The 142,101-nt window shown below is 46.4% G+C and overlaps 3 protein-coding genes across 5 annotated transcripts; 1 reads left to right on the forward strand and 2 right to left on the reverse strand.

Moving 5' to 3' along the window:
- The first annotated feature begins 30,140 nt into the window (after positions 1-30,140).
- ZDHHC9 (zinc finger DHHC-type palmitoyltransferase 9) lies at positions 30,141-69,558 on the forward strand. Its single transcript, XM_040999638.1, has 10 exons — positions 30,141-30,314; positions 31,977-32,287; positions 45,710-45,870; positions 51,479-51,637; positions 57,373-57,510; positions 58,745-58,793; positions 59,509-59,611; positions 62,212-62,315; positions 62,685-62,781; positions 67,371-69,558. Exons 2-10 carry the CDS (start codon positions 32,121-32,123, stop codon positions 67,485-67,487), a joined length of 1,095 nt encoding a protein of 364 aa, XP_040855572.1. The 5' UTR covers positions 30,141-30,314; positions 31,977-32,120; the 3' UTR covers positions 67,488-69,558.
- Positions 69,559-82,130: 12,572 nt separating this feature from the next.
- Positions 82,131-96,605, reverse strand: SASH3 (SAM and SH3 domain containing 3). Of its 3 annotated transcripts, XM_040999413.1 has the most exons (9): positions 96,380-96,605; positions 88,849-88,944; positions 88,303-88,449; positions 86,555-86,696; positions 84,833-84,981; positions 84,472-84,681; positions 84,177-84,327; positions 83,739-83,741; positions 82,131-83,680 (listed from the first exon to the last, which is right to left on the reverse strand). In XM_040999413.1, the coding sequence occupies exons 1-9, from the start codon at positions 96,434-96,436 to the stop codon at positions 83,490-83,492; spliced, it is 1,146 nt and encodes a 381-aa protein (XP_040855347.1). In that variant the 5' UTR covers positions 96,437-96,605; the 3' UTR covers positions 82,131-83,489. The 3 variants fall into 3 exon arrangements, with proteins under 3 accessions (XP_040855347.1, XP_040855346.1, XP_040855344.1); XM_040999412.1 differs by lacking the exon at positions 83,739-83,741 and having other exon boundaries at positions 88,327-88,449; XM_040999410.1 differs by lacking the exon at positions 83,739-83,741 and having other exon boundaries at positions 96,380-96,604.
- An 11,113-nt stretch (positions 96,606-107,718) lies between these two features.
- On the reverse strand, positions 107,719-132,119 carry XPNPEP2 (X-prolyl aminopeptidase 2). The gene is made up of 21 exons (XM_040999753.1): positions 132,071-132,119; positions 128,576-128,649; positions 126,661-126,771; positions 125,073-125,136; positions 123,796-123,909; positions 123,609-123,686; positions 122,333-122,479; positions 120,048-120,149; positions 119,441-119,522; positions 118,651-118,846; positions 118,224-118,313; positions 117,445-117,554; positions 116,799-116,876; positions 115,514-115,585; positions 113,378-113,438; positions 112,251-112,320; positions 111,636-111,740; positions 111,191-111,250; positions 110,550-110,626; positions 108,522-108,611; positions 107,719-107,924 (listed from the first exon to the last, which is right to left on the reverse strand). Exons 1-21 carry the CDS (start codon positions 132,117-132,119, stop codon positions 107,730-107,732), a joined length of 2,025 nt encoding a protein of 674 aa, XP_040855687.1. The 3' UTR covers positions 107,719-107,729.
- Positions 132,120-142,101: the final 9,982 nt, after the last annotated feature.

Genomic DNA, 142,101 nt, shown 5'->3' on the forward strand with positions numbered 1-142,101 from the left:
AGGGTATTCTGGGTACCCAAGTAATTTTCTCAAAAAATAAAATCCCCCACCTTGTCTTAGATTCACCAGAGCACATCTCTTCCAAGGGACATGATGCTATTAACATATCAATCCCCCACCTGAAGTATCAGCCACTACCTCTGGCCATTGTGGGAGGGCCTCAGGCTGATCTCTATCATTGAAAGGAGGGCAGGAAGAAGTAATACACATCTGCCCTAGGCCTGGAATGTCCTATGTCTGGCACCTCTGTGGCCTTTTGTCCCAAGGCAAAGTGCCATGGAAAGCAGGAATTTTCTTTGTTTATGGATTTCCTGCCAGGTTCTCCTTTAACCAGACTTCAGACTATCTGGTGTGCGACCCCAGTTGTTTAGGGTCTGGCCATTTATAAATAGCTCAATTTCTGCCTGTGCTTTTTCTTATCATTTCCCTGTTATTACTACGGGGAAATTACCCACCTTTTCTATGTGGCAGCTTTGTGGGGTATGGACATGCACTGGCATGCACCCCGTTTTTCCCTTCTTTAGGAATGTAATTATTCCTATGGAATTTATCAGTTCTATCTCTCCTCTGGACTTGAGGACTCGCTCACGTGGATATACCTCAGCTCCTTGAATTTTGAACTTGTGTCTGCCTGTATTATCCCTATGTCTCTCTCTTACATACAGAAAAGACCTCTAAAGTGAATGACACAGAGTTCCACTGCATCCTGACAGCATGCTAGAATGGCAATTGTGATTCTGCTGTTATCCTGCAGCCGCCCTGAATCCTGCCTGTGCCTGTTGGGACTGACGGAGAGGCCTCTGTTGGCCTGATAAGCTCAAAAGAGACTTTGGCATAACGGCGACCATCGTAGCCAGTACATCAGCAGCCGCCACCAGCAGCTATCGTGGTGACAGTGATTGAGGTCGCAGATCAGACTGCCAGAGTTATGGAACAACAGGACTTTACTATGAACATGAAGGGTGGGCACGCTTACGCTGTAACTGTGGGTTGATTTGTTGGCATAGAACAGCAGATGCTGTGAGATTTGGTTTGACCTCCTGTATTCCATCATATGCCTCTTTGTGTGGAACTCCCCTGTAGTGCAGTATGTTTCTCCAGGCCCGGGAATTGCTGTCTGTGCATTGCTACCAAACTAAGATGTTTCTATGGTCAGGGCCTCTTGTCTCCCATTATGCCTCTATGTATGTTTCACCTGTTTAGTGCTATGTGTTCTCAAGCCTGAGAATTGCTGCCTGCTCGTTGCTACCGAGGTAAATCACTCCTAGCCATGGAACAGGGTAACCAACCTCCCCAAGTATGGTTTGTGCAGCTGCAGCAGACAATGCGTTGGATGGCAGCCAGTGACGGGTAAGATGGACCGGGCACTGACCAACCTAAGACAGGGGCTCCGTCATGCTGCGGAGATTCCCAATGATGGGTAAGGCTGGTAACCTAGAGTCCACAACCTAAGACAGGCGCAGACAAGTCTGCTTTAAAACAAAGAAGGGGGATCTGTTGTGGGCTGAGGAGTTGATTAGCATTTGTTAAACTTGGCTCCTGCAGGAAATGGGCTTGGAGGCTAGTGGCACCTTGTCTGTCAGACTCATTAGCATCCTATTGTTCTGCTAGAGGCTTGGGGTAAAGGTATATATGGCTGAATAAAGGGAGGCTGGGAGAGACCTCTTCCACCACTACTGGTCTCCTGTCGGTGTCTGATTCCCTGACCCTCGCCGTGTCCATGCTACCGACCAAGCTGTCCGGTACAGATATGCAGAGAGAAGGAGAGACAGAGAGAAAGATCTTCCATCTACTGGTTCACTTCCCAAGCAACCATAATGGCCAGAGCTGAGCTGATCCAAAGCCAGGAGTCAGAAGCTTCCTCCTTGTCTCCCACATGGGTACAAGGTCCCAAAGCTTTGGACCATCCTCCACTACTTTCTCAGGCCACAAGCAGGGAGCTGAATTGGAATGGAGCAGCTGGGACATGAACCAGCAGCCATATGGGATCCTGAGCATGGAAGGTGAGGATCTAAGCTACCAGGCTATTGCACTGGGTCACAAGGGACCACTGCACAATTCATTTTACAATTTCACCAGCAATATTTGAAGGTTAGTATTACCTTCATTCTTGATAAGTGAATTTCTCTATTCTCTAATTCTTTTTTTAAAAAGATTTATTTATTTATTGGAAAGTCAGATATACAGAGAAGAAGAGAGACAGAGAGGAAGATCTTTCGTCCGATGATTCACTCCCCAAGTGAGCGCAACACCCAGTGCTATGCCGATCCAAAGCCAGGATCCAGGAACTTCTTCCTTGTCTCCCACGCGGGTGCAGGGTCCCAAGGCTTTGGGCCGTCCTCGACTGCTTTCCCAGGCCACAAGCAGGGAGCTGGAAGGGAAGTGGAGCTGCCAGGATTAGAACCGGCACCCATATGGGATCCTGGGCGCGTTCAAGGTGAGGACTTTAGCTGTTAGGCCACGCCGCCGGGCCCACTATTCTCTAATTCTAACTCCCACAGAATTCTGGCTTGATCATTTTACTCTTTCAGCATTTTGAAGGTTGGATTTCTATCATCTTTGGAGGGTCTTTTGTTGTTGTTGTTCCTAGTGGCAAAATACACAAAGCACAAAATTTATCATGCAGGGCCCAGTGGCTCAATCCTTGCCTTGTAACTGCTGGGATCCCATGTGGATGCCGATTTGTGTCTTGACTGCTCCATTTCCCTTCCAGCTCCATGCTTGTGGCCTGAGAAAGCAGAAGAGGATGGCCCAAAGCCTTGGGACCCTGCACCCACTTGGGAGACCCAGAAGAAGCTCCTGGCACCTGTCTCCTGGCTTTGGATTTGCTCAGCTCCGGCCTTTGTGGCCGTTTTTGGGAGTGAACCAGCGACAGAAAATATTTTTTCTGTCTCTCCTTCTCTCTGTAAATCCACCTTTCCAATAAAAATTTTAAAAAAACTTTAGAAAGTTACTATACACTTTTACACTATTTCTGCAAAAGGCAGAATCACAGATTGAGAGCAAGAATGAAAGGGAGAGCTAGAGGAGAATCTTTCATCTGTTGATTCACTCTCCAAATTGCCATAGCCAGGGTAGGGCCAGGCCAAGTGGAAAGCAGGAGCCTGGAGCTCCATCTGGGACTCCTACATGAGTGGCAGGGGCCCAAGGACTTGGCCCATTGTTGCTGCTTTCCAGGGCACATTAACAGAGACATGGATTAGAAATGGAGCAGCTAGGGCTGGAACCAGCATTATGGGTTGCTGGTATCTCAGTTGGCATCTTAGCTCTCTGAGCCAAAACGCTGGGCTCACCATTGAAAATCTTAAATAACTAAATGTATTTGTTTGAAAAGCAGAAAAATAGGCATGTATGTGTCTGCATGCATGTGCACAGGTGAAAAGAGAAAGAGATCTCTCATCCACTGATCCACTCTCTGAATGTTTGTATCAGCCAGGACTATGCCAGACCGGAAGCTTGGAACTCAATCCAGATCTCCCCGGAAGGTAGTAGGGACCCAAGTACTGGAAGCATCCCCTGGGTGTGCATCCTTAGGAAGCTGGGATGGAAGCAGAGTTGGAGATTGAATCCAGGGACCGGGATGAAGGATGTGGATTTCTCAAATGACATCTTTATGTTTTTTCTTCTAAGATTTATTTATTCCTATTGGAAAGTCAGATGTCTAAGGAGAAGGAGAGACAGAAAGATCTTACATCTGCTGGTTCACTTCCCAAGTGGCCACAATGGCTGGAGCTAAGCTGATCTGAAACCAGGAGCCTGGAGCTTCTTCTGCGTCTCCCACACAGGTGCAGCGTCTCAAGGCTTTGAGCCACTCTCTACTGCTTTCCCAGGCCACAAGCAGGGAGCTGGATGGGAAGTGGAGCAGCTGGGATACGAACAGGCACCCATATGGGAACCTGGAGTTTGCAAGGTGAGGACTTTAGCCACTGGGCTACTGCACTGTGTCCCTAAAGTGGCATCTTAACTGCTGTGCCAAGTGCACACTGTGGAATTCACCATTTTAATGGACCTGAGCTGGGTGGGAGACTGGGTGGGGATTCTCCCTTAATATCCCCTTTTACCTCAGATACATGAAGGAAACAATATGGAAATAATAGTGTTACCCACTTTCCTGTAGCTCTTAAACCTTTTTACCCCAATTAACTGTGTAAAGATTGTCAAAAATATAATTTAAAAAATGGAAAAAGTTAAAAAAAATAATTCACCATTTTAATACATTTTGTAAATGTTTATTTATTTTCATTGGAAAGACAGAAAACAGAGAAATAAGGGGAAAGAGAAGTTTCCTTGCTAAATGGTGGCAGTGTCCAGAGATGAGCCAATCCAAAGTCAGAAGCCAGGTGATTCCTCCAGACCTCCCATGTGGGTGCAAGGTTCCAAAGTCTTGGGTCATTCTCCACTGCTTTGCCAGGCCATAAGCAGGAAGCTTGGTTAAAAGTGGAGCAACCAGGACTTGAATGTACAGCCAAGTGGGACATTTGCTCTGCAGGTGGAGGCTTAGCCTGAAATGCCACTACACCAGCCCTCATTTTAATCATTTGGCATCACATTGTTGTACAACCACCACCTCCATCCATCTATAGAACCTCATCTTGCTCAATTGAGTGACCTCTGCAATTTCATATGAGAATGCGACAGTTCAAATTGCCATTTCCTTGTATTCACTGTATTTTTCTCTGGATGTTTTACAGATATTCCTTTTATTGTTGGTCTTAATTGGTTTGATTACAGTGCACCTTGGCATTTTTGTAAATCTTGTTTGTGTTCCATTACTGTTTCTTCCTAGACATACATATCCTTAACCCAAATTGGGAAATCATTTGCCATTATTTCTTCAAATTAGATTTCCTACATTCTTCCCTATTGAATTACCTGGGAATCTTCATTGAAAATAAATTAACCATAAATATGTGGGTTTATTTTTGGATTCTAATCATTTCTATCAATCTATTTGTCTATTTTTATGCCATAACTATGGTGTATTTCTGGTAGCACTTTTACAACTATTTGTTTAGATAGCTATATATATATATTTGTAGCTTTGTAGTAGATACTGAAATCAGACAATATATGTTCTTCAGCTTTGTTCTTGCTTTTCAAAAAATTTTCTGGCTCTTAGAGGTATTTTTTTGTTCTACATATATTTTAGAGATAGGTTGTCAGTTCACAGAAAAAAGTCTTTAAAGATTTTGGTTGGAATTATATTGAATATATAGATACATTTGAGGAAAAATGATATCCATTTTTATTTTGTTTCTTAAAGATTTTTTTTTTATTGGAAAGTCAGATTTACAGAGAGAAGGAGAGAGAGAAAGTGAAGGATTTTCCATCCGATGGTTCACTCCCCAAGTGGCTACAACAGCCGGAGCTGAGCCAATCTGAAGACAGGAGCCAGGAGCTCTTCCAGGTCTCCCACGCAGGTGCAGGGTCCCAAGGCTCTGGGCCATCTTCTTCTGCTTTCCCAGGCCGCAAGCAGGAAGCTGGATGGGAAGTGGGGCAGCTGGGATATGAACGAGCGCACATATGGGATCCCAGCAGATGCAAGGTGAAGATTTAGCTCCTGAGCCATCGCTTGGGCCCAACATCCTCTTTAAAAAATATTTATTCTTATTATTTTAAAAATTTCAACATCCTATTTTTTAAGAAAAAAAAAAAAAAGAGAAAAGAAAAGCCTGGCACTATGATGTTATTATGGCCTGTAGAACTTTATTTTGGTTGCTTGTTAACATGATATATTTCATCCTTTAACTTTTTAAAAAGCATTTTAAAATTATGATCTATTTTCATTGTATGCAAAAGGCAGAGATAAGAGAGAGAGATCCCTTTCACCCTCCAGTTCGCCAAATACCTGGAACACCCAGGGCTGGGTTAGGCCAAAGGCAGAGCCTGGAATTAAATCCTTGTCTCCAGTGTGGCTGGCAGGGATCCAATCTGTGTCATAAACACTAGGCTAAATGCATTTCCTCAGCCTTTTTACTTTTAACCTATTTGTGGCTTCTTTCTTTCTTTCTTTCTTTCTTATTTATTTATTTATTTATTTATTTAAATGAGTTAGAGAGAAAGAGAATAACCCATCCACTGGCTCACTTCCCAAATACCTGAGGCTGTGCCCTGCTGAAGCCTGGAGCTTGGAGCTTCCTCCAGGTATTTCATGTGTAGTAGGAGCACAAGGACTTGGGCCATCTTCTGCTACTTTCCTAGGCCATTAGGAGGGAGCTGGATCAGAAGTGTAACAGTCAGGACTTGAGCTGATGCCCATATTGGATGCTGGCAATGCAGGTAGCTTTACCCGCTATGCTATACTACAGGCCCCCTGTGGTTATATATAAATCTTAAATCTCATATATATATAATCATATATAATTGTATATACATAAATCTTATATATGTAAATTACATATATAAATCTTAAATATGTATTTATAAGATTTGTATATATGTATATATATGATTTAAAATTATATTTGTTTTTATTGGAAAGGCAGATATGCAGATTTATATTTATTTTTATTGGAAGGGCAGATATACAGAGAGGAGGAAAGACAGAGAGGAGGCTCTCTGTCTGATGATTCACTCCCCAAGCAGCTGCAATAGCCAGAGCTATGCTAATCTGAAGCCAGGAGTCCAGATCCTCTTCTGGGTCTTCCACGTGGGTGCAGGGTCCCAAGGCTTTGGGTCGTCCTCCACGGCTTTCTCAGGCCACATGGAGCTGGATGGAAAGTGGGGGCAGCCAGGATTTGAACCAGCACCCATATGGGATCCTGGGGCATTCAAAGTGAGGACTTAGCCACTAGGCCACCATGCTGGGCTCTGTGGTTTTATATTTAATCTCATATATAAAAACACAGAGCTAACGTTTGAATAATCTGATAATCTCTTTTTTCTTATTGGTAGTAACATTGTATTATGTGAAACAGTTTTATAGGTATTGGGATTCCCCCCACCCCTCCCACAACCCTCCCTCCATGGTGGATGATAATCTCTTGATTGTAATATTTAGATATTTAATATTTAATGTGATTATATAATTAATTTAAACCAGTTTTTAGATATTTACTTATTTTTATTTTAGAGGCAGATTTTTTCTTTTCTTTTTTTTTAATGGAGAAGGAGAGACACACAGAGAAGGTCTGCCACCCACTTGCTGGTTCACCCTACTTTCTCACCATGGCCACCATGGCCAGAGCTGAGCTGATGCAAAGGCAGGAGCCAGAAGCATTTTCCAGGTCTCCTATTTGGGTACAGGCTCCCAAGAACCTGGGCCATTCTCTTGCTTTTCCAGGCCAGAGGTAGAGAGCTGGATCAGTAGGGGAGCAGTCAGGACTCGAACCAGCATCCATATGGGATGTCAGCACCACAGGGCTGAGGATTAGCTTATTAATGCCTCAGTACTGGTCCCTAAACCTATCATGATTTTTAAATATTTATTTAACCTACCTGAAAGGTACAGTGGCAGAGAAAGAGAGACTTTCCTCAGTTGATTTTACTTTGTAAATACCCATAACAGCTGGGCTGGGCCAGGAGCTCTGTCAGATCTCCTACCTTGTGGCAGGACTCTAACCCATCATACACTGCCTCCTGTAACCACAGTAGCAGGAAGCTGGATCAGAAGGGGAGGAGCCTGGAAAGGAACCAGCACTCTGGTATGAGATGAGGACATTTCAAGTGGCCGACCTACCGTGCCACTTTTCCCATCCTCCAAGGATAATTTTTTATTTTCCGTTCCCCTCATCTGTTTCCTTAATATTTTCCTGCCTTCTTTTGGGTTATTCGTTTTTTAGTGATTTTATTTGAGCTCAATTCCAAGCCAAAAATAGGGCTGAGATAGAATTATACAAAGTACAAAGGGTTCTAATTATATGGGGTACTTAGAGTAGCCTAATTTGTGAGGACATTAAGTAGAATGGTGATTGTCAGGGATTGTAGGCAGAGAGAATGGGGAGTTATGTTGAAACAGTGCAGTGCTATGATTTGGGAAAATGAAAATGCTTTGGAGATGGCTGTAAAACAACATGGATCTACTTAATGCCATTGAATCACACATTTAAAAATGATTCAAATGGTAACTTTTATGTTGTCTTCATCTTACTAAAGTTTTTTTTTTAAAATTTGATTTTAAAAAAGATTTTCTTTTTACTAAAAAGTCAGCTTTAGGGAGAGAAAGAGAGAATATATATATATATATATTTTTTTTTTCCGGAAAAAGTCATGGATTTGTGCCTGTGTTAGTCCCAGCTGGTCCGCTTCCCATCCAGCTCCCTACTGATGCGCCTGGCAAGGCAATGGAAGATGGCCTGAGTGCCTGGGCACCTGCCACCCTTGTGGGAGACTTGGATGGAGTTTCAGGCTTCCAGCTTCCACTTGGCCCAGCCCTGATCAAATAAGCTATTTGAGGAATGAACCAATTATGGAAGATCTCTCTCTCTCTCTCTCCTCCTTCTGTGTCTCTCCCTCTCTCTGTGTAACTCTGCCTTTCAAAAAAGAGAAAACTGTCTTAAAAATTATCAAGTCAGAATAAAAGGTAAATTTGTCAAAATGACAAAGGGCACAAGCCAAGTCTAGTTCACGTAACATCATTATGTGTGGAAGATTGAACACACTCTAACTAAGGTTTGAAGAGTCAAGGATGTCTGCTGTTTCCATTTGCATTCAGCAGTGTATCAGAGATTCCAAGTCAGTGCATTCAGGAAAGAAAGAGAGAAAAGCCAAGTACATTGGAAAGGAAGAAGTAAAATTAGGCCCGGCATGGTAGCCTAATGGCTAAATCCTTGCCTTGCATCTGCTGGCATCCCATATGGGTGCCAGGTTGTATCCTGGCGGCCCTACTCCCCATCTTCAAATTACTATTTTGCTAAGTACAGAGTGCTCAGCTAACACCCCCCCCCCCCAGCATGTTGGATATGTCATGTCCCTGTCTCCTTGTTCCCATTGATTTTGATGAGAAGTCAGCAATGTCTTAGTGCACAATGTATCCTCTCTTGCTCTCAGGCTTTTCTCTTTGACTTTTAACAGTTTGACTCCATTTGGCTGTGACTATCTTTGAATTGCTTCAACTTTGAGTTCACTGAGCTTCTCAGATATGTAGATGAATGTTTTAATCAAATTTGGAGAGTTCTTTTTTTCCCTTTTTAAAAAAAGATTTGTTTATTTTTATTGGAAAGGTAGATACACAGAGAAGGAGATACAGAGAGAAGGATCCTGCATCTGCTGATTCACTCCCCAAGAGGCTGCCAATGGCCAGAGCTGATCTGATCCAAAGCCAGGAGCCAGGAGCTTCTTTGGAGCCTTCCACGTGGGTGCAAGGTCCCAAGGCCATCCTTGACTGCTTTCCCAGGGCACAAACAGGGAGCTTGTTGGGAAGTGGAGCAGCCGGGATACGAATGTGCACCCATATGGGATCCCAGTACATGCAAGGCAGGACTTTAGCCACTAGGCCATCATGCCGAGTTGTAAATTTGGAAAGTTTTAACCCATTGTATTTTTTCAAATACTCTTTTTAACTATGTAATTTATGTAACTGAAAGGCAGAATATCAGAGAGAGAGAGAGAGATATCTTCAGGCCTGGAGCCGTAGCCTTGGGACCCTGCACCTATGTGGGATCTTGGGACACTGCACCCATTTGGGAGCCTTGGGACCCTGCATCCATGTGGGAGACCCAGAAAGAATCTAGCTTCACATCAGCTCAACTCTGGCCTTTGAGGTCACTTTGAGAGTGAATCATCGGATAGAAGATCTTTCTCTATGTCTCTACTACGCTCTCTGTATATCTGCCTTTCCAATAAAAATAAATAAAGCTTAAAACAAAAGAAGGAGAGATCTTCTATCCACTGGTTCACCCCTCAAATGCCTGTGATAGCTAGGGCTGGGCCAGGTGGTAGCCAGGAGTCTGGAATTCCATCCAGGCTCCTATGTGGGTGGCAAGAATCCAAATACTGTGGGTATTTGGATGCCTCCCAGGGGCATTCGCAGGACACTGGATTTGAAATAGAGTATCTGATACTCTAACCAGCCTCTCCCTTATGGGAGGTGTGTATCAAGCAGCAGGTTAGCCTGTGCTTCCCTCTCCAGTAGTTTCAAATATTTCCTATTTTTTCCCAAAATTGTATTTCTTTTGTCTAAATTTTATTTTTGATGATGTTTACATAGTTGATCAGAGTGGGAAGAGTCGAGGATCAGGGGAAAGTGGGTGAGAACACTGTTTATACATTTTCTTTTTCTTCTGCTTTGGATTGGCTCAGCTCTGGCCATTGTGGCCACTTGGGGAGTGAATCATCGGATGGAAGATCTTCCTCTCTGTCTCTCCCCCTCTCTGTATATGTAACTTTACAATTAAAAAAGTAAATAAGCCTTTTTAAAAAAGAGAAAATAAGTGGTCAGAGATAAACCCCCTTCCCCCACCCCCACCTTCTCTAAGAAGGGGAGTTCTATCCAGAAAACTCACTACCTCAACCTTTTATTTAACAGCTTGGGGAGTCAAATTACATGACTGGGTGTGGCCCAAGCTTTGATAACCATACTCCATATTGATGCTAACCAGCTAATGCTTGATGATCAGGAAGGAATAGCATGATCCAAGTATAGAAGTCAGCATGTGACTGTTTCTGCAGATATCCCTAAGGCACACAGTTCTGTGGCCTTGGATTGCTGCCTAACTGCAGACCCTTGTCCATAGGCCTTGACCTTGGTCTTGGACCATTACCAACCCATTGCCCAGTTTGACCTTGGTTTTCTGTGCCAGCAGTCTGTGAACTGAAGATTCCAGATACAGTCTACCCTGCTTTTCCTTATCCAGTCAAGCTGTTATTTATTCATTTAGTTTTTTTTTATTCATTTAGTTTTACAAACTGCCTGCATCCAAAGCTACAGAGCTTGGTGATTGATTTAATGTACCAAATAAGCTAGATGGAGGGGGCAAAAATGATTTACAAGTTTCTAGCGTGACTGACTGGGACATGATAGCACAACTGAGATTTAAAAAAAAATAGTTGGTAGGTGTTGTAGCATGGTGGGCTAAGTTGCTGCTTGAGACACTTGTATCCTATATTGGAGTGCTTGTTTTGAGTCCTGACTGATCTACTTCCTGTGTAGCTTCCTGTTAATGTCCTGGGGGGCAGCAAGTGACTCAAGTACTTGGATCCTTATGACTCATGCCCTGTGTGAATCCCTGATTCTTGGCTTTGGCCTGGTTGTTACTGGATATTTGGGGAATGAACCAATGGGTGAAGATGTCTCTATCCTCTACCGGTCTCTCTCTGTCTCTCTACTGCTCTGCTTTTCAAATGAGTGTATAAATATCAACACAGAATATGGGGTAGTGTCTAATTCAAAAAAGATGATACAATAGCTAATTGTATGTATTGATGTGCTCAGATGTTGGACTGAACATTCTAGGTATGTGTGAGAAGATGAGTCTTGAGATTAGCATTTGAAATGGTGTACTGAGTGCAACAGATTTGTCTCTCTGGTGTGTGTGTGTGTGTGTGTGTGTGTGTGTGTGTGTGTGTATGTGTTTTCCAATCCATTTGGAGGTCTTTATGGAACAAAAGGCAGGACAAGAGCGAACGCTTCTTATCTGTTTGGCTCTTTTCAAGCTGAGACTTGATCTTCTCCTGGACTCAGACTGGTGCTTGACACCATTGATTCTTTTGGTCCTCAGGGCTTTGGCCCTGGACTGGAACTGCAGCAGCATATGGGTGATAGTTGAAATCGTGAAGGTCATTGAACTCCACTGGGACTCTGATGTATTGAAATAGGAGGAAAAGCAGGAAGAACAGGTGCAGTGACATGCAGTTTGTTACTTTGGTGGTTGGAATGTGGACTTTGTACTTGTTTGGGAAGCAGGGAGACAGAGTGAGTTGAAAGAGAGTAGAGAGTAAGTAACCCCATCTTGTAGTTCACACCCAAAATGGCTACAAGACTAGGTGGGAGAGATTGAAGTTGAGATTCAGGAACTCAATCCAGGTCTCTCACGTGGTCACCAGGGACCCACCACTCGAAGCTTCACTGTTGCCTCTCAGAATGTACATTAACACACAAAGCTGGAATTCAGGAGTAGGGGCAGTACCCAGCCAGTCCAACTTGTGATGGGGAGTCTTAAATACTATACTAAATTGTCTCCTTGGACTTCCTCTTTGATGTGTGCTTGCATGGTGTGTGTGTGTGTGTGTGTGTGTGTGTGTGTGTGTGTGTGTGTGTGTGTATGTGAGAGAGAGAGAGAGAGAGGAGAGACGCTTGTTCATTGTGAAGTCAGTGGTTCAGTAATATGCACAGAAGTAACTTTGCAGTGTGGTTCAGATACCCTTGGCTAATTTTTAAAATTGCTCTTCTAAAGTTCTGAGTTGGAAGTATCCGTGCTGGTGGTGTAGGTAGAAGCTTCTATCGGGGTAGACCTGGCTAGTAACTGCAATCAAGATTCTCTTAGAGAGAAGGAAGATGCACTAAGTTCTGACCCTTCTCTTGTGCTGCCTGAACAAGGCTGTGTTTATCTGGCAGTGCCATATGTTATATTGTGTTTTACATTCATTTTTAACTGTCAGCAACAACTCCCTCCCCCCACACCTTGATATAAATTGCTTTCATACTCTAACAGAATTTGGGGATGTTGATATGCTCAAACTATGGTATCTTGATGTTTCCATGGTAACTAATGCACACCAAGGGGGAAAAGATGGAGGATAAATGAGAATAGCATTTTAACAAAGTAAGTGAGGGGCAAAGAGGCTTTAGACATGTGATTACTTCTTGTTTAGGAATATGAAGATATTCATCTCCTTAATAATGGGGTCATAAAAGTTGCTACAATGAAACTTGTCAGTAGCCATTTATATTCCATTTCTCTCTATAATCAACACCATCAAAAGCATTTCAGTTCTTTTCGGGCCAGCAATACTATGGTGAGTGAGTTAAATGGCCACAGTTAGCATTTTCCTCTGAGCCTGCCATCAGGATGGAGCAGGTTCTACCAATGTTCACATTCCAATGTGCCAAGGCAGAGCTCTGACCCGGTGGGTAATATGAGGAGTAGAGGCTCAAAAAGCCTGCTCACTCCTGCAGAGTTGGTTTGTGTTGGTGTAAGACTCTGCTAGCACCTTACCACTGCTATCCTGCTTAGAGACTGTGTACAGAATGCGGCTGCTATTTCTTCCCTGGTCCATCACATGATTTCCCCTATTGCTTTTTTTAAAAAAAGTTTTATTTATTTCTATTGCAAAGACAGATGATAGAGAGAGAAGATCGGTTCTCCTTCTCCTATGGCATCCTGGTGCTTGCAAGGTGAAGATTTAGCCATTGAGCCATCACGCAGGGCCCTAAATTGTTCTCTTTAATCCCTGTAATCCAAACGGTGAAAGAGGAAGCAAACATCTTTAGTCTAGTGGTTCAGATGCCCTCATTCCACATTAGAGTGTCTGGGTTGTGGCTCCAGTCACGCAATCGGTTAGCGCGCGGTACTTATAAGAATGCCTGGGTTTAGCTTGTGGCTCTGGCTCCTGATGATCAGTTTCTGCTGATGCCCTGGGAGGTAACAATGATGACTCAATTGGATTCCTGCCACTTGTGTGGGAGACCTGGATTATGTTCCTGGTTCTACGCTGCAGCCCTGGCACACAGCCTTAGCTGTTATTGAGTGTACCCATGGATGGACGTGCTCTCTCACTCTCTCTCGTGCTCTTTCTCTCATTACTACTACTACTACTAATACATGATGGAGAAATCAGGTTAAGCCTAATGCCTGCTGGGCCACCTACCTAACTCCCTGGAGCTAATCAGTACACTTTCTCTTCTATGATTGCTTGTTTTGAACTGAATAGCTATCCTACAAGTTATTACATATTTATTTTATAGAATTGTAACCTCTCTTATTCTAAAGCAAACCCCAAAACTCCCCCAAATCCCTCATCTATTCACCCTTACAGAGTCTGTGCTGATCTGACAACAGTGTAATTGACTGTGCCCACCCACTGATTTCTTACTCTCATCAGACTGCCATAACCAAATAAAATAGATTGAGTGATTTACACAAAGAAATTGATTTTCTCACAGTCCTGGAGGTAAGAAGCCCAAGATCAAGGGCATGGCCAGTTTGGCCTTTTGCCTGAAGCCATCAGAAACAGAGAGAGAGAGAGAGAGAGAGAGAGAGAGAATATCTCATATTTCTTCCTCTTTTAAAGCCCTATCAGATTAGCACTTGACCCTAATGACCTCATTTAACCTTTATTACTTCCTCATAGACCCTATCTCCAAGTACAGTCCTGTAGGGTGTTGGGTCTCAAACATATGAATTGCAAGGAGGGATAAGATAGGATTTAGTCCATGAGTTTGACAATAAAACAGAATTTTTCCTGTTTTAGGAAAGTGACAGGTTGTCTGAGGTGTGTACGGGGCATATGTATGTATGTACAAATTTTTAGAGCTGGGCAAAAGGAGAAGCAAGCAAATTATTGTCAGTTGGTGTGGATGGGACTGGAAAGATGAACAGTAGAAAGTATTATGGGCGGGGCCGGTGCAGTGATTCCATAATTCTCTACCTGCAAAAAGCCAGCTTCCCATATGGGTGCCAGTTTGTGTCCATGCTGCTCCACTTCCCTTCCAGCTCCTTTCTTATGGCTTGGTAAGAGGATAATGCAAAACCTCGAGACCCTGTACCCAGCTGGAAGACCTGGAGGAGACTCCTGACTCCTGGCTTCCAATCAGCTCAACTTCGACCATTGTGGCCATTTGGGGAGTGAATCAGAGGATGGAAGATCTTTCTATCTATATCTCCTTCTCTCTGTAAATCTAATAAAAAATAAATAAATCTTTTTTTAAAAGTCTAATTTAAATACATACTGTTCGGGCCAGTTTAAGTTGCTGCTTATGTTGCCTGCATCACATATCAGGGCTCTGGGTCAAGTTCTGGTAGCTCTGCTTCTGATCCAACTTCTTACTAATGTGCTTTGCAAAACAGCAGAAGATGGCTTCTGCTATTCATGTGGGAGATCAGTGTGGGGTTCTGGGCTCCTGGTTGCAGCTTGGTCCAGCCCTGGCTGTTACAGTCATTTGAGGGAAGGAACTTGAAGATGGAAGATTGATGTCTCTTTCTCTCTCTTCTCCCCACCTTCCCTCACTTTCAAATAAATAAATATATTCTTTTATAAAGCAAGAAGCAAGATGTAATGGGATATGTCGATAGGAGAAGGTTCATCCATGGGAATAAAAAAGTCAGTCTGCCTGGGGAAGTTGCATCACAATGAGGGCTCTTGTGTGGCTAAAGTCTGGTAAACATCATTAGGTTCAGAAGGGCCTTAGAGGTCAGATGGAAAAGGAGCGTATCTTCATAGTAGAGGCTCACTTTGGACAAAAGAAATTACCAATTAAAAAAAAAAGATGATATTTGGTGTTGCAGGCACTGGGAAAAGGAAGGAGTTTTCAATAAAGTGTTCTTTTATCCCAAGTTGTTCGGTCTCTATTACTATTACAGCCAAATTAGAACAAGCCAAAAAACTGGTTATTTCAGAAAGACCATTTTTTTCCTGTTGTTTATAACATAAAGTGCTTAAAAATCATAAAATGCTTAAAACTCATGATCAATCGTGTCACATATTAAAATGTCATTAAAATTTTGTCACTAATTTCAGATCTCCAATTACCGTTTTTAATTTTTTTATTTATTTTTATTGGAAAGGCAAATTTACAGAAAGACACAGAAATAAAAATAATTCTATATATATAATTTAAATAATTTAAATATATATAAATTATATAAATATATCTCCCCATATATATCCTGAATTCACATACATGTATATGCCCCATATATGTATACACACATACATAAATATACATATACACACATATATTTTACATTAATTTTCTTCTGTCAAAGTTAAAATCTTCTCAACCATGAACACTGCTTGCATTGTGTTCACTGCAGGCATTCATTTTTTTTTCGTCTTTTTCACAGTGTATTATTCAATGTTTAATATATTGCTAAAGTATGAGGGAACCTCAAAAAAAATTTTTTTAAGATTTATTTTATTTTTATTGGAAAGGCAGATATACAGAGAGCAGAGACAGAGAGGAAGATCTTCCGTCCGATGATTCACTCCCCAAGTGAGTGCAACGGCTGATGCTCTGCCGATCTGAAGCCGGGAACCAGGAACCACTTCCGGGTCTCCCACACGTGTGCAGGTTCCCAAAGCTTTGTGCTGTCTGCAACTGCTTTCCCTGGCCACAGGCAGGGAGCTGGAAGGGAAGCGGGGCAGCTGGGATAGAACTGGCGCCCATATGGGATCCCGGGCGTGCAAGGCGAGGACCTTAACCACTTGCGCCACCGAGCTGGGCCCACCTCAAAAATTTTATGGGACCTCCTGCCCACTTTTTTTTGGCAGAGAGATTAGACAAATGAGAGCGAGTGAGAGAGGGTGAACATGAATGCGAGAGAAAGCCCATTTGCTGATTCATATCCCAAATGCCAGTGTCTGCAACTGGGCCTGGGCAAAGACAGGAGCCAAGAACTCATTCCAGATCTCCCACATCGCATTTGCAGCAGGAAACCAATCACTCGACCAATATCTGTTTGCCACCAGGAACTAGGTCTCCAGTAGCAGGATTTAGTCAGGAAGCAGAGCCAGGAATCAAACCCAGGTAATTTAGAATGTGGGCATTTAAAAAAATCGATTTTTAATTTTATTTGTAAGAGACAGAGAGACAGATACAGGCAGACAGAGCAAGCATTTTTACATTCAAATGTCTGCAACAACCAGGATTTAATCTAGGTCTCCCATATGGGTGACAGGTGCACATCAGCAGGAAACTTAATCAAAAGTGGAGGAGCTGGGACAGGAACCAGGTACTTCAATACAGTATGTGGGCTTCCAGTGAGAGCTCTTAACCAGCACACTGAATGAGAACTTTTTAGATTTATTTACTTTTATTGGAAAGCCAGATTTACAGAGAGAAGGAGAGACAGAGAAAGATCTTCTGTTCACTGGTTCACTCCCCATGTGGCATCAGCAGTCAGAGCTGAGCTAATCTGAAGCCAGAAGCCAGGAACTTCTGGTCTCCCTCGTGGATGCAGGGTCCCAAGGCATTGGGCCATCTTTGACTGCTTTCCCAGGCCACAAGCAGAGAGCTGGGTGGGAAGTGGGCTGCCTGGATACAAAGTAGCGCCCATATGAGATCTCTGAGGTGGATGCAAGGTGAGGACTTTAGCCAATAGGCTGGGCCCAAATGAGAACAATTTTTTTTCTTTTAAAATTTTTATTTGTGATTATATTTATATAGTTAATCATGGTGGGAAGGATTGAGGGTTAGGGAAAAGTGGGTGTGATAATTGTTGGCAAAGTTTCTATTCCTGTTTCTGGGAGAAGGGGTGAGATAAGGGGAGAAGCCATACCCAGTTTCCTGACTGCTCCAGTACCTGGGGATGGGGAATGACCACTTGATATCAACCAGGGTCCCGATGTGTTGCACATTCCAAGGATTCTGCCCAAATGGTTTGGATAGTTCTGAAACGCTGTTGATTTTGCAAATCCTAGATTTAGGAGGCCAAATGAGAACATCTTAATAGTCATCTTAACTGATGAGCTAAATGCCTGTCCCATCCAATATGCATGTGTGTGTGTGTGTGTGTATGAATAAGGTAGAGTTACAACTAGAGAAACAGAAATCTTCCATCCACTGCTTCACATCCCAAATGGCTGAAATTGCTGGGCCAGGATGAAGGCAGGAGTGTGGAACCCCATCCTGGTCTCCGATGTTGGTGGTAGGAGCCCAAGTACCTGGGCCATCTTCTGCTGTTTTCCCAGACATGTTACCGGGCAGCTGTATCATAAGTGAAGCAGCCCTGTATTCAAACTGGCACCCATATGAGATGCCAGCATTGTAATTTAACCTGCTGCATTACAATGCTGGCCCATATTTTTATGTTTTGGTTTCATTTCCACAAACTCTTTGAAGCCCCCTTATACATTTAATATCTGAATTTTGAATATAAGAAATATGGGCCCGGCGCGGTGGCGCAAGTGGTTAAAGGTCCTCGCCTTGCACGCCCGGGATCCCATATGGGCGCCGGTTCTAATCCCTGCAGCCCCGCTTCCCTTCCAGCTCCCTGCCTGTGGCCCGGGAAAGCAGTCGAGGACGGCCCAAAGCTTTGAGAACCTGCACACGTGTGGGAGACCCGGAAGAGGCTCCTGGCTTTGGATCGGCATAGTATCGGCCCGTTGCGCTCACTTGGGGAGTGAATCATTGGACGGAAGATCTTCCTCTCTGTCTCTCCTCTCTGTATATCTGCCTTTCCAATAAAAAAATAATAAAAAAATAAATCTTTATGAATATAAGAAATATGAACATTCTACATGCACTTAGACAGAGGTTTGGCTTTATACAGTTTTACGGACACAAAATTAATTTGTAGTTTTACAAAATTCCTATTTTTGTCTAGCTAACACATGAACACAGAACTAAATCCACCTTATTAAAGAATATACACAGAAAGTTCTATCTTGCTTAGCTCCAAGTTCGCCAGTTTCTCCCCATGAAGACGACTGTTAGCAGTTTCTTCCATATCTTTGCTTCTAAAAAGTTTCTAAAATTACACTTTGTTGTCTGGAAGAGAGAGAGAGACAGAGAGCACACAAGTGAGAGGGGGAGAGAGAGACTCCTGTCCATTGGTGCCTACTCCTCTTCTGTGTTTCCTGCTATGGATGGTTCATAATGCATTGATCCTTGGAGTATCTCCCTTCTCCTAGCAAGCTCTTAGTACCTGGCAGTCCCCAAAATGCTACCATTCAAGGTAAAAATGCCTTCACAACCCTTCCTTGGAAGCTGTATTCCCAGAAGAGATCATCAAATATGTGCCTGAAAAATTCCTGACTGGACAGAACTCAGATGCAGCTACATTTATTGTGAACATACAACAACCTGAAGTCTTAGCCAATCCAGACAGTTAATGCTTTCTCAGTGTATCTGGAAGAAAGTAGACAGTGATGGGAAGTTGTTGAGGAAGGTAGGTGGGGAGGGTATGTTTTTATAAAGCAATATGCAATGAGTGAGAGATTGTGGCCTCCTTCTCAAGGAGTTTGAAAAGAGTTCATGCAAGAGGTGCTGTGTGAATGATGGAAGGGAGAAACCTGGCTCCAGGAAGGAGCAAAGGCATTCCAGCATGGAGGTTGTGGTTTCAGGGAAATTTTGGAATGGGCATTTCGGGGGAAAGAGGGTAGTGTCAAGGCTGATGAGTAAAGAGCAGAGGGGACGAATTTGATGGGCAAGAAGAGGCAGTGAAGTGAGAGTGTGGGACCATGGGATGAATGGTCCATTGATGCTGGTGCATAGAGGAGGCTTGTGTAAGGATCTGTAGACAGAAGTCCACCAGTCTCTCTGTATTTACCATTCCTCCTATGTCCCTCACACTGTTGTCAGAACATCATAGGGGGCCAGGAGTTTTCTCTAATAGATGCACTGAAGCATAGATTGGGGGGTACCTGGGTAGAATGGCTACATTATATCTTCTCACAAGCTAACTCTTATTTACTTAACAGTCATAACTTTCCTGGGTAGCTTATTTTGGATTGATTATCTCCCCATTTATGTAAAACAGGGCTCCTCAACCTCATGCTTATGGACATTCAGGTTAAATCATTCTTTGATTTAAAAAAATATTTATTTCTATTAGAAAAGCAGATCAGAATTACAGAGAATGAGAGAAAGATCTCCCATGCATTGGCTTATTCCCCAAATGGTCACAATGGCAGGAGCTGAGCCGATCTGAAGCAAGGAGCCAGGTGTTTCCTCCAGGTCTCCCACAAGGCTGCAGCGTCCCAAGGCTTTGGGCTGTCCTCTACCACTTTCCCAAGCTATAAGCAGGGAACTGGACAGGAAGTGGAGCAGTCGGGACACGATCTGGCACCCACATGGGATCCCAGTGCTTGGAAGGTAAGGATTTAGCCAGTGAGCCATTGCGCTAGGTCCCAAATCATTCTTCATGGCTGGCAGCTCGCTGTTATCCCCTAAGGAATGCCACTTTTGGCTTGGGTTTTTCTAACCTGATTATCTACTCATTTAAGTAAACTGTTGAGCACTGTGCTTATTGATTAGATCTGCCATAACAAAGCATCACCTATTGGTGCTTAAACAACAAAAATTGTTTCCTCAAAATTCTAGCAGGTAAAATTTCAAGATCAAGGTGCTGCGGGGTTGATTGTTTCTGAGGGATGTAAAGGGGGAGGGTCTGTTCTGGGTCTGTCTCTTTGGCTTGCAAATGGGACACTCTCTTTCAAATTTTTATTTTTATTTGAAAGGCAGTGTTCCAGAGAAAGGAGAGACAAAGCAAGAGATTGTCTATCCACTCACTGGCTTAATCCCGAAATGGCCACAACGGCTGGAGCTGAACTGATCAGAAGCCAAGAGTCTGAAGCTTTCTCAAGATCTCCCACACGGGTGCAGGGCCCAAGGCCTTGGGCCATCTTCTGCTACTTTCCTAGCTCATAAGCTCAGAGATGGATCAGAAGTGGAGTAGCCTGGACATGGGATGCTGAAACTGCAGGAGGAAGCTTAACATACACACCATCATGCCAGCCCTAGCAAATGGACATTTTCTTAATGTCTCTTCACACAATTGTCCCTTTGTACATTTGCATCCCTGAGGTCTCCTCCCCTGCTTCTAAGGAGGTCAGTCACATTGGAGTATGGCCTCCAGGACCTCATTTCATTCTGGGCTTCTGAGGATCAACTTGAGTTTTGGCACATACATAACAAATGCCTACTGCTGAGGGCTCATCACTGCCGTGGGCATCAGTGAGAAGTACAGGTAAAAATCCCTGCTTTTATTGAATTTGCATTCTGGTGGCAAGAGCAACAATAAACAAGCAGTTACAATATGCATGCAGCGTGCTAAAAGGCAGTAAATGCTATTGGAAAAAATAAAGAAAGTGAGATAAGAACTTGGGAGGTGGGAAGGCTGTAGTTTTTGTTGTTGTTTGTTTGTTTTTGTTTTTTTCAGATAGGAAAGCCAGGGACCTGGAGGAAGCTCCTGGCTCCTTACTTTGGATCAGCTCAGCTTTGGCCGTTTGGGAAGTGAATGGAAGATCTCTCACTCGCTCTCTGTCTCTCCTTCTCTCTGTAAATCTGCCTCTCCAATGAACATAAATAAATCTTTAAAAAAACACGCTCAGAGAAGTGGCCATTAGAGTGAGAACCTGTAGGAAGTGATCAAGCAAGCTGTGCAAATATTGATAAAAGATAATTACAGGCAGAAAGAACAGCTGGTGGCAAGGCCCTGAAGTGGGAACACACCCAGTGTGTTCAGGGAATAGCAAGGAAGCCACTGGGGCTGGTGCAGAACCGTAGAGGACACAACAGGGGCTAGGGACTGTGAGACTGATGACTGTGTGAAGCCCTAGTAAGCCACTGTAATGACTTTGGCTTTTGTTCTGAGTGATAGGGGAAGCCATTGGAAAAGCCATGGGTGACAGGGTCTGAGTCAAGTTTGAAAAGAATCTCTTTAGCTAGTATGTAATGATAGACCCAAAGGAGGCAAGGCAGGGAGACCAAGAGTGGGGTTATGGTAGTCATGTATTTTCTTGAAATCCCTTTAGTTTTACCTGCTTTAGACATCTTGCATTGACTTTCTGTGTTGACGAATAGGGATTCAGTTTACATACCCTGCAGCTCCACCTCTACTACTACATTACTGTTTTTAGTTCCTCTGTTTAGCTCTTCTCTCTACAAACAACCATACTAATGTAGACTTTTTAGCTTTATTTTTTTTGAAGTTCATTGAAAAATGCAATACAAGAACCTTTCAGTTATCTATGTGCCTCTGTACGAGACACACAAACCTCTTTTTTGTTTGTTCATAGATAATATCCTTGGATTCCGCGCTTTTCTAAGGATGCTAAAGCTTTTCCTTATCCTCCCCCCCGCTCTAAATCAACTAACTTCTGCAAAGTATATATTCACATTAAGTTTACTAACATTTACTTTATGCTGTGTAATCATAATCAAGTTTCCCTATACTTTGTCTCTGGGTTGCATTCCAAAAGCTAAAAACCAATAAAACCAGTGTTCATATAATTATGCTCATATATATATATATATATATATATATATATATTTCAGTGCAAAGCCAAGAGTTGTGCCTTGGTTTACATTTTCTTCTTTATAGTTCCAATGTCACAACCTCCATGAGTTGCTCTACATCATTCCATATTCTAGTTGCCTTCATTATTGCAAAATGACATTTTGGGACAATTTTGTATATTTGTTGAATTTCTGATTGCTTTTTTATTGCTTGTGGGTAAATATATAACTTCCTTACATTATTACTACTGTCTTCCAGCTTTTTTCTCATGTTGTCTGTTTTTCAGAACAAATTCTACTCTTTTTGAAGCCCACTTTTTATGTTAATCCAAACCAGTTTTATGCATTTAACCCATAAACTTCTTGTATAGATTTTGTTTTGTCTGTTATTACCTTCCCCCATTTTTGTCTGCTTCTTGCATCCTCAATGTCCCTAAATCTTCACCACATCATTTCTCTGTGATTTCCCTTTCTCCTACATTCATCCTTTTGTGTTCTCTATGACTTTTTTTTTTCTATTTTGCACTGGTTGGCTTCCTAATTTGTCCTTAAGTCTTGTGTGTTAATATCCTTTCTCTTAGTTCTATCTTCCAGAAACTTGTGAAATTTATTATTGTCTGATATTGCTTTTCTTTGATGTGGGCTTGAGCTTTTTCAGTGTCTGTACTGTGATTCCAATAGTATTTTAGCAGGGAGGAGAGATAAATGCATGTAGTCATTCCACTAGATTCAGCAAGAGGTGTACAACCTTATGCCAATTGTTCAAATCTTTATTTTTCAAGTTTTAAAAATAATACATGTCTCCTGTAACTAATTCACACATTAAAGAAATAATATAAAGCCTAAAGACTTTCTCACTAGTCTTAAACCTTTTTTTGATGAATATCCTTCCAGACTTTTCAAGTAAAATCATACATAAGCATACACTTTAAAAATGTACAACAATTGGATTTTATAAATATTTAGACACTCTTTAAATGTAATGTATACTGAGGACACATGCATGCCAGCATATGGGCATTTAGCTTTTTAAAAAATAAGGGCAGCAATTGGGACACAATAGATTAAGCCCACAAGTAGGACACCTGTATCCCATATCTAAGTGTCTAGCTTGAGCCCCAACTACCCATTGCTTTCAATCCAGTTTTTTCCTGGATTTCCTCCCAGTTTCCTGGGAAGCAGTAGAAAATAGTTCTGGTACATGGGACCCTTCCACTCACACAGGATAAAGATGGAGTTCCTGACTCCAGTCTGGCCTATCCCTGGCTGTTGTAGGCATTTGAGGAGTGAGCCAGTAGGTGGAAGACCTCTGTATTTCTCAATCTCTTTCATCATTCTGTCTTCAAAATAACTAAACAGATTTTAAAAATACTTTAAAAAGAATTTATTGGGGCTGGCATCATCATGTGGTATGTAAAGCTACCATCTATGACACCAGCATCTTGTATGGGTGCCAGTTTTGAATCCTGACTGCTCCATTTCCCATTAAGTTCTCTTCTAACAGCTTGAAAAAGAAGCAGAGAACAGGCCGAATGCTTGGGCTCCCCCTGCCATCTACTTGGGAGACCTGGAAGAAGTTTCTAGCTGCAGACTTAAGCCAGGCCCAGCTCTGGCCATTGGGCCCATATGGGGAGTAAGCCTGTGGATGTTAAGATCTCCTCCATTTCTCCTGTAACTATGTCTTTCAAATAAGTAAATCTTTAAAAAGTGGGGATTTATTTTTTCATTAATTTCTTTTTCTTGAAAGGGAGAGAGAGAGAGAGAGAGAGAGACACTCCCACCCACTGGTTCACTCCCATGTCTGTAATAGACGGGTTAGGCCAGGGCAAAAGCCAGGAGCTTAGAACTCCATATGTCTCATACCTGGAGGGCAGATGTCCAAGTACTTGAGCTGTCATCTGCTACCTGCCAGGGTAGCAGTAGTCGGGAGTCAAAAGTAGAGCTGGAGCCTTGGTGCAATAGCTTGATTGGCTGATTCTCCCCTTGCAAGTGCTAGTGTCCCATATAGGCACCAGTTCATGTTCTTGCTGCTCCACTTCCCTTCCAGCTCTCTGCTCATGGCCTGGGAAAACAGTGGACAATGGTCCAAGACCTTGGGACCCTGTACCTTTGTGGGAGACTTGGAAGAAGCTCCTGACTTCTGACTTTGGATTGGATTTGCTCCGGAGGTTGAGGCCATTTGGGGGAGTGGACCAGCAGATGGAAACTCTTTCTCTTTGCCTCTCCTCTCTGTGTAACTCTGCCTTTAAAAAAAATCTTTAAAAAAGAAAGAGTAGAGCTGGGACCTAAAACCAGCACTCTGATAGGAATGTAGGCTTTCCATGCAGCATCAAATGCCCACACCAAAATATATGTTTCATGTAAAATTGTTATTGAAATATGCATACTTCCAGAAGGACAATTGTCCATTATTTTCTCTATGTGCATATAAGTATTAAAATATTTTTAGTTATTTTCCCTTTATTTGAAAGGCAGACACAGATATACATACACAGATTTTTTCATTCACCGGGTCACTCACCAAATGTTTACAAATGCCAGGACTGTTTCAAAGCAAAGCCAAGAGCTTGGAACTCATCTGAGTCTTCCACATGAGGGCATTAAGTACTTGGGTCATCATGGGTTGCCTCCTAGTGCGTACATTAGCAGAAAGCTGGATAGGAAACAGAGGAGGCTGAACTTGACCCAGGCACTGCAATATGAGATGTGGGTATCACAAGCAGTATAATATCTTAGCTACTATGCCAAATGTCTGCCCCATTTCATTATTTTTAGCAGCTGCATAGTACTCCAGATGCAACTGTGCAATAAATTAACAGCTGGTTTTTTTTTTTTTTTGCTAATTTTTGCCATTAAAAATGCTATACTGAACATCTTTGAATGTTTATCTTTTAATGTTTATGTTAGCAATTCTATATAGAAGTAGGATTATCAGATCAATGGTTATGTGGTGAAAAAAATGTTGAGCACTACTGTCACATAGCACTAGTGAAAATTTTACCCGTTTACTATTTTTTAAAAAAGACTTATTTTTTTTAAGATTTATTTTTATTACTTTTTTATTGGAAAGGCGGATATACAGAGAGCAGAGACAGAGAGGAAGATCTTCCGTCCGATGATTCACTCCCTAAGTGAGCGCAACGGCTGATGCTATGCTGATCCGAAGCCAGGAGCCTCTTCTGGGTCTCCCACGCGGGTGTAGGTTCCCAAAGCTTTGGGCCGTCCTGGACTGCTTTCCCGGGCCACAGGCAGGGAGCTGGAAGGGAAGCGGGGCTGCCGGGATTAGAACCGGAGCCCATATGGGATCCCGGGCGTGCAAGGCGAGGACCTTAACCACTTGCACCACTGCGCTGGGCCCAGACTTATTTATTTTTATTGGAAAGGCAGATATACAGAGAGGAGGAGAGACAGAAAGGAAGATCTTCAGTCCAATGATTCACTCCCCAAGGGACTGCAATGGCTGGTGCTGCGCCAATCTGAAGCTAGAAGCCAGGAGCTCTTCCAGGTCTCCCACATGGGTGCAGGGTTCCAAGGCTTTGGGCCGTCCTCCATTGCTTTCCCAGACCACAAGCAGGGTGCTGGATGGGAAGCATGGTCATTGGGATTAGAACTGGCGACCATTTGGGATCCTGGCGTGTGCAAGGTGAGGACCTTAACCACTATGCTATTGCACCGGGCCCCATTTACTCTTATACTGAGAGTATTTGATGGGCACAACCTGTTGAGGCAAGCCATCCTTAGTTATGAGACTGTTGCACATTGTTTTGAATTTGACTCTGCAATGTTTCGTATTTTTCTTTGAAGACTTCATAGATGCCAGTCTTTTCTTCCCTGGAATGTTTTTTGTTTGTTGGCAGCTGGGATCATGCCATATACTTCTTTGGTATTTCCCATAGTGCCTAGCACAGGCTGGGCATACTGTGGGTGTTCAATGCATACTTAGTGATTGACTGATAAGCCAGCTTATGTTTTGGAGCTACATAGCCTCATATGTCAGCTCCTGGAATGAGAGGACTGGGCAGAGTCAAATACCAGGTATGTGCCAAATCAGGATCAGATGCTCTCACTTGGACATCATGTTGAGACTGTGACCTGGGAATCTAATTTGTATAAAGCATCAAGCACAATCCCTGCAGAAGACATCCTCAATAAATGGTCTCCATTGCTGTTGTTAACAATTCTTGTTTAATGAGAGGCTAGTCTTAGGGTGAATGTTGAAGGTTCCACATGGCATCTAAAATCATGCCATGTGCTGACATAGTTTAGAGATGAAAGCAAATTGGGAACTAGCAGTGGCAGACAGATATCAGAGGGAGAAAGAGCAACTCAGTTTTGAGCAGTTCAGTAGCATTTGAGGCACACTTTTGCTGACACTGCAGGTGGTTTCATTGTGTGTTCTATGTGATTGACTTTCATGTACAGACATCTTAAAGGTGCTTTGCACTCTCTGAGGTGAGTGGCCAATGCCAGCCCAGTGCTGGGAACACAGGAGGTGCTTAATGAAAGCCACTGCTCTCTTGTTGTTGAAACAGACAACGTAACAGCAAGGTGGAGAAGGTGGTGCTGCAAAACAGGTGCTTGACTAAAGCAAGGTTATTTTCCATGCTTCTTCTAATCAGGGGGAAACATAAGGTTATACAAGCTATGAAATAGCACCATCAGGATTTGAACCTAGGTCTGCCTGGACATCAGGCTTATGTGCTTTTCATGTTACATGCTAACCTGCCTCTTCTATGTTGGTGACACCAGGCCAAGCCTTAGGGAAACAAATATTGCTTAACAATATTAGCTGGCTATGTGTGGGCAGGGCAGCGTGATTTTTTTTCTCATTCAGTCTACAAATATAAACTGCATTTATTTATAGCTGCAAAGTAAGGAGAGGACTGCAAGTCAGCTAGGTGGGGCAGGAAGGGACATTTGCATAGGGGTGGGACAAGGGGACTGGGGCAGGTGGAGTTGAAGGCTGATGCTTTGTGTGTCAGTTCTTGGATACAGTGCCAAATAGGTCTTTGGGAGACTGCAGAAAAGATCTGCTGGATCAAGCTCCAGCCTGGCAGTGACAGTTTAAAAGTTATGTATTTATTCATTTCAAAGGCATAACGAGAGAGAGAGAATCTTTTATTGGCTTATTACCCAGATAGCTGCAATGACTGGGGCTAAACCTTTCTAAAACCAGTAGCAAGTAACTTCATCTGAATCTCCTACATAGATGCCAGAGGTCCAGACATTTGGCCTATCGTCTGTTGCTTTCCTAGGCTCATTAGCAGGGAGCTGGATCAGAAGTGGTACAATTGGGATTTCAATCAGTATCTATATGGAATGCTGGTGTTACCAGCATCAACTTTATATAAAAGATCTATTTGTGTTATATATAGTAAAGATTGATTTATTTATTTTGAATCAGAGTTGCAGAGAGAAGACAGGCACAAAGAGGCATATGGCAGGGCTGTGCTTGCCTCACTCAGGAACCAGGAGCTTCTTCCAGGTCTTCTACCTGGCTGGCAGGGGTCTGAGCATATGGGCTGTCTTCTTCTGTTTTTCTCAGGTCATTAACAGGGAGCTGGATCAAAAGTGGAGCAGCTGGGACATGAACCTATGTCTACATGGGATGCCAGTGTAACAGGTGGTGGCTTTACCCTCTGTACCACCATGCCAACCCCCTGGAAGACTACATCTTAATTACGTTTTGAGAGAGCATCACTGCCTGTTACTCCCCTTGAAGAGAATCAACAATGGAGCTGGTGTTGTGGCCAGCGTTCCATATGAGCAACAATATGAGTACTGGTTGCCCCACTTTTGATCCAATTCCCTGATAATGGTCCTTTGGAAAGTGGCAGAAGATGGCACAGGTACTTGGGCTTGTAACTTCCATGTGGGAGACCAGGATGGATAAGTTCTAGGCATCTAGCTTTGGCCTGGCCTATATAGCACCACAGGCCATTGAACTCACAGATGGAAACTCTCTCTCTTGTTCTCTCTCTCTCTCTCTGACACACACACACACACACACACACACTCACACACTCACAAATAAGCAAAACAAATCTTTAAAAACAATAAAAAGTAGCCCCAAAGATTCAATACCAATTTGGATTCACAAAGTGGAAGAAAGAGAAGAGAATGGGGGTGGGAGGAATCTGTCTATAGTCATTAGTTATGTTTGCATTGAGATTTTAAGGATTACATAAAAGAAAGTAATTACCTAAAAGGAAGTGCAATGGATTATCATCCCCTATAAATTTTTCCTGATTTTTTTTTTCTTAGTGGGGAGCACGACTAATAATAAATTGTAATTAGAAGTCTGATTGACATAGCCACTTAATCCCAGGGGAAATGTGACCCAAAGCAGGGAGGGGCCACCCCGAGGAATGTGTTGCTATGACACATTCATTCCAGGACTCCACAGGCTCCACCTGCTTCTGAGCTCTGGGCAAAGTATGTTTGAGTGCTACGGAGACCTACCTGTGACTTCTCCATAGTCAGAAGGATGGCAGCTGAGGTAACCATGCTCATCTTAAGGGCATCTGATACACACCCAGGCTTGGGAATTCAGAGAGCTGGTGTGGCCAAAGAAGTCCACCTCTTCCTTCCATATTACCAGCACCTTACACAATCAAAGAACACCCCTGGAGGCAATGCAGCTTGTCATACACTTCGTAAGGAATAAACTGACGGTTAGAATAAGGAATAATAGAAGGGTTGTAAAGATATACTTTCCTCTACAAATTAATTATAATGCTTCTGTCTCATAAGGGAATTACCTAGTTATTTTTTAATCCTTTAAATTTTTTTTTATGGAAGGGTGCTATGAAAGTGTCAAATGTAGACTATCGTGAAATGGTGTAGATTTCAGTTTCATTTCATATGGGACCTTAACATTGGAAGGGGGAAAAAGCCCTTGACCTTGTAACAGCTGGCCCTTCAACCAACAAAACAGCCTCAATCTGAACAAACTTGAGGCAAGCTCAGGCAGGTGAGATAGCCACTCATTCTCAACAGAGGCCACGTCCCGTCTTTTTTTTTTTTTTTTTTTTTAATTTCCACTAGCCACACCCGTGGAAACAGGATGCTTTATAAAGTTCACCCTACAGTAGAATAATGCGGTCCTCCACCATTTTCGCCATTCCAGTCTCAGCCTTTTCACGGTTGAAGCTCTCTTGGGTCACTAGCAATGGCTCAAGACAGCAGTGACTGCAGAAGAGTGGCAGAAGGAAGGAATTAAGCTGGTTGGTGACTGGAAATTCTGTAGTGGATTCCTCTGCTTAATTATCATAAGCTCTCCAAATCCAATATAGATTGCCAACCTTCTTGGCAATCTTTACTTCATTAGCTACCTGGAAGGATTGGCGCTCCTTGTGCTCTCATCCAAGATCAATTACTCGTTTCTGCGGCTGCAAAACTGTTCGCGGGAACAGTTACCCTTTCAACTTCCCGTTTCTGTTTGTTTTGTTCTGAAAGCCTTAGAGATGCAGGCCAGAGTGAGGGAGACAGTGGTGGTGGTTGAGGAGGTCCTTGGCTGCCGCCCGGGACTTGGGAGGTACAGGGTGTACCTTCTTGCGGCTCACGAGTAACATCGGAGTTCCGGTAGATTTGAATGTAAGAGGGCTGGAGAAGCACAGGGCGGACCCGGTTTGCAGTGAGCACCCGGATCTTGAGCTAGCGTGGCTTCAGCATCTTCCCGAGTGTGTGTGTGTGTGAGAGAGAGAGAGAGAGACAGAGACAGAGACAGAGACAGAGGCAGTGGGTCTCGGACAGGGAGGGGGCTGGTCCCCGCTAATCCTTGTCCCACCAGCACCACCCTCCCTCTCCATCGCTGCCGAACTATATCACTAGAAGGTAACACTTCGCATACTGCCTACTAGGACCCCAAAGAGAAGCTGGTAGTGACTTGGCAGGTGGGCAAGTAGCAGAGAGCTGGGTGGGGGAGTGGGCGGAGGCAGCGTGGAGTGGCGTTCTGAGTTGCCAATGGAAGCTCGGGGTAGGGGCGGTAGGGGCGGAGGCGCTGAGGCTGAACAGCCAATAGGATGCGAGCCACTACTGGAGCGACCTGGTGACGTGAGGAGCGTTCCATTCGGCCAGCGGTGGGCGGTTGCCACAGCTGGTTCAGGGGCCCTCCTGTAGGGGCCCCTTGTCAGGAGGAGGCAGTCTCCCGGATTGGGGAGAAGTCGCTGCCACCTTGGGGCGGCGGACACGGTCCCCTGGGGCTGCTCCCTCACTGTCCTCTGCTGCCGGCCGGAGTTCGGTCTCCTGGGTTCAGGTAAAGCGGGGTGGAGGTGGGAGGCTCCCGGGCTCAGCTGCCTGAGGGGTTTGCCTCCCCTTTGCTGGCGGCGGCGGCGCTGGGACGCAGACACGCAGGCACCGCCCTTCTCAACTCGGCCAGCCGCCAAGCCCCTGGCCCGGGGTGACTACACGTGGCGGGGTGTGAGTGTGTACGAGCGTGTGGATGCGTGTGCGTGTGGACGGGCGCGCGTCCCAAACTGCCTGGGGCGGTGGTCCTCGGCGTGGTGGAGGCGAGGGCAGGCCTCCCAAGGCGGCTCCTGCGGCCCGGCCGGGACTGGGGCCTGGGCGGGGAGGCTTGGGAAGGGGTGGGGGCAGTCCGGACTGGTGGACCGATTGCTGGTTTCCCGGCGGATTTTGATCTTTGTTCTCCGTGGTCGGGTTCCCCTTCCTGGTCGCCCTTTCTCCTGCTGGGCCAGTGGATCACAAGGAGATTGTTTTGGCAGGTTAGTTTTACACAAAGGAAGTGTCCCTCTGCACCCCTGGGACCCCCTCCCCTTTCTCCAAGTCTTCTTCCTTCTCCTTTCTCCGGCTCGGTTCTCGATTGCTCCTTGGATCCTTGCCCTCTCCAACCCGGGGAATAATCTCCAGTTGGTTGTTTTCTCGCTCGTCAGTCGGGCCGCAGGCTTCCGCCTTGGTCTTGCCAGCGTGGGGCATGTGGTATCAGTAAATAGAGGCCACATTGCACCGCCCCTGGCAGCAGGAGGCTGGCGGGGACTGAGAAAGGCTAGGCCTGGGAATTCGGGATGCTGAGCAGAGATGGCACTTAGGACGTGTCCCAGGAAGTAGCCCTGAACTCAGCTGCTGTCATCTCCTCCCCTGCCCCTAGTCTCCCCCTCAATACCCTTCATGAAACGCCAATGATTCCACGATCTCTGCTTAAGTCAGCCTTTCACCTTCGGCTGTGTGATGTGGTTTCATTAAGATTCCCACAAAGGTTAGAGCAGCCCAATTGTTTCATTTCCTGGACTCAGGAAGTTACTGAGGGTTTCATTGGGAGAACTCGGTTTTGTGTAAATATAATGTGTGTGTGTGTGTGTGTGTGTGCGTGTGAGGGAGCCTGTGTGTGTGTACAGAGTGTTCAGAACCTCCCGGCCTGGCCAGAGGCTGGCTCGTTCCCTGGTGTGTGATTCATATTTGAGTGGCAAGGTGAAGAAGTGCAGGAGGGGGAGGGAATGGTTCCTTCAGGACAGAAATGCTACTGTTATCAGCACAGTCCTGGTAAAGAAGATTGGAGAAGGTTCCTCTTTGGCAGCAAGCACCCTGGACATGCAGTTAGTAGCTGACATGCTTTCTTGCCTCAGCTGTGCTGCTGTGTGACCCTGGTTAAGTTCCTTCCTCTCTCTGGTTCTCTGTTTATTGATTTCCCAGACAAAATAATTGGGCTGCCCCCTACGGAGATCTGTGAGTTCCAAGGCTCCTTGATTGTCAGTTCATCAGTATTTGATTGGAAGCATAAAGGTTTACTTAACAGGAATCCCCCCTGCCCTGTTGTTTTAGGAAAGGCTTTGATGACTCCTCCTTCCAGAGGACGAGCACATTGGAAGTGAAATTCTCCCACATCTTCATCTTTCTGCCTCCAGGGGAAGAGGATGGAAGTGTATTTTCTTATTTTGTCTTTCTTTCTTGTGCTTTTTCTTAGGAGTAGCAACTGGACGTCTGATGATGCTTGACCGAGCAGCTCAAGCAGCAGCAATTGCCACCCACAGGATTTCCAAGCTGGGCGCAGCCTCTGTCTGTTTCCTTGTGTGATTATACAGCCCCTCCTGGACTGGGGATCCCAATCATGTCGGTGATGGTGGTGAGAAAGAAAGTGACCCGGAAGTGGGAGAAGCTCCCTGGCAGGAACACTTTCTGCTGTGATGGCCGGGTCATGATGGCACGGCAAAAGGGCATCTTCTACTTGACCCTCTTCCTCATCCTGGGGACATGTACACTCTTCTTCGCCTTTGAGTGAGTTTTCATTGAGTAAAATCACTTGACTGTATTTACTTTGGATTTGCCAGGGGTGGATGGGGGCGGTGGGTCGGAGGCTTCCTGGAATTTGTGGCTAGTCCTAGTTCTTGGATGACTTCTAGTGTTTTCTTGAGTAATGTCTTTAGATCACATCAGCTGAATTCGCTGCTTTGTGATTATAGCAGAGTATGTTCTTCCTTAAATGAGCAAACAAAATAAAACAAACAAAAAACCATGACAAGAACTTCCATCCTTCCATGCCAGTTTTGTGGCACTGATGCGGGACTACCTCTTGGAAAGGGAAATAAGAGGAGGTTATCGTAATTATTATTCCCTCCTTCTGTTCAGTCTTCTTAGGAGCATGGTGCCAAAGGCCTCCTCTGTATCCCTCTTACGCCTCGGGACACCTCTCGCCACCCAGCAGCACTCACCAACTCTTATCTTGAGTCCTATTCCGTTAGGGCTCAGCCCTCACCTGGCTCTGACGTTGACAAGCTAACTACGAGGAGACCCCACAGATGGGTAGCCACTGTGTCACACAGTAGCTGGCTGTGTGGCACGTGTGTGCTTATTAAAAAGCAAGTTGCTCTTTTTTTCCCCCTTGCAGTTATTCAGCATAAACAACTCTTGATCCCATCCTTGAAGTTATTTTGTTCTGTGATGTCATACTGCCTAGTACTAGCGTGACTGTTTGAAGTGTGTGTAGGCCACTGCTCTAGGGAGGTGGCTAGTAGGATTCTAGGGCACTTTGGCACCACTCTTGGGTGTGCTGAGAAGGCTCTGCACTCTGGGGATGGCAGCAGTGCTAATTGTTTTGGGATTACTGTGACGAGGGCCTAGAGGAGTTGAGGGGTGTGCGTGTTGACCGCACATGGCATTGATGAAAGCCTGCTACAGCGTTTATGTATGGGGCTGGGGGGTTGAAACGGAGCTTCCATTCTGGGGTGTGGCCTGGGGAAGTAGGAGGTGACTCTTTGGCCTGCTTTTATGGCTAATTAAAATGAACACTGCTACCTTTGGGGATTTTTTTTTTTCCCTCTATAAGGGCTTCAGGCTTTTGCGGTGCATCCAGAGTGATTTTTGGGCTGCTTTGCCAGACTTTTTGATGGTTGCAGCTGGCTTGAGTAATACCAGTGGGAGAAGGGAGCCCGGTTTAGAGGAGGGCTGGAAAAGTAAGGTCAGAGAAGCTCTTTGTTTAACGCTCTTAGCTGCTGCTGCTGCTGACTTTGTCAAGCGTTTGTTGAAGTTGGGCTGGCTGCTAAAGGCTTCTTAGCTGCTTTCAGTCCATTTCATGGCTGTGTGTGTGTATGCACTTGTGCTCCTGTGTGGTACCAGTGAGCATGTGAAGTCAGACAAGCATGTGCATAACATTTTTTTTTTCTTTTTTGCAGCCTTCTTTCTCTGCAAGTGTATGTGTGTGTGTGTGTGTTTCTGCCTAATTTCTGTCTTGTTTTCTTTTTGGAAGTACAAAATGCACTGTGTTCTCTATCCTTCTTCCTTCTCTCTTGATCTTTTTGTCCCTGTTCCTTTCTCTGGTGACATGATTATGATTTAGAACCATTCAAAAACAGAGATAAGATTTGTTTCCAGGCTTTGAGGGAGCCAATCTTTCTGGGCCCAAAACCTCTGCTTTGGCTGGCCAAGGGAACTTGGAACTGGGAGCTATTACCGTTTAGCCCTTTTTGTATCTGGGAGTCGGTGACAGAGTCTCTGATTTGGATCTGTTACATGGAGGCCTCTGTAGAAGATTGCCCATAATTAGCCAAGTTACTCCTTGACAGACACTGAGGGTTTTTTTTTTTCCCCCTTCAATGACATCCCCCTGCCCCCAGCCACCCCAACCACCAAATTTTTTATTGTGTTTTATCCACCAATACGAAGGGCACGGTTGCCTGTAAAACTGCCCTGGGCTCCAGCTGTCTGCATGAAAGAGTAAATATATTTGAGGGTAGGACCTGGGGAATGGATGATGGGAGGAGACGAAAAGGAAGCAAATAGTATTAACTGAGGAATGGAATGGGGAAGTATAAATCTGGCCGAAGAGGAGAGGTCCCCAAGTGATGAGGCTTTTTTTACTGTGACTTGTGGGTTGTATTTGTTGATGTGCCTGAGCGTATATGTGTGTATGCATGTGTCTGTCAAGTACAGGTGTTGCAGGTGATGGTTGGTTGCCCTAGCTTAGCCAGTGCCACACTGAAAGGCACATTGGCATTCCTCGGAGGAATTTTTTCTTAATTGACCTCCTTCTTCAGAGTCTATATTTTACTACCAGCCATATAGTGGTGGGTAGGATTTGTGGGGGTGTGGGGCAGGATATGAGCTCTTTTGTTAGTGTTAGAACTCAGTCAGACCCCAGGAGATCAACTGGCCTCACTCTGTCTTGGCTTGGGAGAGGGTGTTGGACTAGGCAGACAGCTGTCCGTTTTCATCCTCCAGTTGTCTAGGAGTGTAGGCTCTATGTTCTCTGGCTGCTGCTTTTTTTTTTTTTTTTTTTTTTTCTTGTGGGAAGACAGTGCGAACTTTGAGTCACATCTGGCTCTGGATCTGCTTGCAGCAGGTGCTTAGGAACAAGTGTAAGTTGATTTATAGGCACCCGTGGCACAACTCTGGGTCAGCCAGATGTCCTGAGAAGTCCAGTCAGACACATGGCTGTCACTTAATGAAAACCATATGGTGTTGGTGGTGCGGGTGGCTAGCCTTTCAGTCTGAGGTTTTCCAGACCTCGACTTTGCATGGCAGGGCCCTTTCACTATCTGTGGATAGACATTTGATTGACCTTGTGTGATACAAAAGGTTGCCCACCTGAGAGGGAGGGCACTGAGCTCTGTACTCCTTGAAGTGTTTGTGAAGGTGTACGAAGCAACCTCCATCCACACCCCACCCTGGGCCATGCCTGGGGATGGGAGTCTTCTTTGTCCTGGGGAACTGGGTATGATCAGCAAGTAGGCTTCCTCCTTTGCCCGTCATGCAGAGCATGTTTGTTATGAATTTGGCACTGGACCGCTCATAGATGACCCTTTTCTTGGTTGTTTTTTTTTTTTAAGATTTATTTACTTTTATTCGAAATGCAGATTTTACAGAGAGAAAGAGAGACGAAAAGGTCCTCCATCCACTGGTTCACTCCTCAAATGGCAGTAATGGCCAGAGCTGAACTAATCCAAAGCTAGGAGTCAGGAGGTATTTTTAGGTCTTCCACATGGGTGCAGGAGCCCAAAGACTTGAGCCATCCTCTGTTGCTTTCTCAGGCCGTAAGCAGGGAGCTGGATCAGAAGTAGGGCAGTTGAGACACAGACTGGTACCCACATGAGATGCCACTCCTGCAGGGCAAAGGATCAGCATGCTATTCTTCTGTGCCAGACCTCCCCTCCCCCAAGTTTTTTTTAAGTGTTTGTGGAGAATCTGGGTAGCTATCTCTTAGGGCTACTGTGATAGATTAGACAGGGTGATCAGGCTAGATCGTCAGTAAGCCCCTTGCAACTCCGAGAGGCTGAAATTCTGTATAACTCTGAATGTTTACAAGATTCAAATACACCACAAAAGGAGAGTATCGATTACCAGCAGATAGCTGCATTTTGTATTCATAGTAAATGTATTTCCATTTAAAAGCAGGGTGAAGATTGTATAATGTTTAAAGGAAAAACAAAGAGTTCCTAATTAATTTGGAGGGCGAGTTAATTGGATTTAGGAAACATGAGTGTGTTTGCCAGTTTCACCTTTGTACACATGTACAGGTTTCAGCTGTTTGGGCTCAAACCCTATTTGGCTTGTATGCTGGCTGCACAGCTGCCACTTTGGCCTGGGATGTTAGGACACTAGAGCCGACTGACACTGACAACCTGTGAACTGTCCAGCTCCTGAAAGGCTGTTGTTTAATCCCATTCAACTTGCTGATTCAGTGTGGCCTTGGGGAAAGGCCCCAGTGCACATTGTCGCCTGGAATTGGCTTCCTAGCTTTCTGTTTAATTTTGCAACCAGATCCCTCCAGTGGGAGCAAGATACTCAGGCTGCTCTTATGGTGAGGATTACTGTGCGACTCTTGACCCTTGAAGTAGAAGTAGCCTGCTATATTTTAAGACCATATATGAAGGAAATTACACCCAGCTACCATCCAGATGGGTTTCTGTTGGATTGGTTCCCATAGGTGCTTTTGGTGTGCGTTATTGCCAATGGAGTCATTGAACTGGATGAAGCGAGTGAAGCTTTGTAATATCTCTTAGGAATTGTTCTACCTCTCCTAGCCTGTTCAAATTCTACCTCCTTTTCAATGAGTTTTCAATTTTTTCAAGATGTATTTGTTTATTTGAAAAGTGGAGTTACAAAGAGGGGGGAACACACGCGCGTGCACACACACACACACACACACAGAGAGAGAGAGAGAGAGAGAGAATTTTCCATCTGCTGGTTCATTTCCCAAATGGCTTGATCTGATAGGCCTGGGCTAGGTTGAAGCCAAGGAGCCAGGAACTTTCTACATTCCCCATGTGGGTGGCAGGAGCCCAAACACTTGGGCTTTCTTCCACTACTTTTTCCCAGGCACATTTAGTAGGTGCAAATGGAACAACTGGAATTCGAACTGGCACCCACATGCAATGCCTGTGCTGCAGGCAGTGGCTTAATGCACTGCACCAGGATGCCAACCACTCAATTATTTCCTGAGTCTTTGAGAGCTTCATTGATCTAATCATGCAACCTTATCATTTAACGAATAGTCACATGATGCTGATTGTAGTTCTGAATTCTGCACTGATGGCACTTTTCAGGTGTTACTGGCCTCGACTGATGTATAGGAGCTCTTGCAGGATCAGGCAAGGATGTTTTCCCATGTCTGAGTAATCCCCCCAGTGCTCTCCATCAGGGCTTGTAAAGAGTAGGTAGTCAATTACTGTTGCTGCATTAGTACATTCTGGATACACTTGATATTTGAGAGTCTTGAAGTCAAGACTCATAGAATGATGGAACTGGAAATGACTTTGGAAACTCTCACCATCCCTTTGTGGGTGAGAGAAGCAGGCTCACAGAAATAAGGCTGTTTCCTCCTGGTCAGTTGGCCAGCCAGTGTCTCTGTATGACAGTGCTTTTCATCTCATTGCAGCTTTTTTGGCTATAGAGTCCTGAAGACATTCAAATTAAATCCGTGCATAATGACAAATGTTAGACCAGAACATTCTGGGTTCTTCCTTCCTAATATATATTTTACCTACTGGCACCTAGGTTATTTGGGTCTCTCAAGTTCAGGTTCCTAGAAAATAAAGGCATTTTTTTTGGTGGAAGACAAACAGCATTTTTTTTTTTTTTAGAAAAAAAGATTTGTTTTTATTTGAATGGCAGAGTTACAGAGAGAAGGAGACACATGCGCACATATGCACATGCACACACACACACACAAAGAGGAGGCAGAGAATTTTCTGTCTGCTGGTTCACTTCCTAAATGGCTGCAAATGGCTGGAACTGAGCTGGTCTGAAGCCAGGAGCCTCATCTGGGCCTCCCATGTGGATGTAAGGTGCCTGAGGATTTGAGCCATTTTCCCAGGCACGTTAATGGAGAGATGGACTGGAAGTGGAGCAACCAGGACGTGAACTGGCACTCATATGGGGTTGCAGACAGAGGATTAGTGTACTGAGCAATGGTGCTGGCCCCCCACTGACAGCATTTTGATTTGGCATTCTGGTAACCTTTCAGGAGTGGGGTAGCCCCTTTTTAAATGTGAATGTAGCATGTAAGGAGCTTTAGGGGGTGATGAAGACATATCTTCTCTGGCCATTGCTAGCCCCTTACTGCCAGATGGGAACGGTTTGGAAAAAATCTGAGCAGTGGGTACTTCCAACCCTGTTTCTCTGTGTATGATCCTGATGCAAAGGACGAAGTGTCCTTAGGGATGGATGGAGTAGCAAAAGCAGATCTGACAGTACAAAATTATCAGGTTTGAGGACAGACTGTGTAGACCAAAGCTGAACCTTGACATGATAGAACATTAGCATACATGATGACAAAGTTCAGATTCCCAGAGTATGTTAGGTAACATTAGAAAAGAAGAAAAAGTGATTTTGTTGCAATCTCTAACAAAGGAAACATGTTTTTTTGAGACTTTTTCTGTGGCAGTCAATCTTGTGCTTCATCTAAGTTAGGATGCAATGTATGACTTGGTCAATCACGTGACAGCTTTGGAAAGGTGTAGTTGCTTCTGTCTTCAGGCAAACTGAACTTCCTGATTAGGCATGCCACTGAGGCAGGCTTGGGTTATGTCTCCTGAACAGCTTGCTTTCCTTTAACTGTTCCTTACATTTGTGTCATTTTGAATTTCTCTGTGTATTTTCTACCTCTGCAACCTTTTGTAGTAATGAGTTTCACGTTGTCGATCTCCACTGAATGCCTCTCCCATCTTTTGAGAATGAGTCTTAATTAAGTATAGTGATCCACTCTTGAGAAAAACAAGCACAAAGAACAGGGATGTCCCTTGGCAAGCTGACATCAGTTGAGATGCTAGCTATTAAGGGAGAGAAGAGACTTACTAAATTTGCCTCAGAAATGTCAGAAATTGGTATTGTGTTTCAGAACAAAGGGGGCACCATATGCTAGCTCAGTAGCAAGAAGCTAGCTAATTCAGGGTAATTATTGGGGTATTTCTGGGTGGAATGATGAGAAGCTAAGAGCCTAATGATGGTGATGAACAAACAATGGCAGCTAGATTTATTTATTTATTTATTTGAAAGGTGGGGTTAATAAGATGGGACCAGGGGAAGGCAGGCAGATCTTCCATCCATTGGTTAGTGAGCTGTAATGGACCAGGGTTGGGCCAGACCGAAGTCAGGAGTCTGGAACTGCATTTGGGTCTCCCACGTGGGTGCAGGGGTCCAAGCAATTCAGCGATCTTTTTCTGCTTTCCCAGGTGCATTGCCAGGGAAATCAGTTGGAAGTGGAGTAGCTAGAACTCAACCCAGCACTCATATGGGATACCTACAATGCAATTGGTAGTCCAGCATGCTATATTGTGATGCTGCACCTTAAAGATTTATTTATTTTCATTGGAAAGTCTGATTTACAGAGAGGAGAAATAGAGAAAGAACTTTGTTCCACTGGTTCACTCCCCAAGTGGCCTTAACAGCCATAGCCGAGCTAATCTGAAGCCAGGAGCCAAAGGTTTCTTCCATGTCTCCCATGAAGCTGCAGCGTCCCAAAGCATTGGCCCATTTTCACTGCTTTCCCAGGCCGCAAGCAGGGAGCCAGGTGGGAAATGGAGCAGCTGGAATATGAACCAGCACCTATATGGGATCATGGAGTGTGCAAGGTGAGGTTTTCAGCTGCTGAGCCATTGTGCTGGGCCCACAATGCTGGACCTTAAAAACTGTTGCTTTTTTTTTTTAATTATCTTATTTGTTTTGAAAGGCAGAGTTCCAGAGAAACAAAAGACACACACACACACACAAATCTTCCATTCTCTGATTCACTCTCCAAGTGGCTGCACTGGCCAGGGCTGTGCCATATCCAAGCCAGGAGCCTGGAACTACATCCAGGTCTCCCATGTGGGAGGTGGAAGCCCAAACACTTGGCCCAACATTTCCTGCTTTCTCAGGTGCAATAACAGGAAACTAGACTGGAAATAGATCATATGGTACTCAAACCAGCACTCATATGGGATGCCAGTATTGCAGGTGGCGACTTAATTTACTGTTCTACAATGTCAGCCCCTAGTTTGGGTATTGCTATCATAGGTAGAAAGAGATTGCTCTAAGTTCTTGAGCAGGGAGTTATGGTAATTTTTCCCTATTACTACTGCAGCAAAAGTGGATAACACACTTCCTTCTGACCCTCCTATAACAGTAAACCTAGAAGCTGACTTTGTTTTTAGTGTTAAAGGAAACTTGTTTCCTTTCACCAGACTCTGAGCATTGTCCCAAGATCCTGGAAACAATTTTATGGGTGGTTCTGTGTATTTCTTGTACTTTAGCATAATATCTCAGTCTGTTCTGGCTGCTGTAACAACTACATAGTCTGCAAGGGGGTAGAGCTTATAAGCCACCAAAGTTTATTTTTCTGTGATCTGGCCTGGGAAATCCTAGAGCAAAGATTTGGTGTCTGGTGAGGTCCTGCTTCCTGATTGGTAGATGACCATGTTCTTCTTGTATTCTCCTTCACATGGCCAAAGGGAAGAGGCAACTTCCTGTTCATGAGAGTGAGTTCTTAGATGACCAGATTCCACCCTTCCAAATGTCACCACATGGGGAGGGGTATAGCTGAATATGAATTTACGGAGGACATGCATCTCCAGGCCACAGAAGGAAGACAGTAAATAGGATACACATTCCATCCATGTCTGGGAGGACTCAGAGCAAAGGCTGCTGCTGCTGCTGCTTCTTTTTTTTTTTTTTCAAAGGCTGCTTTTTTTTTTTTTTTATTGCAAAGTCAGATATACAGAGAGGAGGAGAGACAGAGAGGAAGATCTTCTGTCTGATGATTCACTCCCCAAGTGGCCACAACAGCTGGAGCTCAGCCAATCTGAAGCCAGGAGCCCAGAGCTTCTTCAGGGTCTCCCATGCGGGTGCTGGGTCCCAGTGCTCGACTGCTTTCCCAGCCACAAGCAGGGAGCTGGATGGGAAGTAGGGCCACTAGGATATGAACCGATGCCTATATGGGATCCCAGCACGTGCAAGGCTACGACTTTAACCGCTAGGCTACCGTGCTGGGCCTTCAAATGCTGTTTTTTGTTTTTGTTTTTGTTTTTACCATATGGGGCCAAAGTGCATCCTTGGGCTCTTCCTGCTGCTGCAAGCGTATGTGCTGGTCCTTAAATTGAGTCTTGTTTAACAGCTGCAAATGGAGCAATTGCGAACAGCCACCAGCTCCCAAGAGAGTTCTTCCCTGACCACTTTTAGTTCCAAATCACCATTGTAACACTAAAATATTGGCCCCAAATTATTCTTTTGCATGTCACATATATTAGTTATGGTTTCCCAGCAAAACCAACTGTCATTTCTCTTGTTCTTAATTTATTAGGCTAGTAAATACTTGTTGACTGACTGATAAAAGAACAAACAAAAACTGTAGCAAGACAGGTATCAGAGAGACTTAAAAGCGGAATATTACAGAGAATACCGATCCAAGTGGCCAGGCTGTGAGGCTTACTCCAGCTATGGAATTTGTCTGAGATTTTTTTTTTCTTTTTTAAACCAGCTGCACTCAGGAATCTCTTTTGGGTTTTCTTGTGTGACTTCAAGTCTGTGTCATCATCACCAATTCCCCCCTTGAACTGTCATGCTAAGGGTGGGGGATGGAACATGACACACCACCCTAGCCTGGCACTGCTGGTTTGTGCTGGTCTGTACCACCATGGGTCCATTGGGACATGTGGGAGCTCTGTCAGTTAAGCCAACTAAGGAGTCCTGAAGTCAGTGAAGAAATTGATAGAGGATTGCTTAAAATTATGGTGTATCTTTGGGTGGCAGAAATAACGATTTACTGGGGACATGGTTGCTTTTACAAAATTCACAAGGGAGAATAATAACTTCTAACCCTTGAAAGGAGGAGGGTTTCTTGGTACTTTGAGGACAAAGGAGAGTTCTGTTTTGACAAATGCATGGATGTTATTATTCCAAGAAGTGACACACATGGAAAGTACTGAGGGATTTCAAAAACAATTAGCTCATATTGGTGGATGTCAGATCCAATCTTTTCCCAAGATACCCCTAACTATCGGGGTCAGTTTTGGAAATTACTATTAAATATTCACATAGCTTATTCCTGGTAGAGATAGACCTTCAGCTTTCTGCAATTATGTGGCTCACCTAGGGTAGTGTTTTTTTTTTTTAATTAGCTGACATAAAAATGTATATGTACATCATACAATATGATTTCAAATATGTATGCATTTTGGAATGACTAAATCACACAGACTAACGTGTGTATTACCTTGCATTTATAATTTGGGGGGAATGAGGACTCTTTAAACCTATTCTCTTTAACAATTTTTAAGAATATGATATGTTACTCTTGACTGTCACCATGACGTACAGGATATTTCTTGAACTTATTTTTCCTTACTGAGAGTTTGTGTTCTTTGACCAACCTTTCCCCTATCCCTCCACTCTAGGGGATATTTAAAAATTATCGCTATTGAAGACCAAACATTATGGGTTGTAGTTTACAACAGTCATAGCTGCTGGCTCTCAAATTTTTTTCTTGCTTGGAGTAGAAGAGGCTCACTGGTTCCACATCTGCTCACCCAGCTACACCCACTCACTAGAGAAAACTGGCTGCCAGTAGCCTCATCTCTGGAGGAGAACAATACAATGAGCTTGTTGTGTACTTGTTGACATACAGAGTGTATTGTTTTAGCAGGTGCAGAAGATATTCTGTATGGAGCTTACAGAGACCTTTATCCTTGATGGCGTAGTGTAATTCAAATTCAAGTTGTCTTTTGTCTGACCCACAAGCAGGTGTTGGAGCTGGACTTCTAAGTTCTGGTCTTTCCATGCATGGATTAATGCATTAATTTTGAATTTTTCTTCTAGCTGTTCTGCTCACTCTGTGTCTTTTCCCTTAAAACAAAGATATGAAAGTCTCTTTGCTGGCCAGTCTGGTAGTTCTGGCTTTCCTAAGGTCTTTGATTGGACACTGTACACCTAGAGTAGTTTGAGGCCTGAGGTCATTACCTTTGCCTTCAAGAGAGAATTTAGTGATGGGCAATGACTCAGAAGAAGATTCTTTCTGTTTTCACTTGTTTGCCCAAACAAAATCGCATGCTTCTGTTGTCTCCTTTGGGTCCCTGATGGGTGGAAGTGACTTTTCTTTCTGAATTCACTGCTTAATTATCTCTGTACCAGTGAAGTAGAAAAATGGAAGGGTGGGTAATTGTCAGACGAGTGATATGCATGAATTGTAGTTACCGTGAACTCAGCTGTCAGACCTCCAGTTCTCTATTTCTTTTAGGAGAAGGAAGTAAATCTTTTAAAAACATGATAAGACCAAGGGCTTGTTAAAAACAACTGGCAGGCAAATCAGAAAGCCACTTAAATAATCTCTAGCTTAAAAAAATTATATATATATATTCACCTTCATCACAAAGTGCTTAGCCTAAAATACCAATTGGTTCACACGCTTCCCTGCCACGCAGTTGTGTATGTGGCAGGGAGATTGAGGTGGGAGGAAGAGGATCTCACGGGAGTAGTTCTGAAGCTTCAGCGAGTATACAACCCCGGGTTAAACATTTGCTCTGAATGGAAGCAGCTTGCTTATTCCCCATGCTGATGAGGTAAGCTTTTTCCTTAGCTTATTTCCCTGCTCTCTTTCTCCTCCTTGCTCATCCACTTAGAGTTTGCCTCCAAGAGAAGATTTTTGTTTTGAAGAAGAAATGTGCCTCAGGAAAAGGAGAAGAAAACTAGGGCAATGGCAACTCTCATCACATATTCCCAGTTTACTTGACTTGAAATTTGGCTCAGATCAACAAGTGTTTATTGATAGCTTCTTTATTCCATTACTCGTATTAGCATCTTGGAAATATAAGATCAAGATAATGTCAATAGCGAACATTTACTTAGTGTTTACTATGTGTCAAGTGTAGTTCTAAGCACCTGATTTATATTTAGGACATTTGTTCCACACAGTGACTCCATGAAGTACTATTATTACCCTAATTTTACAGATAAGGAGATTGAAGTGAACTTGGTCACTCAGCTAGGAACTAGGAGAGCCAGAATATGAAGCCAGGTGTTCCTGGGCCAAGATGACTAAGTTCTTGCCCTTAGGAGATTCATTTGGGGAAGATGTGGTCCAGATACTGAAAAACAGCTAGACAATGAAGAACACAGTGAGTAGAGAGGGAGAAGTTATTACAGTGTAGCACAGGCCTTTTGACGAGGAGGCAAGACTTCTTTCAATTCCATATTTGTCATGTATCAAATGGATATAACAGAATCTGCCTCCTGGATTCAGTGTGCCAGTTGCATGATAGAATGCTTATAGCGGTTAGTGCAGTGCCCAGCATGTATACATTAAACACTTCAGAAATTGTCTTTGTGTTGATGGTAGCGATTGTACTGATGTCTCCAGGACCTAAATGATGAGTAGAACTGGGCTATCCAGAGAGGGAGAAGAATGTGCTTTCAGGTGCATTATGAGGTAAGAGGGCAGTGAACCTAATGGCAGGAAGGGGTACTAAGAAGATGTGAGTGCCCCGTCTCCTTGCTGACGATCTTGAGGAGACACAGAAGGGATTTTGCAGTCACTTGGAGGCCCTGAACCTTTTCTTTGGTCTTCACTTATGCTGAGACAGCCTGTGATACTGTGAGCCTGCTTCCTGATTGGTCCCCATCTTCTCTCCCTCCTCATTTTTGCTCACTTCTAATGCCGGATACAGGATATGAACAGCCCTGCAGTTTCACAAAATGAGATCAACCTGTGCTGCTTGGAGATCCAGACTCAGTTGCTTCCCAGTCCTTAGCAGGAATGAGCCTTGCCTGAAGTAGAGGAAATAATTGCACCCAATGGGCTGATTGGAGGGCCTGGTCTAAGGGAGGGTCCTTGAGATTGTCTTCTATCTTTATTTCTTTTCATTTCTTAAAGATTTATTTTATTTTTATTGGAAAGGCGGATATACAGAGAGCAGAGACAGAGAGGAAGATCTTCCGTCCGATGATTCGCTCCCTAAGTGAGCGCAGCGGCCGGTGCTATGCTGATCTGAAGCCAGGAGCCTCTTCTGGGTCTCCCACGCGGGTGCAGGGTCCCAAGGCTTTGGGCCGTCCTCGACTGCTTTCCCAGGCCACAGGCAGGGAGCTGGATGGGAAGCGGGGGTGCCGGGATTAGAACCGGCGCCCATATGGGATCCCGGTGTGCAAGGCGAGGACTTTAGACTCTAGGCCACCGCGCCAGGCCCTGTCTTCTATCTTTAAAGATTTATTTATTTTTATTGAAAGGTAGATTTTTACAGAGAAAGAGATAAGAGAGGTCTTCCATCTGCTGGTTTACTGCCCAAATGACTTCAGCGGCCAGAGCTGAGCTGATCTGAAGCCAGGAAGCAGGAGCTTCATCTGGGTCTCCCACGCAGGTGCAAGGGCCCAAGCACTTGGACCATCCTGCACTGCTTTCCCGGATCACAAACAGGGAGCTGGATGGAAAATGGAACATCTAGGACTCAAACTGGCAACCATAGGAGATGCCAGTGCTGCAGGTAGAGCATCAGCTTGCTATCATACCATGCCAGCCCTCAGGCCATCTTCTGTCCTGAGTGACACCAATCAATTAAGTATTTGTTGAACTCCTACTGTGTGCAGAACAACGTAGAAGTTTGGGGTAATTCAAAAGAAGTAAATAACATGTTCTCCATAGGTATTGCTCATTTTGTGTGAAGACCAAACTGTGTACTTGCAACAACTGGCAATCAGCATAGGGTAGGTTGAAGTAAATATTGAATTGCCTGTGTTTTTCAGATGCCGCTACCTGGCCGTGCAGCTGTCTCCTGCTATACCTGTGTTTGCTGCCATGCTGTTCCTCTTCTCTATGGCTACCTTGTTGAGGACCAGCTTCAGTGACCCTGGAGTGATCCCACGGGCCCTGCCAGATGAAGCAGCATTCATAGAAATGGAGATAGGTGAGTTTTCCCGCTAGCCCACAAGCTGCTGGGATGTGGGTGGCATTAATCAGTAAGGTGGCAGAATTTTAATAAGGAATTGCAGGTAAACAGTCACGTCTGTTTCTGTTCCTTTTTGAGATCCTCAATCTAAGATCATGGTCACCCTGTGAATTCGGGAAGGCAAGTGTCATCATTGCTTTGTTCTAACCCTGTGCAGGGTTGTCTTTCCGCGAGATTTGTGACCAAGGTCCTGCTGCATTGTTCTCAAGTGAATTGGCTTTTTGTAGGGGTCACCAACATATTCGACTTTTTAAAATAAGAAATCATAAGCCTTATGTCCTTAAAATATTCTTAGATGCATGTACATACACACAATTTTGAGTATAATTTCAGGAATCCATATATCTTCTGAAGCCTAGTCATGGCAAACATTTCTGTTTTAGGGGAAACTCCAAAAGTGAGAGGAATAGCTGTGGTCACAGCAACCACTGAGAATTCTGGAAGAATTAGGGATGCAATTACTGTCTCTGGACTGTGAAATCTGCAGCTGAGGGTTTGAATCTTGGGGTTGGGGTGGGGTGGCCTTGAGGTGTGGTAGGTTAAGCCACGCTTAAAATGTCAGCATCCATCCCTTGTTGGTGTCTGTGGCGAGTCCATAGACCAACAGTACCTACCTGAGTAGTTCTTACTTTTTTTTAAAATTTTTTAAGATATATTTGCTTATTTGTTGGAAAGGCAGATTTACAGAGAGGAGAGATAGAAAGCTCTTTCATCTGTTTTCATTCCCCAAACGGCCACAATGGCTGGAGCTGAACTGATCGGAAGCCAGGAGCTTCATCTGGGTCTTCTGGACTGGGTGCAGGGTCCCAAGGCTTTGGGCCAGCCTCTTCTGCTTTCTTAGACTACAGGGAGTTGGATGGGAAATGGAACAGCCAGGACATGAGCTGGCGTCCATTTGTGATGCTGGCACTTGAAGGTAGAGGAGTAGCCTGTTGAGGGTCCCTTTCCTGACCCCCTGCACCACCAAGTGGTTCTTTTTTTTAAAAAAAAGATTTATTTATTTATTTTTGCAAAGTCAGATATACAGCGAGGAGGGGAGTCAGAGACTTCTTCCAAGTCTCCCACATGGGTGCAGGGTGCCAAGGCTTTGGGCTGTCCTGGACTGCTTTCCCAGGCCACAAGCAGGGAGCTGGATGGGAAGCGGGGGCTGCCGGGATTAGAACCGGTGCCCATGTGGGATCCCGGTGTGTTCAAGGTGAGGACTTTAGCTACTACGCTATCGCACCGGGCCCACCAAGTGGTTCTTAAGGTCATTTACAGCAGTAGCTTCAGCCAACTATCCAGACCAGGTGGAGTAAAAGAAAAGGATCCAGGACTTGTAAGCCTTCAGATGCCCAGCCTGGGAGCAGAGTCTGCTTGCTCTTGTTTTTGATTCTTTGAGGTTGCAGACTTCTTTGCTTTTGTATTTATTTGTCTAATTGTATTTCTGCCCAGCTTCTTAATAGTTATTTTTGAAAAATCCCAGCCTGTTTGAGTCGATCAGTTGGCTTGTGCACCTGTGAGTGAGCAGAGGTGGCGGGGTGGGATGAGGGTGGGAATAGTGGGGAGAAAGCAGAGATGAGATGTGTTGGCCCAGCTGGTGTTCTGGGAAGGGCCTGACAAACTAGAGCGTAGTGAGGGAGAATTGGGAATGCTGGCTTTTTCTCCCCTTCATCTGGGTTATTCCTTTATAGTCCCATTTCCATTGACGTATGGAGAAGTTGGTCATATGACTTGTCTCTTGCATCTCACAGCAGGTTGTTCACAAGGTTAGCTCTTTGCCACCTTGTCACTAGGCTGGGGCCTAGAGTCAAGTTGTTACATTGTAACCTCTGCATTTAGCACGATTCCCCATAGACGAGTACATTCTTGAGGTCACACATGTCTCTGCTAGCCAGGTTTTATCAGCGTATATTCAGCCTAGTGTTTGCACATATGGGGAACTGGGGAGAGAAGTGGCATCCCGGGGACAGTGAACCAAGACCCCTACCTCCCAGGTGCCATCATGTAAAGCAGGTGCAAAGGAATGTGAAGATGGCATGCTGATACTTCTTTTTCAATGAATAACAGTCCAATCCTTTTAAGACTGACACACTGTTATTGTTTGATTTCACAGCATCCACCCCACTCTACACAAAAAGGAAAAATGCTCCATATGGCAGATATTTTTAAAACCAAAGTGAATAGAAAAATACTCTGTTTTTAGAATTCTACTGCACGATGAGCGTGCAGTGAAATAGGCACTCTCCTGTGCTGCAATGGACAGACATGCACATTCGTACAGTCTGTCTAGAGGCTGTTTGGTGATAAGGCTTTGAAATTCGTGCCCTTTGACCCAGTGATTCTACTTGTCTAAGAGTTTAGCTAAAACAATCAGAAAATTTTTAAACAGATTACTGTAGGAGAATTTCTAGTGCATTGTTTCTTCGTTTTTCTTTTCTTTTCAAATTTGAATATAGCTGTTTTAGTGCCACAAACTTAATGTATTGCTGCTCATGCATATTTTTGTTCTTTCTCTCTGATTTCTCTCTGATTTTAACACATGGATTTTTGAGGAAGGGAGGAGGGGCCTGGATTTGGAGTGGTGATCAAAGGGGATATAGGCTATTATCTTTATAGGCACTTTTCATGTGCAACAGCCTTTGACTAATGAAAAACAGGAGACGGTTTCAATGCCCAACAATCGGGAATGGTTAAGTGAATTGTAGTACATACCATGGGATATTGCCAATAATGCTGATCTAGAAAAAAATTAACAGCTGTGGGTAAATGTGCATAATATATATATAAAATAATATAATATACAGTGTATATATAATGTATAATGTTTATATAATGTATAATATACACACATATACAATGTATATATTATATGTAATGTATAATATATAATGTATATATGATTTATAAAAATATCATTTGTAATTTCTCACATTTTAAAACAATCATGAATATTTACTTATCTGTTATGAGATTAGAAGGAAATGCACCAAAATACAAGAGTGTCAGAGCTGAAAGACTCAGTGATTTTTATCTCTTCATTTATGTCTTCTCTCTTTCTTTTTTTTATGATAAGCATATATATCTTTTGAACATTTTACTTATTTGAGAGGAATTGAGAAAGAGAGAGAGGGGGACCTCCCATTTACTGTTGCATTCCCCAGATGTCTGCAGTGGCTGGGGCTGCGTTGGGCTAGGCTGGACTGAAGCCTGGGAGCTGGGGAACCAATCCAGGTCTCCCGTGTGGGTGGCAGGAGCCCATTTGTTCGAGCCATTGCCTGTTGCCTCAGAGAATCTGCATTAGTAGGAATCCGGAGCTGGGAACCTGATGTGGGACTCGAACCTAGGCACTGTGATATGGACAGGCATCTTAACTGGTGTTTGAACCACTAGGTCAAATGTCTACTGCTGTTCTTATTTATTTTAAAGATTTATTTTTATTTATTTGAAAGACAGTAACAGAGAGAGGGGGAGATACACAAAAGAGATTGTTCATCTACTGGTTCACTCCTCAAACGGCTACAACGGCCAGATTTGGGCCAGGCTGAAGCCAGGAGCCTAGAACTCCATCTGGGTCTTTTATATGGGTGACAGAGGCCCAGGTACTTGGATCATCCTTTGCTTTCCCATGAGTATTAGCAGGGAGCTGTATTGGAAGTGGAACAGCCAGGACTGAAATCCTTGCTCCGATATGGGATGCCAGTAGCTTAAGCTGTTATGTCAGCTTGAGTGGGTGGGATTTAAGTGGGTGGGATAGTGGTGTAACAGCATGAGGCTTGGGCTGCCTCCATCCTGTTCTTATTTTAATGTTTTTAAGTGTTATCACTCTTTTTTCATATGGGTGTTTTATTTTTGCACAGTAGATCCTCATATATTCCTTTTTGGTATACATTTTCATTTTGCAATATTTTATTCATGTTTTTTGTGTCACCATCTATTCATCAATATGGTTTTAAATGGCTAAAATTCCACTCCATGCATTTATCATCTTTTACTCAACTAGTCTTCTATTATGACATTGAGGTTATTTTTAGTTTTTCGCTATTTTTTAAAGATTTATTTTTACTGGACAGTCAGATATACAGAGAGGAGGAGAGACAGGGAGGGAGATCTTCCGGCTGATGATTCACTCCTCAAGTGGCCACAATGGCTTGAGCTGAGCCAATCTGAAGGAAGGAGCCAAGAGCTTCTTCCCAGTTTCCCACGTGGGTGCAGGGTCCCAAGGCTTTGGGCCATCCTCCACTGCTTTCCCAGGCCACAAGCAGAGAGCTGGATGGGAAGCGGGACCCATATGGGATCCTGGCGTGTGTCAGGTAAGGACTTTGGCCACTAGGCTATTGTGCCTGGCCCTCACTATTTTTAATAACAAAACAAATTTTGCTGTTAACTCACTTAACACACTAATTTTAATGACACTGTGACAAATATTTTTGGTAGAAACATCTTTTGTGAATCTTTGTAATTTTGTTAAATTCGTGGAAGTAGCAGAATTACTAGGTTAAAGAATCTACTCTGTAAAGAGTTTGGTAACTTGCCTAACATTTTGCTCATGGGTAAGGTAGAAGAATGACATTTTCACACCCTTGACAACATTGAATATTTTTGTTTGTTTGTTTTTAATATTTGTTAACTTGAGGGCCCAGTGTGATGGCTCACTGGCTAAATCCTCACCTTGGAAGCACTGGGATCCGATATGGGTGCTGGTTTGTGCTCGGCAGCTCCACTTCCCATCCAGCTCCCTGCTCGTGGCCTGGCAAAGCAGTAGAGGATGGCCCAAAAGCCATTGAACTGTGCATGTGTGTAGGAAACCTGGAAGAAACTTCTGGCTCCTGGCTTTGGATCAACTCAGTTCTGACCATTTGTCTCTCCTCTCCATAAATCTGATCTGCCTTTCAAATAAAAAGAAATAAATCTTAAATAATTTTATTAACATGAAAGATGAAAATGATAGCTTATCTTTATTAATGAAGTTAGCTGTATTCATTTCATATATTTATGTCAATTTTGCTGTCCTTTTTTTTTTCTTTGCAATCAGAAGAAGCTGGTAGAAATGTTTCTTACATGTACATGACAGAATTGCATGACATTCAGTGGAACTTGGGAAGGGGCTACTGTGTGATGTTAAAGTCTAGTCTGGGGATGGGAGAGTGGTGTACCAGTCAGGATGCTGCTTGCGCTGCCTCCATCCTGTATCAGAGTGCGTGGTCAAGTCTCAGCTTCTCCGTGCAGACCCAGCTTCCCACCGATGGGCACCCTGGGAGGGAGCCAGCTGACAATGACTTGAGTTTCCTGCCTCTATGTGACAGATCTGGTTTAAGTTCTGGGTTCCTGGTGTTGACTTGGTCCAGGCTAAACTGTGTTGGCACTTATAAATTGAATCAGCCGATGAAAGATCTGTGTCTCTCTACTTCACGAATTAAACAAACAAAAAAAGAGTTAAGTAAATTTTTAAAGTAAAGTATTTTCACGTGGAGAAGACCATGACCAATCAGCCTTTGTTTATGCTTGTTGCTTTTAGAGAGATGCTGACATTTGGGGGTTGAAATAATGACCAGTATTAACTTGAACTGTCTTGACTGATTTATAGAAGCTACCAATGGCGCAGTGCCCCAGGGCCAGCGACCACCCCCGCGTATCAAGAATTTCCAGATAAACAACCAGATTGTGAAACTGAAATACTGTTATACATGTAAGATCTTCCGGCCTCCCCGGGCTTCCCATTGCAGCATCTGTGACAACTGTGTGGGTGAGTAAAAGCTAGGGGATGAAGATTTGGGGGAAAGGCTGTATTGAGCAAGAGGCTCCGGGTGGTCAGCAATTCTTGGAAAAAAAAAAATCAGTAGCTGTGGGAAGATAAATGGGGGAAACAAGCTACATTTTAATAGGAAATTGAGAGAGGAAGCAAGGTCTTGAGCAACTCTAAATCAACTTACCTGTATAGGTCAAGTTGTAAGTTAAGTATCTTCTAGTTAATTTTTATTTTTAAAAATTACCTCTTGGGTAAATGGGAGATAACACCTTTGGCCTTGGAGGGTTTCTTCTACTGGGTCTGCTGCTGGGCCCAACTTACCCAGGGGGAATGAAGCTCCTCATCCACTGGGGGGCAGTATTGAGGAAGGAAGGTTTGAGCAGCAGTGTTCCCAAGAAGAGATGTTACTGCTTGAGGTCCTGTGATGTACAGCGCACCAGGTTAAGTGCGTTTCATTTCTCTTGTGTGAGACTTAGAACATCTCTGTGAGATCGTTTTTATCCCCGTTTTACACTTGAGGAAAGAGTTCCTGTAATTAGTCTGAGATTAAACTGAAACCAGCCTTATTCTGAAGGTCTGCTTCTTCTGTTTTCACTGCTGCAGCAAGAATGGTGTGTGTGTGTGTGTGTGTATGTGCATGCACACAAGTGCATAAGATATGGTCTGTGCTTACATCCACATGGGTGGCTTCCTTGTAATCATTGCATCCTGTGTGCTGAACCTTGGGGAAGATCAGATATGGACCGTGAATGTTCCTATTGATAGGCATATGTGAAATTGCTGATATTATCACTAGGCAGCTTTCTGAGTTGCATATGCCAGGCAGCATGCCTGAGGGTCCTGCTTTCCTGCTTGCCAGTTCTTCAGGCAAAGTTTACAAAGTGTTGTGTCTGGCTCTGTATGGCTCAAAGCTCTAGGCAGATAGGATTCAATAAACCAGGAAACAATAAGTAGAGAAGGTCTGATGTGAAGGTTTTCATAAATAATTCCCTCTCCTTAAGCATAAAGAAAAAAAACACTTTTGCAGACAGCACTGACATTCCAGTGGATATATGGATAGTTCATAAAGCTAGAAAGAAAGGCAGTTGCCTAGTTAGCATGAGGTAAATATTAAAGCAGTACTTTTTTTTTGGATCTGCAGAATAAACTAAGAAGACCTGATAATGCCTAGTCCGACAATGGTGGGATTATAAATTAGAGTAAACTTTTGGGAAAGTAATCTTACAAAGATTCATCAAAAGTCTTAAAACATGTATATCCTTTCATTCCACTGGGTTAGTTTCTGGGAAATCAGGGTTGTGGTATAAGATCTAAGAATACTAATGCCTACCGCAGGACTATTGTGATAATGAAAAATTGGAAGGAATCTAATAGTTGACCAATAGACAAGTGGTCAAATAACTTATGGGATATTCATACAACAGACTTATGGAAAAGGCTCATACTAGAAAACTAAGTGACACAAATAGGAGATAGGCTATGTTTACACTGTGATCACAGCTATACCTTAAAAATGTAAATGCATGAAAAAAAAACAGGCAAAAAAACACCTCAGTGCTGTGGCTGTTTATGAGTTGTGGGATTCTGAGTAATTTTATTTTTTAATTTCAAATTTTCTAAAATGAGTATGTGTTACTTATGTTATCAGAAAAAGTGTGATTTAAAATACTGCAAGAAGTATCTGTCTGTATAAACCTGCATTTTCCCAGTGTTTTTGCATGGCTGATTTGCTTAAAGCTTTAGCTGTAATTCTTAACCTAGACATTACACTAACCACCTGGGCATGCCATTTTTCTCTATTCCTTACATCCATTTCCTAGAAAGATATATGAGGATTCTTCAAAAAGTCTGTAGAAACAGAATTAAAAGATGCTTATTTTGTGCAGTGTTTTGAAATCCATTGCAGAGAATTTTCAAAATACATACTTCCATGAACTTTTTGATGATGTGTTGTATCATCAAAATCAGAAGATGTACCATTCTTATAATATACATTGTGTGGTTATTTAACAATGATATATTTTATTGCCTTTGTGGAGTCTTTCCTTAAAATAGTACATATTCAGTATAAAAAAATGTGAAAAGTAAAGAAAGTGTAAGTCTAAACTTACTCTTCATTTTGCTGTATTTCCTTCCAGACTTTCATTTGCAGAATTAGACCATACATGATAGTTTTTTAAGCCTATTTTTGTCACTTAACAAGGACCATACATTTTTCTACATCTTTTTTTTTAAAACAAATTTATAATTTTTATAAGTTTTGGTGATGTTTGCATAATTATAGATGCATGCTCATGTGGACCACTGATTAGGGTCGGGAGGATGGAGGAATGCAGGAAAATGGGTAAGACAACAGTTTTTAATCTCCTTTTGTTCATGTATCTGGGGAAAATGGGGAGAGGGATGCTGCCAGCAGCCCAGCCTCATCACTGCCCTAGGATGGGGGACAGCCACCCGATATCCCAGCGTCACCAGTGTGGAGCATCTTCTGAGGGCACTGCTAAAGTGGTTTCCTAGTTCTGAGATGCTGTTGATTTGTTGCTCCAAGGATGAGGAAATCCTACTAAAGTCCATTGGCTGACACAGTCCACCTTAGAGTCAAGTCACCCAGATACTTGCTGTCAAAGCTTGGCTGGGAAAACTGTCCAGTTCTGCACTCCATGATACTAGATGTCCTCCACAGGCTTCAGTGAACTAGGTGTCACGTCCCCAAGCTCATCTGGGCATGCATTCCACTGTATGGGCTTCAAAAACTGAGGAAACTCAGTCCTGACATATGCACTCCATGGTCAGACCACAGATCTAGTAATTTCCCTCACAGATGGAGTTTTGAGGCCAGTGATCCAGACCCTGTCTGCTGGCATGCCCACGTCTGCACTCCACACATCTTAAAAAAAAAATAGCAACTATGTTGGCACACTGGTATAGTTAACACAAATTTGACATTAACCAGACCTAGAATGCCTGCCAGCTATTAGCTGCTTTTCTCCCAGCAGTGTAACACTTGCCTAGGTACAATCAGTCTAGACAGTTACCTACAGCTGGGGACATTTTTCTACATCTTAATATTTTTGAATAGGCTATTTTCATGACTATATAATCCATCATATGGTTATATTCTAATTCATTTAAGCAGTCTCCTATCATTAGATGTTATTCATTATTTTAACGTTATGACCAAAATTATTGGGCTTGAGGAAATAGAGAAATTGGAACTCCATACATTTCTGCTGGGAATGTGAAATACTGCAGTTGCTATGGAAAACAGTTTGGCAGTTCCTTAGAAAGTCAAATATAGCATTACCATATGACCTAGAAATTTTACTCCTGGGTATATATTTGTTTTAGTTTACTTGGGCTACCATAACAAAATATTACAGACTGGGTGACTTGAACAATAGAAATGTATTTTCTCACAATTCAGCATGCCAGAAGTCCAGGATCAAGGTGTCAGCATGGTTGATTTCTGGCAAGGCCTTTCTCTCTGGCTTTCTGATGGCTGCCTCCCTGCTGTGTCCTCACACAACCTTTTCTCTGTGCATATACTCCCAATGCCTCATGCACATCTTGTTAAGACAGCAGTCCTATTGCATTAAGGCTCCACCCTTATTACCTCACTTAACCTTAGCTCATGCCTTTAAAGGTCCTATCCCCAAACACAGGGCTGGGAGGGGGGTACAAGTCAGTTCATAATAATACTCAATTGAAGACAGGGACTCAAAACTTACTTACATCGCAGTGTTCATTACATCCATATTCACAATAGCCAGGAGTGGAAGCGATCTAAATGTCTATCAATGGATGAATGAATAAACAAAATATGGCATATAAATACAGTGGGCTATTACTCAGTTACACAAAGGAAAGGAGTACGAATGTGACCTACAACACGCATGAGCCTTGAAAGATGCTACATGAAAGAAGTCAAAACCAAAGAACATATAAAGATATCATATGATTGTACTTACATGAAGCATTTGGGATATATATATATATAGATAGATACTTAAGATTAGAAGTTGCTAGGCCCTGGGAGAAGGGAGAAACCGAGAGTTACCACTCAAAGGGTATAGAGTTTCTGTCTGGGATACTGAAAGGTGTTGGATAGAGACAGTGGTAATAATTGTACAACATTGTGAGCTTGAGTAATACCACTGTATTGTACTCTTAAAATAATTACAGTGGAAAATTATGTATCTTCTACCACAAACAAATGAAATTAAAAAATTATTGAACAACTCCCCCCCTCAAAATTATTGAACTTCAGTTTTTGTAAACATTTTCATTTCCCTGTGGGAAATGGCTGAAAACAGATTTATTCTGCCAGGGGGGTATGAACATTATTAAGGTTCTTGATACATACTGCCAAATTGCTTTCTGGGAATATTCTCTCAATTTGTATTCCCACAAGCAGTGCATTGGAAGATCCTATCCCACTAGCACTGGATGTTGTTATTTATATTCTTATTTTGATAGACAAAAAGAATCTTATTGTTTTATTAACATTGCACAGAATAGTGAGTGAATTTGAAGAAAATTAGACATGTTTATATGGTATTATATGTTTATTAACTGGTTTTGCCCTTTTCTTTTTACATATCGTTTCTATTTCCAGTTTTATTGAGGTATAATTGGCAAAAAGTATATGTATTCAAGCAATTCAGTGTGGTAATTTGATGTATGTATACACTGTAATAATTACCATGATTACCATAATCAAATTAGTCAACATACCCACTACCACTCACAATTGACATTTGGTATTGTGTATATATGAATATATATCTTTGACTATTGAGAAAATATTTGTTCTTTCTTATTTGTAAGGATTTTTAATATATAGTCACATAGAAATTTATATAGGTTGTCAGTATTTTAAAATTTCAAAAAATTTCTTCATAGTATTTTTAATATAAACTGAATATTTTCTTAAAGTTTATGAAATAAAATCTGTTTTTCTTTGTCATCTTTGTAATGTCCTTCCTTTTCCTACAGAGAATAAATGTACATCTGTTCCTTATAGTTGTATTTAATGGCTTGACTGTTTTAATGTTTAACTCTTTAATTCATCTGGACTTTATTTTGATAAATAAATAGTCTAAGGAGAAAAAAAATCCACCCTTAGTTTCTAGCAACTAACCAATTGTCTCAAGATTGTTTATAATAATACCTCTCTTTCGCCATTGATTTTGAAATGCTGGGTTTACTGGAGAATAAACTCTTACATATTGTAGAGTGTGTTTTGGGTTCTTTCCATTATTGAGCTATGCCAAACCATTAAAATATATTGTAGTTTTTTTATGGTTTTAATAATTGGAGGTCAAGAAAGACAACACTACTCATTCTTCAGATTTTCTTTATCCGTTTCCCTCTATTTATTGTTGTAGAACTTAGTAGGCCCATCTGCTAAGGCTTTTGTTTTGGAAACCAGTATTTTTGCTTTAATTGGCACAAGGTGACAGATCCCTTAACTGCTTGGTGTCCTAGTTTCGTCATCTGTAAAATGGATGGGGAGGGGGAGTGTATTCCCTTTTGCCCAACTTGTGGGGTATGTGTGCGGATCAGATGAAATGGTTTTGTAAGCCTTTCTAAAAAGTAAAAGATGGAAATGTATATTTTCTCAACTGAAATGGATACTGACACTAGGGCTCCTTGAGTTAGATGTTACATGGATGGCAGGGCTGCCCTTTGTTCTGGAGGCTTCGGCATTGGACTCTGTCTTTCTCCCACAGAACGCTTCGACCATCACTGCCCCTGGGTGGGGAATTGTGTCGGGAAGAGGAACTACCGCTACTTCTACCTCTTCATCCTTTCTCTCTCCCTGCTCACAATTTATGTCTTCGCCTTTAACATCGTCTATGTGGCGCTCAGTGAGTATGAAGGGTAGTGTCTATTGTTGGAGTAGCAGTGAGTTTGGGGAACACTTGAGGACAGCTTGGGGCACGAGGTGGCTGGGTTTCCTGGTGGGACTTTGAACACGGTGAGGGCATCATAGGACCCATTAAACAATGAGCGCTGTCCTAAGGCAGGGCTGCAAACCTCAGCAAACAGTGAAACATATTTACTGGGGATGGTGCTCTTCTCACTGGCTCTGTGCTGAGAACTGGGCCTTAATTACTGGTCTGAATACAGAGCGCTGCACATTTTGAAAGTGATCCCAAAGACAAGAGGTATGTTTGACATCCTCACTTCTGCCTTGTAACAGCTGCAGTATGCAAAGTGTTAGAAACGGTTTTAGCAGAGAAATGCTTTTTAGTAACTCATGGTCTGCTTTGGGAGATAAGACAATGTGAGGTGTGCTTCAAAAAGTTCAAGGAAAATATGGAATTAAAAGATACGTTTATTTGGGAATGCTTACATCCCATACCAGAGAGCCTAGATTCAGGTTTCTTCTTCTGATCCAGATTTCTGCTAGTGCATTAGGTCCCTGCCATCTGCATGGGAGACCCAAATTGAGTTCCTGGCTCCTGGCTGCACAGCCCTAGCTATTGCAGGCATTTAGGGAGTGAATCAGTGAATGGACAATTTATCTCTGTTTCTCTCTGTCTTTCAAATAAGAAATGATCGAATTAAAACCCCAGATAGGCTAGATTTACACCGAAATAAACTGATCTTTTAATTATATTTTCCATGAACTTTTTGAGGCACACACATACACACACAGGGGAGGTGGCGTGTGGGGTTAAAGTGTGGTTTTAATGAAGACAGCTTCGCAAAGAGAGGAGTTTGAGCTGTATCTTAAACTAGGAAGTGGCCCAGATAAGTCAGGAGAATTTTTGGTGGCAAATTCTGCTTTCTTCCATCTGTTAATATCCACCTGATGGGTCTGTAGTTGAGGGCTAGGGAAAAGGGAAGGGATCAAGGTTTGCTTAGGCCCAGCTCTCTATCCAGTGCCTGATCTTGCACCCGAAATACGGACTCTTTTATAATGAGTCTACCAGCTTGGAGGTGAGAATCCTCACCCTTGCCTGTGTGAGAGCTTATCTCTTGCCAGGGAGTAACACGCGGTAGAGCAGGAAGGTAGGAAAGCACTGAGCAGGCATGAGGAGGGTGTGTAGTTTTGACTGAAGTCCCTAATTTTTCTCTCCACTCTCAATTTCACAGAATCCTTGAAAATTGGCTTTCTGGAGACGTTGAAAGAAACTCCTGGAACATATCCTCCCCTGGCAGTATGCTCTGTGAAGCCTTCTTCAACTGCTTTCCCGCAGTCTTCCTCCCTGCAGTTCTCCCACCATTTAATGTTTCAGACATCAGAGAGTGCCAAAGTCTCTAAAAGAGTGTAGTCTTGGTGGTAACAGTTGCAGTGGAAGATAGCCAGGCATTAAAAGGAGGTTTTTCCTTCAGCTACTTGGAGTCTGTCTCTCTTCCAGGCACTTCTTATCCCAGGCTCAGCCCTGGCTCCTCTAGTAGACGACTTCGCTTAATAAATCTCTTCTGTCACTTACTGGGAGCTCCATCATCCTGCTGCAGCTGAGGCTACATTTCTGAAAAGCACATTCAGATGAAATATCTATAAACCATTTTCTCCCACTGAGTTTTCGTTTATAAAGTTTATTTTTTATTACATTTTCATTGGCAGTGATGACCACCATTGTTTAGCTTCAGCCTCCTCCTACACCTCCCCTTCCAAACGGCAATGAATGATAAGTAAATAGGCAAACACTGGAACACACTAGAGATTTGGTCATAGTGAATAAGCACAACTCCTTTACCTTTCGTAAGAGACCTATCCGATGAGTTTAAAATTGATCTGTTGTTTTATATGGCTGCTTGGCTTTTGGAGATACACATCTACAGAGGTAAAGATGGTGGAACTGTGGTCATGGAGTCCCCTGATGTAGCTTCTGCATTCCTTAACCTCACCTCACTGTGCTAGAAGTTCTCATTTGCTTCTTCACCCTGTGGTCCGTCGTGGGACTGACTGGATTTCATACTTTCCTCGTGGCTCTGAACCAGACAACCAATGAAGATGTAAGTCGACTTCTTTTCCATTCACAATTTATTTTCCTCTTAAGAGACTGTTTTGTTGTTATCTGCTACAGGGCTAACTCTTTAGCCTGGGAGGGTGAGGAAAGCAGAAACGTGCTGTGGAGAATATTACATGTGTGGAAGAGGAATAGACTTTTGTTTGAAGCTGAATGTCTCAAGGGCACTAGGAACATGAAACTGAGGGGCAGCTACGATGCTGGTGGGGATGCTGACATCCCATATCTTAGTCCCTGTGCTGCCTCTGCTCCTGATTCTAGCTTCCTACTAGTGTAATTCTGGAATGCAGTGGTGCTAACTCGAGTAACTGGCTTCCTGCCACTCCTGCAGGAGGCCTGGATTAGGTTCCTGGCTCCAGGCTTTGGCCTGGCCCAGCGGTGGCCGTTGTAGGCATTTGAAGAGTGAACAAGTGTTTGGGACCTCTCTCTTTCTGGAGACTGGTACGGGGGTTAACCTGCTGTCTCTGATGCCAGCATTCTGATGGAATGCTGCTTTACTGTCCTGGCTGTTTGACTTCTGATCCAGCTTCCTGTTAATGTACTTGGGATGACAGTGGGTAGTGGCCCCCATGCTTGAATGCCTGCCACCCTTGTGGAAGACCTCGATACAGCTCTTGGTTTCTGCTTTCAGCCTAGCCTAGCCCCAGCTGATGAAGCCACTGGGGAGTGAACCAGCAGGTAGAAAATGTATATGTGTGTGTGTGTGTGTGTGTGTGTGCGTGTGCACGCCCGCACTCTTGTCTATCATTCCACCTTTCAGATAAACAAATAGATCTTTTTTAAAAAAAAAAAAAAGGAGGGGCCGGTGATGTGGCATATCAGGCTAATCCTCTGACTGCAATGCTGGCATTCCATATGGGTGCCAGTTCAAGTCCTGGCTGCTCCATTGGTGACCCAGCCCTCTGCTAATGGCCTGGGAAAGCAGTGGAGAATGGTCCAAGTACTTAAACCCCTGCATTTATGTGGGAGATCCAGAAGAAATTCGTGAATTTGGACTAGCCTAGCCCTGAGCATCTGTAGCATTTGGGAAGTGAACCGGTGATAGAAGTTCTGTCTCTCTCTCTCTCCCTCTCCTTTCTATAGATTTGCCTTTCAAATAAAAAGGAAAAAAAGGTTAAAGGAAGGATGGAGAGGTTGTATGGGTATAAGGTCGTTAACAGTAGGTCATTAAAAGCTGAGTGTGCCTCAGATTTGGAATGACTAAGGACAGTTGCACTAAATAAATTCTTATTTCTAAATCTCCCAATTAATCCACGTTCATTGGAGAAAATCAGGAAACACAGATGAGCAAAGGAAACAGAATAAGTTCCTGCAATTTTACTTCCCAGGCATCAGCTGTATTAATAGTTTAATTTATATAGTCTTACAAACTTGTACAGGTTCATTTCCAGGTTTGTGTATCTGTATACATTATGTTTTTTAAAATAGAAATACATATCATTCAATCATGTGTTTTTTCCCACTCACTGTATTGTGAACATTGTTATAGTTGTGTATATATTTCCCTTTTATTGTGACTAATGCACACAATATAACAATGCCATCTAAATATATCATTCATTCACATTGTATAATTATTGCCATCATATATTTCTAGAACTTTATCTTATTTATTTGAGAGACAGACTGATATTTTCCATCCGCTAGTTTACTCCAGAAATGACTAGGCACTTCATCTGGATCTCTAATGTGGGTACAGGTGCCCAAGCACTTGGGTTGTTTTCTGCTGTTTTTATATGAGCATTAGCATAAAGAACTGAACTGGAAGTAGAGTATGAACCTGTATCCATATGGCATGTCAATATTGTGAGGAGCTTGGCTCACTGTGCCACAATGCTGATCCCTAGAATTTTTTTTAAAAGATGTATTTATTTACTTGAAATGCAGAATTACAGAGAGCAAAGAGAACAGAGAAAGAGAGGTCTTCCATTCACTGGTTCACTCTCCAAATGACCACAGTGACTGGGGCTGGGCCATACTGAACCTAGAAGCTTCTCCTGGTTCACTTACATGGGTGCAAGGACTCAAGTAGTTGGGCCATCTTCCACTGCTTTCCCAGGTGCATTGGCAGGGAGCTGGATGGGAAGTGGAGCAGCTGGGACTTGAACCAGGGTCCATATGGGATGCTGGTGTTGTAGGCAATTGCACCAGTGCTAGCCCCGTTTCTGGAAACTTTTTCATCATCATATGCTGCATGTCTTTCTTCAAAATAATTTTAATTTTTATTATTTTCTCTTGTCTGATAGCAGAGTGACACACAGAAAGAGTGAGTGAGATTTTCCATCTGCTGGTTTACTTTCCAAATGGTCACAATGGCTGATTTGTGGTGAGCCAGGCCAAAGCCAGGGCCAGGAGCTGTATTTTGGCCTTGTCCCTAGGTGGCAGGGGACCAAGCATTTGGGCCATCTTCCACTGCTTTCCCAGGCACATTAGCAGGGACGAATGGGGAGAACAACTAGGACTCGAATCAAAATCACCATGCTAGCTATAGAAACATGGGATCACTGATGGTGGCTTAACCAGCTGTACCACAACTCTGGCCCCTTCAAAACAGTTTTAATGTGAGCCTTGACTTTTATCTTGCAGATCAAAGGATCGTGGACAGGGAAGAATCGTGTTCAGAATCCCTATAGCCATGGCAACATTGTGAAGAACTGCTGTGAAGTGCTGTGTGGCCCGTTGCCCCCCAGGTACTCAGGGGACTAAAGGGTCCTGGGGGGCTCTTAGGATGAACAAGTCCACCTTATCTCATTACCTGATCTTACACATTCTGCTGAATGGGATCTTTTGGTGTCAGTTGATCTCCCCAAGGATTATTACCTGATAGCATACCTACAGAGACTCTAGACCATGGACTGGTTGGTTGGAATGTATGCTCTTCCATTCTTATTTCATGTGTTTGTGGAAGAAAAAGTGAATGAAAGGAGGTCTGTGCTCAGATGAGGCTAGATTGCTAAAGGCTTGATTTGTGTTTTACAATATGCACAGCAGGGTTCAGAAGGCTGTGTGGGTGGAGGAGTGAATGCCATTTTGCTGATGAACTCTCCTGTCTCCTTCAGCGTGCTGGATCGAAGGGGTATTTTGCCACTGGAGGAGAGTGGAAGCCGACCTCCCAGCACTCAAGAGACCAGTAGCAGCCTCTTGCCACAAAGCCCAGTAAGTGTGATTGCAGGCTGAGTTGATGCTAGTCAGGATTTAGGCTAATTTTAAAGCTTAGAAGTGTAGTTTGGCAATTTTGTATCCCAATCTCCTCAGCTTCCCTATCTTTACTTCTTCCTCACTGTTGATGCCCACATCATTGTACCTTTAAGTAGATTAAACTTCATTTCTTCTTTTTAAAAAGGATTTATTTGTTTTTATTGGAAAGGCAGATTTACAGAGAGAAGGAAAGACAGAAAGATCTTCCATCCTCTGGTTCACTTCCCAAATGGCCGCAACGGCCACAGCTGAACTGATCTGGAGCCAGGAGCCAGAACCTTCTTCTGGGTTGCCCATGCAGGTGCAGGGTCCCAGGGCTTTGGACCATCCTTCACTGCTTTCCCAGGCCATAAGCATGGAGCTGGATGGAAACTGGAGCGGCCAGGATATGAGCTGGTATATGGGATATCAGTGATTGGAGGTGGAGGATTAAACAGTAGAGCCCTGATGCTGGGTCCCAAGCTTCACTAATTTCTTTGAGATCTATTAAGCAGCTACTGTGTGCCAGTTACTTTGCTAGGTGTTGAGACTACACCAGAGAGCAAGGCAAATGATGTCCCTACTCTCAAGGTGCTTGCCGTATAGTGGAGATGAGAGGGGTGGTATCACTCCTCAACATCGTGAAGAGGGCCTTGATGAGGGAAGTGGGTTGGAGCAAAGATAGGGCTCAGGGATGGTGTTGGAGTTAGTGACGTGTTTCCCTTGGTAGAAAGGCTTTCTGGCTAGGATATACAGATGTTGTAGAAGCTGTCCCAGCTGTGCTGCTCAGGATATGTTTTATAAAACGTATGTTCTTAGTATTTGAGCATTTTTCTAACAGCTTTATTAGTGATGATTCACATATCATATAGTCCCTGTTTAACATGGATGATTCACTGATTAGTAATGTATTTTTAGAGTTGTACAATTATCACAACAATCGATTTAAAGGCATTTTAATTAAGCCTGTCCCCAGTTCCTATTAGCAGTCATGCTTCATATTTCCCCTAGCCCCATCCCTAGGCAACTAATAATCTGCTTTCTTTTGCTATTAGCTTTGCCTCTTCTGTACCTTTCATTTAAATGGTATCATTCAATAAGTGGCTTTTTGTGGATAGCCTTCACTTAGCTTTGTATTCTCAAGGTTCATCAGTGTTGTAGCAGATAGTGGTATTCCATTCCTTTAGGTGAAGCATAATATTCCACTACAGGGGTATGCTGCATTTTATTTATCCATTTACCAGTTGGTGGAAATTAGAATGATTCCATCTTTTGATTATTATTAATAGCTCTGGATATTCATGTGTAGGTTTTCCTGTGAACATATTTTCATTTCTCTTGGCTGTGTACTTGGGAGTAAAATTTCTGGATCAGATGATAAATCTATGTTTGAGAGGATGATTTCAGAAGGTTCATGGAAAATGCATAGTATGAAAAAATATTTTCCACCAGAATCAACTTTCCTTTGACTCCATTTTTCCATGAAGTTTTGCTCATAGAAGTACCCTTGTATTTAACCTTTTGAGGAGCTTTTAGACTCTGTCCAAGTGTGCCAGCAACAACTACTGACATCCCTACTAATAGTGCATGAGAATTCAAATTTCTCTGCATCCTTGCTGGCTATTATGTGACATTTTGACTAAAACTGTCTTAGTGAGTTCATTGTGGTTTTGATTTGCATTTTCCTGATGACTAATGATGTAGAGCATCTTTCGGTGTGCTTGTTGCACTTATATATTGTCTTTGGAGAAGTGTATGTTTGGAAAATTTTTCCTTTTAAAAAATTGAGTTGTCATTATTGAGTTACAGTTGTTCTTTATATGCACATCCCCCCCCCCTTGCCAGATATATGATTTGCAAATGTTTTCTCTCATCCTGTGGGTCATCTTTTCAATTTCTTTTTTTTTTTAAGATTTATTTATTTTATTACAAAGTCAGATATACAGAGAAGAGGAGAGACAGAGAGGAAGATCCTTCGTCCGCTGATTCACTCCCCAAGTGAGCGCAATGGCTGGTGCCATGCTGGGAACCAGAAACCTCCTCTGGGTCTCCCACACGGGTGCAGGGTCCCAAGCCTTGGGCTGTCCCCGACTGCCTTCCCAGTCACAAGCAGGGAGCTGGATGGGAAGTGGAGCCACTGGGATCAGAACTGGCGCCCATATGGGATCCCAGGGCGTTCAAGGCAAGGACTTTAGCCACTAGGCCACTGTGCCGGGCCCATCTTTTCAATTTCTTTTTAATTGTTATTAACATTGTATTATGTGATACAGTTTTATGGGCACTGGGATTCCCCCCACCCCTCCCATACCCCTCCCCCCATAGTGGATTCCTCCACCTTGCTGCATAACCACAGTTCAAGTTCAGTTGGGATTCCTTCATTGCAAGCATATACCTAGCATAAAGTCCAGCATCTTATTGTCCAGATAAGTTCAGTGGCCTCTTGGGGAGACCTTCTCTGGTCTGAAGGTAGAGCTAACAGAGTAAAGTTCCGGTCAGTTAAAAGCCCCAACAAAACCTCAGCATCAATATACAACGTTATGGAATTAATTGACATAGTATTGAGTAAACAAAATGTTAAAAATAATGCAAAACTATAATGCTAAGGGAAATGAGCGAATCCCAAAAGGTTAGATACCACATGTTTGCCTTGATTTAACCTGTAATTTTTGTTTGGTTGTTTGTTATTTTTTGAATGTATCATTGATACTGTCTCAACCCAGATTTTTTGAGGAATTGATCTTTTCAATTTCTTGATGGTAACCTTCGAAGCACAAAGTTTTAAATTGTGGTGTAATTCAGTTTATTTTTTTTTAACTTATGTTGCTTGTGCTTTTGATGTTATATCTAAGAATAACATTAAAATATGTTGCCCAATATAAGGTCATGAAGATTGATATTTCTGTTTATTGTAAGAATTTTATAGTTTTACTTCTTACATTTAGATCTTTGATTCATTTTGAGTTCACTTTTATATGGTGTTAGATAAAGGGTCTATACGTTATTTCTTTTGCCTGTAGCTATTTCATTGTTATTGTATCATTTGTTGAAAAGACTTTTTCCATTCCTTGTCGAAAATAAATTGATCATAAATGTGAGAGTTGGTTTCTAGACTCTCAACTGTTAATCACTTATCATTATTATTATTATATTTATCTATAAATTAATATATTTAAAATCAATGCAATCACCACACTCTTTTGGTTTTGTTAGTATTGTAGTAAGGTTTAGAATTGAGTAATGTGAATTTTCCAAGTTTATTTTCTTTCATGATTGCTTTGGATATTCTGGATGCCTTAAATTTCCATGTGAATTGTAGGACTTGCTTGTTAGTTTCTGCAAAGAAGCAAGTTGGCATTTTGATGATAATTGCATTGGATCAATATTGCATATAGATAAATATTGCTATTCTAGAAAATTTGTCTTCTGAGTTGTTGACATGACATATTTGCATTTGTTTGAGCTAAGTTTCAAACTTCTGTTACATTAAACATAAGAATTTTATTCTTTTTGTAATTGCTGTAAATGAAGGATTTTCTCCTAGTTTTTTTTTTTCAGATTGTGCATTGGGAGTGTGCAGAAATACTTGATTTTTGTGTATTGATCTTGTATCCTGAAACCTCATGAAACTTATTCTAATAAATTTTTAGTAGACTTAAACTTTGCCTAAATGGAAATCTATTTTTAAGCAAATGTTTTTTGTAAGGCAGATCATTGCTCTCTATCTAGCTTTTTCTGAATTTTGAATTTTAATTTTGTAATCATTTGAGAAAGAGAGAGAAAGAATGCAATCCAGGACTCCCATATGAATGGCAGAGACCCAATTATTTGAGCTAAGAGTGCCCTCTCCCAGGATGTACATTCACAGCATACTCGAGTTAAAATATCTGAGACACTTAAACTCAGGCACTCTAATAATAGGATGCGGGCATCCCAACCACTGGCTCAACTGCTGGGTCAAATGTCTGCCCCTAATTTTTAAAGTCCAGCAAACGAATGTTTATTTAATTATCATAATCACTTTGAATATCACTTTTTTAAAAGAGTCTGTCTCAAATCTAACAATCTAGGGTAGTGATTATCAGCTCAATGTGGGGAAGGGTAGTGTTTTACAATCACTGAGAGAGTCTTTTCAAACCTTACCTACGACCATCAAAATTTGATGCCTTACCTTCTTTGGTTTAGAATCACAAACGAGCTGTGTATTAGGGCAGAGGCAGGATTAATAACCTTTGGGCCAAGCTATGTTAGACAAGTACTTTATAGCATTCTGTTGGGAGGAGCACCTGACCTCTGTACTTATTTATGGTTTTTTCTTCTTTCTTCCACCTTCTCCTTGTATTTATTCTTATTTTTATTATGATTGATAATGGGTAATTGGTGCAGGAAGACAGCCTCTGTCACATCCTGCTGAGAAGATAGCCTGGCCTTGGTTCTGAGTTCGGGGCTGGTGGTTGCATAACTGTAGTATCAGCATGGTTAAGGGGTTCAGGGGAAGAGTGTGTGTGGATTATTTGCATTTGCATTTGGAAGGAGAACTTTGTATTAAATAAGATCTCTTTTTCTCTTAGGCGCCAACAGAACATCTGAATCCAAATGAGATGCCCGAGGACTCTAGCACTCCGGAAGAGATGCCACCTCCAGAACCCCCCGAGCCACCACAGGAGGCGACTGGAACTGAGAAGTAGCCTCTCCATGGAAGAGACTTTTGTTTGTGTTCATTAGGGCTAGGAGTGATTTCAGGGGAGAAGATAAACTTGAGACAGAGAGCAATCAAACTGTTCATTTGCGTCCTTTTCTTTAGTCCTTCATCAACCAATGGCACAGTGGCATTTTCTTGCTGCAAGGCCTTTTTTTTTTATTTTCTGTGCTCAAGGCAGTTAGCAAAGGATGTCATCATCACTTGTAACTGGACAAATGGATCTCTTGCACTGGGATACCTGTTTTCATGTTCTCCATAGGTTTTCCTGAATTCCTCCCTCTCTGCCCTCCAGATCGCAGCCCTCCAGATTGGGGGCCGTTGATCTCAATTTGGGGCTTAAGAGTTTTTTTCAGACTAGGCTCTAGCTGCTCGAAGCTGCTGCTTGTGCCTAGTGTAGAGGTAATTCTTGAGCCCGTTGGCCAGGGAATTCTAACTGGATTCTTGGGGCCTTCAGAATTGATGAAGATGGAGAAAGAGATTGGCAGATTCTCTCAACTACAAAGTGCCAGCCTGGTCAGTTAGTCCTTTTAGGAATGAGGCAGATACCTTCTACTTGTTGTATTTATTCATGTAGTTTCTCCTTTGCCCCCACCCCCCATCTACTCTTTAATACCCAAGTTCCCCTATCTTCCCTTTAGATACATGTAAGTAAGTGTAGTGAAGATAACAATTTACATTTTCCGTAGAACCCCCAGAATCTTTTTAATACCTATGCTATTCTCAAGTAAGAATGAATGAAATGCCAACAATGTAGCTCTTCACACTCTCTGTCTCACTCCTCCCTTCTCATTAGCCCCTTTTAATTTGTTTTTCATTTTGACTTTGCTCTCACAAGGAGCAGGAATGGCAGTAATAAAAGTCTGCACTCTGGTCCTTCCTTTTCCTCAGAGGAAGCCCGAGTGCTCACTTAAACACTACCCCCTCAGACTCCCTGTGTGAGGCTTTCAAAGGCCCTGAATGCACAATGGGGAAACCAAGGCACAGAGAGGCTCTCCTCTCCTTTCCTCTCCCCTTATGTCCCCTTAAACAAACAAAAACCACACACACACAGAGGAAAAAAAAAAAAAAAGAAAACAAATGAATAACCAGTACTTCCATTAAGCCTCGGCTGAGTGAGGGAAAGCCCAGCACTGCTGCCCTCCCGGGTAACCCACTCCAAGGCCTCAGCCCACCTCGAGCTATGGTAACCACACCGGGGTCTTCCTCCAAGCCCCACTCTTCCAGCACTTCCACCGGCAGAGTCCCAGAGCCACTTCCCCCAGGGGGTGGGCTGCGGCCCCCAGTCAGCTCTGCTCAGGACCTGCACTATTTCAGGGAAGAAGATTTCTGTATTATATGTGGCTATATTTCCTAGAGCCCCTGCATTTTTCTCTTTCTAAGCCAGGGTCCTGTCTGGATGACTTTATGGGGAGGGGGGAGGGAGCGTAAACCAGAACTTTTAATCTATTTGAAGGCAATTAAACTGTGTCTAATGCAAACTGCTTGCCTCCTCCTTCCCCGTCCATTTCAAGAACCACCTTGGGACTGTGTGGGGCGTTGTGGGTGGGGGTTAGAGGGATTGTTTGTTAACCACCCTTACTTCTATTTTCCAGGGGACCTCTAGGGTGGAGTGATAGCTCCCAGACTCTTCATTGGAATGTAATACATGCTAGGGTGAAGTTGATCTTCTTCTAAGACTATGGAGAAATGACTTTCAAGTCAGTATATGGTGTTAGCAAGTTCAGAAGGTTGGGAGATATTATTTCCTGCCAAGTTCAAATTCTTTATTAGGAGATTGCTTGAAAGCGGATGGATGCTGTTGATTGCAAGCAAGTCTTGGTTGGTAAAGCAGGCTCATCAGGGCCTTCCCCTGGAAATATTTTGTGAGTGATCTTTTTACAAGTGATGTTATGTAGTTCTTTTTAAGTGGTCTAATACGTATTCAGGATTCCTTACCAGTTTCTGTCTCACTCAGTGAATTGGAAGTAATGGAATTTGGCTGCTTCCAGATCTTTTACTCTGTGTCTTCCTATTCCTTGTGGCAGGATTTGAGGTTAGCATTTGATACAAAGAGAAAAGAAAGATTGGGAGAAAGGTTCCTCTTTGTGTCTGCTTCTACTTTCCCATTCTTTGTCTGCCTCTCGTTTTTTTCTCTCACAATTAGATTTTTTTTTAAAAGATTTATTTATTTTTGTTCGAAAGTCAGATATACAGAGAGGAGGAGAGACAGAGAGGAAGATCTTCCATCTGCTGATTCACTCCCCAAGTGGCCACAACAGGCCGGAGCTGAGCTGATTTAAAGCCAGGAGCCAGGAGCTACTTTCAGGTCTCCCACACGGGTACAGGGTCCCAAGGCTTTGGGCCGTCCTTGACTGCTTTCCCAAGCCACAAGCAGGGAGCTGGATGGGAAGCAGGGCTGCTGGGATTAGAATTGGCGCCCATATGGGATCCCAACACGTGCAAGGAGAGGACTTTTGCCACTAGGCAACAGCACCGGGCCTTCACAATTATATTGTTAATTATTTCACATTAAGGGCAGGCCTGAAAAGTTTGGGAGTTATTAGGGTTTTCTAGTTAACCTGGCTCTCATGTGAAGCCCCCTGTGATTAGAATCTAGCTCACCCCTCCCCCACCTTAGCCTATCTCCTCTTCTGGCTTTTTATGGATTTCTTTCCTCCCTAAGCTTGCCTCACCACTCCTTCTGGTCCTTAGGTCGGCCAGAGAAGGTTTCTATTTTTCTTTGTGTGTTTGTTTCTCTTTTTCTTTTCCTTTTTTAAAGGTTTATTTATTTTTACTAAAAGTCAGATATATAGAGAGGAGGAGAGACAGAGAGGAAGATCTTCTGTCCAATGATTCACTCCTCAAGTGATCACAATAGCCGGTGCTGTGCCAATCTGAAGCCAGGACCCAGGAGCTTCTCCCAGGTCGTCCATGCAGGTGCAGGGTCCCAAGGCTTTGGGCCGTCCTCAACTGCTTTCCCAGGCCACAAGCAGGGAGCTGGATGGGAAGTGGAGCTGTCGGGATTAGAACCTGCACCCATGTAGGATCCTGGAGCATTCAAGGTGAGGGCTTTAGCCTCTAGGCCACCGTGCCGGGCCCCTTTCTTTCTTTCTTTTTAGATTTCATTTATTTTTCTTGGAAAGGATGATTTACAGAGAAAGAAAGAGAAAGATCTTTCATCTGCTGGTTCACTCCCCAACTGCAAGGGCCAGAACTGAGCTGATCTGAAGCCAGAAAGCTTCTTCCAGGTCTCCCACATGGGTGCAGGGTCCCAAGATTTTGAACCATCATCTGCTGCTTTCCCATGCCACGAGCAAGGAACTGGATGGGAAGTGAAGCAGCTGGGATATGAACTGGCTCCCATGTGGGATCCTGGCACATGCGAGGTGACAATTTAGTCTCTGGACCCCTCTGTATCGAATGTCAAGGGTCAAGATGGAAATCTCCTATCTGTAGTGTGAGGCTTTGGGTGTTTTGTTTTTCTTTTTTTTTTTTCTGCTAAGCTACAATTGCTTTCCCATACTCTGGACCTGGTTTCTTTTGTTTATAAATAGTCTGTATTTAAGACCTTGGCCTGAGGATCTGTCCCATGAATACCATGCACTAGCTGGGACCACCCATAGTCCCGAGTTCTGCTCTGGGGAGAGATTGAAGAGAGTTGGTCTTTCCCAGGGAAATGGGCCTGAAATGGGTCTTTGATTGAGCAGTTGGTCTTAAGGTCTTTCCCATTGGCTCACTGTGTCTCCAACTATTCCTCCTCCCTTTCCTCCCCATTCGTCCAGTTTCCCATGCACCACCTCTTCCTTCGGCCATGATGATTGGCATTGATCCAAAAACCTCTGGGTGGGGTTTGGCAATGTTGGGTGGTTTCTTTGTGTCCATTTGGCTCCAAGACTCTCCTGGCCCCAGCTGAGGTCATCATCATCTTCTTTGGGTGTTTTCCCAAGTGTGGGATTGGTTTAGAGGTAGGTTCTAATTCTGTAGCAGCTAAATTCCATTCTTCCTGTGCTGACCAGCCTGCCTTTACCCATGGGGCCCCTTTTTTCCTACTGACCAAATCTCGTTACCTTTGTTGGGGGAAAGAAGTATTTTGTTTTGAAATCTATTTTCTGACTTAAATGCAATTTAATATGTAAATCTCTGCACTTTTATGTGAGCCTAAATATGTATGTGTTGGGGTTTTTTCACTCTCGTATTTCTTAATAAAGAAATCTTTCTTTTTGGGGCTGGGGGGAAGCCAATTAATGAAGCAGACTTGAATGGTTTTAGAAATACAGGGCTGTCTGTTTCTTTTGTGTTCTGCCTCATTTCTTTACTTGTGCCCAGTGTGAATGATGGTCCCCTCTCCTCACCCTTGACCCCTTTCCTTTGAGAGGTCCCTTAATTTAGAGGGGCCTAGAGATGAACCTGTTCTTTCTGATTCCCCTCTGGGACCACTTCAATTGGCTCAAGTGGTAACCTAGCGACATAGCCCCCTTCCACTCGCCATGACCTGATCCTGTTAACCTTTTTCTTCTGGCTTAGTTCCTTTTACACTCCTGAAACTGGATCCAAGGGCCAGAGAAAATCACCCAAGAATCATGGTAATTTTTTTGTAAATGATGGTTTATTTTTATGCCTTGGTACTACTAAAGAAGAACCATGCCATCATATTGTGTCACTTTTGAGAATACATTTTAAGAATCCCTTGGCTGTGCTTAGGTTTTAGAAATAGTGTTAAGGAATCCAGCTCAGAAATCTCATTACTTTTTTTTAAAGGTTTATTTATTTCTATTGGAAAGTCAGATATACAGAGAGGAGGAGAGACAGGGAGGAAAATCTTCCATCCGCTGATTCACTCCCCAAGTGGCTGCAATGGCTGGAGCTGAGCCAATTTGAAGCCAGGAGCCAGTAGCTTCTTCTGGATCTCCTACATGGGTGCAGGGTCCTAAGGCTTTGGGCCGTCCTTGACTGCCTTCCCAGTCACAAGCAGGGAGCTGGATGGGAAGTGGAGCAGTTGAGACATGAACCAGTATCAATATGGGATCCCGGCTCACGCAAGGTGAGAATTTAGGCACTAGGATACAGTGCCTGGCCCATTTCACTACTTTTAAAGGGTACAACTTTCACCAAAAGAAGTTCCACATGGATTTCATGTTTTTGATAAATAGGAGAAGGGAATGGGAACTAAACATCTGCATCTGTAAGAGTTTGGAGTGTCCTACACAATGTGAATCTAGGTGGAAAAGCCCAGTATAATTAGCTGGGCCTACATATTTACAAATAAATGCACAATGATTCTCTAGTTTTGGTATATACACTGTATCTTTAGGAGTACAACATCTGTACAAATTGAGGAAAGATGGAATTTTATTTTGTTCTGAATCTTACCAAGACTTTAGAAAGTTATGTCTGATGGGAGTACTACTCATGGATGTTTCAACCAGTGGCTTCACGTATTTATACTCACAGGAGTCCTCCTTTCTGGCGAATGCATTTGCAGTGATTCTAGAGATAGGTGGACACATCTCACCACTTGCTCTGCATGTTAGTGTAGTCTTGTCTGGGTATGTGTATACTGACATACATGTTATCGGAAATTACTTTGCTTTTAGGTCTCCCTTATAGTATAGTTAGTATAGTTGGCTCACCATATCTGTGGCTTCTGTATGTCAAGTTTGGCCAGTCGTAGATCAGAATTTTAAACATTTTGCATTTGTAGTAAACATGCACAATACAGTTTAATAGCAATTTTGGTATCATTTACGTTGATATAAGTCATCCAGGGATGGATGAAAGTATACTGAAAGATGATGTCTATAGGTTATTTGCAAACAGTATGCCATGTTATGTAGGTGTTTTAAGTAGTTCATAGACAAAGGATTCAGGAACTGTCTGTTTGGTGCAAAAGTATTTGAACTCCAGGCAGCTTTTCACAATATGCCCTATTTGCAAGCTTTTGGAAGACTCCCACCGCCCGTCTTGTTCATACAGTCTCAAAAACCTTTGTTTTGGATCTGGTGTTGTGGCACAGTGAGCTAAGCTGCTGCCTGCAATGCCAGCAGCCTGTATGGGAGTGCTGATTCTTGTCGTGACTGCTCTGCTTCCAGTCCAGCTGCTTGATAATGTGCCTTGGAAAGCAACAGATGATGGCTTAGGTACTTGGTCCCTGCCACCCATGTGGGAGTCAAGGATGGAGCTGGGTTTGCCCTGGCCCAGCCCCAGCTGTTGCAGCCATTAGGGCAGTGAATCAGCAGATCGAAGATTCTCATGCTCTCACTCATCCTTTTCCCCCACCCCTGTTCCTCTCCTCTTCAAATATTCTTAAAAATTTTTGCGCCAAAAAAAATTTTAATTTCATTTTCCGTGAATTTTGTTTTGAAGTAGTCACTAGTGTGAGAGACTTGAGTATGCATATTTTGGTATCCATGAACGTTCTGGAAAAATTACCCATAGATACTGAGGCAAGGCTGGGATAATATTGCTTATCTTGAAAAGGTGTGTATGAGCAAGTTACATTAATTAGGCTGTCCATTTCAGGGTAGCAAAGGGTACTTTACACACTGTATATATATCAAGGAAGTGTTGGGGTTGCTCGAGTTGTCAATTGTTGGAATAGATTATCCAAAACTAGGTATTTGGAAAGTTTGGAGAGAAAATAAGTAAACGTTAAAACCTTTAATATACCTTTTTTTTTTTTGAAAAGTAATACATGCTCATTGTTGAAAATCTGACTAGTACATGGAAAATTTTAGGTAGGATTTTTTTAAAGGTTTATTTATTTTATTACAAAGTCAGATATACAGAGAGGAGGAGAGACAGAGAGGAAGATCTTCTGTCCGATGATTCACTCCCCAAGTGACCGCAGTGGCCGGTGCTATGCCAATCTGAAGCCAGGACCCAGGAACTTCTGGGTCTCCCACGCGGGTGCAGGGTTCCAAGGCTTTGGGCCGTCCTCGACTGCTTTTCCAGGCCACAAGCAGGGAGCTGGATGGCAAGTGGAGCTGCCGGGATTAGAACTGGCGCCCATATGGGATCCAGGCACGTTCAAGGCATGGACTTTAGCCTTTAGGCCACTGTGCCAGGCCCCAAGCAAGACATTTTTGAAGATTTATTTATTTTTGTTGGTAAGGATGCAGATTCAGAGAGAAGTAGAGACAGAGAAGAAGAGCTTCTATCTGCTGGTTTACTCCCCAGGTGCCCACAACGGCCAGGGCTGAGCCGATTCAAAGCCAGGAGCCAGAATCTTCTGTGTCTCCCTTGCAGATGCAGGATTCCAAGACTTTGGTCCTTTCTTTGCTGCCCTTCCAGGCCACAAACAGGAAGCTGTATAGGAATTTGCAGCAGCCAGGATACAAACTGGTACTCATATGGGATCCCCATGCATGCAAGGCAAGGATTTAGCTATTGAGCCATTACGCCAGGTATGCCAACATGGTTTTTTAAAGAAATCACCCACATACTCTTCACTGAAGTATAATAAACACCTTTAATGCTTTGATACATTTCTTTATTTTTCCCTTGTATGAATGTTTTTAAACAGAATTCACTATTTTCCATATCGTTGAAAACTATTTGAGAAGATTTCTTTTGTAATGACTTCGTAACACACACATAACCCTACCTCTAATGTCAGGCATACAGACATTAGTTATTTTGGGCCATGCTCCACTGCTTTCCCAGACCACAAGCAGGGAGCTAGATGGGAAGCAGAGCAGCCAGAATACGAACCAGCACCCATATGGGATCCTGGGCATGCAAGGTGAGGACTTTAGGCGTTAAGCTACCATGCCAGGCCATTTTTGTTTTCTTTTTTTTTTTTTTTTTTTGATGGTGTTTGATAAACTTCCTTGTACTTGGGAACATATGTGACTATTTCATTGGGCTCAGGTCCTAGAAGCAGGATTATTGAGATGGGAAAGCTGTTGTAAAGATCTTTTGGAAATAATGGCCAGTGCTTTCCAGAAAGGCAGTCCCAGTTTGTCCCACCAGTAGCGTGTCAGTGGACTTCAAACCATCACATTTAAACTTCTGGCCATCTAATAGTTGTAAACTTGTACCTTGTTGTCATATAGCTTGAATGCATTTCTTGTGTTAACACTGAGGTCGAAAGTTTTCTGCACCTCTCCTGTTGCCCTAGGTTAATTGCCATTTGGATTTCTTTTGTGTGTTTTCATTCCCTGTTCTTCACTTAATTTTCTTCTGCTGTTAGGTGGTTTTCTGATCATTTAACAGATTAGAGCTAAGGGCTCCTGCTCCGCTGTCAGCCAGGAAAAAAGGGGGCCCTTGATTTAAGTGGTCTTCCAACTCTAATGGAATTAGTTTACTTTCCTGGGCCCGATGCCATGGCATCCCATAGGAGCTCCAGTTCATGTCCTGGCAACTCCACCTGCAATCCAGCTTCCTGCTTATGGTCTGGGAAAACAATGGAAGATAGCCCAAAGCCTTGGGACCTGCACCCACATGTGACACCTGAAAGAAGTTCCTGGCCCCTGGTTTTGGATCGGCACAGCTTTGGCCATTGCGGCTGTTTGTGGAGTGAACCTGCAGAAGGAAGATTCTCTGTTTCTCCTTATTTCTGTAACTCTGCCTTTCAAACTAAAAAAAAAGAATAATCTTTTTTTAAAAAAAAATTTACCTCCCTAACATTTTCTTGTACCTTAACTTTCTTCCAAGCTCCCCTTCCCATTGCCTTTTTTTTTTTTTAAACCAGCTCCTGCCATCTTCAGCTGTTTGGCAGTTCCATGTTGGTTGAAAGGGTTGAGATTTTTGTGCCCAAATAAGACATTATTAGTATTTGTTATAAAATGCAAACTCTGTTAAACAGCATGGATTAAGATAATCCATGGTTTTCCCTCCCTTCATTTATGTACTCTAACTTTATCCAAGGTCATTAGTTACTAGTGGAGCCAAGACCAGAATCCAGATATACTCGACTCCCAGTCCAGAGAATTCTGGACACAACCTCTTGTGTCTCGTTCATGCTGGTATAGATGGATACAGAACTTTGAACAACTTCAGATACTGTTTAGATAAAACAAGCCTCTTATTTATTGCACAGCAGTAAATATTTGTTACGAACGAGAGATCTTCTATCCAATGGCTTACTTCCCAAATGCCACAACATCTGGAGCTGTGCTGGTCTGAAGCCAGGGACCAAGAGCTTCCCTGGTCTCACATGTGGCTACAGAGGTTTTCCCAAGCACATTAGCAAGGAAGTGGGATCAAAAGTGGAGCAGCTGGGACTTAAACCATAACAGAGGTCAAGCCTGCTACAGCATAGCACCAACTCTGACCTGATTTTCTTTTTAGGTAATTTGAGAAACAGTGATGGTGTTAGAATTACTCACCATTTCAGATTAATATTGCCAAAAAGCTCTTCTTCTTAGACATATAGAAGACTTGATTATATTTTGTCAAGCTAATATAAAGGTGGTTTGGGTTTTTGTTGTTGTTGTTGCTGCTGCTGCTGTTTGTTTGTTTCTTTAAAACTTAAGTCTCTCTCTAGACCCCTGCACTTGGGTTGAACTGATGGTGGGATTTCTTTAGCACAGAAAGTCAGGAAGTAGCTTTGTCGAGTTCCCACAGTCAAGTTGGCTGTCCCTTTGTGAAGGCCATTGCCCTGGGCTCCTTCTGACTCTGTCCCAGCCTGGTCCCAGAGGCAATGGTATACAAATGCTATATTGGTCACTGTGAAGTTATAGGAAAAGGTGAAACCTACATATCAAGTGCTATAGAATTCCATGTATTTAAGTCCTTCCTGGAGGAGGAGTCTTGGCTGGGGCCAGAGGGGAGGCAGTTCCTTCCCACTTGATTGTGTTGATGGCTGAATAATGTATAAATGTGGCTGACGTGGTGTGAGAAGCTAGAGTGGCCTCTATTGTGAACTAGAGGTGGGAGAGCCACTTCTTTCCCCATCTGGGAAACCACATACCTCATCCTGAATTTCCTGAGTCAAGAGGTGGAAGGTAATGGGCTTTCCTGGGACTATGGAGATCAGAGAAGAAAGGGCACTGGTTGCATAGTCCCCATGAGGATTGCTTTTGGCTTTAATGCTCTTGATCTCTAATGGCCCAACTGTAGCCTCCACTGCTGTGGAAAGGCTGGAAGGGAAGTGCTCAGGAGTGAGAAGTTGGAAGCAGACCAGAGAGGTTGGGGTTCTGACTTTGCATCAAATTATGTGGCTCTTGTGCTTAAGGGTGGGGTAAGAGAGGGAGTTTGTGGAGGCCTTTTTGGGCAGCTAATTGGAACTGGCATGGGGTAGTGTAAGATGAGGTGGTGAGACCTAGGCAGCCATGGAGGAGGGAGAGAGTTTGGCCATGGTGTTGCCAGTGCCTGGTGCAGCTACCTCATCTGAGGAGGAAGATAGCTTTCACCCTGACTTGGGGAGGAGCTGGCTGTATTCTCACTCTTTCTCATGAAATCTGGGCCTTAGCTATCGCTTTTCTTTATGCTGTAGTGGGCATGGCAGTCGATCACAAGCACGTGCTGACACTGCCTTTGTGCCCAGTGGTAAGCTCAGTGCCCTGGAGGTTATTAAAACAGGTCAAGAAGCTGCCACACTCAGTTTGTTATCACACTCAGTGCCAAGAACTTTCTATGTGTAATTTTACGTATTCTGATAATGACCCCAAGAAGTGGTCCTATTTACAGAAGGGAAGTGTATGGTGTCTGTGGTAAGTAATGGGGTTAACTTTCAAAGGAATGAAAATAAATACCTGAGTTGTACAGATAGAAGACCAGACACAGTATTACTTAAACACACACACACACAAACACACACACACACACACACATTTATTTGGGGGCCTGGCATGGCAGCCTAGTGGCTAAAGTCCTCATTTTGAATGCACTGGGATCCCATATGGGTGCTACTTTGTATCCAGGCAGCCCTACTTCCCATCCAGCTCCCTGCTTGTGGCCTGGGAAAGCAGTCGAGGACAGCCCAAAGCCTTGGAACTCTACACCTGTGTGGGAGACCTGGAAGAGCTCCTGACTCCTGGCTTTGGATCGGAGCCGCTCCGGCCGTTGCAATCACTTGTGGAGTGAATCATCAGATGGAAGATCTTCCTCTCTGTCTCTCCTCCTCTCTATATATATTTGACTTTGCAGTAAAAATAAATAAATCTTTAAAATATATTTATTTTATTTGAAAGTTAGGTTTACAGGGAGGGGGAGGGGGGAAAGAGAGAGAGAGATCTATGTGCTGGTTCATTCCCCAAGTAGCTGCAGTGGCTGGAGCTGGGTTGGTCTAAAGCCAGGAGCCCAGACCTCCTTCCAGGTCTCCCATGTGGGTACAGGGGCCCAAGGACTTGGTCATCTTCTATTGAGGCTCAGGGTGGCCACAGGCAGGGAGCTGGATGGGAAGTGGAGCAGCCAGAACACGAACTGGCACTCATATAGGATGCTTAGCTTAGCCTAGAATACCATGGCTCTGGCCCTGACATGATGTTAATCCATTGGTTCAACGGACACTGTGCTAAGTGCTGCACACACACCAATAATGAAATTTTAAAAAAAGATTTATTTATTTTTATTAGAAAGGCAGATACACAGAGAGGAGGAGAGACAGAGAATCTTCTGTCCACTGATTTGCTCCACAAGCGGCCGCAAAGGCCAGTGCCGAGCTGATCTGAAGCCAGGAGCAGAGTCTTCTGGGTCTCCTACGCGGGTACAGGGTCCCAAGGCTCTGGGCCATCCTTAACTGCTTTCCCAGCCCACAAGCAGGGAGCTGGATGGGAAGTGGGGCTACCGGGGCACGAGCTGGCACCCATTATGGGATCCTGGTGCTTGCAAAGTAAGGATTTTAGCCACTAGGCTACCATGTTGGAAATTGAGGCTCAGGGAGGTCAAGTGACTTGATGGTGATGACCCAGCTGGTAGGTAAGAGCTGACTTGAGCTCAGGTCAGCCCAAACTCGTGAGTGCGCAGTTCATCTACCCTAGGCCAGCTTCCACTTGCTGTTCCCAGCCTGTTGTACAGCTGTCCTCTTTCAGTCTGCAGTGACCCCAGAGGCCAGACTGGAGTCTTATGGCTCTGAGATAGACTCTCTCCTGCTGAGCCCCTCCCGAAGACAGGGGAGGGTGTAATGGCATCATTTTCTTAGGCATTGCTCTGGTTCTGGCATTTGCCTTTCCTTAGAGCTGATAGCTGTTACTCAACGGCCTGGAACAATTTAAGAACTTGCTCTGCAGAGGTCTCCCTGGTATGTACGGATTTTAAGCACTTTAGGTGTTATTCACCCCACATAGTCCCAGAAACCTGTGTCAAAAGGCAGAGGTTGCCCCCTATTGGAGGCCAGAGAGCTTGGGCCCTATTCATTTTTTTATTTTCGAAAATTGAAATACTGTGATTTGATTCAGAGAGAAAATTAATACATGCATTAGAAATTCAAACAAAGTAGGTGCACAGAAAGTGAGCATTCCCCCCACCCCCCGCAGTCCTACCTCCACCTCCCAGGATCACCGCTGGTAACCATCTGCTGCTGAGCTTTGCAGTCTGTTCTTTGTGTGCTTTCCATTTAGTAAGTAAATACCAGATCACACTATTAATAATATCATAGTATTTGCTTTTCCCCTTGATAGAACACGAACTTCTTTTACAATAAGAAATTTGTATGACATGTGTATAATTTTAAAATTGAAAATTAAAGGTGAGGAGTATTGCTGGCAGATTGGGGCTATCTCCTGCAATGCCGACATCCCACGTGGGTGCCAGTTCCTGTCCCAGTTGTTCCACTTCCAGTCCTGCTTCCTACTGATGCACCTGGGAAAGTAGCAGAATGCGGTCCAAGTGCTTGGGCTTGTGCATTCACATTGGAGACCCAGATAAAACTTCTGGCTTCTGGCTCCTGGCTTTGGACTGGCTCAGCCCTGGTTGTTGCTGCAAATTGGTGAGTGAACCAGCAGATGAAAGACTTCTCTGTCACCGCCCTCTCCCCACCCCCTATAGCTCTACCTTTGAAACGAAATAAATCTTTAAGAAAAAAAACTTCTTAGTGACCCAGCTAGTGACACTACTGCATTAGCAACCATACATACATATTAAGATTTATTTATTTGAGCGTCTGGCATGATGACACAACTGGCTAATCTTCCACCTGCAGTTCTGGCATCCCATATGGGTGCCGGTTTGTGTCCTAGGTGCTTCATTCCCATCCAGCTCCCTGCTGTGGCCTGGGAAAGCAATAGAGGATGGACCAAGACCTTGGGCCTCTGAACCTGTGTGGGAAACCTGGAAGAAGTTTCTGGTTTCTGACTTTGATCAGTTCACTCTGGCCATTGCGGCCATTTGGGGAATGAAGCATTGAATGGAAGATCTTTGTCTTTCCCTTCCAACAAAAACAATAAATAGATCTTTAAAAAAAAAAAAAAGATCTATTTGTTTGAGAATCAGAGTGACAGAGGTGAGACACAGAGATAACTTCCACCTACTGGTTCATTCCTCAAATACTTGCAACAGTCATGGCTGGTCCAGCCCCAGCCACTGTGGCCATTTGGGGAATAAGCCAGTGGATAGGTGATTTCTTTCTCTTTGTGTGTCTCTCCTCTGTCAGTCTACCTTCAAATAAGTAAATAAATAAAAACTCTTTTAAATTTTTGAAAATTAAATAATAAAGGAATCAGGAACATTTCCTTTTTATCATTAAATATTTTTCTACAATACCCTGTTTAATGGCTGAATAGTGTTGTAGGAGTTTAATATATCTAACTGATGCTCCAGCTATGTTCTTTCCAACTTTGTACTCTTTAAGACAGTGCTGTTCTGCATATCTTGGTCTGTGTACCTTGATGTTCATGCATGGCTCTTTCTATAGATCCAGTCACAGAACAGGAGTGGCTGGGTTAGAGGTCAGATTGTTTTCTGCAGCACTCAGGGCCTTTGAAAGGCTGTTGCAAGATGCCTTTTGAGAAGCATCACAGTGAGGGATGAAGAACCTCGGCTCGCAAGTCGGCAGACTCTTTGCTTTGGAACTTCCTACTAAAAATCTTCATCCTTTCCAAGTCTTAGTCTTCTCCTCTGTAAACTGGGATGATGTTGATGATGATGTTTTCAGGGGGACACTGTGGGGATTATATGAGATGATGTATGTAAAATGCTTGCTCAGTACCTATTTAGTAAGATGGCAGCAAGGGGCAAGCACTGTGGTGCAGTACATTTGCCTGAGTCACCTGCATCCCATATCATGGTGCCTAGTTCGTGTCCCTGTGACTTCACTTCTGATCCAGCTTCTTGCTAATACATCCTGAGGAGGTAGCAGATGATGACTCAAGTTCTTGCACTCCACTATCCACATAGGAGACTCAGAAGGAGTTCCACACTCCTGGCTTTGGTTTGGCCCTGTCCCAGTTATTGTGGGCTTTTGGTGAGTGAATCAGTGGATTGAAGAGCTCCATCTGTCTGTCTCAGGCCCCAGGGAGGCAAGCAGCCATGGGTGCTTGAGTCCTTTTCTGAAGACGGCTGGTTGGTGGGAGCCAATTAGGGCTTCAGAAGAAGTTTCAGGTCAGTGGAGTCGAGGGGCATCTCCAGGGAAGGGCAAGATGAAAGGGCACTCTTTCAGGAAAGGACAACACGGGCACATTTTATTGAGGCCAACTTTGAGGAAGAGTGTCACCACTGCCACCGTGCACCCCATCCTAATGTCCATAAGGAAAATCATTGGAGCCAATAATTCAGTTCTACTAAAGTTTATTGCTACCAACTCCATCACCTTCTTACCCCCTCCCCCTCCTATTTACACACAACTCCCTTTGCCAAAGCTAGCTTTTACCCAAATTCTGGTAATAGGTAAGAAGTGTGTCCACTTAGCAGGCAGTCCTAGATGTAGTGGGCACTGTTTATCTCAGGATAGTCGGGCACCAGGACAAGGCAACTTATGACTCAGGGCACAGACTTGGTACTGGGGTAAAGGAAACCTCCCACTGACAGATACCCTCTTTCCCTGACTCAAGGTGCTCCAAAAGCTTTAGCAAAGCCAAGTTGGGGATAGTGGACTCTACGGTGTCAAGATGACTGCTTTCTTTGCTGCTGAGGAGCCTTGCAAGTGGCCAAGTTTAGGTCTGGATCTGCATCTGACTTCTGAGTGATGATTCTGGCCTTGGGTGCCTGATCAGACCTTCTGCCTTCAGCCTTACAGGAAGTCCTCTTGAGTGGCCCCAAAAATGGAAGGGGAGGAAACATGTTGTGCGAGGTAAGAGCATTATTTGAAGCTGCGGAAGTTGCAGCTGGGCTACAGTGAGATGAAATGAAGTTAAGAGATGAAACGGACGAAGAGGAGGGGCTGCTTCATTTGGAAGTCTGAGACCCGCTCCAGTGCCCTTAAGAAGCTGCACTGATGTTCCAGGTCACAAGTAAGAGCAGGATGGACATTTAATGTCAGGGTGTCAGGGCTGGCAAGGCCCTCGGTGACTGTCCATTGTAACCCCCAACCAACCCTAAGTTACAGGAGGTGAGGCTGTGGTGCAAGGCTCACAACAATGTAGTAGCCAAACCAGTAAGAAAATTAAGGAAGAAAAAGGCAGAAATGGCACCTATGTCATTCTTTGAGCTTTCTTTAGGGATATCAGGATTTGCCCATGATCATGATCTTGGTGGGTCCTTTTAAATGGGCAGCTTTCCTAAGGTTTCCTGACTGCTTTGACCCCTGCTTAGGAGTGTACCACAGGGAGAGAGGGGTGGGGAAGTGAGGAGGATTTGGGAGCCCTGGTGCTGGGAGATAGGGGCGGGTTTCCTCAGTGCCCTGCTTAGAGGGACCTTGATCCTGGAAAGGCACTGCTGGGAAAGGGCTGTGCTGTCAGTCGCTGCTGCAGAGAGGAGTTTGGGCGGATCGGATGTTCTCTTGGGTGGCCCCTTGGCCACTCCAGCCAAGCTTTGTAGGGGTCCACTGGGCTACAAGCCTAAGCACTCCTGGGGGAGAAAGCGCTAGTCCTGACATCAGTCCTCTGGGGACCCTGGGAGCCACCGCGGAGGCCGGGTCCACAGCCCACAGTCTTTGTAGCTCAGCCCAGCCTCAGCTTGTGTCACTACCACCTCAAGGTGCCCCGGCCAGGGAGAGGCCATGCAGCTGTTCCTCTGTGCCTGCCAGGTCCACCTCATCGCGTCCGCTCTCTGAACCCTCAAAGCAGCCTGAGTCACGTGGAATGTCCACCTTGGGTTCCGACACTGTGTGCGCCACTAGTTCCTGGCTGCTCTCGACGCCCTCCTCCGCCTCCTCGCTGCCAGCTGCCGGGGGTGGGAGAAGGGGATAGGATATGGGGAGGTGGCTTGGTCCTTGGGGGACCCGCTGCCATCTCTGCCTCCTCTTCTCACCACTTACAGCTTAGAAGCCAAGGTTGGGGGGTTGGGGGAGAAGCAGGGTGGGTGGGGAAAGGAAATCATATCCAGGCCAGCTGTGCCTCACAGAAAAGAATGAGCTGGGGATTAGGCCGGAGCCTGGCCTTCTCCATCTCTCTTCTGATCCAAAACAGAGTTGGGCCTCATCATGTGTAACAAACCCTTTACCCTGACCGACTGAAGATTTCCCCCTCTGCCTGAGGCTCCTAGTGCAGTCTAGAATGTGTTTTTTCCTGCAGAGCACCCCCCCGCCACCCCGAGGCTGAGTGTGGTTGGAGAGGGGAAGGAAGGCAGAGAGGGGTGGGGGCAGGGCCAGGGGGAGCCTCCCTCCCCTGGAATGCCAGCGGGCACCCAGCCAGCACCCTGCTCTCCAAAAGCCACTCACTGTCATAGTCCAGCAGCAGCTCGGCGGCCGTGAGCAGCTTGGCTCTGTGCTGTGGGTCTGTGATGTTGAGTTCGTTCAGGTGTGTTTCCCGTAACTCTTTGAAGTCCTCCAGCGTCTGGTAGCCATTGAGCAGCAGGGTGGATGTGTGCTCCTGTGGGCAGAGGCAGGGCCCTGGCACCACTGCCGCCTAGCTGCCCCTGCCTAGACCCGAGCCCCTCACCACTGTCATCCCCTGGTCCCTGGGTCTCTCCAGCTGGTGCCCCTACTTAACACTAGTGCAGATATAGGCTCTCACCTCCAGGCCGATGCGCTCCAGCAGCTCATGCAGAGTCTTGGGCTTGGGCCTCTTGCCCTTGCTCTGTCGGCGGCTCGGACGGGCAGGTCCCACTGCCTCCTCAGGCAGCACATCCACATAGATGAACTTGAATGTGCCCTGCTTGCCATTGAGCAGGCCCAGCCATGTGCCCACGGGCGGCTTTTCGATTATCTGGATCACATCTCCTTTCTGTGGGCCAAGAGGAGAGGACAGCAGGGGAGAGAAGAGGAGCGACCCTCACCCCTGCTGCCTCCTGCCCCAACACAGTCCTAATCCTTACGCAGTCCAAGCCTCCTGCACAGCCACAGCCCTTTAAAGACTCCAGAGTGGCTGGTCTTACCTGAAGTTTCAGCGAATCGTGGTCATAGGGGCTGGGAGTGAAGTCGGTGTGGACTCTTGCCCGGCCACAGAAGGGCCCTGCATACGGGAGGGCAGGTGCTTCCTCCCCGAAGCTGCCAGAACCTGGGCCAGGGCTACAGAGCTCGCTGCCTACAGGAAAAGATATGAAATCCACCTTTGTCCCAGGACGATGAGGACTTGGAGCAGGGGGTTACTAGTAACCCCGGGGGTACCCACTGGGGAAGAAAACTGGACTCTGACAAGCATTACACTGTAGAAGACTTTCTTACCCATCCCTGGGAGGCTCAGGAAAGGAATTGTTAATGGGAGAAATATGGGACTACCGCCATGGCAGTGTAAGTTAAACCTGTTCCTGCAGTGTTGGCATCCCATATAGGCACCAGTTCAGACCTGGCAGCTCCACTTTCCATCCAGCTTCCTGCTTATGGCCTGAGAAAGCAGTGGCGGATGGCCCAAGGCCTTGGGCACCTACACCCACATGGAAGACCTGCAAGAAGTTCCTGGCTCCTGGCTTCATAGGGGCTCAGCTCTGGCTATTGCAGCCATTTGGGGAGTGAAGCTGCAGATGAAGGATCTCTGTTTCTCTGTCTCTCCTTCTCTTGCTGTAACTCTGCTCATGATCAAAGAATGGGCCGATTGGAAGGGCTTCTGGAGCCTCAGTGGCCAACAGCCCAATGAACAAATGAGCTGTTCTTCGAGTGACTTTGTACTTGGCAACACCAGATCCACTGAACTCCAGGTCTCCCAACCCACCCTTCAGGGCTCTGTCCACCTGGGAGAGGGGGGTGGGTACAGAGAACTGAATGTGGAGCCAAAGAAGGAGTGAGAAAATCGGAAGGGGTGCAAGGCGCAAGAAAGGCAATGTCTCTTCAGGGCTGCGGCCCAGACGCTGAAGCCCTTCCCCCAGGCAGTGAACCTCTCACGCAGTCCCACATCTTTAAAACGGATGCCGAGGTCCCAGTGCAGTAGCCTAATGGCTAAAGTCCTTGCCTTGCACATGCCGGGATCCTATATGGGTGCTGGTTCTAATCCCGGCAGCCCTGCCTGTGGCCTGGGAAAGCAGCTGAGAATGGTCTAAACCCTTGGGACCCTGCACCCACGTGGGAGACCCAGAGAAGAACCTGGGCTCCTGGTTTTGGATTGATGCAGCTCCGGCCACTGCAGCCTCTTGGGGAGTGAATCACTGGACAGAAGGTCTTCCTCTCTGTCTTTCCTGCTATCTGCATATCTGTCTTTTCAATAAAAAAAAAAATCATTAAAAAAAGGGATGCCAAGTGAGGCTTGAGTCTAGAAAGTCAAGGGTGAGACCTCAAGAGGCTGATTCCTCACAGCTGAAGACCTTATCCCCACCTGCCCTGCTTTCCACCCCACGGAGCGTAACCTCTAGCCCTCCTGGGAAAGGTAGGACGGGAGGGTCCAAGAACAGCAATGTGGCGCCAAACTATGGAAATTCCTCCAGGCCAGATCTTTGAATACAAGATGTGGTTACTTTGGGCAAATTGTTTCATCTCCGAGGCTCTGTTTTCACATTAATAAAATGTGAATATTCAGTAGCAGCCCCAGAGGCTGTGGTGAAGGGGACCAGAAAAGTTCCCAGCTGGCCAACAGTAAGTATTCAGCATCCTATGCTCCCTTCCCAGCAGCCCAGTGTGCACAGCTTAACACACTCCTGTCCTCCAGATTTGGCACCTCCCCTACTCACTTGTTGATGTCTGCCGGCTGAGTGTCGGAAGTTCACGCTCCTCCTGCTCAGAAAAGGTCAGCGCCATCTTGTCAGGGCCGGGGCTGTCCAGGCTGCAGTCTGGAGATGTCGGGGAGGCTGAGCCTTCTTCCAAAGTGTCTGCCTGCACAGACAGGGGAGGCCGGAAGTCCTGAGCAGCCTTGTTGGGTGTGCCTGAGACAGGTCCTAGTACAGAGGACCTGGGATTGGCCTTGCCCAGGAGCTGGTCCCTGACAACTATAGTGTCTAGTACTCTCAGAGGCCTCGATCCCTCAGTACCAAATGGGGCTTGAGCTGGAGCCAAGAGAATGTGCCTCGCCAACTTCCAGTGCTGACAGACACCCAGCAAAGGCCATGTTGGCACAGCTTGGACTAAGGTCATCGCTAGGGCATAGCCAAGCCCACAATGACCTCCTCTGGGGGGTGAGGGTATAAGGACACTGCTTTTGCTTAGGTTCTTTTGTGTAGGGCCTGCCTGCATCTTCATCAGATCCTCACAGTGACACTTGAAGATAAGCACAGAATCCAGCACCAAGTTGGCCTGTGTTCCGCTGTGCTAACTGTTCCACAGCTGACTCTCGGAGGCTAAGAGCCTTGATGCTTTGCTCATGTCCATTTTGCAGGTGCTCCCTACTTTGGCTGATGCCAAGCCACCAACGTGGTGTTCCTGGGAGGGATAGCCAAGCTCCTTTTCACCACACAGATACAATAGATATATATATATAACCTCCACCGCATGGATAAAGGGTAAAGGGGGCATGCAAGAGTTGGGAAGTAATATCTTTTGAGAACTTGGTTTTAGTAGAACTTATTGAAATGTATATAATCTAATTTATAATATTGGTTCTACATAATAGCTGGCTCACAAAGCTCAGGACAGTTGGATCCACTGCTGACTCCTGTCACACACTGTCTCGGTGCCTCTTGCTAAGAGATGCAGGTGCACCAGCCCCACAGTGCGCTGTAACTTACCTGGATGTGTCTCCCCACAGCTTTCTGTGTTATCTACATCTGTGAACTAAAGCCAGCCTTCTTCATTCCCCCTACAGATGGTCCCCAGCTTACTATGGTTCAAATAACAATTTTTTTCCCCCAACTTGACGATGCTGCCAAAGCCATATGCACTCAGTAGAAACTGTATTTGGAATTTTATATCTGGCTCTTTTCCCACGCTAGTGTTCTGTATAATAATCCTCTCCTGTGATGCTCGGCAGTGGTCGGCTCTGAGACAGATCATGACCATGATCATGACCAGCAACTGCAGTGACTTTGTGGGGCCCTGTGCTGCTTAGCTAGATTGTCCCCTAGGATAAGCACCTTTAGTGAATTTTCCCTTGTGATGGGTGATGGGTTTATGTGGTGGTGGGAGGGGAAGGGCAGGGGTGAGGAGCACCTATATTTTTCTCCACATCCTCTTTGAATTGGGCCTTGTTCCCCTTTAGCGGTCTCACCTCCCTTGCAGAGCCCCTCCCTTCAGGTACCTCTGCAAAAATTGCTTCTGTTGCCTAGATGGCATCCCTTAAGCCCAAGCCCCCTTCCCATTGGGCTCTCTGTCTCCCCACCCCACCCCCGGCTGTGGCTGCTTGCACTACCCATAGCTGAGAGGGCGCTCCTCTCACACATGACACTCCCTGTGTGTCAAAGGAGGGCCCTTGGGCCCTGTCTGAGCCACAGTCCTGGCCCCTGCCCCAGCCCCCAGGCCCCACCCCTTTCCTTCTGCTAAGCTTTACCATTTCCTCCGACAGGGCCTTTACCATCATCTTGCCCATTTTTCTGTTCATGGTGCGGGAAATCACTGCCCTCCACTTCTTCCCCAGCTTTTTGCCACTCTTCCCGGCATCCTCTGCAGTGGGAACAGCTGAGTCATCTTCTGGGATCTGTGATGATAAAAGAGGAGGTTCAGGGACCCTGGTGACCCCACCTGGGCCCAGAACTTGGAGCCCAGAAGGCCTGGGTCACAGCAGAGGTTGGAAGTAGTAGGATTGAGAAACCCCATCCATTCCTCCCCTTCTTGTCTCAATCTTGTCTGCATCCCTATTCATTGGGGATGAATTTTCTTTTTAAACTTGTCATTGGAAAGAATGCAGGGAAGTGTTCGATGCTGAAAACTTGGGTGGGTGAGAGACATGGGCCTTCTGTGTTTCAGGGGACTTTGCCTCAATCATACTTAGATGTCCTCTTCTCTCCGCGTCCCACCTCCCCTTCACAACCCCCTCTCGCTCTGGGCCTGCCTCCAGATCAGACCTCCCCACCCCCCAGGAAACAATGAAACTCACATTATCATCCAGATTAAATTCCTTCTCGCTCACCACGGGGGAGCTAGGTTTGGATTTGGCAAAATCTTTGAAGCTGCTGGAGCGCTGAAGGGAGAGCTGGAAGAAGCAGAGGTATTACAGTCAGTGGCGCTAAAAATGTCTGCCTGAGACTGACCCCACATGCCCCCATCCCTTTGCATGGGGAGGGGAGCATGTGCGTGTGCACGCATTCAGACACACATACACCACACCACACACGTGTGCACCAGGGATGAACAGATTCTGTATGTGTCCTGAGGACCCAGGGCAATTGAAGGCAACTGTCAATAGGTCCTTGAAGCTATCTGGCTTCAACCTGTGCTTCACCCTGACCTTGGACCAAGCTCCTCTCCTGGGGCATCAGGCAGGGGGTAGTCCTTACACTAAGCCCAAATTTCCACTAGTTCCTGAAGTTTGCTTCCCAGAATCCTCGACGGAAAGACCAAGTGAACAAGAGGAAACACGAATCTACCACTAGAGACATCCTTCCACACATGTAAAAATAAATCTACAGTCTTGTGGACAGTAGCTATGCCCCACACCCCGTGGCTCCGGCCTCATTGCCCTGGTTCTGCTCTGCACGTGCTCTCTGATAGCAGTGCTAGTGGCACACACGTTGGAACCTCCCGTTTGAAGAACTGTGTCCCAGCAAGAATGAGACATTCTGCTAGAAACCAGCAAGTCCTGGCAGTATACTTCGCTGAATACCACCACAGAGGGTCATTCACAGAAGGCACCCACAGACTTGGGACACAAACCATTAAGCCTAATTTGGTTAAAGATTCCATTTTCTCATTTTCATCTCAGCTTTTCACTATAGCCACTAACGTAACCTTAGCCACCCATGTGTTTGAACTTCTAGGCATTACCTGTTTGTTTTTTTAATAAGGAATAAAGATTATGTATCTTCCTAAATTTACCTTATTTTGTTTGAAAGGTAGAATTGAGTTAGAGAAAGAAGGAGAGACAGAGAAAGATCCTCCATCCACTGGTTTACTCGAGAAATGGCCACAACATCTGCAGCTGAACTGATCCAAAGCCAGTAGCCTGGAGCTTCTTCCAGGTCTCCCACATGGGTGTAGGGTCCCAGGGCTTTGGGCCATCCTTGACTGCTTTCCCAGGTCACAAGCAGGGAGCTGGATGGGAAGTAGAGCAACCAGGACACAAACTGGTACCCATATGGGATGCCAGCTCCATGACCTACCACACCATGGCATCAGCCACTAAATACTATATTCTTAGCTAAGATAAATAACTGGCTTTAGAAACATAATAAACTATGATGAAAAGATATAAAATATACTGCAAACTTTTCTCAATATTTTGTGCATTGCATATTGGTGGTGGTAAGGAGGAGTTCAAAATTATGTGATGTGATTGTATTCTCTTACGCCTTATGATACAATCATTTTTCCCATGACAATACAATGAATCAGTAGTTTAGTATTTGTGACGATGAGACCATTTTCAGGAACTAGGCTTTTGTAATGGTATATGCATGCATAACTGAGCAAAGCAGGTAAGAGAGGCAGAGCCCCACAGACTGTATCAAACTGAACAGTCAAGACCAGAAGATATACACAGGAACCAAGGTTCACAGATGGCCAGACAGATAGAGGGGGATAGACTGCAGACACCCAAGATAAGGGCTTCAGGAACCCGAGCCCCAAGCCCACACAAAGCTAAAGGTTTCACATCCTCTTTCCTACTAAAAGGGGTGTGTGTGTCCAAAGACAACCCCCGCAACACCTTCCCCTCCTACACATTCACAGTTGGCTTCTGATCTCCAGGTCAGTGGTCACACATAGCTAGAGGTCCACCAGAAACCAACCAGGCCACTAGCGGTATGGTTAAGAAAGATGCTATCATCACGGCCTCTTGAGTGGAGCTGCCTGCAGCCTGCATCCAATAGCCTCTTCCGTGCCACATTGGGGGATTGGGAAAGGGGAACATGGGTGACTGTGTGACCCTGGGATGGCCACTGTGGTTCCCATGAGTCTGATTCTTCCATCCTCCCCTCTTGCTGTTCCTCCCTTCTCTCTTTCTTCTCTTGCATTTATTTCCTCCTCTTGTATAGTAGGATGCAGCTGCTTGGATACTTCCTCCTCTTATTGCAATGGAAAAGAGGGAACAGAGAGAGAGAGGGTGGGCACCAGACTGGCCTGAGCCCAAGGAGGGCAGGCCGAGCTGCTATTTATAGCCCCACAGAGTCTATTGTGACCTTCCCTTGGCCAATCCTCAGCCTCACCCGTGGACTAGGAGGCTGAGAGCTGCGCCTGAAGCCCTAGGGACTGGGGGGGCTGGAAAATGAGCAAGAGAGCTGGCGTGGGGCCGAAAGTTGGCTTTGTTGGGGAAGAGTCTAAGCTGACCACCCGGCAGGCCTGTAATCACACCTCTTTCCCAAGGCCCCTTCCTGTCATTAATCAGCAGTCTAGAAGCTGGGAAGAGGGGCCTTAGGCTTCCAGGCTCTCTCTCTTAAAGATTTATTTATTTTTATTGGAGAGGAGGCAGATTTACAGAGAGAAAGAGAGACTTTCTCCATCTGCTGATTCACTCCCAAGTGGCCGCAATGGCTGGAGCTGAGCTGGTCTGAAGCCAGTAGTTTCTTCTGGGTCTCCCACCTGGATGCAAGGTGCCAAGATTTTGGGCTGTCCTCTACTGCTTTCCCAGGTCACAAGCAGACAGCTGGATGGGAAATGGAGCCTCTGAGACACGAACTGGTGCCAATTATGGGATGCCTGAACTTGCAAGGCGAGGATTTTCCAGTAGAACCATCATGCTGGCCCTGGTTTCCAGGCTCTTGTGTGAGGGTTCTCTGTCCCAGCTTTAGCCCAAAGCAGGAGGAACCAATTGATTAGGGGTATGCAGGTGATGTTGGAACTTGGGCTCAGCCAGCTGACTCTGGGTCCAGGGAGATGGAAAGGACTAGCTGACTAAGTTCCTTGCCTTGGCCGACCTCGGGAGCAGCCCCAGCTCTCTTGGCTGTTTTTTGGTGACTTTGGAGTTACCTCTATCCAGAGATGAGTTGAAATCCCTGAACCCATGTAGGTTTCCTGCCTGGCTTCTCTTTGGGGCAGGGATTGCTGGGAGTCATGTGTCCAGTGAAGTTGTACCATACACAATTGGCCCTCCTTTCATGTCTAAGGGCAGGACATGGACCTCCGGGAAAGAACTAATTTCTGGCATCAGACATTGCCAGGTTCAACTCTGGGATGTGCAACCACTAAGTAAGTTAAGGTGACTTAATCTCTCTGAACCTCAGCTTGATGTCACATGGCATGTTTTCATAGTTCTCCTCTGCCACTGACCGCCATGTTAGGCTGGAGAAGTTCCTGAACTTCTCTAGGGCTTCTGCCTGTTCCCCAGGGAAATGAAGACACTAACTCCTGCTTCACTGGATTGTTGTGAGGATGAAATGGGTGAACACATGTTCAGTTCGTATATATGAACTTGATGCAATAATCCCACACTGTATGCCAATTTGCATGGAACTTCGCCTATGACCCATCTCCAGACTCCTCCCCCAGGGCACTTCCCCAACAGGGAGGATTCCACTCTTCCCTCTGTTAACAGTGGTTCCTCCCATCCCTCAAATTCCAATTTGAGTGGAAACAACCCAAATGCCTATCAGTTGTGGAATGGCTAACTGAATTGTTGTAGTCATGCAAGAGAACAGTACCACTCTCCCCAACACCATGAACATCAGTGTAATATCCACACTGTAACAAAATGGGCCAGCACCAAACAGCATCTACAGTATGGTTCCACTTATATCAAGTTTAAATACCAGCAAAACTCAGCTAAGGTACTGGAATCTAGATGGTAGGACCCCTTGAGGAAAGGAAGGTGTCATGTAGTGACTGACAGAACCATGATGGAAGCTTCTAGATATGCTGTGCTTCTTGAGGTGGGTACTGCCTCTGTGGAAATGCTCATTGCATGAACACCCTTTGAGTGGTGCACTTAGAATCCATGTGTTTTTCTGTATGGATGTTACACTTCAATATGTAGGTTTTCCGACTCCAGTTTTAAGAGCTGCATACCAGCTGACATCTTCCCGTTTGCTCTCCAGTGCCCTCGTCAGCATCCTTCCTCCTCCCTGCTTCCTAGGAAACCTTGACTTTCTTCATGTGTCCCTCAAATGCCCTGTAGGTTCCTTCAGTGGACCTGTTACACACGGAGCACCCTCTGAGCTCCAGACCCCAGCCTCCACATGCCTATGTGTGTGTGTGAGTCCAGCAAAAGGGGCTTCAACACTTCTCCCTGGGCTGACACTGTGCCTAGCCCTCTGAGTGCCCCAGCTTACTCAGCTTCAGCAGAGCTCCTGTGTCATATGTGTGACTGCAGAAGCCATGCATGTTGCAGGCCTCGTGCCACACAGATAGCTCACACAGCTGAAGATCGAAGTGTGATAGACTACTGGTGCAGTGTGAACAGAGCTACCAGGGGAGTAGGTGGCAACAGGGAGGAGAAAGAGCTCAGCAGAGCTTCCTGGAGGAGGCACATTTAAGCTGGGCCAAGTGGAGAAGCCGGGCTGTCTAGATGGAGCTGGAAATAAATGAGTAAGGTGATGGCATGATGGGTGTGCCAGTGGCTATGATGGAAGGTGGAGCAGGAAGGTGTGTGGAAGCCCTTGCCGGCCAGACTCATGGAGTTATCTTGTGTGCTATGAACACCTGTGGGTTGAGTATCCTTTATCTGAAATGCTTGGCACCAGAAGTGCTTCAGATTCTGGATTTTTGAAATTTTGGAATACCTCCATATACATGGTGAGGTAGCTTGCGGCTGGGACTCTAAATACTCACTTGTGTTTCATACACACCTCGTTCACATGGCTGGAAGGTAATGTTACTCAGTATTTGTGCACCTGTGTTTTCACTGCAACCCATCTTAAGGGGTCAGGTGTAAAATTTTCCTTTGCAGCATCATGTCAGCACTCAGAAAATCTTGTATTTGTATTTGGGAGTATTTCCAATCTTGGGGGCTGTGAGATTGGGGTGCTCTAACTGAGAACACAAATTGCATGCTGGAGCTAGGAGTGTGCTGTGGAAAGGGAGCCACATGGGGCATAGTGTTCCAGCATCCCAGGATACAGGGGAGAAAGAAAACCACTTGATGGTTCATTTTCCAAATACCCACAACAAAATTCCATTCCCTCTAAAGGTAGTTCTATGGAGGGTAGAAGGGAAGGAAGAGGAGGGATGGGACCATCTTTAGAGGAGACAAGTGCAGGACAAGTCTGTGTTCCACTTCCTGTCCCCAGCATTGGCCTTTGAGTGCCATCAGGTTAAAGGAACAAGAACTTGAAAGAGGTGAAGGTCCCCAAAGGGAGGCTAAGGGCTATGCCCCCAGACCTCCCCAATGCTGCATGCTGCACACCCTGTCCCCACCATCCTGCTTCCTCCTGGCTATGACAGCTGGAAGGCTGCACATGTCTGGGTCTGCCCCATGGAGCTCGCCGACTGATGTGTTGACTCTCTCATGCCTGTGGACTTTTCTAACTCTGTTGAGATTCAGTAGTGGCTGAGAGCATGGAGTCTTGAGACAAATCATTTTGGATGCGATCCCTCCCCCCTCCTCCCCCGCCCAGCCCTGCTGTACAGCTCACCAGCTGTGTGACCTTTGGCAAGTCATCTTACCTCTCTGAGTGTCCCATGTAAAAGAGCAAACACGTCAGTATCTGCTCTTCCCTTCTAAGGTTGCAGGGAGGACTCAAGTGGTGTGAGAGATTGAGAGTGAGCCACATGCTGGGTACCACATGAGCCGTCACTAGGCGGTGGCTGTCAGCGCTAGTGAGTCTCTGCTTCAGGGCTGGGACCATGGCCCATCTTTCCCACTGTGTTCCTCAGCCTGGATCATACCTTACAACACTCCCACCCTCGCGGGCACATGCCGTCCCCACCTTCTTAGCCTTGTTTTCAAGCACAAGGACACTGAGGCCCAAAGGAAGTCAAGAAGCTCTTCAAGGTCCTACACATAAAATATACTAGCATGCAAACATGCTTTCTGGGCCCCTGTCTGGCATACTCTCTAGGTGGCAGGCCTGGGAGGAGAGAGAGCCAGGGGCAGGAGCCAGGGCTCTCCCCAGACTTTGTGCCCTCCCTTCCTCTAAAGGATGTGAGCCTCGGCGGGCCACTCAGGGCCTAGTTTCTTCCAGGAGACAGCCAGGACAAGTCCCAGAGGTCTGGATGAATGAGGCTTGAAAAATAGCAGAGCTATGACTTCTCCGTTCTGTTGGCTCCTCTGTCTAAGATGGCCCAGGGACCCCGGGGTGACATGTTGGCTCTTTCTCAGACTGTCTTGTAGCTCAACTCCCCTGTGGTTTGGGGCCTAGCAGTGTCAACGACAAAGCAGCCTCTGCTTTCCACCCCAAAGCAGCCCGAGAGCAAGGGGGAAGTGGCTTTGGGGAGCAGTAGCCAATGGCAGGCCTTTGAGCTGAGCGCCCCTGTGTTAGGCGGGGGCGGGGGGATGAGGGGAGTGACAAAGCCCCATGGGAAGATTCATGAATCCCCCACCTTCCCCTGCCCATCACGACTGCAACCTCAGAAAAGCGGCTGGGGGTGGGGAGTACAGAGAATACAGCCGGAAGTGGCAGCCACCCCAGGACCTGAGAGATGGGGCAGGATGCACACCCCAGCGCTCTGAGGCTGTTTCTCAGCTGTCTCAGCCTCTGCCTGGCAACTGCTCCCCTGAAAAGGGGGCTGCCCTGCAGGGCACCTATGGGAAAGCTAGCAGGGTACTTTGGGCAGCTTGCAGGCCCCGGAAGTTGGAAACTTGACCCAGGAATCTAGGATGGCCTTAGGATCTTGTGCATGTGCAGGATGTATTTGCCATACCACTTGGGAGAACCCTGCTATCGAATCAGTCTGCCCTTTGGCCTGGAAACTACCAAGCCAGCCAGAGAAACCCTGACTTGGTGGAGCCTTGAAGGAATCTTCCGGTCAGCCTCTGACCCCAGGAGGACAAATAGTTCAGCCACCTGCAACAGCTGCTTCTCCTCTTTTGGCCTTCAAATCCACACTCTATCCCCTTCCCCCTCACCTCCCGCCCGAGCGCTGGCTGAGCTTTTCCTACTCAGCCCTTGCTCTCCCTACCTGCCGCATTCCACCACACGCTCTGGAGGGCCCTTGCCCTGTGCGTGGAAATCATCACAGGCTCCCAGCTCCTATGGACCTGGGGAGCTGTGGCAAAGCTGAGGCAGTGGGAGGAGAGCCTGGGAGTATCCAGCATGGCTCCAGGTAGAGCAGCCCTTCAGGTAAGATGGCTTCCTGGAGGCCCTTCCTGACTTAAGCAATGGTTGGATCGGTGTAGGGCCAAGAGTGCTAAGCAGAGTCTTAGGAGTCAGCCAGAGCATCGCAGGTCTGCAATTCTCGCTTTCTAGCCTACACTTCTGGCCCTGATATTAGGTCTCGATCCCCTCACAGCCAGGTTCAGTGGTAGAATCTTGGAGGGGAAGGGTTGAGAGAGCAGAGGAAGAGAAGGAAGAAAACAAGTTTTCAAAGATGCTCCCCACCTTTTTCTTCTGGGTGGGCTCCTTCTCGCCGGCGTTGGAGGGCTTGCGACGCAACATGATCCTCCCCACTGGTGAGACTTGGTCCCTGCTCTCCTACGGGTCGAGACTCAGAGGTCTCAGGCTCAGCCTCGCCAGCACGGTCTGAGGGGCACGGCATGGACCGAGCCACCGTGACTGCTGCAGTGGCAGCTAGGGGTGCCGGGCAATGGACACCTGCTGGCTGCGGCGGCAGCAGCATATAAGAAGCCCTACCACGTGACCTGCTCTTACAGCAATCGCAGCCCCTGCCGGCCCCTTGGAAGGAAGGAAGTCCCAGCTTCAGTCTCCAGAGATTCTGAAGCAGCCGGCTCTTGGGTTGAACAACCAGAGACAAGTCCCGGCCCTTGTTATCTCATGTCAGTCACCATCAGTCCTTTAAACTCTACTCCCTAGAGGTGGGCCAATCCATTTGACATTATAAGGCCTACTCAAGCCTTCTATCTCACTCACCAGAAGCCACAAGTTGGGCCATTTCTATGCCTGCTGGTTTAATGCCCCTGGTCAAGTTGTATCTCCAAGGTCATCACTGCCATCACTACCACAGCCATTACCCCTATGACTATTGTCACTGCTGCCAATACTCCTTGTAGCCATCGGCACACATATGGCCATGATGCCTAGAGACACTATTTCTGCAGCCATTGCACCTCCAGCCGGCATCCGTGCAACCATCCCTGTTGTCACCAGTACCAGAGCAGCCATCTATGTAGTGGAACGCCCTCAATCATCTGCTTCTACGAGTCTCAGCACCACCATCACTGTCAGTCGCTTGACTTCCTGGCCCTACAGATGCTGTTACCATATACAACCACCCGCGGATGATCTCACCCTTACAGTCACTCTGAAAGCCATCATGTTCAGTGTTCACCCTGCAAGGGACATGCATGCTTCTATCAACACATATACACCTGTTATCACTAGAAGGACCATTCCTACCTTCAGCACTCCTCAGCCACCATCACTGCTGAAAATCATTTACAGACGGTTCCACACCACCAGCACATGCTCTGTTCAACAAACCTTTATTGAATGCCTGCTTGCATGGTTTTTTTTTTTTTTTTTGTGGATTCTCTGGAACACATAGCTTAATAGCTTGAAGGATATATTCTTATTGCAAAAGCAATTGATCTACTTAAAAAGTAATTATTTATTTGAAAGGCAGAGACATGATGAGAGCCTGAGAGATGGAGGCAGAGAGAGAAGAGAGAGAGAGAAAGCTCCCACCTGCTGGTTCATTCCCCATATACACAACAGACATGGCTGGGTTGGGGCCAGAGCTAAGAGCAAAGAACTCAATCAAGGTCTGTCACTTGGGTGGCAGGAACCCAATCACTTGAACATCATCCTTTCCTATCAGGTCTGCATTAATAGGAAGCTAGAGTTGGCGGTCAGTGCCAGCCACCAAACTAGGCACTGCAACATGGGAGGGAGGCATCTTAACTGCTGGGCTAGACAGCTGCTTCTCAATGTTTTTTTTTTTTTTCTTCACATGCAATTCAGCAAAAACAGATAAACATTCTCTGTAATTGTCTTCCACACTTCTGAGTGGATATCCTTTTCTGTCGTCAGCATTCCTCTACCTTGCTGTCTACAAAGATACTTTTCTTTTTACAAAAATTATACTGCACAGAAACCCAATCATTGATTGTGGGAATGGAGAGGGTGGGGGAGGATGACATCACAGAGGACACAAGGACACGCCTGTGGCTGAAGGACATGTCTATGATCCTGATAGTGGTAGGAATTTCACAGCTATACATACATGCTTCTGTCTACATGTATCAAGTTGCACACTTTAAAATATGCAGCTTGCTGGGACTGGTGTCATGGTGGAGTAGTTTAAGACTCCACCTGTGCAGGTGGTATTCCTGTATGGTTGCTGGTTCAAGTCCTGTTTGCTCCATTTCCTATCCAATTCCCAGATAATGGCAGCAGAAGAGAAAAAGCAGCAGAAGATGGCCTAAGTCTTTGGACCCATGCACCCCGTGTAGGAAACCCAGATGAAACTCTGTGTTTGGATCAACTTAGCTCCGGCCACTGCAGCCATTTGGGGAATGAATCAGCAGATGGGATATTCCTTGCTCTGTCTCTCCTTCTCCCTTTTGTAAATATGTCTTTCTATGCAACTGTTAATGGTTGATCATACCTCAACAAAGCTGCCTTTAAATAGAAAGAAAGTCACACTTCACAAATGGTAATATTTTTACACATGGAATACAATATCATTTTCTCATGCTATGAAATATTCTTCAACCTTGTGATTCAAAATGGCTGTTGCTCAGCCCTCTGTGAAATAACCAAGTGCATACTGATAAACGTTTGTTGACTTCTTTTATTGACAAATTGATCAATGCTCACTGAGCTTTCTTAAGGTAAACATATCCACATTAAAAAAAATAAAACTTAGTTTATTTGTTTGAAAGGCACAGTTACAGAGAAAGGGAGAAAGGGAGTGCTCTTCCTTCTACTGGTTCACTCCCCAAATGGCCACAATGGCTGCAGTTGGGCTGCTCTGAAATCAGAAGTTAGGAGCTTCATCCAGCTCTCCCATGTGGGTGCAAGGATCCAAGCACTTAGACCATCTTGTGCTGTTTTCACATGTGCATTACCAGGGAACTGGATCAAAAGCTACAGCAACTGGAATTCAAATGGGTGCCCATATAAGATGCTAGCACTGCAGGCAGCAACTTTAAAAGCTAAACTACAGCACTGGCCCCTTTTATAGCCACAGTTTTCCCTTTAGGGTAAGTGTATAGAAGAGAAATTGCTGGGGTCAATTTCCTTAAAAATATAAAAAAAAAAAAAAGAAAAGAAAAAAGAAAAATTAGTCAAGGGCTTGGCATGGTGGCAGAGCATGCTAATCCTCCATCTATGGAGCCCGTATCTCATATGGATGTCAGTTTGTGTCCTAGCTGCTCCATTTCTGATCCAACTTTCAGTTTGTGGTCTAGTCCAGAAGAAGCTCCTGGATCCTGGCTTCTCATTGGCTCAGCTCTGGCCATTGTTGTAATTTGGGGAGTGAAGCATCCATCAGTCGGTAGATCTCTCTCTCATCTCTCTGTCTTTCCTTCTCTGTGTAAGTCTGCCTTTCAAATAAACTAAGTAAATCTTAAACACACACACACAGAGTCAAAGAAGACTTCCTTCAAATGGAGATCACACCAGCTCACGTTGCTGCACGGATGTTCACTTCCCAGGGGCTGCTTCCCAAGACGCGCCTTGCTAGTGGTTTCATGAGCTGACTGCAGGGCATAGGCGCCATCTTTGATTCCTAACCTCCTGGTACATCATAACCAAGTCTGAAGATGCATCTTTGAAAGGTGTCGCGTCTGCAGCACTTAAGAAATCCTGGGCTGGCCCGACGCAAGATGTCCTCTGACTTCCTGCCCCACGCCCTGGCACCATGCGTCCAAGCGAACGCAACAAGGTACTTCTCCCTCTAAGCTGAAACCACGCTTCCTTTGCCTGCAATCTACTGAGCCTGCCGGCCCGACTCCAGAGGGAAACTCTGTATGCCTCAGATCGCCTTCCCCCTGGCCAGTGCTTTCCTGCCTGAAGGTTGTCGCAGGCAGCCCCGTGCCGCGAGGGAGCCTGATAAACAGCTAAGGCTCCGTGGCGCTGTGTGCAACGACCCCAGCAGGTGCGCCCCGGGGATTCTTGGCGCCTTGGGGCTTGGACGCTGGGGGTGGGGGTGGGGGGCTCGCAATACCTCCTAGACCTGCGCAGCCGCGACTTATCTGCGCCAATCCCCCCACCCCCCAGGTCGGCGCGCAGGATGTGCCCGCTTCCTGTTTGCTCAGCCCTGGCAACGAGAGGAGCTCACACACTAACCGCAGAGCCTTCAAAGGCCGCCAACAAACCAGGCCCTCGGTGGGCCAGGGAGGACTAGGACAGGCAGCAGGGTGGGTGGGGGTGGGGCAGGGAGGGCACCTGAGAAAGAAGTGCTGCATAGTGCTTCTCACCGCCCCCCCCCCCCCCCCCCCCGGCGTCCCTCCGACACACACACCACCCCAGGATACTGCCAGCCAGGTTTTTCAGCTCCAGCCAGCTCCTGTCTCCTCTGATCAACAACCCGCGTTTTGGCGTCCCAGGTTCTCAGGTGGGCTGGGCTTGCTGTCTTCCAGGAGGTTGTCTCTCCCAGATTCTTCTGGCTAGATTCCTAGCAGATCAAGCTCCAGTGGGCGGATGTGCCCCACGCACTGATTTAGCAGACTTCCGGCATCATTTGTATTTTATAAGTTCCACTCCAGGTATACAGACCCCCCCACCCCCCAAAGCTAAAGAAGTGATCCAGGCCACTAGTTCGGTGAACAAGGCCACTCTAAAGTTGATAATGGACTGGCAAGCAGGATCTAGGAGCTTGCTGTGATTCTGATTCTAAGTGGGACTGGCAAGATTGCATTGGCGCAGCACCTAAAGAATATATGTACTTCGGGCCCGGCGCGGTGGCGCAAGAGGTTAAAGGTCCTCGCCTTGCACGCCCGGGATCCCATATGGGCGCCGGTTCTAATCCCGGCAGCCCCGCTTCCCTTCCAGCTCCCTGCCTGTGGCCTGGGAAAGCAGTCGAGGACGGCCCAAAGCTTTGGGACCCTGCACCCGCGTGGGAGACCCGGAAGAGGCTCCTGGCTTCGGATCGGCGTAGTATCGACCGTTGCGCTCACTTGGGGAGTGAATCATCGGACAGAAGATCTTCCTCTCTGTCTCTCCTCTCTGTATATCTGCCTTTCCAATAACAAAATAATAAAAATAAATCTTTAAAAAAAAAAAGAATATATGTACTTCAAAGGCAGAGTGGGACCCTGTGCAATGGCTCAATGGCGAAATCCTCGCCTTGCAAATGCTGAGATCCCACTTGGGCGCCAGTTCATGTCCTGGTTGTTCCGCTTCCCATCCAGCTCCCTGCTTGTGGTTTGGGAAAGCAGTTGAGGATGGCCCAAAGCCTTGGGACCCTGTACCTGCATGGGAGACCCGGAAACTCCTGGCTTCAGATTGGCTCAGCTCTGGCTGTTGTGGCCATTTTGGGAGTGAACCTTTCTCCCTGTCTCCTTCTCTCTGTAAATCTGATCTGCATTTCAAATAAATAAAAATAAGTAGAATTTTTTTTGTTGTTGTTAAAGAAAGGCAGAATGACAGAGAGAGGGAAGAAGGGACGTGAGGAGGGAGGGGGAACCTATGAACTATCCCATTCACCAATTCATTCCCCAAAGGCCCCCAGGGCTGGACCAGGCTGAAAGTTAGGAGCCCAGAATTCAGGCTGGGGCTCCCCTATTGGTGGCAGGGACCCAAGTACTAGAGCCATCACCTGGTGCCTTGCAGGGTGCCCATTATCAGGAAACAAAGAGCTAGGAATTGAACCCAAGTGCTCTGATACAAGGACCCCAAGTAGTGTGTTCACTACTAGCCCAAAGATTTCTTCTTTTCACTTTCTTCCTTCCTTCCTTGTCACGTTCCCACATTCAGCTGAAAGTGGTAATACTGTGCAGTAGGTGGTGGGTGGGCTTTACCACAACTGGCTAAGTCAGGCACTGTCATCATCCCCATGTTCCAGAGAGGTGGGCTAAGCACAGAGGGATTCAGTGGGGTTGTCACTGAAGCGAGCGAGTAGGAGCCCATTTTGGAATGCAAGCCTGGTGTGAGGCTCATGCATTACTCCCTTGGCTGCAGTGCTACTGGTGCAGAGTCCTTGGAGGGGAGGTGAGAGAAACTTGAGGTTGTCCACTTTCAGCCCTCTCTTGGTACCCTCCAAAGGCCACAGGACCAGCTTGCATGGGGGACTGCACAGGATAATGAGGGTGTCTGGAAACCCCATCGTATGCACATCAGTTGCTCTCATTAGGACGGCTTAGATAGTGCTTGTCAACAGGCTAAGTCCTAAACACTTGTCATATTCAGCCTGGAGAGTTGGGCTGGGATATTTGAAGCAGTTTGACTTCCAACAGTTGTCATGTAGAGGAGAGAGGGTTTCTTTATGGCTAAGAATGGAGGGAGGGCAGGTAATTGCGAGGTAGGGGTTTCTTGCACAGAGGACATTTTGGATATTCAGGTGGTACTAGTTCAGCCCTGGTAAGCAGCCACCTTCCTGCCTCTAAAAAATGCCTAAGCCAGGAGCACATATAGTTCCTTGAAAATGCCTGGGCATTCCCATGGGGAAACCCTCCTTAGCAGCTTGGCCCAATAGTAGATTTCATGGTGGATCTCTTCAGCAGAAGAGTAGGCTTGTAGGGGTAGAATAAGGGCAGAGGAGAGCAGCAAGACAGGTCTTGCACCCATCCCTCAGACATGCACGTAGCACACACATTGCTGTCAGCTTTGGGCACACTGCAGGGGCCCGGTGACAGGGGCTGATGGGAGAGAAAGAGTCATTTCTGGAGCTCTGAGCTCACGATAAGGTCTTACTTTAAAAAAAAAAAAAAAAACCACCTGCAGGCAGCTGCAGCAAATATTGGCAACAGTGGAGGCTGGACTTGGCTGCTGAGATCAACACACCTGCACTTCCCAGAAGGCTTGATGCTGTGCCCAAGACTCTGCCCCGATCTTGCAAGGACATATTTCTGAATATTGGGCCCCTGGCCCCCTTGGGGACAATTGTTTAGGGCACTAGGGAAGAGGAGGGGGGGGCAGGGAGAATCCATTACACACATGGAGTTGAGTAGAATCAGGTCTCATTTGCCCTGTAACAACCTGTTGGCTGCATAACCTTGGGCAAATGATGTCCTCTGGGATAAGCCTAAGTGACAGCATAACCATAAGAATGTGGACCTTGCTTGTGGGTGTGTGAGTTACTACTCAGATACCGCACAGGAGCAGAGCACTTGAACCAGGGCCTGGTTCAAAGGAAGTGCTAGGTACCTGATATTGAGTTTATATCAGTTCACCCCAAGCATAACCAGCAGTGAGCATTTGGAATCACTGTCTTCTGTCATTTTCCTGTATCCCCTTGACACCAGCCCCGTCTGCATCTCTGTAACCTGATCCTGGGCCCGTACCCTGTGTGTCTTGACCATGTCCATGGCAGGGTCTTTCAGCCCAAATGAGCTATTCTAGAACACATGAGGTGTGGGAAGCATGAGGGCCCAAAGCTTCCTGGGACCCTTTGAGAGAGAAACTAGATTTTCAACTTCATGGCCTTGTCATGGTCCAATGGGGTTTTCTCAACCACCTATCCTACTCATTTGAGCTGCTTGTTTAGTTCCTGTTTCACAAAGAAATAAGGAAGTGAAGAGTTGGGCCAGTCTCTGAGCAAGTGCTGGCTGGGTGGGGTTTTGGGGAGTACCTCCCACTCTCAACTGTGGTGAGCCATCGTGTGGTGGGGGTTGGGGTGGCAGGGATGGAGAGAAACAGTTGCTTTTGCATCTTTGTTTTTGGCATCAAGGGTGCCCAACCACTATTTGAGGAAGTGCCCAATGAATTGGTAAAATTCACTGTTGATGGGGCTTGGCTGGCTGAACAGTAGCCAGCCCCGTTCTTTTCAGGATCTCAAATCCTGAACAGTTGGAGCCAGCTGGCTAACAAATGAACGAGAACTGGTTTATTATTATTTTCCAAATAAACTAGACTGTATGACCTTTCCGATGCCAAAAACCACTGGCAGAATTCAAAAGTGTCATTGGAGGTGAGCATGTGGTATTATAGCGGAGACACTGCTTGAGATGGTCACGTCCTGTGCCTGGCTCCAAGGCCCTGCTCTGCTGATGACTCCAGGTGCCTGCCATTGTGTACCCTGGGTGACAGCTGGTGGCAGCTCAAGCAGTTGGTGCCTTTCTACCCACATGGAACACCTGGTTGGAGTTCCAGGCTCCCAACTTTGCCCTGACCCAGCTTTGCCTGTTGTGGGAGTTGGGGGTAGTGCAGATGGGAGTTCTCTGTCTCTCTGACTCTCTAAAAAAAAAAGTAGCTCAATCCCACCACCCCCACTGTTGTCATGGTTCCATGACCTCAAACAGGACTCCCTGGGCCTCTGTTTGCTCATTAGCAGTAGTACACAGAATCACACTTTTCAAAGCAAGAGAGGAGCCATAAGAGAGCCAAGTCAGTATTGTGGACATGCTCGCTCTGACCCCAGCAGGCTGTGTGATCTTGGATGAGGCCCTGTATCCTTCTAGATTGTTGTTTAAATTTTCTCATTTCTACTGTGAAACAATTGCCCCATTGTTTTGCTTGTTCTAGGAGCTCCTATTTGGCAAAAGCTATCAAATTTGCAGGGTCTTGTGCAAAACCAAAGTGTGGGACAATTCGCTATACAATAATTAAGGGATTAACATTAGGATATTATGGGTGAACCTGCCACTTGCAATGCTGGCTTGCCATATTAGAAAGTAGATTTGACTCCCATCTGCTCCATTTCCTATCCAGCTACCTGCTAATGTGCCTAGGAAGGCCTCAGATGATTTTTCAAGTATTTGGACACCTGCCACCTGTATGGGAGACCTGGATGGAGTCCCTGGCCCTAGCCTTTGACCTGGTCCAATCCTGGCCACTGCACTGAGGAGTGAGTTAGCAGGTGGACAATTCCTCTCTCTGGTGTTTTACCTTTCAGATAAATGGCTAAATATTTTTTAAAAATAAGTAAATATAAATTTGAAAAAAAGTATTATGAATTTCAGGATGGTGGTGGAAATACATTGGAGCAAGCCTAGGACCTGATAGGACCAGGTCTTTCTGAATGATGCCAAGCACTCGTGTGCCTAGACAACTGGCCCTGCAGCCACTTGAGGAGTGATTTGGTGGAGAGCTCCTGTGGGCTGCCTTTGCTAAAGCTCTGTTCTCTAGAACAGTCCTTGTTGCATTTCTGAGGAACCCCAGGCTCCAGAGAGCACGGGGAGAGGGACAGTGCTAGCTACTTACTCCAAACTCTGCAGTTCGACTGCTTCTACACAGTGTATAGGTCCCAAACCTTTTCCTTCCCTGCCTCCAAAGGCGAAGCCAGAGTTGAAATCATGCTAGGCCAAAGCTAGCATTGTCATCTCCTCTCAGTATATTTTCCTGGTTTATAGAAGGCTGCCACATCCGAGTCTGATGGGCCTCTCACTGTCATCTCACCAGGAAGGCAGTGAGGATAATTTAGACAAGGTCCAACTGAAAACCAGAGAGGTGAAGTGACTCAGTGTCACACAGCTGCCCTAGATAGGAATAGAACCCTAGATCCTAATTCCTAGGAAAAGAGGCTTTTCCATGGGCTGACTCCACAGCTATCAACAGCAGACAAGGAGAGGTTTATTAAGCCCCATTCTCCAGCATCAGAGTAAAGGATCAGGGTTGATATTGTGGCACAGTAGGTTAAGCTGCTGCCTGGGATGGCAGCATCCAATATTGGAGTTCTGGTTGGAGTGCTTGCTACTTTGCCTCTCCTGCTAATGTGCCTGGGAAGCAGCAGACAGTGACCCAAGTACTTGAATCCTTGCCACCCATGGGCAGACTGCGATGGGGTTTCTGATTCCTGGATTTGGGCTGTTGTGTGGCCCTGAGGACAAAACCAGTGAGTGGAAGATCTCACCTTCTCCCTGCTGCTCCTCCTTTTGAATAAGAATACACAAAGCAAAAGACCAGAGCCCCGGGAGGCAGTTATATGTTCAATTCGTAATGATGTCTCAGGAACTCCACACGTGTAAGCCCTGCAGTGTAGGAAGCCCCTAATGTAAAAACAGGCAGTGTCCCCAGGAGAGGGAGAGCCTGGGGACCCAGTGGCTCTCTGCAGCCACCCTTCTGGGGCCAGCACTCCTAATCCTGGGATGGTCAGAAGGCGAGGCTGCCATGTCCTAGCTCTTGCACCGAAGAGAGGCAAGGGGACACAGGGTTGGGCTGAAAGTGTGTGCTGGCTGTTCAGGACCCCAGGAGCAAGAGTCAGGGTGTAAGAGCAAAGGTCTGAGCAGGCAGGCCCCAGGGAAGCAGTTGGATGTGGGCTCTGCTTCCCATCATTCCACTTGCCCTTTTCTGACACAGCAGATTCTGGAGTCTTCTGACCTCTTTGACTCTTGCTCCTAAGATGAGAGCTATAAGGGCACTTTCTCAGGGAGTTGAGGGTTAAATTCAGGCAAAACTTTTACTCAGTGTCCATAATTGAGGGTAGCGATGATGATGTGATGATTTCAGTGTTAGTAGCAGCTCTTGAGGTGGTAGCAGCTGGCTTTGTGGGGTGAGGGACTAAGAGCAACTCGTTGATCAGGGGTTGAGGAGTGTTGCCATGAGGTTCTTGGTGAGGGTGGGTCAGGGCTGAGGTCTTTGAATGTAAGCATCAGTGATGAGAACTGTCGCAGGTCACCCTCGCATCCAGCAAGCTAAGCCTTGTGCCTCCCTTTGCCCAGTATTATACTCAAAGCTTTGGTTCAGGGCACTTTTCTGGGCCACTTTTGACAAGTTCCCCAGTATGCGGGGGTGTTCTCTGTAAAGTTACAGCACACACTGAAGTGATTGGCTGGGTGTGGTGCGCATGCTCACACACACATGTATGCACATGCGCTTCTCATATTTGTTCTCTCTCTCTCTCTCTCTCTCTCTCTCACACACACACACACACACACACACACACATCCTGCAGCCCAATGCTCCCCTGCAGAGCTTCTGGGAGCCTTGCAGGCCCCTGCCCCACCTTGCCTTCTCTTCCTCCGCTACCACAAAAGCCACAGGTAACAGCAGTCTCCGGCGACACAACAGACACTGCAAAACCCAGAGGCAGGCATCTTTGCAAGGCTGTTTTAAGCTTCTAGCAGGATGTGAGTGCAGGTGGCCAACGGCTGGCCTGGCTGACTTAGGCCAGAGAAAGTCACCCTCCCCGTCTCCTCCACCCCTGCCCCCATAGCTGGTTCAGCATATAGGGAGAGGCTGGGAGGTAGGCCAAGGGATTCTGCCACCCCTCTCAAGGCACAGTAGGTGGCCCAAAAGGAGCTGCAGTCCTTCTTTCCTGTACGCTAGAGCCAGGAGGCTATAGTAAGGCTGGAGGCACATGCTGGTGTCCAGAGGCAGCCTCAAGGATGTGGGAAGTCAGGAGCCAGTGGTGGTGGTGGTGGTGGGGAAACATCACCAGCCCTGTGGCTCTTTTATTTCAGTGGCAAGAAGACCCTAGAGCAGATAGCACCAGGATGCAGCCTGGGGTTGGGAATCCAGAGTGAGCTTTATAGCCCTGGGATGAGGAGTGTTGCCTAGGGACCAGAGACCCTGGTGGCAGGCGGCTGGGGGCAATGGTTTTCCAGGTGATGGGCCAGCAGAGTGTTCTTGGGGTGGGGGTGGGGTACATGTGGAGGAGGCTAAGGGGAGGTGAATACCACCCCCCCAACCTCCCCTAGAAGGCGCAGGGTCAGCCAGGGAGCCAGTGCCTCTAGCTGCTCCAGCTCAGGATGGCGAGAGTACAGGCTGCCACCATGTAGGCCATGGAGGAGGTGTGTGGGGCTCTGGAAGTCAGGGGCTCGGTGTGGCGCTGTAGCCACTCATATTCATCCTGCAGCTGGCGCCGCAGCAGCTCCGGGCCCACTTTATTGCGGATGGTCTGGTAGTAACGGTTCACGTACTGGAGCTGCAAAAGGGCAGGAGGGACAAGTGCCACCCAGGCTGAGTTGCCTGCAAGCAAGCTCTTGGTTTCAGTTCATGTCGCGGGGGCGGGGGGGCGGTGGTGGTGGTGTGGGAAACATTGGTGCCAGTACCCCAGGTCAGCAGGCACCATCAGACCTCAGGCATTCTCTGGGACTTTCTAGAGGCGCTTCCCCAGGGCAGGTAGTAAAGGGGTATGGGAATGTGGCTTTCAGGGCCAGGAATGATGGGATGCAGTATCATTCCCATTTGCAATGAGAGAAGACTGAGATCACAGAGAGGGGAAAGGATTGCTTGTAGTTTCAGACCTTGGGAGCCACACAGCTCAGAGGTTCAGTCTCAGACTCTCCATTAGCTGAGCTTAGGCACACTGATTTGGTTGAAACGTTCTAAAAAGGTCTAGGGTGAACTAGGGAGGGATGCCTCAGTATGTGCCTATAGGTGCCACCAACATTGGTGGAGCTCCCTGGAGGAGGGGTGAGGATCTTGGGGTGGTGGGAACTGGGACAAGAAAGGGGTGCAGGGTCGGGGAGAAGCAAGTGGGTCACAGACTGAAAGGGAGGTTGGGCAGGGGAGCACTCACCTGCTCAGGGGACAGCAGGTTGACATCAATGAGATTCCGGTCGTAGGGCACCAAAGTCACCACTTCGAAGGTCAGGTAGGTCCCTGGGTACTGGTGGCACATTGAAAGGGAGAGAGCAGGCAAGTGAGGGAGGCAGAAGAGCTGGGTTGAAGGGGCGGGGAACACTCCATCCAGAAGCCACGGGCACAGGGAACTCATCTGTGTCGAGCCTGGACATGCCAGCTACACCCAAGCCTCCCCTTGGCCACCCCTCTCTACCTTTCTGCACCTCAACTCCCTTGGTGCTGCCCCCCTGACTTGTGAAATTCACACTTCAACCTCTATTTTTCAAGAAACACAAGCTATGCCAAGATAGGGTGCAAAAATGTGATCTTCTTCCTGTCCACTTTCAAAGTTCGCACACACAAGATGGCTCTGAGCACACACACACTTTTCCACACTTTCCCTCTGATGTGGTGGTGAACTTGGGAAGATGCTTCACATATGAACACAAGCTCTACAATCCCTCTTCCTAAGGGCTGCCCAGGAGTCCAGAGTACACAGACCGTGGTTTACAGGATCAGTTGGAGGGGGAGGGGTTCTTAGGTTTATTTCTCACTTTGTAACTGTTACCATCAGCATCACGGCATTAGCTTCTTGGTGAGTATCTAGGACTCTATCCAGAGGACATTGTTGAACTGAAAGGTATCCACATGCTACATTGGTCTCCTGAGAGAGCTTATCAGACTGCCCTCCGGACCCGGTGCAGCCAGCCGTCCTTTCCATCAGTGTAGGAAAGCGCCCATTTCCTCACAGCTCGCAACCATTGAGTATCACCCAAGTCTCTGATTCTTGCCCTTCTGAGAGGTAAACCACGCTCCTGCAGTGTTATTTTGACTTGTGCATGTTGGAGGATGAAGTTTCACATCTTTCCTAATGTGTGGACCATCTTTGTTGGAAATTAGTGAATCATGTATTTGTTTTCACTTTGTGGGGGAAGGGTCACCATTATGTTGGTCTGATTTGAAAAAGCTCATGGTAAAAAAAAACACCTGTGCTTTCTTTGTCATGGCTGGTGGAGAGAAGGTGGGTGAGGGAAATGAACCCGCCCTCATATGGACACAGGTTCAAGTCCTTGCTGCTCCACTTCGGATCTAACTCTCTACTTATGACCTGGGAAAGTAGAGCAGTTTGGCCCAAGTCCTTGGGCCCCCTGCATGCAAATGGAAGATTCAAAAGAAGCTTCTGGCACCTGATTGGCTCAGCTCCAGCTATTTTTGTTTGTTTGTTTTTCTTTTTCTTTATCAGCTCCAGCTATTGTGGCCAGTGGGGGAGTGAACCAGTGGATGGAAGACATTTCTCCCTCTCTCCTTCTCTCTGAAAGTCTGAATTTCAAATGAAAAAGAACTGCGAAAAATAAATCTTTAAAGAAAATCTAGTAGTTCCAGTTTCTGTTATTACTCTTCTTCGCTCCCTTTGCTACCCTGCTATCTTTATGTGCTTATTTTTTACAAAAAAAAGGCTTTACTATCATTTTGTGAAGTTACAAAAATAGCCACTTACCATCAAAACTGAAGATGTCTTGAATTTATAGATTCGTTTAGGGAGAAATGACATCTTAACAGTATTGAGGCTTCTTTCCAGGGAACAGCATTCACTTCCATCTTTTTTATGTCCCTTTGTAGAGACTTTCTCCATGTAAGGCTTTCTCAGTTTATGTCTAGGTATTTTATCTTGTTAGTTGTTATTATACTGAATCTTTATTTCTAACAAGCTCCCCTGGTGATTATTATGTGCACCAAGAAGCAATGATTTAGGGCAAAGAATTCTGGCTTCAGTTGCTGTGGAGTGGGGTCTTTGCATTGGCATTTTAAAAACCTCAAAAGCTCTCTAGAAAATTCCAGTGTACAAGCAGGGTTGAGGGACACTGGTTTTTGGAATTCCTGTGGAGCTAAGGAAGATTCCACATGTTACATGTGCCTGAGCCCATGCAGCCCAAATTTACCACTGTGCTGGCCACAATTCTGGTTCATGTCAGGGGCACCTTACCTTGGTCTGTGCTTCTACTACGAGAGCCACGTCTTCAATACGGATCCCAAACTCTCCATCCTGATAGTAACCAGGTTCTGGGAGACACAGAGATGTTAGCAGCAGTAAACAGGGGCAGAACCCACACCCAGGCTTCTCTTGCCAATGCATGTGATGAGTGGCAGGGAGGCACAGCAGCCTAGCCGACTGCTGCCAGCTGTCGGCCCTAATGATCCCATTGCTTGCTGGTCACCCCATCGGCTGGGCAAAGGCAGTATGCCAGGCCTTAGCTTCTGCATGAGCACATCCTTGACTCACCCTTGCACCCCTGGAGCCCAGCTGAAAGCTCTTCTCCCTGGGTGCCACTGACCTATTACCCTACCCCTCAATGGGTGACTCTGGATGGATGGCTGCAAGCCAACTTCCAAAGGTAAAAAGAGAGCAGGAGCTGAGTTTGCTTGGGGATAATGGGACAAGGCATTTAAGGCCTGGGTGCAGGGATGGGAGTGAGGAAATGAAGTGTGTGGGTGCAGCCTGGGGCTGTGTGTATGGCTGGTGTGCTTTCCAAATGCATACACAACCTAGACTGCAATCCTGGGCTTGCTTTGCTCTGGGATGAAAATGGGAGTGGTTGGGTAAAGGGGCCTGAGAACCAACCATACCAATGGAAGTGAACATGCCCTTGGCCATGGCAATGTTGTTGGACTGGAATCCCACTGGCCCTGGAAGGTAAGATACAGGCATGTTGTTAGCTTTCTTACATTCGCCAGCTTGGAAAAGACCAGGTAAGATGACCAGGTGACTGGATGGGGGGGGGCGTGTCTCTGAGTGGCACCTGTTCATCACATCATTGTCTACCTGGACCTAGGACATACCCGAATGGATCTGTCTATGCCAGGAAGCTGCTAGACCTCATTCCTCTCTATGGAGCTTTCCTGGATGCCTGTGGAGCAGCCCTGTCCACCAACTGGGATCATCTTGTGTGGGTCATGGCTCCTCTGCAGGTCCCGGCATTCCCAAACCTGTGAAATGCTTTACCTCTTTCCTATAGGGGTGGCACACATGGAAAACCCTAGGAGTAGGGGGAAATACTGAGAAGATACCTACACTCATGCACACACAGGAAGTTGCCAATACCATGGCCTGTCCCATGTCCATAATTGAGCCCAACATCCCATAAGGCTTTGCGTGCAAAAGCTTCCACCACTCGTCCTGAAAGAAAAAGACATCACCCTCAATTAGTTTGGCTGGATTGCAGAGTTGGTCTTGCCCTTTCCTGTTCAACTACTAGCATGGTACCTGAGGAGAGGTGGCCTCTGTGAGGCAGGGAAGTCTGCAATGACACGGTTACATTGGGCTGTAACAGAGAGGGGCCGGCCCAGCCCAGCCCAGCCTTTCACTATCTCTATCATGCTGGGCATGGTACCCATTACCTGAATGGATGGCTGTACTATAATTTTCCTCCATTCACAACACTTAGCACTTTGCCACATCCTTTATTCTGGAATCCTCTCCTGACTGCTAGAGCCCACATGAATCTCTGAGCAAGTTCAAGGCCCAGCTCTCCCACTGACCCACTATGTCCCTTTAGGTGAGTCCCCTTCTCTCTGTAGGCCAGGTCTCTTCACTGATGTGAGCTGATAGGATAATGGCATACTCCTCACCCTCCTGGGAAATCACAGATCGAGGCTGTGGGCACCACCCCTGGTGTCTGCAACCCACCTGATGTAGAAGCGGGAAAGACGAGTCTGGACAGATCGATATTTCCCATCAACACTCGGGTGTATGTCTCCTAGTGGGAGAGAGCAGGGAACAGGGAGCACAGGAGGGGACCTGGGTGTGCCTTGGCAGTACAGGGAGAGGCACTGTCCTGGGGGGCCACCCTGTTTCTGGGAGGTGGCTAAAGGAGGCTGGGAAAGGCCTTCCCATGCAGCTCCATGCTGCCTGCTCCATATGATTCCCTTTGGGGGTGCTTATGGATGGTAGCGAATTGAGGCTGAGGTAGTAGGGAGCCTGGAAGACAGAATTCCCCCAGCCCAAATCCTGAGCTGGCCCTCCACAAACTGGCACCTTGGGCAAGGAGCTCTGCATGTGCCTCATGTCCCTCAGCAGCCACGGAATGCCTGGGATTGGGAACATCCGCTAGTGTTGGTAAGACCTTGAGTTCGGGTTGGGGCCTGACCACTGGGCAAGGTCAACCTTCCTCTGTCAGGGCAGGGAGGGAGGCTGAGGGCAGCCTCTGTGGCACTTCTCCATGGCAATGTGGTCAATCCACTGCACCATACCAGTGCAAGCATCTAGTGGCATCCCCTGCAGCACGGCCTCAGCCAGGGAACTTACCCACTCCATTGGGAGTTCCTGTGGGCTTGCCTGGGGCTTCTCCCTTCCCTTTCGCCCCCACCCCCTGCCCCTAGCCTGTTTCCAGCACAGCGCCTGACATCCAGTGTACTCAGGGACTGCAGGATTGCAGCTCAGGGTTCCATCCCCAGACACAGAGACAAGGTCCCAGCCTTCAGTGTCTCCTGCGCACACCTTTTCCAGGTGCCCTTGCCAGTCCTCCTGAGATCTGGGCCAGGCCTTCTTCATCCACATGGTCAAACCTAGAACTGGCACTAGAGAAATGTTTGTGCATTGCTTGAGTCCCGTGGGATGAGACTACACTTAGGCTGAGGTGGCAGCCCCAGATGTCTCAGAGGGGACAGGAGCCTTGGGCTTTCCTGCACTGACTTGTGTGACCTTGGGCACACTGTGTGAACATTCAAGGCCTGAGAGCTGAAGAGTTCTTAGTGGAGTGACTGCTGGGGGATTCAGGGCGAAAAGAGGAGGGGCCAGCTGGGTTCCGGGCTTACCTTCTGGAAGGCTGAAGGCGTGCCCCAGTGGACTGTCCTAGTGATGTCCGTGGTCCCGTCCCTATGTACCAAAAAAATGAGCTTGTGGGACTCTGCTTAGTTCTGGGGGCTAGGGACCCAAGAAGGGATTTGGGGGTGGACTATGCCTCTCTGTGTGCTTGCTTTTCCATTAGGGTCCGAGTGGCAGAGCTGGGACTGGGGCAAACAGAGGCAGAAGGAAGGAGAGAGAACCGCCATGGTCAAAGTACCACCTTGTGCACCTGTGTACCAAGGCTGTGCTGGGCGCTCCCGGCAGAGCTTTAGTGCTGTGTGACAGCAGCTACTCTTTCCATAACTGCCTGCTATCCCCACCCTTCCCCCAGCTTGGACTGTTTTGTAGATGCAGGTGTCTGCAGCTGTAAAAAGCAAGGCCTCTTCTGTTTATAGACAGGGGAACTGAGCTCCAGGGAGTGGTGGTATATTCATTACACTCCCCCTTCCAGAAAATTTTTTACCATGCTCAGGGTCTGTTTTCCACTCCCAGGGAAGGATGCTGCAGCAGAATCTCATTATCCCCATTTCACAGAGGAGGCAATTGAGGCTACAAGGCCCTCTCCCTCTTTACTGGGAATCCAGACCCACAAGCTGGCTCTGAGTTCCAGTAAAGTGAAGTTGAAAGCTAAAGACCCTGACCTTCACCCTCACCCTCAATCACCAGCAGCAGCCATCACCTGGGACAGCTGCCCAGGGGTAGGGGAGGGGAGACCTGACCCCAGGGGCTGGGGGCTCCTTGCTGAGAGCAGATCACCAGGCAGACATGGTGGCCTTCTTCAGGAGAAGAGAAGAGGAAGTGAGGTGACCACTTCCACAGCATCACCCTGCTCTGAGCATGCCCCGTCAGCCACGCCTCCATAAACCCACTTCCTCTTTGTACCTCAGCCTGCTCAAGCACACTCAGCATCCTACCAGCGGCTAGCAAAGGCTGCCATGCTGAGTGCCTGCCCTGCCGGCTCCTGAAAGCGCACTAGGGATGAAGGTAGCGCCTCTATCAGCAGCACACTTGCCTTGTCCATCAGACAGACACGGCTCACTGCCCCGCAGTGATTGCCTGTTCCTCCGTCAAGCCAGTGCACTCCTTCCGTGACCCACCCCAAGCTTCCCACAATTCATGGGCTTCCCAGAGCAGAAGGGTTCACATCAGCGCCAACCTAACAAATGCTTAGATACCAGGAAAGAATAGAGTTAGCCTGTTCTACACAGCTGTCATGTCTAAGCATTCAGGTTAGGCACCACACAAGAGGAACACATGCAGCAAAGGAGGTTTTTCTTACCTGCTCCTACCCCCAACTTGACATGCCAGCTGACTTGTGCTGCAGGGGGAGATCGGGCTGAGGAGCATCGTGCAGCTGGTGGTGGGTGGGTTGTACCCAGGGCATGCACAGGTAGCTGAGAGTATAGGTGGGTGTGTTGGTGCAACCTGGCAGGGTTGCTGAGCCTGATTGTAGCTGGCCATACTTCATAGAAACATGTGACTGTGGCACCAACATTGTGGTGGATAGGGCTAAGCCACTGCCTGCAGTGTTGGCATCCTAGATCCACATAGGTTCAAGTCCTGGCTGCTCCACTTTCAATCTTGGGCCCTGCTAATGAGCCTGGAAAAACAGTGGAGGATGGCTCACGTGCTTGGACCTCTGTACCCACATAGGAGACCTGGTGGATACCCTTGACTCCTGACTTTGGTCTGGCATATGCTTGGTTGTTGTGGCCATTTGGGGAGTGAACCAGTGGATGGAAGATCTTTCTCTTTCTCTAACTCTTTCAAATAAATGAATAAATAAATCTTAAAACAACACTATGTGATCATGAGGAGCATATTACTTGAGCCAGGGGAATTCTCTCTCCACAGAAACACTGCAGGCACTGGCACTGTTCTGGTCGCAGTGTGTTTCCCTCTGCACCAGGGACCCTCTTTCCCCTGCAACCCCAAAGTATGATGGTGAGAAGGACACTCAGAGCTCTTTCCATCCAGGTGACTCCTTTGTCAGAAAAGGAGCCTGCGACCTAGGAAGAGAAAGCTTGGGCAGGCTCTTGCATGGCCCAGGATGCCTGAGCAGAGGTGAGATAGCATGTGTTGGGGGTCAGTGGAGGGGGACTCACCAGTATTGCCCCCCAGAATCCACCAGGTACATCTCATCTGTGGACAGCTTGCGATGCACCTCTGCGGACGGGCTGAGATGGAGAGAGAGCAGTGAGTGAGGAGTAGGCTTACTGTGCACTTGGGGGGCTAGCACCCGGAACAAGAACCGAGCCCCGATTGTGGGATGCAGAAGACTTGAAGCAATTATGCAGTCCAGCTACCTGCTTTTTCAGAAGCACCAGGCCTTGCAGGAAACCAGCCAGAAGCTGGGTGTAGACCGGCCTGTGCCAGCCAGCTCTCTTTCTCTAACTCCCTGCTGCTTCAGAAAGCAAATAGTTCCAAGAAACCAAGGGCTCTTTAGTGGTGGTGCCACTGAGGAATACCTCCCCTGCTACTCTCTAGCTCCAGCAGGGAGAGAGAAGGGGCTGGGCCCAGGCAGTTGAAGGCATGGGAGTAACCAAGGGGACAATAGGAGAGAGAATTCTGGGACATGTCAGGCCCTCTGTTGGAGTGGCATCTATTTAACTTGTCCATACTGTGCCCATGCCAGTACTAATGGCCTCACCTCAAACTTCATGCCAGGCTGAGGTGGCTCTGGTCAAGTTTTCCCCCACCTCCAATTTCATTAGGCCAGCTCACAGGGTATCCCTCACCCCTGCCCCATATAAAGCCAAATATCTGTGTGGTCTACATCTTAGACCCACTGTGATTGGTTCAGGCTGAGCAAAGTGGTCCTACTCCATGTGTGCCCATGAATTTAACCACTAGCTAAGTTAATAACTTCCAGGAAGTCCACACAACCCATCTGACAGCACCTGTACCTCCTAGAACCCCAGGCCTGGACCCTGGGACCCTCCCTAAGCTTCAGGTTTTTTTTGGGGGGGTGGGGTGGGGTGGGATATAGCTTCAGATCTGTTAGTTTCTTTTTTTTTTTAGACTTCAAATTAACTTTTATTTATTTATTTTTTTACATTTTATTATTATTGCTATCATTTTATGATACAGTTCCATATTTCCTTATCCCCTCCCCAATTCCCCCCCCCCACCTAGTTCCTCTATATCATTACTAACATATAGTTCTTCATAGATCTGTTAGTTTCAAAGAAGCTTCCGGACTCAGACTGAGTTCCTGCCAGCCCCTCCTCTCCAATCCCCAACTCCAGGCTCCCCAGCACTAATGGTCTCACCTCAAACTTCAAACTGGGACCCGGTACCAGAGTCTGCACCCTGCCTGAGTCTTTGCACACACAACAGGATCTGCCAGGAATGGTAAAACCCACCCCACCCCCTCCCAGCCCCCTGTACCTGTAGTGCGCCAGGGCAGCATTCAGGCCGCTGGCAGAGATGGTTTCAAAACTGGATCCTGAAAAGTAGTCTTCTTCTCTGCAAAGGACCAGAGCCAGGAATGGTCAGTGAAGGGGCACAGTGACCAGGCTGACAGCCAGTCAGACCGAATCAATGAAGGTCACAGCTGCCTTCACCTCAGCCAAGCTATGTGGGGTTGGCCCCGCCCTGCCTCCTGACTCCTCGTTCCCAAGCCCCATCCTGCCTCAGCACTCGAAGATTGAAGAAGGCCCACCCGCATACACCTGTCATTATGGGCATGAAGACACCTAGCCCTCAAGAACTGTCTTTCTTACTTGATACTTTCAAGGGGCTGCAGGGGCTGGAGCCAGGCTCCTGGAGGGCACGTGAACCCATGCCTGAATCAGACACTAGGGGGCATTATGGGGTTGTCCCACTTGCAGAGGGGTTGGGGAATGTGGTCTGCTGGCCAGTGCCCAGCTCCCCTGGGGAAGTGTCACTCCTTGTCCCAGAAAGGCTCCCACACACAAGGAAAATATTCCCTCCCCCAGCCTCCATCCCTGCCAAGGAAGGCTACTAAGCCTCCTCCCTGCCCTGACACCCTTACTAAAAGCCCGCCAAAAAAGCAGTAGCCACAGTTCTTCACCCTCGTAACTTCTCCAGGAACTCTGCACCGGAGAACTCGTCCACTGTGCCTTGGGGCACGTTCTTCTCCAACCATACTAAGTACCGGATCACAGCCACAGCATCCCGCACCTGCAGGAGGGGTGGGGGTGGGGAGAGAGCAAAGGGGGAGCAGAGAAGCAAGGAGCTTCCAGTTGGTGCCTGCTTCACGGTCTAGGAGCTCACAGGGCAGCTAGGGATCTGGGGCTTTCAAAACAGAGAGGCTGGGGAGCTATTTGATCTCAAAGGATTCTCCTTGGGGTTTATCATGGATCTCAGCGTGTTCTCAGTTTTCAAAGAGTGGCTGAACAAGAACATCCAATAAGAACAAGCCTTCCTCTTGCTACAGAAATCAGCCTCACATTTGCTTGTATCTCATACTATGCCAGGCAGTGCCCAAAGCCTGGTGTCCTCACTGAGTCCACACTGGTGCTGTGCTGGAAGGCTCCAGGCATGACTCTCACCCTACAGCTCAGCCAGCTGAGGCCCAGAGATGGGCACTGACATGCACAAGGTCTTCCAGCCTGGAAGTAGATAGCAGCTAGGGTTTTAACTTGGGTATACCTGAGCTCAGGGCCTGGATTAGAGCCCCCCATGCTAGCCTGCTAGTGGAGGGTGGTGTGTAGGCAAACATGTGGCAAGAGATTGGTATCAGCCTTTGGTTTCTCTGTGTGTATCCACAGGCTCCTCAAGGGGGCTTCCCTCCCTTAATCTCAGACCAGGAGCTCCACAAGTGTCACATGTCCTTGCCCATGAACATACGTGGGTGTCCTTGAGGAGGGCCTGTTCCTTCCTGTTCTTCACGGCCTTGGTCACCATCACCGGGGAGTATGTGTCTTCCATGAGTTTATCCTGTTGGGGATGCGAAGGAAGAGGAGGTTTCCTGTCACCCTTGCAGAGTCCAGTGGTAGTTTCAAAGGACCAGCAGGAAGACCCAGTCGAGGTAACACCTGCCACTCTCCCTGCCGCGCTATTGTACTCTATATGGGTTTTGTGGCTGTGCAGGTCTTTCCTCATCTGCCATGTCCACTTCCCCCTCCCACCCTCCTGGAAGCCTTCGTTGATGAACTGATGCACTGGCTGGGTCACAGAATGACCTGTTTGGCCTTAGCTCCAGTTTATGTTGAGACTTATCTGATCTACAGCAGGGAGTCAGTGCCTGGTGTAGGCCAAGGGCTGCCCAACCCACCTTGGGTATCACTTCGTAGAGCCCATACGTGGTATAGCTAGTCCCAATCCAGATCCGCACATCCCCTTGGGCATAGGCCTGGACGCTGTCACGGACTTGGTCGTAATCCTCAAGTTGCACACACATGGCGCCTGTGCAGCTGGAGTTCAGGTACTGCAGGGTCTCGGGGCTAAAGCGGGTCTTGTTTGCAAATAATCTGGATGGGGGGGGGGTGCAGAGGAAGGCCATGAAGAGGGCTGTTGCTAAGTGCAACACCAAGGACCAGAGGCAAAGGGAGTCCCTTTGTGGGCAGAGTTCAGGGGGAAGCCAGCACAGGGAGCCAAGTGGGCCAGATTAGGGCTTCTTCTTCTTTTTTTTTTTTTTTTAAAGGAAGAGTTCTAGAAAGAAGAGATAGAAAGAAAGATCTTTCATCTGCTGGTTCATTCCCCAAATGGCCACGATGACCAGAGCTGAGGTGGAACTGTGCTGATCTGAAGCCAGGAGCTTCTTCTGGGCCTCCCTCATGATTGCAGGGTCCCAAGGCCTTGAACCTTCCTCTACTGCTTTCCCAGGCCACAAGCAGGGAGCCGGATGGAAAGTGGAGCAGCTGGGACAAGAACCATCATCCATATGAGATGCTGGTGGAGCCATTGCACTGGCCTCAGATTAGGGATTTTACAGGAGCAGAGGTCAAGGGTGGGGAAAGGCCAGCAGGAGGCTGTATGTTGTGGCAAGGGAAGTTGGGGGAGGTGACAGTAAAATGGTGGAGGCTGGAGGAAAATGCTGAGAGCTGGCTCAGGGAAAGCCATACCTGATGGAGTTGTTCGTGAGCAGTGTGTAGGAATAGAAGAAGGGGTTATAGGGGATGTCGCTGCCGCGAAGGTTGAAGAGCCCTAGGGGAGAGAATTGACAGTGACTCTGGGAGGCGTTGGTGTAGAAGCTTGCCAGCAACACATCTGTGTCTTCTGCTGGGTCTTTGAGATGCTGATGAGGCTGACCTTGGAGTTCTGTGCTGTCCGCAGTCCAGCCATAGGGACCAGGACAGAAGCTATGAGCTAGCCTGGGCTTCCACCCAACCACCCAGGGACAGGGGAAAGCTCACACTGGGTGTTAAGGCTGGGAGTGTTCAGGTGTTTATGACAGTGGCCAGGTTGTTGGGAGACTTGTGCCAATTCTTGTCTGCTTCATGAGACAGGAGCACAGGGCCACTGTGGCCAGTGTAAGCTGCCATGTGGCTATCTATGGGTTGGCCCCAGCTTGCTTGGGGATCCCTGGCTTCGACGTGCATTCCTGGCCCTTATCCCTCCCAATCCCCTCATGGCCATGAGCACAGAGCTCCCAAGAGCTAGGTGCTTTGGGGCCCGGAGGCTTGGAGAACTGGGGGTAGGGCCCACCCGGGTATTCAGAGCCCCACTCACAGGCTGTCTCATCGAGCGCTGACAGAAGGACAGCAGTGGGAGCTTTGCTGTGCTGCTGCATCTGGTTTCGAATATCAGCTACTTTATCCTGCCAAGTGCTCCCTGGAAGCAAAGAAAAAAAAAAAAAAAACCCTGACACATGCACCTGTGTACAAATGGCCTCTAGTCCCTTGAGGCTCATAGTTTCCCATTGGTTTAAAAGCAGAATTTTTTTTTTTTCCCCTCAAACAAGGCCTGACTTGTGCAGTCATGAAAGGACATGGGCTTTGGGTTCTGGGCTTGGCTCAAACGCTGGCTGGATCACTACCAGTAAGGTGACCTTGAATTGAGGGCTTAACCCCTGTGACTTGTTTTGCATATCTGTAAAATGGAGACAGGTTGTAATAATAGGATCCAGTTCTATAGGGTCACTGTGAGGCTCACCTAATTAATATTTGTGAAGCTTGTAGAGTAACGTCTTCAAGTGTGGTAGATTTGGTAGAGTTTTCTGACAGATAAACAAGCATGCAGAACAGAACTAAGGAGAGCAGCCCTATCTAAAGGGTTAGCACCAGGGCTAGGGCCCTGTTCAACTCTCTGCCTTGCAGTCACCTTAGTACTTATTAAGCCATGGGTACTGGGCTAAACATTTCTTGTAGATTCTTTTAATTCTTAGTGGCCCCATTTCACATATCAGGAGATTGAGTCTTCGGAGACAAAAAATGACTCATGTAGGTATATAATTTTCAAATTCTGCAACATTCTCCTCATTCCAGAAGGAAGCCTTGTACCCATTAAAGAGTCTACTCCCCGTCCTTCCCTCCTCTTCTCTCCTCAGGAAACCACTAATCTCTTTATTGCCTTTGGGGATTGGCCAACTCAGAGTATTTCAAGTAAAATGTAGTTGTACGATATATGGCCTTCCCGGGCTGGCTTCTTTCATTTAGAATTATGCTTTCACAATTGTTTAGCCGGGAAATATTCCCAAGAAGACAAGTGAAATCAAATGCAAATGGTGTGATTCATGCACGCGTCTTCAAGTCATTCACTTTCCTTGCTGTGCCCTTTGCCTTAACCCCTGCCGCCTTTAAAACCTGCCAGGGCTTTCTCATCTCTGCAAGCCTACTGAAGTTGCTTCCACGCCCATCTCTGGCCCCAGAAAGCTTTCATGGAACACTAGCAGCCTATGATGGCTCATGAGAAGTGAGAAAACCTAAGCGAGTCCTCTGCTAGGGTCTGGAAGGTTTTGTTTCTTCTAACTCCTTCTCCTTCCTGGCGTAACTGTGATCTTTATCTGAATGAAATGAGATTTCTTTATGACTTAAAAGTCTGAGATAGCAACTTTCTTTAGAGTCAGTGTCAAGCTGTAGGAAGAAGGATTTCTGCAAATTATACCAGAAAAGAGAAAAAACTGGATATAGTTTTCATTTTTTTCATCATCACTGCTATTTTGAAATCTCCAGCCTGTTCTTCTGACTCCTTTCCATAGACACACAAAAATGTGCATGGACTTGCCTGTGGAAAGGAGCCTCTTAGATTCCCCGATAAGGCTTGGAGTCCAAGTTCATTGGCTCATTCAGAAACCTTGAGGAGGTAGGGGTGGTTGCTGGTCAATGCGAATTCACAACTAGTAGCTTGGCGCTCATCAGGAGATCCATTACTACATCCAAGATGCAGAGAGCAAGCAGTTCTTTCATGGTGTATGTAGACGGTGTCCATGAGGTCAATGTTGGGGTTAGATTTTTTTTTCTGGGTCACTTCACTTTCCTTTGTGGTCCAGTCCAAACCTAAACACTAATGCATGCCATAGACTGACCCTCCAATTTAGCTGTTTCCTTCCTCTCTCCACCTCTAGCTCATGGGACCCCAGCCATTCCACAAATACAAATCACTCAGCATTTAGAGGGTCAGAAGCCCAGGTTAAGATGATTCAGGTCTGACCAGACTTTACCACACACACACATACACACACACACACACGTATTCATTCTCTCTCTCTCTCATTCTCTCTCTCTAAAGGGATAATTTCTTTTTAAATCATCTGGTTCTTGTTTCCTCTCTTCCTTCAAATCCTAACATTCCTGACTCCAGCATTTCGTGAATACGCTGCGTGGCACTTCGGCCTCTGAGCCTCTGAGTGTCTGTTGGGAGGGGACTCATAAATATTCATGGTAAAGCAGGCGAGCCAGGAGCAGGCCGAGACTTGAGAGTCAAGGCTTTGCTATCTCTGATGACAGATTTTTCAGCCGCAGGAGCAGGGACCATGTTGTTCTGAGTTGGGAAAGAGAACGGACCTACTGAATTACCTGTGAAATCCTCCTGCAGGGCATAGATGGGTTGGCTGGGCAGCAGGGGCCTCTCTGAGCCCCACACCAAGTCCACCAGGTTGGCTGTAATGGACACCAGTTCTATGTTGGAGTCTTGCAGGGCCTCGTCATAACTCTGCCAGGAGTCTGTGGAGACAGAAAGGAGTCCCTTGTCCCTTGTCTATGTTATTCAAACAAAGCTAACCCAGCTCCCCTTCACTTTCTGTTCCACCATGCACCCTAGCTGCCCGATACTCTATCCTGGACACACCACTGCTCCTCACTCTCTATCTTGTCTTTGAACCTAACTTCCCTGAGGTCACCCCAACCCTGTTGACCACCGATTGGCTAAACTCCTCTGCTTAATCCCATTGACTGTGTAGTCTCCCTCCTGGGTAATCATTTCAACAGGGCTTCAATGGCCTAGTCGAAAGAGATGGTGATGTTCAGGCCACTGGAAGGCTGGCAAAGAGACCAGTTGGAAAGTGGGCTCTTCAATGTGTGATCAGGAGTATGCTGCCTTTGAGTGCCTGGGTTGACCAGCTGGCTGGGCAGCAGAGCTCAGCGACATCTGTGCCTTTTTAATTTAAAAGCTCTCCCATCTCCTTTGATCCTTCTGAGCCACCTTCCACAAGAGGGCCACAAAATGCTTTGAATACCATAACTGGCAGGGCTCCAGGGTACAGAGGGAGTGTTCTGGTTTCAAGGATATTCTGTTAATCCACTCCGTTTAGTGATTTCCTGAGTCTTCTAGGGTGGGCTTCTCTACTCATGACTAAAAAACTATGTTCATTAAGGGCTGATGCTGTGGTATATGGTAGGCATTGGCATCACATATGGGCATCAGCTCCAGGTCTGGCTGCTCTCCTTCTGATCTAACTCCCTGCTAATGCACCTGGGAAAGCAGCAGAGGATGGCCCCAGTTCTTGAGACCCTGTATCCTCATGGGAGATAGGGAAGAAAGCGCCTGGCTTAGGACCAGCCCAGCTCTGGCCATAGTGGAAGATCCCTCTCTCTGTCCCTCCTTCTCTCTGTAAAAATTTGACTTACAAATAAAAATAAATCTAAGAATATTATATTCATGAAAAACCTCTTATTTTAATTATATACTCCATGAATATGTTCTTCCTACAAAATGTTCCCCATCCACAAGTTCAAAATGTTCTGCCTTGTTGGTCACACAGGCCCTCCTTCTACCAAGGTTCACTACATCCCAGGGAAGCTTGAGTGACTCTCATGGGCATGGACAAGGCCAGGGACTAAGGAAAGAACATACTGATGGAGAAGAGGAAGGGATCGAAGCCCACACGTCCTCCTGCAGGAATCTCTGCAAGAAGCCAGCTGGCAATGGCACCTGTTAAGAGACAGGAAGGAGTGCAGAAGTCACTTACAGGGCAAGTCCCAGGCCCTTCAGCCAGGCTTCTACCTGTGACAGTCCTGCCATGCACCCCCCTTGCCTACACCTTCCCCACCTGTCCTGTGGAGGTCCCAGTTGCAGTCCATCTGTCGTTCCGCCTGAGTCCAGTAGCGACTGTCTGTCCAGAGAGCTGCCTTGTCCATGGTCACCACAGCAGTTCCTGGCCAAGAGCAAACAGACTTGGAGGGGCAGGGGAAGGTGAGGAAGGTGGCTCTGCTGGGAGGAAGGGCCATATGGTGCTGGCTCTGAGAGTGTCACCAGGGGCTTCAGGGAAGGAGGTGTGGCAAGAAATGTGACAGAGCCTGGGGGTGGTGGTAGGTACAGCATAAAGAGTGTGCTGCGTTAAGCACCTGTGATTTGGGTGGGTGGGTATATGTGGATGAGGACTTTTAGCAGGGAAGGTAGTGGGGTCTGGTTTTGGTGGTCCCACAAAATGTGTGGGTGCTCTCAGGGTCAAGATTTGGTGGCTTGGGCCTAGTGTGATGGTTCAATTGGTTAATGCTCCCCTTGTAAGCGAGGGCATCCCATATGGGCTCCAGTTCTTGTCCTGGCTGCTCTACTTCCCATCCAGCTCCCAGCTTATGGCCTGAGAAAGCAATACTGGATGGCCCAAAGCCTTGGGGTCCCTGCAACCATATGGAAGATCTGGAAGGAGTTTCTGCCTCCTGGCTTTGGATCAGCTCTGTTTTGGCCGTTGCAGCCACTTGGGGAGTGAGCCAGTGGAATGGAAGATCTTTCTGTCTCTCCTCTCTGTAAATCTACTTTCCCAATAAAGTGAATAGATCTTAGAAACAACAACAACAAAGAAGATTTGATGGCCCATAGGGAAGACAAACCAGTGGTTTCAGTGGAGAGAAGAGGCTCTGTTAGGCATCACAGGGCAGCCTGGAGCCCTCCAAGTTCCTTTTCAGAACTGGAGACCTTACCAAGGGCCTCAACGTTTGTGGCCATAAAGACAGGCAAAGCAAAATGTTGTCTGCTGTTGAACCATCATGTGAAGGGCATCAGTGAGCCCCTGAGAGGCAGAATGCAAAAGTATATCCCCAGGAGTGCTTGGTACCATGTGGTCATGGCCAAGACAGTGGGTGGGCATGGGAAGGTGGGCATGAAGTCGCCTGCCTTCTTTCTGCACAGACATGTGGCTGCTGGGCCATGAGATATGTGCCCTGGGGAACCTGAGGCTCTGGGGTGACAGAGGGACTTTTGGACACTATAGACACTGGGAGGCGTCCTGGCTGCCAAGGACGTAGCCAGGCCAGGTCCTTTGGGACCCTCTGTCTCAATCTTGCAACAGGAGCAATGAAGGCAGGTCCTGGTCATTACCTGCAGTCCCTGTGAAGCCTGTGATCCACGCACGCCTGTCGTCTTGGCTGCCAATGTACTCGCTCTAGGAAAGCAATAACACCCCCAGTAACTCTCTTCCATGGGGACAAACCCTAGGGCAAGTCCCCCAAGCACAGCCCAGTTCTTTCTATCAGCTTAGATCCTACTATTCCTACAAGGCTCTTGGCATCTCTTCCAGAAAGCCCTCTGTCACTCTCCTAGCCTTCTATTTTTCCTTTGAACAACGGTGTGTGTTTTAGAGTTCCAATCTCACCGTCTAGAACTGGACTCACTGTTACCTGGGACTGGCCTGCATAAGAGTTGGCACCCTGGCCAGAGTGCACATTCTGTGCTGTGTAAAATCAGATCTTTCAGTTCTTCTGGGTTCTCCTCTTGAGCTATCTCCTCTCCCTCGCTCTCCAGTCTAGCACAGCACACTGGGTACATCATAACTCACTTCTGCAGCAGGCCCCATACATTACCATCGTCAGCCCTCTGTAGCTGCAGGTTCCATACTGCAGATTCAACCAACTGCTGATCGCAAAGATGTATATAAATATATATAATTAATATTAACTTAAAGTTAATATATTAATATTAATATGTTAAATTGTATCTGCATTGAACACAGACTTCTTTTTTTGTCATTGTTCCCTAAACAACATAGTGTTCATTGTATTAGGTATCATAAGCAGTCTAGGGATGATTTTGAGTATATGGGAAGATTGTGTAGATTCTAATGCGAACACTAGGCCATTTAATACAAGAGTCTTGAGCATCTATGAATTTTGGTATCCAAGCTGGGGGCATCTGGATAGGAAATCCTCTAAGGATATGGAAGGGTGATTCTACACCTCCTAACTCCTGGAGACAGATCACATCATACTCACCTCACAGAAGAGAAACCTGAGACTCAGAGATATTCAGATAGTTACTCCTAGTCTTAACTCAGGAAAGTTCATTAACTCTGACACTGCCTTCCCTTTTAGCAGAGATGGCGTTGGGAAGGTAGGCGGGATAGCGATGGAGCCAGTAGTGAGAAGGAGTGGAGTGAGTGAGCAGAGGCATTGCTTTGTGCAAAGTAGTTTTTTCTCAGGCCATGTTACTGGCTGTCTATGTTGCCCCCTTCCCTCCCCCATCTCCCAATCTCTCCCCTCACTTAGTGTAGTCTATAGCTCTGCCTTGTCTCACTCACACCCCACCTCTGCAACAGGTCATGGGCAGGCCTGAGCTGAATGGAAGGTTGGAGCATTTCAGTCCTCCAATTCCTAGCCCTCATTCTAGCCCTATTAGGGCAGGGAGGCCTGAAACATTTCCTCTAGATCTGCTATCTTGGAATGTGCCAACCGAAGTCAACTGTGAGGTTGGTTATGGTTTCACCTTAAGAGGTCAAGGACATTTGGGGATGTCCTCCCTCCTATAAAAAATGTTTCCGGTGCCTAAGAGGTACCAGGTGTGTGGTCCGCACTTCCTTCCCATGACCTGTCAAATCCATTCTCCATTTTCATCTTCAGAGTTGGAACAGCCTCTCTTTGGGGCCGACCTACTCAAAGTAATGGAGCGCGCAGGGGGAGGAGCTGTCTCTCACCATGTGAGCATCCGTATCTGGAATGATGTAGGCAGAGAGGTTCTGGGCCTTTATCTGCTGGCGTAGGGCTGCTATTCGTGCCGTAGTATTGACTGCAGTAACTGGAAGGAACTAACCACAGGAAGACAATGAGACACACAAAGACACACACATTGCTTAGAGAAAATGAGACTTCTCTTAAGGCACAGCTTGGAGTAGTTGGGCTGCCTTGGCTTGATTAAGACCAAGGATGGCAGCTCATGACACTGATTAGTTTCAATAAAGTGATCTTGCCTGGATGAGCCTAGAGATGTTAAGAGCTTGGGGAGAGATCCTTTGGAACAATAATGGGACCTGAGTGTGAGATGGGAGGCAAACACAGAGGTCCAAGCCCTGGCAGGCCATTGCAAGCCTTGGGGTTGAGTTGGCAGATTTAGAAAAAAGAAACCCAGGAGGGGCTGGTGCAATGGCTCAACTGACGAATCCTTTACCTGCAAGCACAAGCATTCCCTATTGGACACTGATTCTAGACTTGGCTGCTCAGCTTCTGATCCAGCTCCCTGCTAATGCACCTGGGAAAGCAGCAGAGGATGGCCCAAGTGCTTGGGCCCCTATTGCCCATGTGAGAGACCTGCAAAAAGCTCCTGACTTCTGTCTTCAGATCTGCCCAGCTCTGGCCACTGTCCCATTTTGGGAGTGAATGAGCAGATGGAAGAATACTCTCCACCTCTCTCTGGCTCTGCTTTTCAAATAAAAATCAATACATCTTTTTAAAAAAAGAGTACAGGGGCCCGGCATGATAGTGCAAGTGGTTAAGGTCCTCGCCTTGCACGCCTGGGATCCCATATGGGTGCCGGTTCTAATCCTGGCAGCCCTGCTTCCCTTCCAGCTCCCTGCTCGTGGCCTGGGAAAGCAGTCGAGGACAGCCCAAAGCCTTGGGACCCTGCACCCGCGTGGGAGACCCGGAAGAAGCTCCTGGCTTCGAATTGGCTCAGCTCTGGCTGTTGCGGCTGCTTGGGGAGTGAATAGTGAATCATTGACGGAGGTTCTTCCTCTCTGTCTCTCCTCCTCTCTGTATGTCTGACTTCCGAATAAAAATAAATAAATCTTAAAAAAAAAAAAAAGAGTACAAGGTTTCAAGTCCTGACTCTGCTGCTGTGGATTCTGACTTCCTGCTGCAGCACACCCTGGGAGCTAGCAGTCATGGCTTAAGTGACTGGCTCCCTGCCACCCACGTGAATTGAGACCTGGATTGAGTTCCTGGCTCCTGGTCTATCCTGTTGCTAGTATACCCACGCCTCACACTTCCTGGTCTACTCTCAACTGGTGATCTCCACCCTTCCTCTGGCTGCGGAGAGCATCTCTCTGGTCTCCAGCTAGGAAGCTGCTTAGCAGATGGGTTTGCTTTGGACTCCAATCTGCTGGGCCTTATCATCTTCACGTGCCTTGTCTATTTGCCAGGCTCTTTTCAGTCCCTTGGCTTCCTCCCTTCTCCTGTTTGTCCACTGGACCCCCTTCCTCCCCCTGCCATTCTACTTCCCTGCCCTCCTGCCTGCTCCCTCCTCCTAGCCGGGCTTCCCCTGGCCCTGGCCAGGGCAGAAAGTAAAGTGAGAGAGTGGGAAGGGAGAGGCCACCGATGGGGCTCACACCGTGGGTGTAGGGTGGTGATGGTGGTGGTGGTATCAGACACCTGAGAAAGTGCTGTCCGTCCAGACTTAGGTTAATAAGAAGCGTTAATAAGAAGCAAAACACAGAGGTTGGAATTCAGGGGAAAGTCCGGTAAAAACAAACAAACAAAACATAACAAACAAACAAACAAAACCAACAAGGAGAGGTTAGCAACTGAGCCGGGGGGGGGGGGGGGGGGGGGGGGGGGGGGGGGGATAGGGCGGGACCTTGTGGGCGGAGCCTTGCAGGGGCGTGAGCAGGGTCTCACCGGAGGGCTGCTTGAACAGTTTCTCACGTCGGTCCTTTCAAGGTTCGCTGCATCTGAGTGGCTCCAGGCAGTGGCTGGGAACCGGGAGGAAAATCCAGTGTTATTTGTGAACCAGATAGCTCATGGAGAGTACTGGGGCATCCTCGCCCCACCTCACTCTTCCTGCAGGCTCACTCTGGCCTTTGTAACGCATCGCACTCGCCCACTTTACTTGTGGAGACAAATAATCACATTTCATGGGAAATCAGGCTGACCTGGATGGCACCCTGGGTCACACAGAAAAAAAAAAAAAACACCGCGTTTCGTGGACAAGTGATTACCACTTCTGCTTGCGTTTTAGTGCTCATTACATCCGTTTTCTTTTTCCTTCTAATCTAATTGGGTCTAGTGAAGTGGAAAAGTTGTGCGTAAATTAAATTTTGGTAATCAAATTTTCTCTGAAATGCTCTAGAGGACTTTGCTAAATAATCACCCCACCTTTGTTGCAGCCTTCTATAAATCTAATTTTGCCTATATTGGGCTTACTCCCAGGCCCCCTCGGAGCACTGATGAAGATGGGTGGCTTTTAAAGAGCCCCTGTTAGGGCCCGGAGGGGTAGCCTAGCAGCTAAAGTACTTGTCTTGTATATGCTAGGATTCCATATGGGCACTGGTTCTAAACCTGGCGGCCCCGCTTGCCATTCAGATCGCTGCTTGTGGTCTGGGAGAGCAGTCGAGGACAGCCCAAAGCCTTGGGACCTTGCACCCATGTGGGAGTCCTGGAGGTAGTTCCTGGCTCCTGGCTTCGGACTGACTCAGTTCCAGCCATTGTGGCTGCTTGGGGAGTGAATCATCGGACGGAAGATCTTCCTGTCTGTCTCTCCTCTTCTCTGTATATGTGACTTTGAAATTTAAAAAAATACATTCTGGATAGTGGACTTTATAATTTATCTATACTATGGTCATGTGCCACATAAACTATGTTTCTGTCAATGATGGATCACATTCTACAACTTTAGTCCTATAAGCTCATATTGCCCAGTGACATCGGGGCTGCCTCAGTTTCTATGAGTCTATTCTATAATGTTTGCACAAGGAAGAAATTGCCTAATGATACAGTTCTTACAATGTAGCCACATCATTAAGTGATAACTGCGTCTTGCTTGCAAGAAACCTATGAGATCGGGCCCGGTGCGGTGGCACAAGTGGTTAAGGTCCTCACCTTGCACGCCCGGGATCCCATATGGGCGCCGGTTCTATCCCAGCAGCCCCGCTTCCCTTCCAGCTCCCTGCCTGTGGCCTGGGAAAGCAGTCGAGGACAGCCCAAGGCTTTGGGACCCTGCACCCGCGTGGGAGACCCGGAAGAGGCTCCTGGCTTCGGATCGGCATAACATTGGCTGTTGCAGTCACTTGGGGAGTGAATCATTGGACGGAAGATCTTCCTCTCTGTCTCTCCTCTCTGTATATCTGCCTTTCCAATAAAAACATAATAAAAATAAATCTTTACAAAAAAAAAAAGAAACCTATGAGATGGGTGGGAGTTTTTGTTCATTTTCTACAGAGGAGGAAGTCAAGTTTTTGGTAACTTGCCCAAGTTTTGCCTTAGTGAGTTGGTGGTAGAACAGAGATTTGAATGCCGGGCCATCTGAACACAATACTACAATGTTCCTTCCATGTTCCCACTCTGTTGATCATGGAGCAGGGGTGGGGGAGGGTGCACCTGGGAAAGATGGGCCTGGGAAGGGTGGTGCTGCAGAGAATACATGGAATCCTCATTGTCAAACTGGATTGCGCTGCACATTTGGTGTGACCTGAGGAGAGTGACTCCATATTCATTGTTAAATATTTCCTAAGTGTTTACTGTATGCCAGGTACCAGGCTAAGCCCTCCAGGCCCTGTGCCTCTATAAAGGAGACTTGGATGAGATGCAATTTCTTTCTCCCTAAAAGTCTGACAGTCTGATTGATAGTCTGTCCCTCTACTCTCTTCCTTTTGCAGGTGGTGGGGGTGGGGGGTGGGGTGTGAGTGGTGATGGTGATGGTGGTGGTAGTGGTGGGCAGAGTGGATTCCTATAGAGCCTAACTTGCACTTGGCCTTTCTGAGTGGGCTGAGCTACACATGGAAGGAGGGTAGCTAAGACCTGCTGCCACAAACACCTTGCCTGCCTGTCTTGGTCTCACAAACTCAAAGGGCAGAGGAGACTTAGGCTGCTGATTTCAGAAAATGCCCTCCCCAACCCCCCACATTTCTGCAGGAACAGATCTCTGATGAAACGGTGCCACTAAGATGTCAGCATCAGAGCCAGGGCACAGGTGACCTGTGTCTCTCCAGAAACCAGGATCTGCTATTCTCTGAAACCAAGGGCAGGCTCTGCCACTGAGCACCTGCAGCCCCAGGCACAGGGCCTGGCACCAAGGGGGTGCTCAAGATCTGAATGCTGAGTGAATGAGCAGGTACTTAGAAGGCAGAAAGGTGGGAAGCTGGGGGTGGGGGAGGGGAGGGGTGGCAGTTACTGAGCTGTGCACTTAACCGAAGACATACAGGGCACCATAGGGGTGAAACAGAGTCTCTCCTTGACCAAGCTTTAGAAAGGCTCCTCTGGGGCGCTGGCGCCTTGGCATGGTGGGCTCTGACTGCGGCTCTGGCATCTCATGTGTATGCTGGTTTGAATCTTGGCTGCTACACTTTCGATCCAGTTCTCAGCTAATGGCCTGGGAAAGCAGCAGAGGATGACCCAACTCCTTGGGTCCCTGCACCCACGTGGGATCCCCAGAAGTAGCTCTGGGCTCCTGGCTTTGATCCACTCAGCTCCTGCTGTTGTGGCCATTTGGGGAGTGAACCAGCTGATGGAAGATCTCTCTCTGCACCCCCAACTCTTTCAAGTAAAAAATGAAATAAAACTTTAACAGAAAGTGAGACAGAGACAGACAGAAAAAGAGGCTCCTTTAAGTCCTCTTCTTAGATGTTGGCATTTGCCCTGTTCTGCCTTTGCTTGGCCTGCATTGCCTGGTCTTAGCAAGATAATTCAGTTTAGGGGAAAGCTCCACTCTTACTGTCCAGTCACTTGCAATAGCTGATCAGATTTCTTATCCCTCACCCTAGATACGTGGTCACCACGGCCCACATCCAGGAAGAATCCACTGATCCTTAAAGTCCCTTCTTAGTAATTTGTCATTCCCTGAGCCCCTCCCTCGGCTCGTAAGCACCCCGTTCTCCGGCGGCGTTTGCTTTATCAGATAAGCCCCATCTGTCTCCCCTCTTTGCAAATCCTTCTTCCGTTTTAATGAGTGCCAGAATAATTTAGTTTTTACCAGGGTGGGGGAAATGGGAAGATGCCAAGGCAGACGTGATCCAAGTCACAAGGGCCCTGAAGATACGCCCTGAGGTGACTCTTCCTCAAGACCAAGAAAGGAACCCAGAAAGAGACAGCCTGAGCCCTAGCCCTCAGTCCACCCTTGCTGAGCACAGAATAGAGAGGCCAGAACTGGTCCTCCCCAAGAGGCCCAGATGCACATACCGCACAGGAGCACCAGCCAGAGGCAGCAGCCCCAGGGAGCCCAGGCCATGGGGGCTCCAGATGCACGGAGGGGCTGGGGAGAGAGGGCAGGGCGGGTCTCTGGCCTCTTCCTTCAGGCCTTTCCTGGGCAGGAGCAGACAGGAGGTGGATGGGTGGATGGGAGGCTGGCGATGGGAAGGAGGCAACCGGCTGTTGAGTGGAGAGTGGCCCTCTGTGGTCTGTCTTGCCGACTGGCTCAGGGAACCCGGAAAGGGCTGAGGAACCTCGGGCTATCCCAGGCAACCTGTGTGGGAGCCCAGAATAGGATGTGAGCCCGCCCTGGGGCCAGAGTCCAAAGATCTCCAAGACAGAAGAGCAACAGCTGGTTTCAATCAGCCTGCCTGGCCCAACCCCTCTGCAGCAGCCCTGCCCCAGCCCTTCCCGAATCTGCCAGGCTGTTTCCCATTAGCTTCTCCACGCTGGGCCCTGGCTGCAGCCCCGCTTGTAACTCCTCCTTCAGTGCCTGGCTCAGCAAAAGCTTGTGTTCTCTCTCTCTCTCTCTCTCTCTCTCTCTCGCTCTCTCTCTCTCTCTCTCTCACTCTCCATCTTGCTGGGGAGCCCTCTGCACCCTGCTGGGCACACGGCCTGTGGCTACAGCATCCATTCTTTTGGCATGCTGGGAGCTGAGCCCCCCACCCTCATCAGCTGCCTATTGTACATTCTAGAAAATCTAAGCTGTTAAGACAGCCACACAGGGGAGGGGACAAAGACCTAAAGGTACCTCTGCTTGGAAGAATCGGGCAAAGAAGAGCCAGAAAGGGGAAGTTGGGGGCTGAGAAATCAAGTTGGGCCTACAGGACGGGCCCTTTCTGCCACAGCTTCTAGAACAGGAACATGGGCTCCCTGTAGTGCAGGTTATTCCTGAATGGCACAACTTTGCTGAGGCAAGAAGAGAAGTAATGCCAGCATTGCTCCCCTGCCTGGCCGTGTCAGAGGGCAGTGGCACCAGCACCAGCACCAAAGTAGCTCCGAAACGCTCAAAAACCTTCACACCCTGGGTTCCTTGGAAGGCAATATCGTAGATAGCTTTGGAGCCACGAACAGACCTCAGGGAGGAGTGCTTGTTTAGCCTGCGGGCCCAAGGCCAACCAGCCTTTGTTTTGTTTCTTTTTAAAAATGATTTATTTAATTATTGAAAAGGCAGAGAGAGAGAGAGAGAGACAGAGACAGAGAATCTTCCATGATTGTTCACTTCCCAAATGGCTGCAATGGCTGGAGCTGGGCTGGTCTGAAGGCAGGAGCCTTTAAAAGCTTCTTTTGATTCTCCCATGAGGGTGGCAGCACCCAAGCACTTGGCCCATCCTCTGCTGCTTTTCCAGGTGCATTTAGCAGGGACCCAAATGGGAAGTAGAGTGACCAGGACTTGAACCAGAGCCCATATGGGATGCTGGTTCTATAGGTCATAGCTGTACCTGCTATAGCCCAATGCCCCTCCCCCACAGTGCTTTTATTGGAAAGTACACTCTGCTTGTGTCTACAATAAGTATGAGGCAGCTCTCAATAACCTGTGCAAGAACTACAAAATGCACTGTTTTAGGGGGTAACAAGGGGCAGGGGTGGGGGTTCTTGATGCTCCCTGAAGGGGCAGAGTGTAAATGGGTGAGAATATTCAGTGAATTCCTCTTTCAGGAAGAAAAAAGCAGAGGCCAGGAGCCTCCAGCCTTGAGGGACAGATCAGGAACAAGGACTGCAAGACTCTTGTGACATTCGGTCACGCTGGAAGCCCCGGACTGACCCTTTCTTGTTCTTTCTTTGCTACTCCTTCCATCACTGCCAGTCCAAGTATTACCCAGGGTTCAAAAGGCTGGTGCAACGCCCTGCCGAGGGCGCTTCCTCCTCTGTGTGCTGCGGTAGCCATCCTGACGGGTGAGGTGGTAGTGTTGATGGGATTCTGCAAAGAAGGAAGCCCGAGACCGCCCCTGAACAAGAGCACCATCTTGCTCTGTCACCAGTGAGCTTGGGAGCCCTGACGCAGGAGCCACACTCCCTGTGTCTCAATCCCTGCCCTCTCACTCACCTAGCTGCTTGATTTTAAGGCCAGCAACTTTACCTTTCTGAGCCCTGAAAGGTGTTTTTTTTTTTTTTTTCTCATAAGATGGAGTTTCAATGCCATCAACTTCAGAAGGATGCGATGAGTTTTTAAGAACATGCCTGGCAGAGAGCAAACGCGTGCTGTGTAAGTGCTTGTTAGCTCTGATGCAGAACCAGAAGCAAAGCCAGTCTCATCTGTACCTTGTTCTTTCTGGCCCCAGCGCCCAACACTGCTGAAGTGGCAGTTCATGGCATAGCAAAGATCAACTGGGCCAAGGGTCACGCTGGGAAGCACAGACTGGACCGGCATCCCTCCCCCATCTTCTGGACTCTGCCCTGGGATGTCTCCACACTGTATTCAGCACTCTGCATCGGGCCCCTGGGGCCCTGCCTTGGCCTTGGTGATGAGCATGACCTCACCTGTTTTTCCTCTCAGCCCCTCCCTTATCTTCTTATCAGAAAAATGACTGTCTTTACCCTCATAAGTTTTAGGACTTGAACCCTTGTTGGCAACCGGTTCAAAGACGGAAGGGGAAAGAAACAAGGGTGGGGAGAGCAAATGGCCCAAAGTCCTCATTCAAAGTTGCTTGGCAGCTCCATGAGTCACCAGGGTCTTGCTGAAACTTGTTCCCACCAGCGGACCTCTACTTGTTTTACTTTTTTTGGTTCAAAGTTAGTTAGTTTTTTTTTTTTAAGATTTATTTTATTTTTATTGGAAAGGCGGGTATACAGAGAGGAGAGACAGAGAGGAAGATCTTCCATCCGATGATTCACTTCCCAAGTGAGCGCAACGGCCGATGCTATGCCGGTCCGAAGCCAGGAGCCTCTTCACGCCCATATAGGATCCCGGGCGTGCAAGGCGAGGACCTTAACCACTGCACCATCGCGCCGGGCCCTCAAAGCTAGTCTTAAGGCCAAATACTGAACTTGGAGAAGTTGCTTTTCAGGGTTCCTCCTGTCAGTGCCTCTTCTTTCTTTTTTTAGGAAAAAAAATTTTGAAAGTTTTATTTCTTTATTGAAAGACACAGTTACAGAGAGTGGGGGAGAGAGAGAGAGAGAGAGAGAGAATCTTCCATCCACTGGTTCACTCCCCAAATGGCTGCAATGACTGGGACTTGGGCAGGCCAAAGTCAGGAGCCAAAAGCTTCTCTCTAGTCTCTTATGTGGGTACAGGGGCTCAAGGAGTTGGGCTGTCTTTTGTTGCTTTCTCAGGCACAGTGACAGGAAGCTGCATCAGAAGCAGAACAGCTGGAATTTGAACTGACACTCACATGGGATGCTGACATGGTAGACCTTGGCATCTTAGGCAGTTATGCCACAACCTGCTGATCATCTTGCTCCCTGATCCTGTCCTGATTCCTGGTCCTGGAAGGGGTAGAGGGTATCAAAGCCCACCTAATTTACATCAGAATGCCTCTTATGCAACTGCACGTTCTGTTCTCCTGCCAGTCTGTGACAACAATGAGGTATCTTGAGGCACAGCTCAGCTCACAGTAACAGGTAACTCTACAGCTCTGCTGTGAGAGCTAGTTAAAGAGGGGCCATGGTAGGAGTTGGGATCAGCATGCCAGGAAGCAAGGGTGTCTTGGGAGCCTGGCAGGAGAAGCCCTGGGGTGAACATTGGCATCGAGGTGCTGGCACAGCCAGGGGTTGCAGGGAGGCTGGCAGGTTAGGGACATACTGGTGGAAATGCCTGAGGGATAACAGGCAGGCAGCGCTGTGAGACATAGAGATGGAAGTGCCACGGGGGGGGGGGGGGAGATGTGAGGTTTTATGTTTGTGCCAATGGGAGGAGGACTTGGGAGCTAGCACACTTCAGGGCTCACTGCTGCTGTGAGCTCACAGGCTGACAGAGTGCATACCCTTGGCCTTGTGGGCACCCAAAGAGACTGCCACTTGCCAAGCCCTTCACTCCCTGTCCACAGCTTGCTGAGCCATGCTGGGAGACACTGGGGTCTTACTGGCAGAAGGTGAGATAAACATGGCACAGGAGAGTGGCTGGTACTAAGACCTGCGCCGGGGGTCGAGGGAGAGGTGGTGGGAGCAAGTGTCAAAGGCTTTGCTCCTCTCTTTGAGACTCGCTTTTGCCTTCATCTGAAGTTCTTTCTTGGCTTAGGAAAGAAGTCAGCCTGCTTGGCCCAGTGAGGCCTTCATCCTTGGTATGTATTGTTATTCATCGCTCCTTGTCCATGTTCTCTCCATCCACCAAAGTCTAGCTTGAACATCACCTTCACCAAAGCCCTGGCTGTCTGCAATTCAGGTTTCAGGTTCTCAAAAACCTTTCATTTCTGGATTCTCTCCTCTTCTGTCACATATATCTGAGGGCAGGAGCTTGCTTTTATATATTTTTCCTCCTTCAAAGTGTCCAGGACAGAGCCTGACAAAGAGTCAGCTCAACATGAGTTTGTTGAGTTAATGCTAAACTCCTGTGTGTTTAGACTCCCATGATCTGAATGGGGGTAGGGGTAAAGTGGCAGGAGGTGGGTGATGGGAAGCCATTTGCCAGCCACTTGGAAGGCTGCTACGTGCTGTTGGAACCTCCTTCTGTCACATGTGCCCTCATCAACCACAAGCTACCACTTCCTGGGTGCATGCTCATCATTTTTTAAAATGAATTTTTAGTTTTGATTGGCATATAGTCTTTGTACTTGTTTATAGGATCCAGAGTGACATTTTGGCACGTATATGCAGTGTGTAATGACCACACTGGAGCACTTGGTATGTCTGTAACCCCCGTCATTGGTCACTACCGAGTATGGGCAACTTCTAAAATCCTGTCTGTTTGGCAATATTCCATTAATGGTAGTCATGCTTCCTCCACCCTTCTTTCCCCTGGACCCTGCCCTTCTTTGGTATAGTTGGTTCAGGATCACCCCATCCAGGTAGCCCAGAGCTAGGGAAAGGGCTTCTTTCCCCAGCATAAGGGCTGGCCAAGGGCTGGCTGTCCCGTAGGCTGTGGCTGGTGAGTCCAGCAGGCAGCTCCTTTTTAGCAGCTCGCAACTGCCCATGGCTCCTCCTGATGGAATCACCTGCCGATTATGGGACAGGAATGTTGACAGTGAGTACTAGCAAGCATAACTGGAGATGTGTGGATGCCACTAGCCGTGATTCGCTTCAGTGGTCATAGCCTGAGTTGAGTCCTGCTCCCTAGACAAGTTCCAGGCCCCGCCAGGAATATCCCAGACTTGTACTGTCTCCTCAGCATCCCTGCGCTGCACTGACACCTGGGTCTAGAAAGCCACAGGGGTTCACCAAGTTTCTTCTGAAGCCTCCCCTTGGTGCTGTTGGGTCACCTACAACCACCTGTAGTCATCAGTAGCCTGTTGTTTAGCCAACCCTTGTGCCTCTTTCTGATCCATCTCCATTCTGGCCCCACCACCTTTGTTCCAGTACCTCTTAGAACTGCCTACTCTTAAATTATAGAATCTTCATTTATTCTCCGCATTCTGGAATGTGTACCTCTTCTTTGGGCCCCTTTGAACTCCTCCTCCTTCCAGTCTCCCCTCTGGTCACTTGGTCTGGAGCTTTCCCTAACCCACTGGTGACAATGCCTTCCCCTATCACTTCCTTTACAGCCTCTGTGGCAGTCCCTGTCATCTGCCTCCCAGAGTCTCCCCAGTTGTGGAGAGGGACCCCCATCCCTACCCTGCCAAATGTCTGGCAATGATCTGTTTGAAGACTTAGTTCTTTAAGGCGAAAGCTTTCTCTTCCACAGCTACCCACAGCAATTGCTGTCTTCTGATGTATAGAAGTCCAACTTCCAGTTCGTTGACCTTTCTTAGACCACACCCTTGTATCCCTCTAGCTAAAGACATCTCTCCCTCAGCTTATGACCTGACTTTCAACTTCACCAGAACTTCCTATTTCTTCCCCCTGTGTTCTTTTCTCCATTTATCAACATCCTTCCCGGTCTCACTTCCCTTGCTATTTGGGCCAAACCTCCCTTTTGCTAGCACGTTTAACTCTCCTATTCTTTTGTATCACCCCTACCCCATTACATCTATCCTGCCATCATCTGGCCCTAAGTAAAGCAACTTCCCTCCAGCAATAGGTCTTTTGCACATATTGTTCCTACTAGCAGGAGTGCTGTCCCTTTGAGATCAACATGACTCATTTCTTTACTTTATCCAGATATCTGTTCAAATGTCACCACTGCAGAGATGCCGTCTCTGGTCTCCTTAGTTAAGTGACACCTGTGTTACTCTTTGCCCCTGTTCTGATTTATTGGCTCCTTAGATCACTTACCTGACACTTATTTCTTTTTGGCCCTTGTTGCATCCCAGAATCTGGAACACTATCTGTTGCTTTAAAGGTGTTCATAAATAATTGTTGAATGAATAAATGTACTCCAGAGCATTTGAATCCTTTCTCTTTACAGAAGTCCAAGTTCACAGCTTTATTCATTCTCAGGGCTTTAGCTGCTGCTGGGCTGCCCCTTGACTTGTCCTGAGCCAGATTTCATTTCCTAGGACTCTGGAAATCATTTCAGAAGTTGGCCCTCATCCTCAAAACTCTACTTTGCTTGCTTTCCATGGCAATGGACATTCAGAGTGTGGCTAACTTGCATCACAAACAAGTGCAATGGAAGGCTGTGGAGGCATGGAAGAATATCTCTGGGATCCACACCTAGAAGCAGAGAGGCATATCTTTTTCATTTCAAGAGAATTCTGCCAAATTATCCTCCAAAGAAAACTACCAGCTCACACTCCTACTAGCCGAGTATGAAAATAGCTGTTTCCAGAGCTCATCAACACTGAACATTGTCATCATTTTAACATTTTATCAATTTGATGGCTGGAAATTGATGTCTCGCTATGTTGTGTTTGCCCAGTTGCTAGATGAGGTCGGGTATGTTCTTGTATGTTTAATTTGGCTTTGATTTTTCTTCATGTTTGAACACCCATTTCTTTCCTTAGGTCATCTTCTATTAGATTGTCATTTTCTTAATGATTCAAAAAGGGGAACTGCATACTTGAATATATATATTCATATATTTGTATATCCCTCTTGTATCTAACATATTATAAATATTTGCATACCACAAGTATTGCCTCCTTTTGAGTTTTGCTTTTGCTTTACAAATGTAAAAGTTTTTATGTAGCAAGAAATTAAGACAGTTTACATAATCTCTAGGATTTTTGGACTTAACTTCATAAGAAAATATCCTATATGCCCCAGAGTTTTATATTATTTTCTGAGTACATGTGTTTAACTCATGAATTCATCTAGACGTTACCTTTGAATATGAGGTCCAGATCCAACCAGATTGTGGAATTTTCCCTCTCAATTTCACAACTAATTATCCAACATCATTTACTGACTAGTATATTGGCTCCTCATTGGTAGGTCATTCCTTATTTGGTGCACAGTGTATCCCCACATATTCCGAAGGCTGACCTTTTGTCTGTTTTGTCCCACTGACCTGTGTTACTGTGCCTCTATATTGCTGTTTCAGGGTCTACAGCCTGTGTTACATTTTGACACCTGGCAGTGCCTCTGTACCTCTTCATTTCAGAACACGTCTTTGTTTATGCTGTGTATGTTCTTCCCAAGATGGCCTGAAGATGAGCACATTAAGTCCTATAAAAACCCTGCTGTGACTGCGATCTAGACTGCAGTAGCTATTTCAATTGAGCTGGGGAGGCTTTTCATAGGTTCCTTCCCCCTGGAACATGCCAGGGATTTTCACAAGGTCAGATATTTTGTGCCCCTCTGTGAACTTGTCCATCCTCACTTTCATACCTTCTGGTCTGATTTTAGTTCCAGACACTTCACTTGGAGTGTTCTTACTGGAATCATCGATAACCCTGTATTGTGCTCCCATGGTGGTGTGGGAGTCTCTGTCCACAGCTCTTGAAGTTGGTGGGGGAAGCTTTTGTAAGTATTCTGAGCAATAATGAGTGATGAAAGTATCTTCCCATTTAGGTCTTTAATTTATATATCCAATGTTCTGTAGTTCTCGTTTTTCTTTATTACATTTATTGGCAGATAATCTATTCTTTCATATTCATAGATAAAATTGTTTTCTTTGTTTCTTTTCAGATTGTTCACTGATGGTATATAGAAATAAGAGATCTTGGTGAGGGCTGGCTGCTAGAACAGATGATCCTCAGGTGGGTAGCTTTGATACTTAACACTTTGTTCTGGGTTCTAGAGATTAGGATGTCTAAGATCAGGATCCAAAGTTTAGTGGAGACTAGATTCCTGGTTTGAGGATGGCCACTTCTTGCCATGTTCTGCCATGGCCTGTGGAGAGAGGGAGGAACAGGGCCAAGGAGAGGGAGTGCTACCCTTCTAGCTACTTCTTTTAAGTCATTGTTCTACATGTCTTGTATTTGGTCACTTCTTTAAATATGGATGTTGTAGTCTCAGCTCCAACCAGAGTGACCTTGGAAAATCTCACTTATCTCCAATTTCACTCTAGTCCAGACCTGCTTTCTGAGCTCTAGATTCAAGAAACTACCGCAAAATCAGATAACAGAGAGGAGAAGAGACAGAGAGGAAGATCTTCCATCTGATGATGGGGCCAAGGGGCCACAGCGGCCAGAGCCGAGCTGACCTGAAGCCAGGAGCCTGGAGCTTCTTCCAGGTCTCCCACATGGGTGCAGGGTTCTATAACTTTGGGCTGTTCTCTACTGCTTTCCCAGATCACAAACAGGGAGCTGGATGGGAAGTGGAGCTCCCGGGTTTAGAAGCAGTGCCCATATGGGATCCTGGCACGTTCAAGGTGAGACTTTAATCACTAGGCTACCGTGCCAATCCCGAAACTAGAGCTTTTGCAGATCATCTCCAACTTGATGTCTCCCTCTCAGCATGTCCCAAATGGATCTATCTCTTCCCTCTGACACCCAACATGTCCCTGGGGGCCTAGTTGTCCAAGCCAGGGTTCTGAGTATCCTTTCATACCTCCCCTGCCGTCACAGTCAGTCACCAGATCTTTCAAGACCCTAGCACTTTCTCTGCCTTTTGCCCTGGAGTATATAAGAGATGCTAACTGGCTCATCCTCTGCACTGTCTTCCCATTCAGACTGCCCTCCACACCATGACTAGTAGTTGGGAACCCCAGATGTAGAGGTAAATCCATCTATTTTTATGACCCTATCTCTACTATTTACTGATCCTGTGACCTTGAGCAAGATATGCATGTCTCTGAATCTCTCTTTCTTCATCTGCAAAAGGGAGATAACAATTTCACCTGCTTGCCAGGTTGATGCCATGATTCAGTAAGACAGTGTATATGCAGCATTCAGCACAGTGCCAAACATATAGCAAGCACTCAGCAAATGATTGTGGAATGCCTGAGGAGGAGATGTAGATAAGACTGTGCCTGACACAAGCAATTCACCTGTTTCGCTGAAGACAGCAGCTATCAATTCATGAACTACCCCAGCTGTGGCTTGGCTGTGTCAGATATGAACTGGAAAGACTGTGTTTTGCATAGATTGGGTGCTAGCATGGATGTTTCAGAAGATACCCATGTTGTATTCCTGAGATCAGAGGAGCAACTGACACCTGGAATCACTGATGGGCCACTGGAAGTGGACTTAGCCAGCCCGTCTGGGCCCAGCACATGTGGAGCCAGACAGCAGAGGGCAGCAGAGGTTGATGTGATTGCAAAGATCCCAGTTGGAGTATGGGGAGTGGGGAAGAAAAACCTAGAGGAAGAACTTGGCTTTGTGGTTCTAAATGGAGGATTGACTAAGGAAGTTGTCCAAAGGAGAGCAGTGCTTTGGGGGTTGCTCTCCTCTTAGGGCCTAGGGTGAAGATGGCTAAAGAAATAAGGTGTCTAGGTCTGGTGCCATAGCCTAGTGGTTAAATCCTCACCTTTCATGTGCCGTGGTCCAGTATGGGCACCGGTTCTTGACCTGGCTGCTCTGCTTCCCATCCAGATCCCTGCCTTAGGACGTTGCACCCGTGTTGGAAACCAGATTCATGAGCTCCTGGCTCCTGGCTTCAGGTCA

The sequence above is a fragment of the Ochotona curzoniae genome, unplaced genomic scaffold (assembly GCF_017591425.1).
Source record: "Ochotona curzoniae isolate NIBS_2020 unplaced genomic scaffold, NIBS_Ocur_1.0 scaffold_1852, whole genome shotgun sequence".
Taxonomy (NCBI): Eukaryota; Metazoa; Chordata; class Mammalia; order Lagomorpha; family Ochotonidae; genus Ochotona; species Ochotona curzoniae.

Excerpts from the sequence above, each read along its gene's own strand:
- ZDHHC9 (XM_040999638.1), top strand. The coding sequence starts at position 32,121 with ATGTCGGTGATGGTGGTGAGAAAGAAAGTGACCCGGAAGTGGGAGAAG. Across the intron at positions 57,511-58,744 it reads CATCGTCTATGTGGCGCTCA|AATCCTTGAAAATTGGCTTT; the intron begins GTGAGTATGAAG and ends TCAATTTCACAG. Across the intron at positions 59,612-62,211 it reads ACCAGACAACCAATGAAGAT|ATCAAAGGATCGTGGACAGG; the intron begins GTAAGTCGACTT and ends TTTATCTTGCAG.
- SASH3 (XM_040999413.1), bottom strand. The coding sequence starts at position 96,436 with ATGTTGCGTCGCAAGCCCTCCAACGCCGGCGAGAAGGAGCCCACCCAG. Across the intron at positions 88,450-88,848 it reads AATTTAATCTGGATGATAAT|ATCCCAGAAGATGACTCAGC; the intron begins GTGAGTTTCATT and ends TTATCATCACAG. Across the intron at positions 84,682-84,832 it reads ACGATTCGCTGAAACTTCAG|AAAGGAGATGTGATCCAGAT; the intron begins GTAAGACCAGCC and ends CTTGGCCCACAG.
- XPNPEP2 (XM_040999753.1), bottom strand. The coding sequence starts at position 132,119 with ATGGCCTGGGCTCCCTGGGGCTGCTGCCTCTGGCTGGTGCTCCTGTGC. Across the intron at positions 116,877-117,444 it reads TTCCTGGAGAAGTTACGAGG|AGAAGAAGACTACTTTTCAG; the intron begins GTGAAGAACTGT and ends GGTCCTTTGCAG. Across the intron at positions 110,627-111,190 it reads GGGCATGTTCACTTCCATTG|AACCTGGTTACTATCAGGAT; the intron begins GTATGGTTGGTT and ends TGTGTCTCCCAG.